Raw genomic sequence first — 121,328 nt, forward strand, 5'->3', positions numbered from 1 at the left:
GTGCACTAACTCTGGGGCAGGTGTGCTGACATGGTTTGCTAGCTGCAGTCAGGTTGGTGAGGTTAAGTTGTCAGGAAGCTGGCAATCTGCCACTGTTCATTTATTTAAGTGGGGCAAATGGAGTCTAGCAACATAGGTTCAGCACCTTGCTCACCAGTCAATGTCTCCTTTCTGCTCACTGTCAAATTCAGTCAGACAGGTCACACCAACTTCTGCATTAAAATCATTGCTGCCACAGAACTTTCCAAAGTCTTGTCCAGGCTGACAACTCATCTCTTCTGTCAATGCAGCAGTCCTTCAGTATCATAGAATCCCGACAGTGGTGGGATCCTAAGACCATACTGCCATGACCCAACTCTTACCGTATCCCTGTAACCTTGCATTTCCCATGGCTAATCCACCTAGCCTGCACCTTTTCAAGGACACCAAGGGCAATTTAACATGGCCACTCCACCTAACTTGTACATCTTTGGACTGTGGGAGGAAAACCACACAGACATGGGGAGAATGTGCAAACTCCACACAGACTGAGAGTGGAATCAAACCATGTTCCCTGGCGCTGTGAGGCTGCAGTGCTAACCACTGAGTCACCATGCCATCCAGTATGTCCTGATGTCCGATACATGCATTTTACTGGATATGGGCATGTTGAGCTCTTTGACAGGAAACCACAGAGACATCTGTTCTACATGAGACACATCATTACTTGCAAGAAATGCATTATCAAGTCAAACAATAACTGGCCTATTTATGTGACAATTTAAATAAAACTTCTCTCTGCCCACTCCTCTCTTGGAAGAGCTGACTGCGACAGGGTCATAGATTTCCCCATCCTCTCACTTCATGCAAGTTATTCTTATGTGGAGCTGGGAGATTTGTTGAACGGTGGGGAGTTTTACTGACTCGCCATCATCTCTTTAGCAGAAGAATGATGGGCTGAATCTAAACAGGACAGCTATGAGACATTCAGTGAATAATGGAAATTAGAATCAAGACTTTGAGCAAAGGACATAGGAGAAGAGAACTAATTATAGGTGCAATAAATAAAATCCATAGGGATAAGATCCCAAGTTAAGAGTAAGGGGACAGTAGTAGAGGAGGACAAATATATTGATCAAATTACAAGTCTGAATAGTAAAACTGGATAATAAAGTAAGGTAGCCAACATCAAAGACTCCTCCAACCCTGGTTATAACCTATTACATCTTCTTCTGCCAGGCAGAAGATACAAAAGTTTAAATACACATACCAACTGGTTCAAGAAAAGCTTCTTCCTTGCTGTTATTAGATTTCCAAATGGATCTCTCAAATTTCAAATCTAATGTTGATCTTCCTTGTTGTGCACCTTCTTTACAACCATAACTTGGTATCCCTCTCTCTGTTCTATCACCGTATGAGCTTTGTACAGTATGATCTGCCTCTACTGCACATAAAAACATGTGACAATAATATCTAATCTTCAGCTGGTTGTATGCATTTTGGTGATTTGCACTCTCAATCCTGGTATATTTGAAACGTGGAGAAAGTGAGGACTGCAGGTGCTGAGATCAGAGCTGAAAACGTGTTGCTGGAAAAGCGCAGCAGGTCAGGCAGCATCCAAGGAGCAGGAGAGTCGACGTTTTGGGCATGAGCCCTTCTTCCTGAAGAATCCTGAAGAAGGGCTCATGCCCGAAACATCGATTCTCCTGCTCCTTGGATGCTGCCTGACCTGTTGCGCTTTTCCAGCAACACATTTTCATATTTGAAACATGTACAGGGATCATTTTGTTTGCAGTGTCTTCACCTAAATGCTGGAAGCTCTGGGAATAAAAATCTGGAATTAAAACAAAAACTGAAGGAAAATTTGATAGCACAAATACTGTGGAAATATTGCTTGTCCACAGGAATCATCATAGATATAGGTCATTCAAAATAAAATACAGGCATGTCAGCTTTCTGTGCATTGGAAAACCAGGATTTTAAGGCAATTCAAGGAATAGTTGGAGAGCCGGAAAAGAATGGATACAACTGGAGTTGGGTAAGAGTTGGAGTTTACTTCTATCCCAGTACAACTGAAAGGAGATTGACAAGAGGCCAAATGTTAGAATTATCGGATTGGACAATGAATGGCTTTTACCAAGGATTACCTATGATAGATGACACATTATAATGTACCAAATCAGGCCATTTAGCTAACCTGTATGTATGCTCTAATTGAGCTTCCTCCCGTTTTTCCTTATCTAAAGCTCAGTTTTCCTGGCTTCCCCTTAAATGCATCAATGTTCCTTACGGTAAGGATTCCACTTTCTCATCATTCTCTGGGTAGGTAAACTTTCTTTTGATTCCCCTATTGGATTTCTTGTGACTAAATTATATTGATGACCTCTAGTTATGATATTTTCTCTGTCTGCACTCGGTCAAAAGCTTACATAATTTTAATGACCTCCATTGAATTACCCCACCTTTCTTTTTTCAAAAGAGATACAGACCTTTCCTGGTATAAGTTCTTGTTAATCTTTGCTGCACTCTCACTTCTTTAATATGGTGACCAGAATCATATGTGGAATCATGGTTTCATATAGTCTCAGCACAGTGTCTCTACTCTTAAATGCTTTTTCTCTAAATACAGAGCCCAATGCTTGGTTTGTTTTGTTTTTGGTGTAACTGTTAGTGATTGATGTATCTGAACTCCAGGATCCTTCTGTTCCTCGATTCTTAAACCTTTTAACTAATAAGTGGCCACCATGTTCTTCATACAAAAATGTACGACCACTTACTTACCTGTGTCAAACTTCTTTGGCCATTCTGAAATTAAGTCAGTATTTTCCCGCAATTTGTTGTAGTCCTTCTCACTATTGAATATTTCCCAAATTTGGTTCCATCCAAATTTGAAATTGTACTTTAACTCCAAACTCAACATCAAATTTTGTCAATAGCCATAGTCAAAGCAGAGACCCTTCTGCAACATCACTTTCTGTCTTCAATTTAATTCTCCCTTACTCCCTCTTTGGGCTCACTGGCTGAAGTCAGCTAGCAATCCATTCCGCAACTAGTCTCCTCACTCCACGTTCTCTGATCTTGTTCATTAGACTGGAGCACTGGAGAAGTGTACCAAAACCCCAAATGGCATTGTATGCGCAATGTTGGTATTCATACTACAAGAGAGATATATGCGCATAGACCATTCACAAGAATCTGCTGAAAACTTTCTTTTACAACGAGGGTAATAATATAGCTTTAATAAGGCAAGCACTGCAGCCTCACAACACCAAGGACCCAGGTTCGATACTACCTTTGGGTGACTGTCTGTATGAAGTTTGCACACTCTCCCGTGTCTGCGTGGGTTTCCTCCGGGTGCTCCGGTTTCCTCCCACAGTCCAAAGATGTGCAGCTTAGGTGGATTGGCCAAGCTAAATTGCCCAGTGTTCAGGCTACTTGGAGAAGCCATGGAAAACACAGGGTTTCAGGAGTTGAGAGGGTGTGGTTGGGATGCTCTATGGAGGGTCAGTATGGACTCAACAGGCTGAATGAGCTGCTTCCATACTGTCAGGATTCTAAGGCCTTTAAAAATGCGAGGTCCATTGACACAAAAATTGAATTGAAAAGCAGAGAAATCATGTTAAAATTCTGTAGAATCTTGCTTAGACTATATTTGTTGATGAGAACTGGCTGGCTATCCATAAAATTTTTAAATAGTCATTGGAAAAGGTACAAAATATGTTTGGTAGAACAATGTCAGGATGAAGAATCAGAATTCAATTCCAACTGTAGAAAACATTGAAGTGAGAAGACTGGTACACTTAGAATTACAAAAGCATGATTCCAATTGTAATGGAAAGTAGAACAAGGGACCACAAGCACGTCACTAAGTCTAATGGGGAATTCATGAGAAAATTATTCATGCAGAGTGTGGTTTAAATTTGGAATTCACTCACTACCACGAGCAGCAGTTGAGTAAACTAGAAAGTTGTATTCAAGGGGGAGCGAGATTAACACAATGGGAATAAATAGAAGGATATGTGGATTCGGTTATATGAAGGATGGGAGAAGAAACATATTTGGTGATAAACACTAATACCATTTAGGTTGAATAGCTTATTACAGTACTGTAAATAAATACACTTATGTAATGCAAGATCATTTAGTAGACATAAATTTTAATTATCAAAATGTTCCCAGATGAACTACTCAAAGGATGATTAATTTGCATTATAAAGACTTTTTTTTGGATATTCAAGATTACAGTCAGACTGAGAGTGCTGATACTGTATGAGCTGTATCTCATTACTGATTCTTGCTCATAAGACAGTCAATATCAAGAGCAGGAATCCTTCCTGATTTATTTCCTTTTGTTGTAGAGCCACTGAATTCAGTTTGACTGTTGTGCTAAAAATTCAGGACAGGTACAAAACAGCTCTCCGACCTTGTTTCAGAAATAGGAAAAGTTAGAAAATAATACGTTTTCACCAAGTGAAAGGAGGGATGGTTGGAAAAAGTTTTGTGACATGGTAGAGGACAGAGAGATTGAAATTATACAAGGTTTCATAGTGCAAGGCCAAAAAGAGTGGTAATGGGACGAACAAAAAAGCAAAAGTTATGTTGAAGGCATAGCTGCTATCCAACAGCAACTTAACGATATGGGGTTGGGGGTGGTGAAGGTAAAGCAAACTAGCAAAAAAAAATTTAAAATAGGAAGTCATTAGCTATATTTATTCAACTCAATGTTGAGTCCACAAAGTTTTTAATCGGTGTCCATCAATTAATTCTCCTCTTGCTACCACTGGCTTATCTATTCTTGACCTCTACATTGTTCTAACAAAGTTCAAGGATCTCAGCACCTCTCCTCAAAGGACAATTCCTTCAGCTGAGGCATCAGTCTAAAGAACCTCCATTGCACTCGTCGAAGGAAAACAGAACCTCTTTTTAACACCCCACCTTTTAAATGGGTGCTTTTGGACTCAACACTGACCCCCATAATCTTAGATCGTAATTCTCTTTTGCAATAGGGCACGTGTATTCCGGTATATTTGAATGATTGGTTCCTGTGTCACCCCTGGCAAATACTGTGTAGAAACTAAAATAGCCCAACACAACTTCTGTGAACTGCAATGGGTGCACTGCAAGATTGCAATGCAGAGAACAAAGGATTTCAAAAGGCCATCAAGTCTGCCAAGTTTAATTTGGGCATCCTGCACATTCATTTTGAAACAGTTTTGAAAGATTATCAGCTGGTAACCAGATTCTGAAAATGTGCACACTTGTAAGATTAGGGTCAAAACTTTCTGAACTTTGTTCTTTTGCTATTAGTCTTTGTAATTCTTCTTCCTTTGCCTGAATCCTAGCTGCGATGTTAAGGCAGGTATACACTTTAACTTCTATTTGTAACTCATACAGTCTAAGACCTTAATTACTTTCCGGTTTGTGTTATGCCTTTCAAGTCAGCACAGCCAAATTACCTCAGAGCAGAGACAAAACAGGTCATTTGACAACCACGTGTTCATTTTTCAGAAGGAAATAGTCAGGAATCAGAATGTTGCCTAATTTTCCCACACTCTCCCCATGGGATATGTAAATAAATTGCAGCATTCCACCCATCACTCTACCAAGATCAGCTCATAAAGCACAGATGAAGCAAGACTACCTACATTTTGTGCTGTGCAAAAGGCGATTATATTGGCCTTGCAGTCATCAGGTGCAAGCTTCGCTTATTGAAAGCTCATTTACCAGAGTCTGATCTTCAGTACACAACCCAGAGAGTGCTGGAGGAGCAGGCCAGTCTCGGAGTTGCAATCTTTCAGGTGGAACAAGAAGCCAAGACCCCCTGTACTCAGCTGTAAATGAAAGATATGGTAGGATTTTTTTCCAAATATGAGTGAGGTGGTTTCTTGGAGGCTTGCCTATTCCCCATTCCAGCACAAATCAGCTTCACTGATCACTTAGTTTATTCCCCTTTGGTGGGATTTTATTTACTCTATGCAAATCGGCTGTCACTTTGCTTAAGCAACAGCAAGACTATTTCAGAAAAAGCAAGATATTGGCCAAACAGCTTTTTGGGATGTGTGAAGGAATTGAAAACAATAGTACAGTGCAAACTGTTTTTCTTACATTATACAGGAAGGTATGAACACTGAGGGACAGGATGTACATGTATTTGGAAAGGCAAGGACTGATTGGGGATAGTCAACATGGCTTTTTTGCGTGGGAAATCATGTCTCACAAACTTGATTGAGTTTTTTGAAGATGTAACAAAAGAAGATTGATGAGGGCAGAGCAGTAGATGTGATCTATATGGACTTCAGTAAGGCGTTTGACAAGCTTCCCCATGGGAGATGGATGAGCAAGGTTAGATCTCATGGAATACAGGGAGAACTAGCCAGTTGGATACAGTACTGGCTCAAAGGTGGAAGACAGGTGGAGAGTTGTTTTTCAGACTGGAGGCCTGTGACCAGTGGAGTGCCACAAGGATTGGTGCTGGGTCCTCTACTTTTTTTCATTTACATAAATGATTCGGATGAGGGCATAAGAGGTATGGTTAATAAGTTTGCAGATGACAACATAAATTGGAGGTGTAGTGGACAGCGAAGAGGGTTACCTCAGATTACAACAGGATCTGGACCAGATGGGCCAATGGGCTGAGAAGTGGCAAATGGAGTTTAATTCAGATAAATGTTAGGTGCTGCATTTTGGGAAAGCAAATCTTAGCAGGACTTATATACTTAATGGTAAGGTCCTGGGGAGTGTTGCTGAACAAAGAGACCTTGGAGTGCAGGTTCAGAGCTCCTTGAAAGTGGAGTCGCAGGTAGATGGGATAGTGAAGAAGGCATTTGGTATGCTTTGCTTTATTGGTTAGAGTATTGAGTACAGGAGTTGGGAGGTCATATTGCGGCTGTACAGAATAATAGTTAGACACTGTTGGAATATTGCGTGCAATTCTGGTCTCCTTCCTATCAGAAAGATGTTGTGAAACTTGAAAGGGTACAGAAAAGATTTACAAGGATGGTGCCAGGGTTGGAGGATTTGAGTGATTGGGAGAGGCTGAACAGGCTGGGGCTGTTTTCTCTGGAGCGTCGGAGGCTGAGGGGTGACCTTATACAGGTTTACAAAATTATGAGGGGCATGGACAGGGTAAATAGGCAAAGTCTTTTCCCTGGGATCGGGGAGTCCAGAACTAGAGGGCATAGGTTTAGGATGAGAGGGGAAAGATATAAAAGGGACCTACAGAGCAGCTTTTTCATGCAGAGGATGGTATATGTATGGAACGAGCTGCCAGAGGCAGTGGTGGAGGCTGGTACAATTGCAACATTTAAAAAGCATTTGGATCGGTATGTGAATAGGAAGGGTTTGGAAGGATATGGGCCGGGTGCTGGCAGGTGGGACTAGATTGGGTTGGACCGAAGTGTCTGTTTCCGTGTTGTACATCTCTATGATATGAGACTGCACATTAGCTCAGTGGTTAGCACTGCTGCCTCACAATGCCAGGGATCTGGATTTGATTCTACCCTTGAGCAACTGTCTGTGTGGAGTTCACACATTCTCTGTCTGCATGGGTTTCATCTGGGGTGCTCACATTTTCTCCCCATCCAAAGATGTGCAGGTAAGGTGGATTAGCTAAGGGAAATACAGGGTTACAGGGATAGGTGGGACACTCTTCATTTTGACTCAATGGGCCAATGCACTATTTCCACAGGGATTCTATAATACAAACAAAATGGATAGTGTATGGCTTTGTGTTCCCCTCACACCTGCTCTGCCATTTAATAAGATCACCGCTGATCTGATTACTGTATATGCCCACACAGCCCCAAGAATCTTTCACCTCCTTTCTTATCAAGAGTCTACCTGCTTTTGTCTTAAATTATTCAAAGATTCTGCTTCTATCATCTTTAGAGGAAGACAAAGTTTTACGACACATGGGGAAAAGAAATTCTTCATCTGTTTTACATGGGCAACCCCTTATTTTTAAACCCCTGGTAGTGGAGTCTTTGACAAGAGGAAACATACTTTCCACATCCACCTATCTTATGCTTTAATTAAGTTGCCTCTTACTCTTCTAATCTCCAAAGAGTCATACAGCAAGGAAAAAGGTCTTGCATTCCAACCAGTCCATAATCCAAAACTAAACTAGTCCCACCTGCCTGCTTCAGGCCCATATCCCTCCAAACCTTTTCTATTTGTGTACTTATCGAAGTGTCTTTTCAATGTTGTAACTGTGTCCACATCCACTACTTCCTCAGAAAGTTCATTCCAGACAGGGAATGAACCACCCTCTGAATAAAACCTTTGCCCATCTTTTTCAAATCTTTCTCCTTTCACCTTAAAAATATACCCTTAGTTTTCAAATCGAAAAGACACCTTCCATTTACCTTATTTATATCCCTCATTATTTTACAAACTTATATCAGGTCGCCTCTCAACCTCCTACGCTCCAGTGAAAAAGTCCCAGCCTATTCAGCTTTTCTTTATAACTCAAACCTTCCATACCCAGCAACATCCTCATAAATCTCTTTGAACCTTCTCTAGCTTACTAATATTTTTCCTATTATTGAATGACCAGAACTGGACACAGTATTCCAGAAAAGATCTGACCAAAGTTCTGTACAAGCTCAACATGACTTTCCAACTCCTATACTCAAAAGGACTGAGCAATGAAGGGAAGTATGCTAAATGCCTTTTTAACCACCCTGTCTGTATGTGACACTAACTTCAAAGAATTATGTACCAGAATCCTAGGTCACTCTGTTCTGCAACACTCCCCAAAGGCATACACTAACTGAATAAGTCCTGCCCCTGTTTGTCGTACCAAAATGCAATACCTCACCTTTAACCAAATTGAACTTCAAAAGCCATTTTTCAGCACATTGATCCATTTAATCAAGATCCCTTTATAATCTTAGAAAGATCTTCTTCACTGTCTACTATGCCACAAGCCTAGTCTGTCGAACCTTTTTAATCAAAGTATTAGCCTAGTGAACTTTATCTGAACTGCTAATAATGCATTTGCATCGCTCCTTGAATAAGGTGACCAAAACTCTAGATTAGTCTCACCAATGTCCTGTATAACTAAAGCACAACCTCCTTTCTTTCTGTTTCAGTCACCCTTGCCATAGACAACAATATTCGATTCAATTATTTGATTATCTGCAAACTAATCTTTGTGATCCATGCACAAGGACTCACTGCATCTCATCGCAGAGCTCTGCTATCTCTCACCATTTTGAAGATATTCCTTTGTTATTATTTTCCTGCCAAAATGCAATTTTCTCAGATTATGCTCCATTTATCAGATCTTTGCCGATGCACAGCCTATCAATGTCTCTTGAGAGCCTCCATATGTCCTCTCCTCCCTTACTTTCCCACATAACTTTGTCTCATTAGCAAATTTAGCAGCCATACCTTCAATCCCTTCATTCCAGTTATTTATATAAAAAATTGAGGGCCCATGACTGACCCTGGCGGCACACACCAGGGTCTTGTGAAAATGACCGATTTATGTAGATTTTGTTTCACATTAGTCAGTCAATTGTCATAGAGTTATAGAGATGTACAGCATGGAAACAGAACCTTTGGTCCAAATTGTCCATGCCGCCTAGATATCCTAAACCTAATCTAGTCCCATCTACCAGCACTTGGCCCATAGCCCTCTAAACCTTTCGTATTCATGTACCCATCCAGATGCCTTTTAAATGCTGTAATTGTACCAGCCTCCACCACTTCCTGTGGCAGCTCATTCCATACACACACCACTCTCTGCATGAAACAATTGTCTCTAAGGTCTCTTTTATATCTTTCCCCTCTCACCCTAAATCCAGGCCCTCTAGTTCCAGACACCCCCACCCCAGGGAAAAGACTTTGTCTATTTACCCTATCCATGCCCCTCATGATTTTATAAACCTCAATGAAGGTCACCCCTCAGCCTCTGATGCTCCAGGGTAAACAGCCCTAGCCTATTCAGCCTCTTTCTGTAAATCTTTTCTGAACCTTTTCAAGTTTCATAATATCCTTCTGACAGAAAGGAGACCAGAACTGCACACAATATTCCAAAAGTAGCATAACCAATGTCCTTTACAGTCGCAACCTTGTTAGGTTCTTTTCCTGAGATTTCACGCACAAGATGCAACTCGCACACACCAACTGCAGCAAAAAGTTAACATTTATTAAAGCCTGTACAAGCCAGGTGATTCCTTTGACAGGCATGTGAAGTCGAGTCAAAAGAGGCCCCCAACAAAGAAAACACATCCCCTTTATAAAGGTCAGTTGGTAATGCTCACAGGTACTCCGGCCCCCACCATAGCCATGCTACCCCAGGTACAATGGTAGGATGAGGTCATCCTTGGAGATAATGTAAACGTAAATGCCCTAAACCTGGGGAATTGTTTTGCAAACAATTTCCTGACTCCGTGATTCCCCAGGATAACGTAGGTGTGATATGTCCTAGCTTCAGGGCGGCCCTGCAAACGAGTTCTGGCTCCGCTACTTCCCCGGACAAAGTAAGTATGATGTACTCCAGTGTCTGGGGATGATCACACAAATGAATTTGATTGGTTGGGGAATGGCTATGAAAGCATTTCTGAATAGAAGGGACTGAATGAAAGTTTAATTTGATAATAGCAGTAGAAGTAAATGACAGCTCAGATGAAGTGTGGATTACAATGGATAGTTATCTAAATTCCTGCATGCTGTCTGCAAGACAGAATGCTGTCCCCACCCACTTCCAGAATGTTCAACTTCTTGGAGGAAGACACTGCAGTTTAACCCTTTTACATTACATTAATGTCCAGAGAGATAGTACAATTTAACCTTTTAACATTGTAACATGACCTCCCAACTCCTATACTGAATGCTCTGACCAATAAAGGAGAGCATACCAAATGCCTTCCTCATTACCCTCTCTCCCTGTGACTCTACTTTCCAGGAACTATGAACCTGCACACCAAGGTCGCTTTGTTCAGCAACACTCTCTAGGACCTTACCATTAAGTGTATAAGTCCTGCTCAGATGTGCTTTTCAAAAATGCAGCACCTCACAATTATCTAAATTAAATTCCATCGGCCACTCCTCAGCCCACTGGCCCATCTGATCAAGATCCCGTCGTAATCTGAGGTAACCTTCATTGTTGTCTACTATACCTCCAATTTTGGTGTCATCTGCAAACTTACTAACCATAACTCCTATGTTCAAATCCAAATCATTTGGATAAAGGACGAAAGGTAGTGGACCCAGCACCGATCATTGCGACACACCACTGGTCACAGATCTCCAGTCTGAAAAGCAACCCTCCACCACCACCCTCTGTCTTCTGCCTTCAAGCCAGTTCTATATTCAAATGGCTAGTTCTCCCTGGATTCCATGCCCACTACTCTCCCATGAGGAACCTCGTTGAACGCCTTACTGACGTCTGTACAGATCACATCTACCACTCAACCCTCAACAATCTTCTGTTACTTCTTCAAAAAGCTCCATCAAATTCGTGAGACATGATTTCCCATGCAAAAAGCCATGCTAATTAGTCCTTGTCTTTCCAAATACATCCTTCAGGACCTGGGGATTTGACAGCCTGCAGCTACAACTACTTGCTCAGTACCATGCCTGATATTTGGACCTTCCTTGAGTTCCTCCCACCCTTCCACTTTCTGATTTAATTATTTCTATTACATTACTTGTACCCCTTACAGAGAAGACCAATGCAAGTATCATTTCAATTCGTCTACCATCTTCTTATTTCCATTAGGAGTTCCCCAGACTCAATTTCAATTGGACCGTAACTCACTTGATTAACATTTTCCTTTTCAAGTATCAATATAAACTTACTGTTTTTAGATTTCTAGCTAGCCTTTTCTTCTCCATTTTTTAAATACTCCGCCTAATCTTCTGACCTGTCACCCATCTCTGGTTGATTATAAGTTTTTTTCTTGAAGTTTGATACCATCTTTTACATTTTTAGTTAAACATGCAGAGTGAGGCTTCCTACGGGAATGCATCTATTCTCTGCATTCTGAGATATCCCCACAATTATCTGCCACTGAATCATTATTGACCCAGCCCTTAAACTGATTTACCAGTTCACTTTAGACAGCTTTGCTTTCACGCTACCATAATTATGCTTATTGAAATTTAAAATACTAGCCTTTGATGCCCTCTATCCTCTTTCAAAATTAATGCAAAATTCTACCATATTAAGTCTCCTGCTAGCTATGGGTATCTTCACAACAAGGTCATGAATTAATCCTATCTCAATGCCTAACAGCAATTTAGTATAACCTCCTTTCTCGCCCCAGGAAGTACTGCTCCAAGAAAATATTCTGAAAACATTGTGAATTTCTCGTTTAGGCTACTTTTGTCCTTCTGATTTTTCTAGTCTATACATAGATGAATGTTCCCTGTGATTATCAGCAAAACCTCTGACAGGCTTGTATTATTTCTTCATTTATACTCGATCCTAACATGCAGTTACTGTTAGGGAGCTGAAACACCAATTTCAAAAGTGACTTCTTTCTCCTATTGACCAATTCACTTCCACATCTTGGTTTCCTGAAGTTGAGGCATTCCTCTTTATTGCGTTGATACCATCATTTATTAACACAGTCACCCTCCACCTTTTCCTGTCATTTACCTTTCAATATTCAGGTACCAATCCAAGCTATTACTGAGACATGGCTGCAGGATGACAGTCAGGCACATATACAAAATCTAAAACACAACAGAACCTTGAAACTGACTATTAGAATACTTGTAACATAATTTAATCATTTCATATACAAAGTAATGGAAGATGCTGGAAATACACTACAGATTCATTCCCCATCTGGAAAGGTCCACTAAACTGAGTATCAAGTCCTTATTGTACTAATTTTAAAAGAGAAAAAAAACAGGTTTGAACAGGCAGTAATAAGGCAGGAGTGCTTTTTCATGCTATTGTACAGTAGCTCTTGTCTATTTTGTTCCAGATTTGCTGTGTCTTCCAAAAACCACATTGATTGCCTTACATTTTATCAGATGCAAGCAAGCCTGCAATTAAGCTTTAACTCTTTCCATTTCTAATTTGTAGCATTCTCTTTTTTTTAAAAAAAAACTTGCTTTCAGACATCATTCCCTCAACATTAACAATCTGGCTTGTTCCTGAATCCTATTAAGCTGAAGACACACTCACCCTAACTGTGCTACTTATACCAATTTCTTTCATCTCACAGGCTTTCAAAACAAAGGATAGAGAAATTAAACACTACTTGACTTGTTGTCTCTTGAGTTCTTGGTTCAACGACATTCTGTTCTATGGGACCTGGTCTTTGTCAGCCAAAGAGCAGCCTACCTTAACTTCAGCACAACAGCAGAGTTCACATCTCAAAGAAACACTCACCAGAGTATGAAGAGCGCCGTAGTGCATCAGGGTCTCATGGGGTTTAGGATTAGTACATGCAGGTAGTGTGGTTCCAGTAAAAGGTGTCACATTTTGCTGAGTTTATGGAGTGATTGCTGTCAGATGTCACCCTTCTTATACTCTTGTATGCTGCTGGTGTAGGGGCAGACCACATCTGATCAGATGTATCACAGAGGGTGCAGAGGTAGCTGTGAGTAGTAATGCCTTGCCAAAATTGAGGGCAAGTTTTTATTACAGAGGAACTAAAAGGGCAAGATGGTTGCATGACAAAAATAGGAATGAAATTGACTTGTATGCCCTTTGCACATCTCTCAATGACTTTTGTTTCCTCAAACACACAATGAGAAACCTGTGGTATTTTCGCAGATAAGTATTCAATAGCTTGTACTATTTATCACCCCTATCAGTATGTGATGGGTAAAGGCTGTATGAAGTACTTTGGTGCCACCAAACTTCCTTTGCCTTGGGCCTACCGAGTTATTAGGAGAAACTAAAGTTAAAAATTACAACACCAGGTTATAGTCTAACAGGTTTATTTGGAAATACTAGCTTACGGAGCGCTGCTCATTCTTCAGGTAGCTAGTGGGGCAGGATTGTAGGACACAGAATTTATAGCAAAAGATCATAGTGTCATACAACCAATGCAATATATTGAACAGTCCTGGATTACAGTTCAGTCTTTCATCTTTTAGAATGGGTGGCAGACTTCAGTTCATTAATATGCAAATCTCAGAACCCCTTTCAAGTCAGTTTTGTTAAAAAAAGTGAATCGCAGCTTTGATAATGCATTAAAAGGTAGGAGGTTAGAGACTATCTGTATTCAAGTTTAGTCAGAGTAGTCCTATTTCCAAAGTAGGAACTTGTGGGCGGCACGGTGGCACAGTGGTTAGCACTGCTGCCTCACAGCGCCTGAGACCCGTGTTCAATTCCTGACTCAGGCGACTGACTGTGTGGAGTTTGCACGTTCTCCCCGTGTCTGTGTGGGTTTCCTCCGGGTGCTCCGGTTTCCTCCCACAGTCCAAAGATGTGCGGGTCAGGTGAGTTGGCTATGCTAAATTGCCCGTAGTGTTAGGTAAGGGGTAAATGTAGGGGTATGGGTGGGTTGCGCTTTGGTGGGTCGGTGTGGACTTGTTTATAAAAAGACACATGCCTGCAGATTGTGTGCGTTTTGAACAAAATGGAATGTATCTGCAAATACAATTCAGTAAATTCAAATTCATCCCATAAATTCATCTGTGTGCACATGCATTCATTTGCAGATGCATTCTATTTTGTTCAAAAAGCACAATCTGTAGGCAGTCAGTGTGAATTTTTTAAAATTTCTACTTTGGAAATAGAACCAGTTTGACTCAAGACTGGAATACACACAGAATCTAACTTCACACAGTTAATGCACTGTATGAGGTGGGAGGTCACAGGTTTTTACTTAAAACCTTAAATTATTTTGGGAATATGACTTGAAATAAATTCTAAGATTTACATATTTATGAATCGAAACTTGCAACCCATTCTAAAAGATGAAAGACTTAACAGCAATCCAGGTTTGTTCAATGTATTGCATCAGGTGTACGACACTATAATAATTTGCTGTAAATTCTGTGTCTTACGATCCTGCCCCACTAGCGACCTGAAGCAGCAGCAGCGCTCTGTAAGCTAGTACTTCCAATTAACCCTGTTGGACTATAACTTGGTGTCATGTGATTTCTAACTTTGTCCACCCCAGTCCAACACTGGTACTTCCACATCAGAGAAGATACTCTGAGGTAGTGTATCTACAGAAGATGCACTGTTCTTAGATAATTAGGTTTATGACATGATATTTGTATTCGCTGGTATATTTTGACAGCATAAATGCTACGACCTTAGGGAGCTGGTACAGAACAACTACTTCCTCCAAACACTGGAATAGAATGCCTCATTTACACACACACACACAGACTGTGTGACATTAATAAAACAGGTGCAGCCAAGGCAATAGAAACATTAATTCCATCAGAACCGTTGCCTTGTATCACAAAATCCTCATTGAGGCATACCGCAGCACTGCAAATCAGGCAATGTGTGCTTTGTCATCATTTGTGCTAAGCATTGTAGAGTTCCTCACCGACATCAACAACTAGTTATCGATTGACAATACCCATTCATGAGGATCCATCCTGAAGGTGTGGGGAGGGCCAGAACTATTACGACACCTAGGAGTATCAAGTTATGGATAGACTCATTCTTGAGAGTTGGACATACTTGAAGAATGCATTCTTAATGGTTGCAAACTAAATGAAAGTTGGAGTGGAGCCTCTTCCTGGTTATGACTGCTGACTCTACAAGAGGAACCTTTGATGGTCACGTGGACATAACTTGCACTTACACAAATCAGCGATTGGGTCTCTTGACAACAAGTCCAGAACACATTGGGCATTCCATGCCAAGGTGAGCCCAGTGTTAGTTCATGGAGCCTTCTGCAGCTTGCCCAGTGGAGGGCTAGCTCTACACCAGTGGTATCCCTGAAGGGAGTTTTCACTCCCATTGTGTTGTGTCTTTGCATAAAAACTAATAAGACTGATTGCATGATTCCCATTGTCACTGGTCTCTGCCTCACTTAGGTTTCGCTTGGAGGCATTTTCTGTACATTCTACCTTTATCATTTTTCCATGGCCTAATGGCAATAATCCTCAGCAAGACTTGCTAAAAAGCCATAACCATAATAAAAATATATAGCTGGAAGTGTCAATTTCATTGAGTGTCATGGAGGGTTTCTCTCTGTAAGGTGCAGTGAGATTTCTCACCATATCAGTCCAAATTCGTCCCATTAACTGCCTACCATGCCCTTATGGCATGCCTCTCATCCGTTGTTATCTGAATTCTACCATTCGTTGCACCTAAAAGAACTCACCATTGTGGGGTTAAGCAGAAACAATCCTGACAGCAAATTTTAAAAGGTTTGAAAGCACCATCAATCTGGAACTGTTCTTCATAGTTCTTGACACTTGCCCGAGATATGGTAAAAAAGAGGAAATGGGCACTCCAGCTTGCGGACAGACACGTTGAGATCTTGATGAACAGGATGTTGTCGAGAGGGGCGTTTTCTTTTCCCAGGACTGGCCAAAATGCCATGTTATCAGACCCTGCCAGCCTGGTCAAAGGTGACCACCCTGGATCATTACAGTCTCATTCATCTGGAGTAAAACTCACTGGTAAAGAAAGCAGCTCAATGACCTTCTCTGCTAATTTTTTATTAAATTCTCTACAGTGTGGAAACAGGCCCTTCGGCCCAACAAGTCCACACCGACCCTCCGAAGAGTATCCCTCTGACTAATGCACCTAACACTATGGGCAATTTAGCACGGCCAATTCACCTGACCTGCACGTCTTTGGACTGTGGGAGGAAACCGGAGCACCCAGAGGAAACCCAAGCAGACATGGGGAGAACGTGCAAACGCCACACTGTCGTCCAAGGCTGGAATCGAACCTGGGACCCTGATGCTGAGAGGCAGTATTGCTAACCACTGAGCCACTATGCCGCCCTCAGTTAGGTCAAATGCCATCATCTCGGTCACCTCATACTCTTACTCTCGGCTATTACACTCAGGGTTACACTTTACCAATCCATTGCATGCAACATCTTCCCTCATTTGCTCTCACTCACATCAAAGTGCTTCCCTCCTAAACTCTGTGTAGCCTCTGTGCTACCTGCTGATTTGTACAGGACACCTGACCAGTTTTCACTCACCAACAGTTGTTGCATCCACTTTTACTTCAATCAATCCCTTATTTTTCATTACAGGAGAAAGTAGCCCACATTAATGCAGAAGGAGCTAAGATAGGTTACTGGCTAGCTCCTCACTCACAATGACGAAAGGATCCCGGTTCTGGATGCTGATATTGGCTTACTTACCATGCCCAAGTCTCTGAGCTGGCATCAAAGGCTGCCCTGACTTACTGCATTGGGACCCTTTGACTGAAGACTCTCTCTTTTGGTTTGGCTGAGGATTGCAGAGAATGACACATTTCTCAACTTAGTCTGCGCTAAGTGAGAAAGCAAGACAGAAGTACCTTGTGCCTGGTACCTTCAGCTTGGAATGGGGAGGAGGGGTGCAAATGCAAAATGGAAGGCAAGGATGTCATCATAGTTTCGAGGTGAGTGAATGATAAGACAGCTAGTAAGCAGCCGTGAGATGCAGCTTGGTACAATCTCTGAGATGGGTGCCTGTTTCCTGGTACAGAAAATGTCTTTGCACCATTTCAATGCACATTATTTGTATATCCAGAGGTGAGCCTTCAAAGGGCAGAGTGCCCTGTAAGTGGATCAGAAAGGTCCCATGAGGGGCCTGAGACGCTACTGTCTGTGGCCACTGGGTACATGTAGCTGATAGGAGTAAGCCACACAATCTGTTGAGCCTGTTAGAGAATCATGCTGATCAACGTATCTGGAGACCGCAACCCTGCTTTGCCTTCATACCTCTTGACAACTTTGGAAATATTTTTTTCTTGAGTATATCCAATAACTTGGCCAGTACGACTATCTGTTTTAAAGAATTCCACAGATTTGCCACTTTGAATGATGAAACTTTCCTTCCAATCTGAAAATGCTTCTTCATTTCGTGAGACTCTGACCGCTTAGATTATTAGATTAGATTCCCTACAGTGTGGAAACAGGCACTCCGGCCCACCAGTCCACACCGATCCTCCGACGAATAACCCACCCAGACACATTTCCCTCTGACTAATGCACCTAACACTATGGGCAATTTAGCATGGCCAATCCACCTAACCTGCACATCTTTGGACTGTGGGAGGAAACCGGAGCACCCGGAAGAAACCCACACAGACATGGGGAAAATGTGCAAACGCCACACAGACAGTTACCCGAGGTTGGAATCAAACCTGGGACCCTGGTGCTGAGAGGCAGCAATGCTAACCACTGAGCCAGCATGCTGCCCAAAATAATCAGTCAGCATGATGGACAGCATCCACTCTATCCAGCATTATCAGAATTTTGTGTTTCAATGAGATCCTCTATCATTGTCCATGAAGATAGTCCCAGTTGATCCCACCTCTCCTCATAGAGCAACCCTGCCACAGCAGGAATCAGGTGAACCATTGCTAAGTTAAGTATACTAAAACTACACTCAGTACTCCAGGTATGGTCTCAAAGACCTCTGCAGCTGCAATACATCTTCCTTGCTCTCTTCTCAAAGTCCTTTCCCATTGAAGCCAACGTATCATTTGCATCATGACCAAATTGTGGTGCAGACTCAATGGGCTGAATGGCCTGATTCTTCTTCTATATCTTATGGTATATCATAGAGATGTACAGCACAGAAACAGACCCTACAGTCCAACTCGTCCATACCGACCAGATACCTAACCTAATCTAGTCTCATTTGGCAGCACTTCACCCATATCCCTCCAAACCCTTACTATTAATTTACCCATTCAAACGCCTTTTAACATGTTATAATTGCACCTGCCTCCACCACTTTCTCTGGCAGCTCATTCCATGCACACACCTCTGCATGAAAACATTGTCCCTTAGGTCCCTTTTAAATTTTTCCCCTCTCACCCTAAATTTATGCCCTCTAGTTCTGGACTTGCTTACCACAGGAAAAAGACCATATCTATTTACCCTATTCAAGCCTCTCATGATTTTTTAAACCTCTACAAGGTCACCCTGAAGCCTTCATTACTCCAGGGAAAACATTCCCAGCCTACTCAGCCTCTCCTATAGCTCAAATCCTCCAACCATAGTAATAACCTTGGAAAGCTTTTTGGAATCCTTTGGTTTTCACAGCATCCTTCTGATAGGAGGGAGACCAGAATTGCACACAATATTCCAAAAGTGGCCTAACCAATGTCCTGGACAACCGCAACATGATCTTCCAACTCCTATACTCAATGCTCTGACCCACAGAGGACCTTCCTAACTGCTTGCTATACCTACGCAGTGGCCGATGTAAAAAGGATACCCCCAGTTCCTTTGTACATTAACATTTTCCAGTCTGTTGCCATTTAGGTAGTACTCTATCATTGTCATAGAGTCATAGAGATGTACAGCACGGAAACAGACCCTTCGGTCCAACTTGTCCATGCCGACCAGATATCCCAACCCAATCTAGTCCCACCTGCCAGCAGCTGGACCATATCCCTCCAAACACTTCCTATTCATATACCCATCCAGATGCCTTTTAAATGTTATAATTGTACTAGCCTCTGTGTGAAAAAAAGTTGCCCCTCAGTTCTCTTTTGTATCTTTCCCCTCTCACCCTAACCTATGCTGAGTTCTGGAGTCCTCCAACTCAAGGAAAATACGTTGTCTATTTAACCTATCCATGCCCCTCAGGATTTTATAAACATCTATGAGATCACTGCTCAGCCTCCAACACCCCAGGAAAAACAGCCCCAGCCTGTTCAGCCTCTCCCTATAGCTCAAATCCTCCAACCCCGCCAACACCCTTGTAAATCTTTTCTGAACCCTTTCAAGTTTCATAACATCCTTCCAATAGGAAGGAGACCAGAATTGCACACAATATCCCAAAAGTGGCCCAAACAATGACCTCCCAACTCCTGTAATCAATACTCTGACCAATAAAGGAAAGCATACCAAACGCCACCTTCACTATCCTATCTACCTGCAACTCCACTTTAAAGGAGCAATGAACCTGCACTCCAAGGTCTCTTTGTTCAGCAGCACTCCCTAGAACCTAACCATTAAGTGTATAAGTCCTGCTAAGATTTGCTTTCCAAAAATGTAGCACCTCCCATCTATCTAAATTAAACTCCATCTGCCACTCCTCAGCCCATTGGCCCATCTGATCAAAATCCCATTGTAAACCGAGGTAACCTTCTTTGGTGCCCAATCTTGGTGTCATCTGCAAACTTACTAACTATATCTCATGCACACATCCAAACCATTTATATAAATGATGAAAGTAGTGGACCCAGCACAGATCCTTGTGGCACTCCACTGGTCACAGGCCTCCAGCCCGAAAAACAACCCTCCACCACCACCCTGTGTCTTCTACCTTTGAGTCAATTCTGTATCCAAATGGCTAGCTCTCCCTGTATTCCATGAGATCTAACCTTGCTAACCGGTCTTCCATGCGGAACCTTGTTGAATGTCTTACTGAAGTCCATATGAATCACGCCTACCACTCAGTCCTCATCAATCCCCTTTGTTACTTCTTCAAAAAACTCAATCAAGTTTGTAAGACATGATTTCCCACACACAAAGCCATGTTGACTATCCCTAATCAGTCTTTGCCTTTCCAAATACATATACATTCTGTCCCTCACGATTCCCTCCAACAACTTGCCTACCACCTATGTCAGGCTCACCGGTCTATAGTTCCCTGGCTTGTCTTTCTTAAATAGTAGCACCATGTTAGCCAACCTCCAGTCTTCCGGCACCTCACTTGTGACTATTGATGATACAAATAGCTCAGCAACGGGCCCAGCAATCACTTCTCTCGCTTCCCATAGAGTTCTAGGGTACCCCTGATCAAATTGTATGCATATCAAGATATCCAGCACCACCTTCGCTGTAACATGGATACTTTTCAAGATGTCACCATCTGTTTCCCTACAGTCTATAGCTTCCATGTCCTTCTCCCCAGTAAACACTGATGCAAAATACTCATTTAGTATCTCCTTCATTTTCTGCGGCTCCACACAAAGAAAACCTTGCTGATCTTTGAGGGCCCTATTCTCTCCCTAGTTACCCTTTTGACCTTAATATATTTGTAAAAAAAACCAAAGCTTTGGATTCTCCTTAACCTTAATTGCCAAGGATATCTCGTGTTCCCTTTTGGCCCTCCTGATTTCCTTCTTAAGTATCCTCAAGTCATCCAGCATTCTTGAGGCTCCTGGTCTCATTCCCAATGAAGGGATTTTGCCTGAAATGTTGATTTTCTTGCTTCTTGGATGCTGCCTGACCTGCTGGGCTTTTCCAGCACCACATTCTGGACAGCATTCTTTGTCCAGACCTACCAGCCTTTTCTTTCACCCTAACAGGAATATACTGTCTCTGGATTTTCGTGATCTCATTTCTGAAGGCTTCCCATTTTCCAGCTGTCCCTTTACCTGCAAACATCCGTCCTCAATCAACTTTGAAAAATGCTTGCCTAATACCATCAAAATTAGCCGTCCTCCAACTTAGAATTACAACTTGTGCATCTGGTCTATCCTTTTCTATCACTATTTTAGAACTAATAGAATTATGGATGCTGGCCCCACAGTGCTCCCCCACTGACAACTCAGTCACCTGCCCTGTCTTATTTCCCAAGAGTAGATCATGTTTTGCACCTTCTCTAGTAGGTGCATTGACATACTAAATCAGAAAATTTTGTTGTACACACTTAACAAATTCCTGTCCATCTAAACCCTTAATGGCAGTCCTGGTCTATGTTTGGAAAGTTAAAATCCTCTCCCATAACCACCCTATCATTCCGACATATAATTGAAATCTCCTTGCAAATTTGTTTCTCAATTTCCCGCTAACTATTTGGGGGGGGGGGGGGCAGGGGGGAATTGGACGTACAATACAATCCCAATAAGGTGAAGGTGAGCATGCCTTTCTTATTTCTCAGTTCCACCCAAATAACTTCCCTGGATTTATTTCCAGGAATATCCTCCCTCAGTACAGCGCTAATGCTATCCTTATTCAAAAATGCCACTCCCGCTCCTTTCTTGCCTTTCTATCTTTCCTGAAGCATTTGTATCTTGGAACATTAAGCTGCCAGTCCAGTCCATCTCTGATCCATGTTTCTGTAATTGCTGTGATATCTTAGTCCCATGTTCCTAACCATGCCCTGAGTTCATCTGCCATTCTGCTTTCCCCACTGAAAAGACCACTTTCACACTTATCCATATGATGCTGCATCTGCTGTGCAAATGCCCGCTCAACTTGTCTAAACATCAATAGGTTCTTACATCCTCCTCACCACTCTCAATTCCATCTAATTCTGTAGTGGTTCTGTTCGCCGAGCTGGAAGTTTTTGTTGCAAACGTTTCGTCCCCTGGCTAGGAGACATCATCAGTGCTGTGGAGCCTCCTGAGAAGCGCTTCTTTGATGTTTCTTCCGGCATTTATAGTGGTCTGTCCTTGCCGCTTCCGGGTGTCAGTTTCAGCTGTCCGCTGTAGTGATTGGTATATTGGGTCCAGGTCGATGTGTCTGTTGATGGAATTTGTGGATGAATGCCATGCCTCTAGGAATTCCCTGGCTGTTCTCTGTCTGGCTTGCCCTATGATAGTAGTGTTTTCCCAGTCGAATTCATGTTGCTTGTTGTCTGAGTGTGTGGCTACTAGGGATAGCTGGTCGTGTCGTTTCGTGGCTAGTTGGTGTTCATGTATGCGGATTGTTAGCTGTCTTCCTGTTTGTCCTATATAGTGTTTAGTGCAGTCCTTGCATGGTATTTTATAAACTACATTAGTTTTGCTCATGTTGGGTATTGGCTCCTTTGTTCTAGTAAGTTGTTGTCTGAGCGTGGCTGTTGGTTTGTGTGCCGTTATGAGTCCTAGGGGTCGCAGTAGCCTGGCTGTGAGTTCTGAAACGCTCCTGATGTATGGTAGTGTGGCTAGTCCTTTTGGTTGTGGCATGTCCTCGTTCCGTGGTCTATCTCTTAGGCATCTGTTGATAAAGTTGTGCGGGTATCCGTTTTTGGCGAATACCTTGTATAGGTGTTCCTCTTCCTCTTTTCGCAGTTCTGGTGTACAGCAGTGTGTTGTAGCTCTTTTGAATAGTGTCCTGATGCAGCTTCGTTTGTGTGTGTTGGGGTGGTTACTTTCATAGTTTAGGACTTGGTCTGTGTGTGTTGTTTTCCTGTGTACCCTTGTGGTGAATTCTCCGTTCGGTGTTCTCTGTACTATCACGTCTAGGAATGGGAGTTGGCTATCCTTTTCTACTTCTCTCGTGAATCGGATGCCTGTGAGTGTGGCGTTGATGATCCGGTGTGTTTTTTCTATTTCCGTGTTTTTGATGATTACGAAAGTGTCATCGACATATCTGTCCCAGAGTTTGGGTTGAATTTGTGGTAGGGCTGTTTGTTCTAACCTTTGCATAACTGCCTCTGCTATGAGTCCCGAGATTGGTGATCCCATGGGTGTTCCGTTGATTTGTTCGTATATCTGATTATTGAATGTAAAGTGTGTAGTGAGGCATAAGTCCAGTAGTTTAAGTATGCCGTCTTTGTTGATAGGTTCCGCCTCCTGTTTTCTGTTATGTATGTCCAGTAGGTTGGCTATTGTTTCTCTGGCTAGGGTTTTGTCAATCGAAGTGAACAGTGCTGTCACGTCGAATGAGATCATGGTTTCTTCTTTGTCTATGTGTGTATTCCTGATGGCGTCCAAGAATTCCTGCGTTGATTGTATGGAGTGTTTGGATCCGCTGACCAGGTGTTTCAGTTTCTGTTGTAGTTCTTTGGCCAGTTTGTATGCTGGTGTCCCTGGTAGTGATACTATGGGTCTGAGTGGGATGTCTGGTTTGTGTACTTTGGGTAGTCCATAGAATCTGGGGTGTTGTTGCTTTCCGGTTTCATTCTTCGTAGGTCCGCTTTGGTTATCTGTCCGTTTTTTTGTAGATTCCTTAGAGTGTTATTTATTCTATTGGTGAGTTGTGGTGTGGGGTCCGATCCTTCATTTGGTAGGTGTTGGTGTCTGCTAGTAGGTGTTGTGCTTTTTTGATGTAGTCTGATTTATCTAGGATGACAGTCATTCTGCCTTTATCTGCTGGTAGTATGATTATGTTCTTATCATTTCTTAGTGCTTTCAGTGCTTCCCTCTTCTTGGTGTTGAGGTTATGTGTTTGTCTTTTTCTTATCATCATAGGTACGACTGTTTGTCTCACTGTTTGTTATGTCTCTTCAGTCAGTCCATTGTTCCTGAGTGGTTCCATCTAATACTGTGTGGTCAGAAAACTTAAATATTACATTTGATTCCTCATCTAAGCTGTAAATTACAGCATCTAGAGTGTTTAAATCACCTGGTTAATGTACATAACTGCGTTCTCCACTGTAGTAATGACACCACCTTAGAGACTTCCCATCAGTGGTAAAAGGTGGATGCAATTTCACATTAGGGGTTCTGGCCCATTGTGTCTCCTTCTGATTCCATTGTTTTTGCTGATTTGCAACCACTTCTGATGGCCACATTAAATTAGAGTCCTTGTGAATGAAGTTCTATGGGAACATGAAGACAGGCAGTATTATACAATCCTTCCTCACAAATGAAGGAAGAGCTTTTGGGCAAACATCTTTAGAACTAGACTTTATCAATTGTCAGCCCCTTCAAGAAAGAAAGAGAAAAAGGCAAGAGAAATATTGCAAAAAAAAATCACTTTGCAACCTCAATTTGTCAGTAAAAACCTCCCTCCAATGACAATGAGATAAACCAATTGCAGGGATAGTTGAGACAGTGAGCAGCAGACATCACCAGGATGGGATCCACAAGACTCTCACTATACACATTTCCTTGTTCACAAACTGCTTCTAGTTTCATTTAGATATTGACGAAACGGAGTATGGATAAAATAATTTTCAATTATAAGCAAGATCAGTTCATGTTTCATTCATTATTGTGTACATACAATAAGGTTCTATTCAAGTAGCTCACAAGGGTTTTTGACTTGTATGCAGTGATTCGGTCAAACAGAATATTCTTCCTGTCCATCAAAAACAATACTAAATAAATTATACAATCGAAACCAACATGGTTTTGCACTGTTGCTTACAATAACAGCTACAAATGCAGAAGGTAACTTGAGTCTCAAGTGAGTTATCAGTTAATAATTCCAAAATTACTCTTCAATCATCTCAGTATTGAAGATCCATGTGGAAGCTGCCGTGGTAATGAACAATTATCATTTATCCATAAGTCCTTTTCACATTCAGGATTTTAACCTGACCAAGTCTTGTTTAATATTTTGGCCTCAGCACTATCTGAATTCTCTCAACATGGGAATTTTCCTCTGAATTATTACCATTACATTTATTACGTAATACATATCACACCCATAGATTTTATGCATACAATATTCATGTGACTTCAACAATTTCAAAAGACACCATGTAAATCCTCTACAACACAGTTTTGCCTGTAAAGATAACCTCCCTTGAAAAATTATATTTCAGTGCATATTTCCAGTTTATCTCATCTGTCAGACACTTTGAAGAATTAAATTTGGATTGCTGAGAAAAATTCAACCAAGACTATCCATAATACCTGCAAATATTTAAATGCACCTTTATCCCAAAATGTGCTCAACTATCAGTTACAATTTCATTAATTAAATCATCAGTGGCTGAATTTAAGACTACATAGCCTCCAAGGGACAGAAATTCAATTTAGCAGAGATAACTACTTCCCCTTTTAAACAAACTAATGCAAATGATGCAGAAGTTAACCTTAACTAAAGAGTTTTATACAAAAAAACCATATTTCCACTAAACTCACAAAGTCAAGTTACAGAGATGCTTTAAAGCAAGATTTGTGGGCAGCAGGATAGTTAGCACTGCTGCCTCTCAGCGCCAGGGACCCGGGTACAATTCCCGCCTCAGGCAACTGACTGTGTGGAGTTTGCACATTCTCCCTGTGTCTGCGTGGGTTTCTCCGGGTGCTCCGGTTTCCTCCCACAATCCAAACATTTGCAGGTTAGGTGAATTGGCCATGCTAAATTGCCTGTAGTGTTAGGTGAAGGGGTAAATGTAGGCGAATGGGTCTGGTGGGTTGCACTTCGGAGGGTCAGTGTGAACTTGTTGGGCCGAAGGGCCTGTTTCCACACTGTAGGGAATCTAATCTAAATATGATAGACAACCTAGATTTAAGCAGTACTATCTTAAAAAAAGATGATCAGTCAATAGTGTTTTGAGATACTAGGAAGGTTTAGAAATTCAAGGTCTGAATGAGACAGCTCTGCATGACTTCTTAAGTGACCCAGATGGAACTCTGGTGAGCTTTTCAAATTCTTTTGGTTTTACCAGACACACACATATGCTTGTCAGCAAGACCATTAGACTACACAAGATAAAGGAGCAGAAATTAGGCCATTTAGCCCATGAGTCAGCTCCGCCATTCAATTATGGCTGATAAGACTATCAGCCCCTTTCTCCCGCTTTCTCTCTGTAACCCTTGATACTCAAGTTCCTATCAAGATTAACTGATTGATCGAAGTTGATTTCTTGTCACATGAACGGAAACACAATGAAAAGTGTTGATGTGTATGATATATAGGCAGATTGTATCATATAGGGTAGCAGAATACAGTGTTACGGCCACAGAGAAGGTGCAGAGAGAGAACAGAATTATCATTTGAGAGATCTCTTCTGATAACAGCAGGGAAGCTGTTCTTCAAATCTTTGTATGTTTATTCAAACTATTATACCTTCTGCCTAAGGGGATGAGAGGGGTCTTTGATTATTTCCTGAGGAAGCAGGAGAAGTATAAATAGAGTCAATGGATGGAAGGCTGGCTTGCGTCTGGTGATGCGCATTGGGCTATGTTCATGGCTGCACAGTTTGTCACTATCTTGGGAAGAGCAGTTGTGGTGCCAAGCTGTGACGCATTCAGATAGGATGCTTTCTACGGTGCAAAATAAGAATGTCAACTGATTCCATTCTCCTTTGCTCAATGTCAGAGGCCAGTTTTTATATCCCAACAATAGTGTAGTCTTTGAGATCAGATTACAGCACAGCCTGCATGAACACTTGCAATTTTTCCAGTTTACAGCACAGCAAAGGGTGGTGACCTCATCAGAACATCTGGACATGAGGTACAATCCTTCTAGATTATTTAAACCCTTCCATGCCAAACACAAACCCAAGAATGCTGATTAGCTTAATTCAGCAGTATGTTAGAAAAACAAATGAACACACAAATTACCCTTTAATAAACAGATACCACATTGAAGAAACTTTATTAACTTACCAAAGTATGTCTTGCAAACAAATCCAGCACCTCATCAGTCACTATTGCAGTGAATTTCAAAAACATATTTACAGAAATTCTGGATGCAACAAAAAAGCACTGTCAGAACATGCAGTCGTTCAGGAAGGATTTTATTTCCCACTTATCTTCAGAGTTGCAGTGTGTCAACAGCTATCTCAAAGCATAAAAAGGATCCAATTACAAAGAGATCCTCTACACTGCTTTCTTTTCAATTAGCACTTTTATGCTATTTCAGTATTGTAGTACACAGCCGACAAAAGTTGAATACACGTTTTTAAATACCACAGAGCTGAGGACAAAGCCACATTTCAATAGAAATAACACTTCAGTAGGTGAAACCGTATCAGGTATGCTTACAGTGCGAGGCATTTCCTACCTATACAAATGTGAATAGTGTAACCAGTTTAACTGTACATTTTATGCACATTAGAAGGGATTTTATATATTTATGAGAGTCAGGCAATTTTGGGGCACAAACTGTCTTGAGTCGTGATATCACCCACATTTCACAACACACAATTCAGCACCCAAACAGTTGCTGAAACAATCAAATGATAAAACTGAAAGATGCCACAAGGAAAACTGAGTTTTGCAATAACTCAATGAACTGAGGTACTCCTTCAAATAAAACAAAAAGGTGTTATCTAAGACCACCCCCCCTACCCCAACTCCCCTAAATGGGTCTATGTACATTTCTATGTAATTGATCCCATCTAATTTACGAAACCCAGTTGAATGAAGCTACTACTATTAAAACTGAAGATTAAACTCTCAAATGTTTGCCTTCAAATTAGTTTATCAGCATATTTTACAGAAAGGCTTGATACAATTAAAGAATAATGAACCAGCAAACATCTGGTGAACTGGTCAGTAGTGAATTTTGCATCTTTTCTTTGGGTATTTATCCAGATCAATCCATTTTCAGTCTGGCTTGCAATAGGAAAATTGGTTTTGGAAAATTGGATTATTAAATTTGAATCATTAAACAGGGGAAATTTGAAAACAGACAATAAGAACTTTGGAAATAAAAAGAATCCAGAACTTCAAAAGATATCTCAAAAAACACATGGGTGATGATCACTACTGAAGAAATTCATGCAGAAGTTTACAGTAGTTAAGAGAAATTTTCTTTATTCAGCTGAGCCACAAGAAGAAAACACTTCAGATGCGATCAGAGTGATACTTCCTCGTCATATTCCAGAAAAATAGAAGGACACAGTTGGGGATTGGCTCAATTTTTGACACCATTAAGAAGTGGAACTTGTTGGAAACAGGCAACTTCAAACTGAGCAGAAGAGGCATTAGGTGTTCAGCCAGTCAAATCAATCTTTCCTAAAACAAATTTCTAAAGTTGCAAACCTGCCTCTCTAGTTTCACCAAAGCTGTGCATGTGAGCCAGTAAACAGCATTGTAGTGCACATGTATGGTGTGCATTCCTACCTCCATGATCACAGTGAATGGCCTTCCAAGTTTCTAAACAGACTATTTGTTACAAATTTGACAGACACCAATCACACCCAAATGCTGCATTTCTGATGTCTGCACAAGCTTTATTTACTTTGAAGGGTCCCTATGGTTGCAACATGCTCACATAGTATATAGTGAAAATTTATGTAGTTACTATATTTGGGATATCCACAGTCAGTTACGTTTGAGAGAACTAGAAAGTCAGTTCCCAATGCAAAAAAAGGGACATCTAACATCCAACACCTAATTGTTGGCTGTCTGGTAAAATATGTTGCGTGTTTCAATGGTACGCAATTAAAATCTCTCACTAATTATAATCAGTTTACAATAGAAAGCAGTCTCACCCCAGCCAGGGAAGCAGAATCAACTTTGAATTTGAAATCTCAAGAAAGATGGGTTTCCAGACTGGGTCAACTCACTTGGTCAAGGTTTTATTTCCTGGGGAAAGGGGGATAGGAGAGTGGAGGAAGGAGAAGAAGAGCTGTTGCCATGGGCAACATGATCTGTATGGAATGACACAATTTAATACTCATTAAGCACAGTTTAAAACAAATCTACAGTACATTGTTATTCAAGTAAAACACAAATTGCAAATGTCTCCGTCTAAACAGCAACTTATATAAAAAAAATGAAATCTTCAAAATTTAGCATCACTTAGAACAAATCTAGACGTCTCCTGCATCACTGTCCTTTTTGTCTTTCTTTCCTTCCCCTTCCCCTTCTGCTGTCTCGCTGGTGTCCCGTCTCCGTTTGCGGTTTCTCATATTAAACCGAAGCTTTGGTTGGGGTAGTGGGTCCATCCCAAGAACTTTGTGAATCTGCCGAAACGCTAACAACCTCAATGCGTGCTGGGAGGGTAAAAATATAATTAACTTAAAATGACAAAGATTCACATTTCTCCAGAATTGACTCCACCCCCACCGGTTTACATTAAAACCAAACACAGTAACTGTCAGAAAACGAACCTTCAAGCATAATGACAAGATCCCCAACTTGTGACAAAGTTAGCCTTTCTCCAAGCATCAACTGCCCTTTTCTCTTTTGATCCGAATGGACATGCTGTTTAAGTTAAGCACTGCTTTTACTCTGCATTTTTCCGGTGCTCAACCTTTCTTTCTCATTTGCATTTATTTGCATGTACAATTTGCATTCACCAAAATTAAAGTGATTTCTTTTTTGTAATGTTTGAAAGAATCTGGTGAGAACAATTGTTTTGTGATGTCTTCTTGCACCCAAATAACGAATTTCGAATCTGACAAAAAGGATCAAAGTTTCATTATAGAAAAATCAACCCCAAAAAAGGAGTGCTACAATTAGCTGTGTGATGTCTTTGGCGGGGGGGGGAGGGGATGAAAAAAAAGTCAGATTTCCTGATCACTATCTGAACTCACTGGAGAATTCTGGCTTTGCATTTGGCCAATAATAGGTTTGGTTGGGATGCTCTCTCCCCTACCCACTCAGCCTCCCTATGTTGAATATTCTGCCAATGTTCACATGCTGGTTTCACGTACGAAGAATGGACACTTGCGTAACATAAATCAACATCTTCCAAGAGAAGGGGGAGAGAAATGAGAAAAACAAAATTGTCAGACTTGCTCTGAAATAAAAAGTCATATGCATTTCTAAAAATTCATCACAGGATGCCCAATGCTTAGATATTTACAATATAAATTATCTGACATTTAATGGTAGCATGCAGACATTGTTTCAAGTACGTAATTGGCTTCTTTTCCTTAGTTATTCCTCTAAATCTTTTTCCTAGATACACTCACCTTGCATCTGTCCTTCCCCTATTTGCTATCAAAGCCTTTAACACTATTTTAATTTCCTCCTGTTAACCCTTTCTCTCCCAACTTGGCAGGCACTTGCTGCCTAAAATTCTGTAGTACATCTAATACTTCAGGGCAAATGCAAGCTTCTGGAGTTCCAACGCAAATCACATTCCTGATCTGTTTTCTTGTCAAATTCAGCTTCTACTATGGGTGGAAACACCGCTCAGAATTTATCTGCTGCAAGAAGTTAAATTGCACAATTTCTCAGCATTCCTAGAATTAATGGTTTCTCCAAAGGCAATTTATTTGTTGATGATCAAAATAAGTTGATCAAGCCAATGTTCTTCAGAGTTTCATCAGTTTACAGAAACAACTTACTTTCAGTACTCTTGATATACTAACATTGTGCAGCTGCCCCATACTTCTTGGGGAAAAGAGTAACAAATACAAAAGATACCCAAGCTCCTTGAAATAGGAAGCAGCCTCTCTTTTATGAATGTAGGATTTTTTTTTTTTTACAGTTTCAGTTTTTAGCTTGTATTCTAGTTATCTCCTTTTTCTGTTGCATTGATGATGAAATGGTTACTGTATTGATGGGAGTCTTCTCACCTGTCATATTTGAGCCATTCTCATTCCCATCTTGTCCCCACAGGCATGCAAACTTTCTCTCCTTAATAATTGCCGATTCTCTTTTGAAAATCATGATGAAACCTGCCTCCATCACACAATCAGACAAAGCATTCCAGATTTTAACCACTTGCTGTTTAATGTTTTTAACCACTGATGTCACCATTCCTTGCTTTGCTTAATAGCTTAGTGCTGTCTCATTCTCGAAAACTCCACACACAGGAAAAGTAATTCTAACCCTATCTACCACTCATCCCTGGAACACCATCAAATCTTCTCCTCTATAAAGAACAGCTGTGGTTTCTGATTTATGAGATAACTTCAACCCAGGAATCATTTTTGAGAATCTTTTCTGCACCTTCGCTAAAGCCTACCTATCCTTCCTTAAAAAAGTCAGAACTGGACTCAGTAATTCAGTTGAGGCTGAACCAGGTTTCTTACACTTTTTAATAAAGATGGACAAAAGCAAGGAAACTATAACAATCGGCTTGCACAGAAAGAAAAATCATTTGACTGTAACAGATATGTGCCCAGCACAGAAATCTCACCTGTGCACTCGCTGTAATATCCTCTCGTTGCTGATGGCTCATGCAGGACAGAGCATCTGAGTGGTCTTTTTCACATGGATCCAAAAGTCCAGGGCCATCTGTAGCAAGCAATTGCAAATCCTGGTTAAACTGTACTTCAATTAAAAACACAACCCTGGCTATCAGTTAGACACAGTCTCTCTACCAAGTCTCTGATGATAAGAGTTAAAAACCTATTATTGTGATGGCATCAAAACATTAGCATGCACATTCTAAGCTTGGTGAATTAGCAAATGATGCTAGCACCAATGGCAAAGTTTGGCACAAAGCTCCATGCCCCAACCTGATGTCTTGTTATATATGGCATTCTGACCAATGTCAAGCAGCAGGAAGACTGCCTCTGTCCCCTCAGGGGATCTCCAAACTAAGGGCTGCAATTTCAGTTTTTGGTGGCATATCAAAGCTGATCATACAGTTTGAGTGCCCTTCAGAGGAACAAAGTCGTATAAAAATGCTTATTAACCTGGCACATTTTTTTTTCAAAGGGTTTTTATTGGGGGTGGGGAAGGGATGGAGGAGAGAGGGTGAAGGACAACAACAACAACAACTACCACCAACCCCCCCATGCCTAACTTTGCCATTTTCAATTTGTAAAGTTTTTCTTAGTGATTAGTATGAATAAAAAGCAGGACAAAATTCAAAGGACTGTTGGAATGGAGAAGCAGTCAACACTTACACGTATAATCAGTGACACAATGAAATTCTGGCTATATACTTTCCATTTTCCCCTTCTAAAACCATGGATCGGAACATCTTTTTTGCCCTTTTATCTTGTGCATTCTTCAAAATTGTATACTGAATGAAAACTCAGTGAATGCCATGCACAGTATGTGTGCTAAAGGAAGAAACAGTCTATTTCTTCAACTCGCAAAACAAAGACTGACCTGGAAGGAGAACTCCAGAGGCAACAGCTTCAAATACCCTTCGCATTGCATCACCAGGACTCAGAGGGCCTGAAGAACTGCTGATGGCTTTCTCCACAAGCAATTCCATAGCCTGTTTACAAAAGCAAAATGGCATTTCAATTGATGTGCACGACTTTTAAAGGTGCACTTTACAGTATACCCAAAATAAGTTGGAATTTTTCTAACAATACAATTAACTCAATTCAAAATATCAAATATAAAGAACTATTTGTCTCAAACATTGAAACTGAACTACAAATGCAAACTCTCCAAAAACACACTACCAATTGATCCTAGAGGAAAAAGCAGCAGTGGCAGCAGCAAAAACAATAATCAGATCTCTTTACAAGTCACCGCACTGAATCAGCCATCTAATCTGAGCCTAGTGTGGCAAAGGAAAATAGCAAGAGGCAAATGACTAAAGATCAAGTGGAAGGTAAAAGCTGGCCAGTGTTTAGACTTGAGACAAGAAAAAATTTGCTCTTTGAAATATTGAAAGTAGTCTTATTTTCTCAGGTGACTTAAAACTCATGGAAATGATCAGGATTGAGCAATTCAGCTACTAAAATGTATGAGTATTTTTCAGATTGATAATCTGCAACGAGTGGAGTGCGAAAGAAATTCAGTGGTACGGGCATCAATTATTGAGATCTATATTAATTGTATGAAGGAATCAACTGTACTGCACCAAATTTGTTAAAAATGCAAAGACAGCACATTGTGAGGAGGATATAAGCATGGAAAAGAAATTAAACAAAAGTCTGGAGTATAATATCGGAAAATGTAAGGTTGCCTATCTTGCAGGAAGAGCAGTCGAACTGTTCTGTTTACATGGAGAGTGAATGCAGAATGCTGCAATACAAAGCCACGTGGATGCACACGTAAATGAATCTCAAATTTAAAATTCATCATGCTTGTATAACAGCTAATTAGGAAGGTAAATGTATTGCTGGCTTTTATTGCCAGGTGGATTCAGTATAAAGGTAGAGAATAGAAATTGCTGGAGAAACTCAGCAGGTTTAGCAGAGAAACACCGTTTTGTTTCAAGCCTGGCATGACTGTTGGATTCAAAATGTTAACCCTATCTCTCAATCTGCAGATGTCGACAAACCTACTGACTATCTCCAGAATTTTCAGTTATTTCAGATTTCCAACATCAGCAGTATTCTGCCTTTATAAAACTCAAGTCTTGCCATAACATATGGATACTGGTGATACCAGCTTTCGTCTCTCTACTTAAAGAGGGATATACTTGCATTTTAAAGAAGTTTCACTGGACAATTCTGAAGAAGAAGGAGTTGTCTCATGAGGAAAGGAGATCAAAAGGACCTACATTGATTTGTATTTAAAAGAATGAAGTGATCTTATTAAAACACACAAGGTATTGAGGGAGCCTAACAGGGTGGATTAAAAGAGAATGCTTCCCTGTTGTGGGACAATCTAGAACCAGACAACATTTAAGATGGCAACAGGCAGGAATTTCCTCTAGAGGTGGTTAGTAGTTGAAATTTCCTCCAAAGACAGCAGAGAAGGTTGGCTCACTGAATATATTCAAGACTGAGCAGATTTTTGATGTACAAGGGGATCAAGGAAAGAAGTTGAAGCCATAATCAGGTCAGCATAGTTGATTATCCAGCAATACCCACATGAACATTCAGTTCAGGTACATTTGTTTTAATAAAAGGTTTGCTGGAATTCTAGATTCTCATGTTAATGTAATAACTTGAGAAGTACCAGATTGCTGCATATGAATATAGAAGCACACCTCAGCAGATGTCTTTGGGAGAAAAAAAACTAACAAGTAAGGTGAAGAGGTGAAATACTTATTGCAATAGGCCACATAAGAGAAAGATTTACCATATTTCATTTGCATTCTTACCCAATCTGGTAAGGCCCCCCACGTTGGCACTCGTTGGCAGAGGTCACGCAGGATTCGTATGATGATCACACAAGATTGTAAGCCATTAGCTCTAGCCTTCAAGTTAAGAAAAAAAATGATAATTATTCAGTACTGTCAAACTCACCATGAACAGTTAACTTGAAATATCTGAAACATTTCTGTACTGTCAACAGTGATGTCTACTTTTAAGCAATTCAGACAATACAATTGATTGAGAAACTGTTTTAGCCAAAGTTAGTATTGTCAAGGCTAACACAGGGCAGATATTCCAGAGACAGAGGCACATATTCATGGGATTTCAAAAAGGGCATAGCTGCAGAAAAGAAACACAAGATGTTTTTATGGAACACAGAACTGGCAAGAAACTAAGCAGCCTAACCATTAGAGATAGATAGGTGGGAGTGAGAAGAGGAAGTGCCCACTCCATATCATCACACCCTCAAGAAAGAGGAGGGAAAGGGTGTGCACAAGAGAGGGAGGGATATAGGACAGGGAGAGCGAGTGAGGGAAAGGGGCACTTGGGCAATGGGACAGTCAGGTGAGGGGAGCAAGATGAGAGAGCAGGGAAGAGGGCAGCGCACAAGAGGGCAAGGGAGTGAATAAGTGAGCAGGGAGCTAAGGATGGCACATGCAGGCAGCACAATTACGAGAGAGCGAGGGTGTTGCGAAAAACACACAGAGTAGGGGGAGAGAGCGCGAGCATGCACGTGGGCACACATGGGTGTGATGGGAGACAGTGTGAGACAGAGTGGAGCAGGGGTATAAAAGAGAGAGAGAGAGAGAGAGAAGCATAAACAGGAAAGAGTTTTTGGCAGAGCACAACTACCAACTGAGTGTGCACAGCACTGGCTTTAAGGAGAGCAGAGTGTGATTTTTAAAAATTAATTTTGTGGGATGTGGGCATCACTGGCTGGCCAGCATTCATTGCTTGCCCCTAGATGCCCTTGAGCAGGTGGTGGCGAGTTGCCTTCTTGAATTACTGCAGTTCACATGCAGTGGGATGACCCACAAGGGCAGTGGGGAGTGAACTCCAGGATTTTGGCCCACCAACAATGAAAGAACGGCAATATATTTCCAAGTAAGGATGGTGAGTGGATTGGAGAAGAACTTTAAAGTGGTAGAGTTCCCATGTATCTGCAACATTTGTCCTTTTAAATGGAAGTGGTTGTGGGTTTGGAAGATGCTGTCTGAGGATCTTTGGTGAATTTTAGCACTGATAAATATGGGCAAGAGTGTGCAGGGAACACATGAACCCTTTCAACTGTATTTAGCCCATTTTTCTCAAAACCCATTTCACATGTTCTTATCCAAATGTCTTTTACAGTTGTAACTGCACCTGTATCCAACACTTCCCTCTGGCAGTTCAATTCTACATACGAACCATTCTGTGTTTAAAAAAAGCGTTGCCCTCATGCCCATTTTAAATCTTTCTCCTCTCAACTTAAAAGAAAACCAGCCTAGTTTTGAGCTCCTCCACCCTTGGGAAAAGATCCCTGCTATTCACCTTAGTGATTTTATAAACTTCTATAAGGTCGTCCGTCGGCCTCCTATGTTCCAGGGAAATAAGTCCCAGCCTATCCAGCCAGAGGTGGAACATGGGCGATATGGTGGGGAGTCAAGGTAGAGAGTGGGGAGGCTGGGAGAGCTTGAAATGAGACAGTCACATAGTCAATGAGAACTTCAGTATAGTAATTGATTAACTGTAGTGAGAAATATTTGAACTTTGTTGGACGGGGTGTGAAAATTGTATTTAAATGAAAGTGAATTCCACACTATTTTTAATTTTTTTCAATCTTTTACAAATGTGCCTTCTACCTACAGTCTACTGTTAGCAACTCCATATAATTTACAAGGGTGTTAATTAATATTTCCAAGGCTTCTCGCATTGTAACAGGAACCAATTCGCATATGCATGCCTCAGATCACTCTTCCAGTACAGAAAACTACTCAGCACTGTACTCCTGAAAATGCCATCAAAATGACAAAAATATGACCCATTTCCAAAAATTGAGAAAAATATCTGTAAAAACTTCACTGATAAACTATCCACACCACCTATGCACAAGCTGCGGAAAATAATTTCCAACATATCATTGATTCCTTCGGTTCTGCTGCAGGTTCCTAAATTAAAAAGGAATGAGTGCAGCTAAAACTGATTAATTGCCAAGCATTACAAATGGATTCCAGAAATACAGCTGTAATTGTTGGAATACCATATAAGACAGAAAAATATGTTATCGAAAAGATCACCAGCAGCTGTAAAAATAAGAAAAGTTAAACATTTGGGTATGGAGTTGTCATTAATAGAGTTGCAGTTAACTGCTCTCTTTCTTTCCAAATGCTGAGGGACCTTCTAGTACTTCCAAATTTTCTGTTTGATTTTCAGCATTTGCCTTTGTTACATAAAAGAATGAACTTGATCGAGTTATCCAATATAAACTTGCAGCTCTGACTGACCAAATAATTTAAAACTAGGCCAAAGCCTGGTAGGAATCCCAGAATTCCCTCCCAAATGGAATATGGCAGTCACCATAAATCAATGGTCCAGCCAATGGCCAATAGATTCGAAAAAAAATAAACTACAGTACAGCATATTTTTACCTGGAACCACTTGGCATGACGAAGTGCAGCCAGACCCTCAAGGCATTTTTGCTTGTTCAGTACATCTGATGGATCTTGCACTGGGGCAGAAGTTGCATCTTAAAAATAAAGAGGGGATAGTCCCAAAGCACAGCAGTTAGTTTGTAGTAGTGGTGTGCAAACGAGAGCTGAAATACTGAACAAGCCATCACATGTTAATAAGTTTTCTACAGTTACAAACTGAGAAACTGAGAGCTGAGCAGAGTTGAGGGCACTAGGGGAGAAAATAAAACAGTAAGCACAAAACCAATGGAAAATGATAGGTTTGTGCCACTTCCTTAATAGTTGTGTTACACTTACAATCTCTCTCTGCCATTTTGAAATTCATGGTCAAACTGCATTCCAGCCCAGTGATTCAGGTAAATGTCAGTGACCTGTAGGTTTTTTTGCAATGTTATTTAAAATTACTGAATAAATCTCACCTTTATCCTTCACAAGATCATCTCGCATGACAGGGGACGTCAGTGAAATTTTGACCTGCATCTTTGGCTCTTTGCATGTAGAAAGGATGATGCAAGACTCACTCGGGCAAGTTTTCAATTCATAAGACTCTTCCGTTATGGTCTGAAATAAAAATTCAAATGATTTTCACACAAACGTCCAAAACTAAAGATCACAATATAGCCGATCATATGAAAATCTTTCCTAAGTTTTGTTTTATTGTGTAATGCAAACAATATAAAACATTAACAATGGGTAAATAATCCCAGTTGAGCAAAGATCAATTAGCCATAGAGACAAAGTTGTACAGCATGAAAACAGATCTTTCGGTCCAACTTGTCTATGACGACCAGATGTCCTAATTAATCTAGTTCCATTTGCCAGCACCTAGCCCATATCCCTCTGAATCCCTTCTATTCTTGTACTCATCCAGATACCTTTTAAATGTTGTAATTGTACCAGCTTTCAGCTCTTCCTCTGACAGCTCATTCCATATACGCACCACCCTCTGTGTGAAAACGTTGCCCCTTTGGTCACTTTTATATTTTTTCCCTCTCACCTTAAACCTGCTCCCTCTACTTTTGGACTCCCCTATTGTGGCAAAAAAAAGACTTTGGCTATTCACCCTAATCTTCCCCCCTCATGATTTTATAAACCTCTATAAGGTCCCCCCCCTCAGCCTCTGACACTCCAGGGGAAGTAGCCCCAGCCTTATTCAGGTTCTGCCTAAAGCTTAAACCCGCCAACCCTAGCAGCATCCTGGTAAATCCTTTTTGCAACCTTTCAAGTTTAACATCCTTCCCATATCAGATTAGAACTGAACTGAACACAGTATCCCAAAACTTAGCTGACTTCAGCTACCAGATGGCGAGTACTTATAATTAGTCTCTGAGCTCTCGGATTAAGAAGGAGACAAAACCAATAAGTGTGTCTTCCCAGACTAATTGTTCCAGTGGGAAAGTGTGTCAGTAGTCATTGGGAGAATAGAGATAGTGTAGTGAGATTTCACACTCTCAAATAACTTACTTATCTAAAATTGCACTTGGCTTAGGTATGAAACAGTGCCTGTGGTATCATATCTAAATAAGCAGCAATAAAATTACCTTCCTTTTAGATTATGTCTATGCCAAAGAGCAGAATCAGCATACAAATTGACAGGACTAAGCCATCCCACATCCAACAGATCAGATCTAAGCTCTGCTGTCCTGTCACATCCAATCAGAAATGGTGATGAACAACCGAACAACTAGCAGAAGGAAGGGGCACCACAAATATCCTCAATGAGGGGAGAACACAGCACATCAGTGTAAAAGACAAGGATAAAGTGTTTACATTCATCTTCAGCCAGAAGTGCTGATGAGATGATTGTGATCCATTCTGAGGCTGAGGAGACCATTGTTTAGGGATTACTTACAGTGGTGCTGGAAAAGCACAGCAGGTCAGGCAGCATCGAGAAGCAGGACGAATCGATGTTTTGGCCAAAAGAGCTTCAACAGGAACGAAGGGCTCATGAAACGTCGAATTTTCCTGCTCGTCGGATGCTGCCTGACCTGCTGTGCTTTACCAGCACCACTCTAACCTCCAGCATCTGCAGTATCCTCTCCTGCCTAGGGATTTCTTAGCCCTGCTCCTTTGCATACAATTAGTTCGATGCTGTAACTATGTTGGACTCAATAGGTATTTTAGAAAATAACTTTCAATAGATTTTAAATTAATTTAAAAATGGAGAAAAACTGTGGCAGGGAGAGTCATTCTCTGTCAATGAATTAAAAAAAAGAACGGTTTCTTGTAACTAAAGTAATCAAGTCACTTTACACAATTTATCTTCATGGATTGCACAATTCTTTAAAAGTGTTCAATATGGTTAATAAGTTAAAACAGTCAGACCTTGCCCAAATATCCAATTTGCTATGTAGAGCCTAGCACAATAAATTCACTAAGTGTGAAGTTAGAAGATAGTTACCAGGAGTTGTTTAGGCAGATTTGCTGAAATTTTTTCCAGAAGGGCTTTTGTGGGTTTGTGGGCAGAGAGAAGAATAAGGTTAACATTCCTGTCACCACGGAGAAGTAATCCTTTTGCCAGCACACCAACACGCATGACTCCTTTCAGCACACGTGCTCCAAGGTCACCTTTCCTGTCAAAAGACGGCAGGAATTTCTTTAAACATCAGTGAAAAGTGATGTAAACAGGGAGTACTGTATAAAGACCATTAGATATAGGAGTTGAAGGAGGCCATTCAGCTCAATGTGTCACTGTTATTCAATGAGATAATGTTTGATATGATGATCTTCAATTTCAATTTCCTGCATTTTTCCTTGATTTCCTTTCTGATTAAAACTCTACCTATATACAGCTTTGGATATACTTAAAATGAGCCAGGCTCAACAATTCTCTGCAGTAAATAATTCCACAGATTCACTAATCTTCTGAGAGAAGAAATCCCTCCATCTCGGTCTTAAATGTGCAACTCGTTATTTTGAGATTATGTCCTCTGGAAACAACCTTTCTGCATTCACTCTATCAAGTCCCCTAAGACTCCTGTATGCTTCAATAACCCCACATCATATTCCATCTCCCAAATTTTTGCCCACTCACTTAACCTCTCTATAGACTTCTGCAGATATTCTGTCGACTCCAACAAAATATCTTCTCACTTTTGCGTTCTCAGTAAACCTGGCTGTTGTACATTCACTTTCCTCATCCAAGTCATTATTTATTGCAAATAACTGTGGCCTGAGCACTAATCTCTGTGACACACCACTAATTACAAGTTGCTCTCGTGAAAATATCCCTCTTATACCAAAACTCTACTTTCTGTTAGTTAGCCAATCCTCTATTCAAACTAATATACTACCTCGAACACTATGAGCTCCTATGTCATTAAGTAGCTTATTACAACAATACATTAAGTCATCTTTCTTTTACATGAATGCAGAAGACAGTTTCAAGTTCAGTTCAAAATGCCCAGCTACAAACCAATATAATTTCTCATTGCATTACTTCTTTATTGCCACTAGATGGCAGAAATTTCAAATGCATTCATTGTACAGTCTTCAGTTAAAAGTAACATTACGTTTCAATTATATCTCCAGCAGAGCTACAAACATAAGCCACAAAACCGAAAATCAAATAACCGTGATAACAAGAAAGAAAAACTTTATATTTTAAACAACGTACCCCATTCTCAGAATGCCTTAAAATTCACAAGCAAATTGATTACTTTTGGATAGGAATCAATTACATTGAACAACCACTTTATGTACTTCAAGAATCTCAAGTTTGAAAATGACCAGTTAAGTTGTCCGTTAACAAGAACTGGTTGAAAAGTTCACAGTGGTTAAGACTGCTTACTGCACTTATTTAAACAGTGCTAGGCTTCAGACCCGAACAAGTTGACTTGACCTCACAGAAAGACAACATCTATGACACAGCACCTGTAGTGAAGTGGCTACTATGTGATCAGGTTTTGAGAGTGGAACTTGAACCACATTTTCTGTTTAAAGGCATTAGCAAAGCCACCATATACACTGTAGAAGGCTTACAAACAAAAAATGTACAGGAAAATAGTAAATAACCACTTGCTCTTTATTCAAATAATGCACAGCAAGATTTCTGGCAATCTGCACCCAGTAACTGGTAGAACCTGAGAAGTACATCGAAGCTAGGCACATCTCTAGACTCTGCATGAGTTGGGTGAAGGAAGAAAACAAAATATAAGGGTTGCAAACAGATTTCCACATATCAGATGGTTACATGAGAAAAAGGTATAGTTAATTCCAAAACTGTTGGATTAAACTCCAAGGAAAACATTAATCCAGGAGAGGCAGCATTTAACCAAAGGACCCAATTAATTGATCTATGAAGAGATCAGAGTACAATCAGACCACTAAAATTGCTAACCTCTCCATAGCGGTGACCACAGGTTTGCTGACGTGTTTGGGTCTCAAGTCTGAAGTGAATTTTAAACTTGCTTGTTTCGAGCAAGGTGCTTAGAGCAAGCTAAATCAGGAAAAGGAATCAAACTACTTAATGACTAATCTTCCACAACAGTCATACAACACGACTTGACATCACATTTAACACAAAATACTACTCTTCACAGCATGCTTTATGAGAATACTGGAAGAGTAGGAAACCCCTCATGACAAGTAAAAATGAAGTGATAGTTTATAACAAAACAAATTCTTATTCAGAAGTGAGGTGGAATTTTCTGAAAGGTCCACATTAGAATATAGGTTGATAAAAATTCAGGGTTATCACTTATGCTGACAACAATGGCAGAAACTGTTAGGAGGGCAACAGGAGACTAGTACTACATTCAACAGTTGAAGACTGAAAAATTTAAGACTGTTTTGAGAAAGGATCTGATAAACTCCACTGATTGAATCAATTCCAACTGCCCAGAAGGAAGTTAAATTCATAATCTAACCACTTGGACAGAGACATATTTGTGGCAGGCCCGTGACAGCGACCATGAAACCAGTCATTCTGATTCTCAATAAAGTTAAATCAACATCAAGGGTTAGAGCCCACTAAACATCTACTATAAGCGCATTCAACATTATTCTTGAAATATATGAATACACTTGAACTATAAGTGTGAAGAAAAAAAACTCACTTGATCCCAATGACCAGCTCCATATTTTTCCCCACTGTATGGTAAGCATATCTTTGTATATGCCAAAGCAAACTCAACCTATAACTATACTGAAATCACAGATATATTATGAATCATTTAGGCAGTATTTTGGTAAATGGCAAGACCAGCAGTATCTGTTAAGCAACCTTCCCCGGGCTTAACTGCAGTAAGCTGCACATTGTGAACTAAGATTACAGTAAAAGAACGATCAGCCATCAGAAAACAAGTCAGCATTTACAGTCTGCGTTGGCATACTGGCATTACAGCCAGGTTAAAAAAGTCAATCAAGCCTGCTTTTTTTTCCCTCTAGAGGCTAACTTGCTGCAAATCAACTTGTATACAGTAAAGATAAAATGTCTGAACCAGACAACTGTTGAAGAGTCTAAGTATTATTCTAATAATCCAGTTGAACCTTATATACACATTTTCTAATCAACCTGGTCAAATGTTTTGACACACTTCTGCAGCATATCTCCTTGGATAGGAAGCCAGGTGTTCCAGCTCAGAAGTAGGGACACTACCATCACACCGCAAGAACCCCATGCAAATCAGACTGAAACATAAAACTCTAGCAGCCATGAGCTGACCACATCATTTGAGCAAGGTACTGGAGAATTTTGTTTACCATTATAACAAAGCCCCAAATTTGCATGCAGTTTGTTTATCTTAGATGAATGGTGATAGAGGGAACAAAATGGAATAAAATGACTCAGTATCAGATACAGCGTGTGCATCTGTGTTGTTGAAGGGAATGAAAGAAAATCCAGTTCCTCACTGACTTGCCCAGAAACAATGGGATGAGATAATTAGAATGAGGTCTGACCTGATTTTAATCTTTTGCCCAGAGCATGCCTAGATTGCCAAGGATGACGGAAGCAGTTATGGAGAAGCTGAATTGTTTCTCCTCAGAGCAGAAGGTTAAATGGCAACATAAAAAGTTTTGGTGCTCTGGGAAAGTTAGTAAACTGCTTTCTCTGGGAAATAGGGCTTAATAACCAGAGACGACAAAATTAAAAACAATTGGCAGAAGACAAAACATTTTCTGTAGATAGGCAAGATGTGGAGTGCACAACCTGAAATGGTGGTGGCATCAGATTCAATAGGAACATTGAAAAAAGAATTTGCCAAGTACTTAAAGACAAACAACCGCTGGCCTCCTTGGAAGGTCGAAGCACCACAGATGCCAGTCTCCAATCAACTGACAATTATAGAATTATTGGTGCAGAAACACGCCATTTGATCCATCAAGTTCACACCAACCCTCCGAAGAGCATCCCACCCACACTCCTACACGATAACCCTGCATTTCAACTGAAAACAAGGTGATATCTATTCAGTTAGGTGGATGTAAAATATCCTGTTGCACTATTTTTAAGAGCAGCAGTGGCATTATCTCCAGAGCCCTGGCCAATAGTTAGCCGTACACTGAAATCACAAAAGCATGTTATTTGATCAACATTACATTGCTGGTTGTGGAAGCTTGGTGTGCTCAAATTAGCTACCATATGTCATGTATTACAACAGTGACTACACTTCAAAAGTATTTAATTGGCTATAGAAAGTTTTAGAATGGCTCAAGGTTGTGAAAGGTGCTAAATAAATGCGAGCATCTTTCTGCTTTTAAACAAAGTGATTAGTCGGTTATTCATTACTTTGTTGAAGCTGGAATTTTGTAATCAGACTTGCTTAAATATTAATAACTGCAAGTCAGTACTGAAGCACTCAATTTCGGCATTGCATAAATGTAAGTTCTGTCTCTAAATTAAACTTGCACCAACATAACCAGCATAAGAAAAACTATAACCCAATTTCATGGCAATATTATGAAATGTTGCTGCCCTGTTTTATTAGGTTCACAGTCACAGCTTTCTTACCCCTTCTCCTTATTCTCTCCATCTTTAAGACCTTCTTGGTCAGAAATAACATCTGACACAAGTTTGAGAGCCCGTTCTGTTTGAGAGACAATCCTCTGCACGGCTTGTAATTCTTCTTCAGTGGGATAAATGCTAGCATGTTTTGTCATGATATAACGATCATCTGAAGAATCAGGGCGGCGGGGAGGCTGAAACAGTTGGTATAATCATTAGTATACAACCTTTAGTCAGCTACATCTCAGAGTCTCCTGTAATAAGAAAAAGAAACGGCGTGAACATTTAATACAGTGCTGCGAAGCAGGCTGTAACAACTTCAGCTGTCATTTTAGAATCAAACATGAATGATGAGCCCCTTACCCGCTTTGGAAGCGGCGAGACAATGAACCTGGGAAACAAACAGGAACTTCAGGTCTCTGCTCCAAAAGAAGAGAGGATTTCTCTCAGCACGAGGAGATATTACACTCGAGCAAACAACATTCAATACATTTGCACTGCACATTTGGGAAAAACATTATACAGAGCAATTAGATGAAGCTGGCCGTATTTTATTTCCCAATATGTATGCATGCTGCTTCAAGATGGCTCAACCAAGACATTTTTCCAATCGCTTCTCCATCCTTTTTAAACATTCTCCTTTCTTCATTATGCTACAAATCCAATTTCCCACCTTGTCCTTTCCCACAGGTGTCAATTTTCTCTGGAACACAGCAGTATTTGCATCAGTCACTTTTCGCTCCCAATGATCATTGTTCAATTCAATTCTATTCAATTATTACTGGCAGAAGCCTTGAGAACAAGTGTTATAATTTATTCAACTGAGAGAAGCAATTAAGCTCTAATCTAAGCCTTATTAATACTCCCTTCGTAAATGTAGTTTTTGCAAGGGACTAGGTTTCAAAGCACAGTTACTTGAAATTTTTATTGGGTGTTCTTTGAGACAGGTCAAGATTAACAGAGTATCTTCCAGGCTGCTGCGTGGTTGTGTTCCCACCAAGCTTAGCACAAAATTTTCTTCATCCATTTTGCAGTAGGGATTATTGGATTATGAACAGGAACCTATGTCAATTATGCCCTTCAAATTCAACATCAAACAACACAAAGGGAGCAATACAACAAATGAAAGCTTGGACATTATTTTTCTCATAGCAGTCATGCCGTTCCATTTAATGATGTTAACTTAAGGCTTCAGTTTGCACAATGTGACAACGACTGTTTAAGAAAAGGTTTCCTAAAGTAGTCAAGATCATTTTTGAAGTGGATTTACAATTCTTTTCCACTTACACTGTGAGAAGTTGGGGATGCAGAAGTGAGATAAAGGACAAAATTCTAGCAACAGCTTTTATATTATTTAAATAGCTATATAAAATTTAATTTTACTGAATGCAGTGCTCAAAAGTTAAATGTGCTTGGAAGTAACTCTTTACATCTCCCTGTCATTTTGGTGAGGATAATTTGTGACTATAAGGTTACAATGACATAATACATGTTCAATTTTGCCCAACTAAGGTGCTTCATTTTTAAAAACAAACTTGAAATGGCACAAGTTCAAACCTACCATAGGTGTTGGTGCTTGTGGCATGCCCAGTCTTCCCATGAGCGGTGGCGGGTGCCAGTCAGGCGTTAATCTGCGACGCTGTTCTTCCCAATAAATGTGTTCTTCTTCCACTCTCCTCCAATACATCTCCTCTTCATACCTCCTGAAAACGTAGGAGCGAAGACATCAGAAACACAGATGCAGCTCTTGTTGAATCTCTCAAAATTCATACGTAATGAACTAAGTTGAAGTGTAGTCATTGAGGTAGGTGAACATGGCAGTCATTCTACACACAATGTTCCACAAACAGCTAAGAAAGGAGTGATCGATTAATCTAATTTGTCGCCCTAGCTGAAGCACTTCAAAGTACCCCTTTCAAACAAAAAAAAGAGTATTTAGTTATTCCTGGCATTTACAACTGAAAACTGTGAAAAACCCCAATTTTTCTCAATACAAGTCTAAATAACTTTCCGCTGCAACTTCTTGCAATCATTTAGAAAGTAGGGATGCATGAAAGTTCAAAGGCTGACAGCCTATACCAGCTCCGGCTACATACGTGTTGATACATTAATGTGGAAGCAACTATTCAGAGAGCACTCCACAGTGCAAAAAGTACAGAAAGACAACATCAAATTTCTCTGACCTGAAAGCAGGATCGCAATATACAACATCTAGCAAGACGTAAATAACAAAGTGCCAGCTCTGACCAGCAAGGTTAAAGGATTTCCACCGCTTCACCAGCTCCACTCAGCACCTTTAATCAATAACTTATACATGGGCTTTAAATAGTGTCGCTTAATTTTAAAAAAATTCCTGATAAAGAATTACTAAATTTTTGATTCATTTTATTGTAGCAGACATGCAAGAAACATGACAGATAAAATACTGCTAAAGTTCTTTTTAAATTATTTAATTTGTGGATCAGTTTCCAGCCAAAATGCCATGTTAACCTCATTTCCATTCGCCAGCGCTCCTCCTCCTCTCTCCTTCTCCAGTACTCCTCCTTCTGCATTTGTTTTCTCATCTTCTCCTCATGGATTTTTCTGGCTCGGATACTTGGTTTTATTTCAACTTGAAGGTCTGGATTCACCTTTTTCTTTAAAAGAGAGAAAGTAAGCATTATTGCAGCATAATAAAAAATCGTTTTCATTCCGCTTGATTTGCTGGACTGCAAAATTGATTCAAGTAAAATTGGAATGAGAAAGTGCTTACATATCAGTAACTGGACCCACACTGTTGAAAGTTCAAAAGTTATCAGTTTTAAATATCTTCTAACCAATTTAATCCAAGCTCTTTGTCTGAACCTGTACTTACTTTCACCAGATTTCCCCTTGCTTGAAATAGAGAAAAATTATAAATTTCCAAAAATTCAACAGAAAAATGCCAGAGACACAAACTACAGGTCTGAAAAGGAAAGACCCAGCATAAATGCTTCAGTGACAGGAATCCACCTGAATAATTATCCTGCAAATCCCCTTAATGTTAATTGTCCTGCTTTAATTCCAGCGGTCTTCCTTGGGTCTTTGCTTTTCTTATATCTAAAAACAAAACACCAAATTATTTCCAAAATGTTATCCTAATGTAACACTCTACCATTCAAGTATCCCAAAGCAATTTTATTTGCATGTGTGATTTATGACTGAAAATACAAATATAGTTATACGTTGTACAGACCTAACCAAAGACATTATTGAACCAAGTCAAGGTTAATAGGCAATGGTACACAAATAATTTATTCATTCTTTCGCAGGACAAAACTAGCATTTATTGACCATCACTGATTACCTGTGAGGAAATTGTGGTGAACTGCTTTCTTGAGCTATAACTTATACATGTGAGATATTAAATGGCTAATTTGCTCTACTGATCTGCAGGAAATTGGATGTCTCGAAGCACAGGTGGGATGCCTCTATCTTACAGGTAATATGTAAGGAATTTACATTCCCATCCCTTGCCATTCGCATGCCCATTTCCTAGTTATGTAGGAGAAAGTGAGGACTGCAGATGGTGGAGATCGGAGCTTAAAAATGTGTTGCTGGAAAAGCGCAGCAGGTCAGGCAGCATCGAAGGAACAGGAGAATCGACATTTCAGGTACAGTCCTTCTCCCTAGTTATTCAGAGTAAAAGAATTACATTATTATCCCCTAGTCAGAAATTAACAAGAACACTGCAGTTAGCATTCTGACTGCCTCCTGCAGTTAAAAAATGATTCACAACAGATTTGGCCATTAAGGGATGATTTACACTACATTGTTTCAGAGATGATGATCACTGCATTGTGTCTTGAGTGGCATACGACTGTGTGAGACTGGCTGGGGGTTGTCTTGTGGGCGTTACTGACTGTGATGTAAAGATTTTGCATAAAGGAAGGACTGTTTCTTTGTTTGAGAGATCCCTTGACATGGCTTCACAAGTATTGCAAAGAATGTTAAAGCTTCCTCCAGAAAGCTTGTTATGTATTGTACTTGTCGAATAAAATTTTGCTTGTTCGCAGAAGTTAGCGTGTTGCAGTTGCATCAAGTGTGTAAGAATCTCAAGAAAAAACAGAACATTTGGTGGCAGCGGTGGGATTCCAACATATACTGAACTTCTAGGTGAACTGAGGAAGTGATTGTCTGAGTGCGAGTTGCGTGAGATGGATGGAACCACAAGGTAAGATTTACCTTAATCTCTCTCCTTAACCTACCATTCAGTCAAGCCCTCATTTCCTAGGACTCTGTGGTGATGGAATCTCTGTGGTAACTTACGCACTTGCATGCCAACGAGTTTGTTTTCAGAATCATAAATTACTGGGAAGGGAGGTGAGAGTCCCTCCAGGAAAAGGGAAGTTAAAGTCCTTCTGGCAAAATGAGATTAGAGTCCCCCCAAAAAAAAGTAGGTTGGAGTCCTCTAGTGGTGAGGTTTGAGGCTCCAGAGCATAGTGCATAAGATAAAAGATAACTACTGTATTGTGCCATCTCAGTCACCTTGCCTTAAGAAGGTTGTTAAGAAGGGAAATCCCCCATGTGAAGGTCAGGACCCTGAAGCGGGTGTGGAGATGGAAGACACTGGAATACTATACAGAAATAAGTTAGGAAGTTGAGACTTTAAAAATGGAGCAAGCATTTCTATTACAGGTTTTAATTGCGAGTCAGAACTCTTGATTTAATTTGTTATTGTAGCTTAAACAATAATCTATTGATATCTGACAGTAGGTAGGAAATACACATGGAAGAGATCGATTATTATGACATAATAGGTCAATTAGGACCCAGATTTGTTCCTGAAGTATTAAGTGATATCTCTTCGCTGATTTAAGTTTCAGTTATCAGTGTTCACTGTGTATGGTCAAAATTTGAAGACGCTTATAATACCAGTCAAACTTGCAAGGGTTGAGAAAATTGTAAGGGAAAGCCATGCTAAAGACCTCCAGCATTTTTTTTAAATCAAGAAGGATGATGACCTGATACAACAACATTGTCCTTATACAGGGAATAAGGAGTGAATTGGCAAAATATTTGTAATTACAGGGAACTGGTTTTATTTTGCAGGGAGTGTGGGGGTGAAACCCAAAATCCTTTTAAGTAACTGTTTTGCCTTATTTGAATTAGGATCCAATTCAATGTATTTTGTGGGCTATGTAGTAGGGCAGATTTTGATTTTACATTAATATTATACAACATTAAGTCCTTTTTACAATAAAACATAACCATAAGACAAAATGATTGAGGGCTTTGAGCCCCTGATTTGTTTGAAATTCTACAATATCTGCTTCAAAAAAAATTGTATCACTGGTCATGCTTTAGCCAGATGAGAGTATTGTATTAAACTATCTTTGCAGCTTTTTGCAGAGTGTCCATAGAAAGAAGAGTGCATTTTAATTTAGATGTTTTGTTAAGGTTTTAGAGAATATTAGAACTTGTGGCTGAGCTGTTTAAGTTCTGTCCATTATTGTTAAGACTTCATTGGCCCACTTCATATTGCAAATTCAAAGAATGCTGATCCCTACCAAAGTTGTAGAGTTACTGGCCTGTAACCTCTGTAATTCTGATTGTTTTACTGATCAATTTACAATGTCAGTTTGTCAACAATCACACATTCTAATTAAAGACACTGATCATGAAACTTTAAAAGAAAATATTAAGAACACACTGATTCTCGTTTATAAATGACTGAATTGTTTAGGCAGCACAATTTATAAGTTTATGGGTTGTATAAAACCTGATAATGTCATAAATCGTGAACAGAGCAACAGACTTCATGATAACTGAGAATGTTGAAATAGGCAGACACAATTTAGTGTAGTTAAATGTGTGACTGTCTTCATACTGATAACCACCTTGGCAAGGAAGGAATGGGAGAGGAAATGCAAAGATACTTGCAACAGCGAACACGGTCTCTCGAGTTTCTCCACTCACAGGTAAAGCACACCTTTGGAACACCGCCCACCCCTCCACAATCTAATCCAATGGATTCAATCAGCTCCCCAGTCACGAGCATAAGGTAAGAAGCTAACAATGGGGAAGAAGAGTTCTGTATGTTTTTTTGTCAGTGGCCTTCCTACGGATATTAAACCATGTGAGCTTTACCTTCTTTCAATCATTTAAGGAATATGAACGCTCACTGGTCAAGTTAACATCAAAACGGCCAGTTGGCTTCGTTATATTTAACAGCAGAGTGGGACCATAAGCTGCAAAGAATGCTGCTTTCACCTACCCTGCTGCTGCAGCTGCTACACTTGACACTCAGATGCGCTGGTATCCTCCAGCTGAAGCATCTCCGCAAGGATGGAAATCTCGTCAGTTTATTAAGTATTTAACTACCAGTATCCAAGAATTCAGATTTTTCTTTGGAGTGGTGTGCAAGGACAGACTGGATTTTGTTTTCAGGTTGGAGGAAATTTTGGATATCTGGCTTGTTTCCACTCAACTTAGAGGGAGTGGAGTGGTCACTAAGGACTGTGGATTTAAAAACATGACTGGTGATTTTTTTTTCCATGTGGGAGGATCTTGGGGATCCTATCTACTGCATGGATGAGTAGTTTTTGGTGCTATAGTCACTATGCTGTGAGTCAATAACTTGCTTAAGTACTGACTGCAAGAATCTTATGGATAAGCTGGTAGCACCATCTAGGTGGTTATCATGAAATGACAAAAGGAGGGAATAAGGTAAAGGGCTAATTTGCTCTGCTGACCTGCAGGGAATTGGATGTCCGAGGCTCGGGTGGGATGTCTCCGTCTTACAGGTAATATGTAAGGAATTTACATTTCCATCCCTTGCCATTCAGAGCCATTTCAATGGCAATTTCCTAGTTATTCAGAGTAAAAGAATTAACTTAGCATCCCCTATTCAAAAATCAACAACAATGTTGCAGTTGGCATTCTGACTGCTCCCTGCAATTAAAAAATGATTCACAACAGATTTGGCCATTAAGGGATGATTTACATTACATTGTTTCTGGAGATGATTAGGTCACTACATTGTGTTTTGAGTGGCACGTGATTATGAGGGAGTGGCTGGGGGTCATCTTGTGGACGTTACTGACTGCGATGTAAAGATTTTGTATAAAAGGAAGAACAGCCCCTTTGTTCGAGATATCCCTTGACACAGCTTTGCAAGTATTGCGAAGAGTGTTAAAGGTCCCTCCAGAAAGGTTGTACTGCACTTTACTCGTCTAATAAAATTTTGCTTGTTCCCAGAAGTTGGTACGTCGCAGTTGCATCAAGTGTGTAAGAATCTCAAGAATAAAGAACCTAACACATGCATAGTGCTGTTTGGGAAGGATTTCCTAGATTTTGACCCAGTAACACAGGAGGAAATGTGATTTATTTCAAAGTCAGTGTGGTGAGAGATTTGGAGGGAAACGGAGGTGGTGGTGGTGCTCCTCCTATGTGTCTGTTTCCTTGTCCTTATTGGGGACATAGGTCTTGGGTTTGGGATTAGTAATTATACACTTTTCAGATGCATTGTAATGGAGTGCTCTATTACAACGGGGAGGATTTAGAAAAACGTTGAACAATCAAGGAGTTCAGAATGCATTTGGATTATCACCTACCAATACTTAGCAAACATTTAAACAGAAGTAATGGACGTAAAAATCTGTTCAAATAAACCTCTTATATCTATGATTAAAGTAGATTTGTGTTTTGGGAGTATGAAACAGCTCAATGGCCTTACAGGGTGGATTAGGCTGTTAAAAGGTTGATAATTAATTTAGAACTCTTTGTACTTGATCATGGAGTACAATTAAATATTCAGCTCAGAACTATTCTATGCAAAACTAAATCTATTGTCATTAAACTTGCAGGTTTTGGAATTTCTTGAATAGATGAGGATTTCCGATCACACTACCTTATGGTGATATGATTTATCTATTTGCCATTGCTGTTATTAACAATCAATCATTGAGTGTGGTGCTGGAAAAGAACAGGTCAGGCAACATCCAAGGAGCAGGAGAATCGACATTTCGGGCATAAGCCCTTCATCAGGGATTCATCAGGATTTCAGAATTATGCCAAACCTTTGATTCTCCTGCTCCTCAGATGCTCCCTGACCTGCTGTACTTTTCCAGCACCACGCTCTTGACTCTGATCTCCAACATGTGCAGTCCTCACTTACTCACTGTTATTAACAGTAACAAAATAGTAGACAAAACAGACCTAAAATCAGAACTTCAATTTATCTTTATTCCTAAGCTAAATTTCTAGCATGTATGCATTTCAATACAAAGCAGCATCACAGCCTTTACACATAAATTTACATCACTGGCTCAATACTGAAAGCTGCAGCAAGCAGCTTCCAAAGATCTGTGGAATGTGATGAGGGATAAAACAGAGGCAATCTTTTTCATTTAATGCCTGTGGAATGCTTTATTTTTCTAAGTACTGGAATACAACCCACCACTATAACTCAACTCTGCAAAGCAAAACTTCACCTAACAAGCCATTTCAAAGACCATAAGACATAGGAGTGGAAGTAAGGCCATTCTGCCCATCGAGTCCACTCTGCCATTCAATCATGGCTGATGGGCATTTCAACTCCACTTACCCGCATTCTCCCCGTAGCCCTTAATTCCGCGAGACATCAAGAATCTATCAATCTCTGCCTTGAAGACATTTAGCGTCCCATCCTCCACTGTACTCTGCAGCAATGAATTCCACAGGCCCACCAATTTCTGGCTGAAGAAATGTCTCCGCATTTCTGTTCTGAATTGACCCCCTCTAATTTTAAGGCTGTGTCCACGGGTCCTAGTCTACTTGCCTAACAGAAAAAATTTCCTAGCGTCCACCTTTCCGAGCCATGTATTATCTTGTAAGTTTCTATTAAGTCTCCCCTTAATCTTCTAAACTCCAATGAATACAATCCCAGGATCCTCAGCCGTTCCTCATATGTTAGACCAATCATTCCAGGGATCATCCGTGTGAATCTCTGCTGGACACGTTCCAGTGCCAGTATGCCCTTCCTGAGGTGCGGGGACCACAACTGGACACAGTACTCCAAATGGGGCCTAACCAGAGCTTTATAAAGTCTTAGTAGCACAACGGTGCTTTCATTCTCAACGATTCTCCTGCTCCTTGGATGTTGCCTGACCTGTTCTTTTCCAGTACCACACTCAATGATTGATTGTTAATAACAGCAATGGCAAATAGATAAATCATATCACCATAAGGTAATGTGATCGGAAATCCTCATCTATTCAAGATATTCCAACCCTCTTGAGATAAATGACAACATTGCATTCGCTTTCTTAATCATGGACTCAACCTTCAACCTGCATGTTTACCTTTAGAGAATCCTCGACTAGCACTCCCAGATCCCTTTGTACTTTGGCTTTATGAATTTTCTCACCGTTTAGAAAGTAGTCTATGCTTTTATTCTTTTTGCCAAAGTGCAAGACCTCGCATTTGCTCACGTTGAATTCCATTAGTCATTTCCTGGACCACTCTCCCAAACTGTCTAGATCCTTCTGTAGCCTCCCCACAAACATACCAGCAGAACCAGCACATTCCTAACTCAGCACTCAATCTGCCTATTCTCCAATAAAAATACAAGCGATGCTCTGTTTGAAGTTCACTGATAATCTTTGTGAAGTGGTGTATAATCTACATACAATTACAACCATACACAATTATACTTCACACGGAAAAGTGAAGCAAGCATCCATGCCCCATACACAATAGTGAAGGATCCTAACACAAGAAAACTCAAGTACATTGCTGCATTAAAACGTAAAACACTGAAGTACTCACCTTGTATTGCAGTCTATGCCTACGACCTTTTAAATGCATATCCTTTGCATTAGGATCATTAAAACTACATTCACAAAGCTTACAGTGAAATCTGATCACTTTTCCTTCATCATTCCGGACCTAAATGAAGTATAATAGAAACTACATGAGCAACTGGGAAGATTAGCTTAGGCAGGTTAGGTAAGAAACATTTAGACAAATGCTAGCAAAATCTGAGAAACATATCACAAAAATACAACAGCAATATGGCTTATGAATATCCTACATAATTAGCTGCCACATTTTACCTACTTTTCTCAATTTTGAGCAAGTTCCCATCATCACACTTAAGGAAGGAAACATATATAAATACAACACTAATTGCAAAGTCAAAATTATGGGATCCCAAAACTGTCAATATGGCTTACTTTATTCCAAATCTGCCTTTTCCTCCTGCAATTGCAATTCCTGTTAGAGTTCAATCAAAGTATTTTCCAAAATATGAAAAATTACACATTTCAGAATACGATTAAGCTTAAATATTAACTTGCCTTTTAGTGCCATAATTTAATTTTTTGACTTACAGGCTCCGCTAAAAGCCTGGGCCTTGTGGTGACTGGTTTGTCCTGAATTGTAATACCGTAAACTGAATTGGGATTGTGCAGTCTGCACATGTCAAGTGGGCACAATTTGAGGCAGCAGTATGTTCAATCAGATATAAGAAATGCTTTCTTCAGCTTCTTGAAGATTGCTCAGAATATTCAAAAGGTATTTAAGATTACAGAGGAAGTTTAAAAGTTTTAGAGGGAAAATTAATAGACTTTAAAAAAAAGTTATGAACACAAATCTGTGTTTTAGAAATTGTCTCTATGAATTTACCTTCCAAAAACATTCAATTTTGAAGCCAAATAAGAATCCTCACCAGTGTTGTGATAGAAATAAAACATTAATAGCTTATATTTGAGAGTTCTAATTGTTCACACTTTCAAGGAAGAAGAATGCTTTATTTTAAGTTAATTGTGTTGAAGTTTAAAACAAGCCAATCCTCAGGAAGGGGTGGCAACTGGCAAGGTAAGAAAAGAAGACAAGATCATTTCTGATCACTCTCCCAGAGGTGGTTAGTGGGAATGAATGGAGGCTCAATAAGTGAGTGACGGCAAAAGAGAAAGAGAGGGGGAGAGTATAAAGCATTGATAGGATTAGAAGAATAATATAGTTAATGAGATAAAGAAGAATAAATGAAACACAATGATGTAAGATCTCTTAATTGGGGGGGGGGGGGGGGGAAAGAGAGAAAGATGGTGAGAGAAAGGGAATAGCCAAGGAACACATTTTCCCATTAATGAAACCACTGGCATTACACTACCAACCTACATGAAACGGAAGACAGAATGAGAGACAAAACAGTACCACCAAGAAAGTGGAGAAAGGATCAAGTGCAAAACTTAATATGTACAATACCACAGGTCAGCTAACAATACCAATCGAATATGTGCCTATACTGTCAAGTGTATCGATGCATTTGCGCACACATATTTACAACAAAGGCTCGGTGTGTACATTTGTCACACTATACCTATTGTGCTACTAAAACTGGGAGGAGTCAATTACATGTAAACTCACAGTCATAACTAATTTCCATTAGAATTATAGAAACAACATTTATAATATTCAGGACAGAATGCACGATATTATAAATGGGAATTGAATATACTTGCTCTGCTGGACCAAATATCCTCCATTTTCTAAAACCACTTCACCTGAAAGCAATATGTGGTTTTAATACCTACAGGGTTTTTAATATGAATATTGTGCAGGGTCATGTGGCACTCTCAGCCCTCTTCTTTGAAGGTACTCTTATTGAGAAATCATCCCTGCATTATCTGGCAATTTACCCAGACAACTCTTCGTGACTAGATATTGACTACATGCAATATTCCATTTGGATAGAACCACCACCTTCTGCTCCTTGACTACACTCCTCCAACGACCATACAGTTAAGGTGTCAATCAATTCAGATTGCTAAAATAGAGGAATGTGTTCACTTAGCGAATCTTTGGAACTGTCCATACCACAGGACTATGGATACTCCATTGTTGCATATGGATAAGGAAAAGATAATTTTTAAAAAAATCTCTCTGGATTCAAGTGATAATTTGGGAGTGCCGATGAGGCACAAGCTCAGCCAGAAGCAGACTGAATGGTGAAGCAGATTCCAAGAGCGTAACAGTGTCTCCTTTTCCTACTTGTATTACATACTGCAGGAAATTGTTGCAGATAACCAAACAGGATATTTAGCTCAAGCTTTCTCCTCTTTGTCCTGAGGACCCTTATCAACTCAGCAGAGCACAAATAATGCTCACATTAGTAACTAGAGCATGTTTTAGAAAACCTTAGTTTGAAGAAAGCTAGAGTAACAAAGAGAGAATGAAAAAGGTAAAAGATCCCCCTAGCCTCTCCTTCATTTTATACATTAACATCGTAACAGGTCATGAACGTCTTTCAGTTCTAAAAATGTTATTATTTAAGATTACCACACACCTCCCTTCCCTGAATAAAATAAGTAAATTCTTTTCACATGTTTAGACATAGCTACCTCTTCTACATAATCGTGGCCTACAGGCTGGACATCGTTCTGAAGCTGCGCTGGGATAGTGGAAGCTGGCACTGGTGCTGCGGTCTGCTCAGGCTTGAATTCCTGCATCTGGGGCTCTGGCTTAGCATTTGGGACTTTAACTTCTTCCATTTTGTTTCCCATCGTCTGTAATTTGTTTCCTCCTTTGAATGCAGAAGAGAAGTTTTTGAATTCCTTCAAATGGCAGCTAGGTTGCAGTGCGTATTTGTTAGTATGCAAACTACATGCAATTACCGTCCCAGCACATCTTGTCTGGCAATTACATATCAATCACACACTGAAGCCTAGAACATTGAAATAGGCACAAAGCCGTCCTCAAGGATATACGTGTACTACAAGTGTAGTACGGTACAAACAATGCAAATCCAGAGCTAAGGTTCAACCTGGTTCCAGAGTGCAATGAAAGCTCCCACTTCACTTGTCACTCCAAAGTCAAGTTGGGCTGAGACTCCAGTGCAAAACCTGTTTGCGCTGATGTGACCACAATCCAGGAGTCTCCTTTATTTATTTGCCATATATGATGGACAATACAAGAATATTTCATTGTCTAGAGGATAGGGCTCCCAACAAAATTTAGAGATTCTGGAGCTCTTCACAATTTATTCAGTTTCATTACAAACAATTTGTTTCAATGTTGAAGTTCCAAGTGTGAAGGACAGTTAATTTAAGAACATCCTGCTATGATCATGGAACTCAACATGAAGTCCAAATCTGTAATCTCTTAGAAAAACCAATTAAACAGATAGGATTAAAGTCTTTTTCACCAAACTTGCAAATATCAGATGGATTGACCTAAAGCAAACCCCACACACAGTGCTTCAACTTCCACTTTCTCACACAAACTACATGTACCAGTAAGACTTTCAGCTTTCTAATTAAAAGATACATCTTACTTAATAACAAGATTATATTGAGCCAATAACTCAAGACTGCATTTTTTTTCTCCCAATTGATAAAGTTGCTCAAGTAAAATAATTTGAATTGGATGTGGATTGGTTTTATTTTCTCACAAACTCTGAGCCACAATACCTGTCAAAATGGTGTACTAACAGGATTTAGCATAAAAAAAAGTTGTAGGGGTATGTTGGATGGATAGCTTCCTTCTACCTACCCAGTGTTTTTCTCCTTGTCCAGAGGTCAGATTCACAAAAAAATAATGAGCACCTTTTGGGGAACTACAATGGCGCTTAAAATAGCAAGAGTTGAAGAGACAGCATCACCAAAGCGCCATGTGAAATCCATTATCATAGAGTTTCTAACTGAAATTCACTGCAAGGTGATGAGGACTAGCAAGGGGATCATTGCTTCACCTCTCTCAGCTCTGATTGTCAGAAATTAGAGCTACAACTGGAGATTGAACCAGAGAATTTTCTGTTGCACAGCTTTGCTCCACAAACTGAAATATGGAGGGAGCAGTGAACTAATGAGTAATTAACTGAATCTTCACAGAAAAACAGAACACAGAGGATAGGAAAAGAGACATTTGTTGAAGTTCAAAATCTTAAACATACCAATAAATGTTATTTTGGGTGTTACAGGTTTCTTCACTATTAATGCAGGTGGTTTGCTTGTATTATTAGTGAATGCAGCAGCTGACTTGGGAGGCATCTGGATTGGTGTTGGTACTGTGGCTGTAGTAGTGACACTGCTCACTGGCTTATTCACAGCAGCTGATGTTGAATTTACTACAACTGGCTCAGTTGAAGGAATTGGCTTACCCAATTTGGTATGCAATTTAACAACCTACAGAAATGAAAATGACGATTAAAATCCATTCAACACTTACATCAAACATGAATTATAAGCTAGAGTATGGAAACTAATTCTAAACAATCCAAAATATGTCCAAAAACAGTTAATATACAAGAATGCACATGATTATATTAAAAAATTCATTCAATCGCTCGCCTTGAGCTCTGTTTCAACCAGAGTTGTTTTCTTGGCCGTTTTGTTCATGGTTGTTTCATGAAGGTAAATGCAGCAGATGACGACGCAGATTCGGCACGCAACAATTTATTTCAATATTGGTTAACCACTGGAAGAAATTTCTGCCCTTATTTGAATGGCCACTGAGAACTTCCCAAGTGAAAAAGCAGATAGCACATTCGCGTAATCCCTCATCCTTGACTCTTTTGGCCCATACGGCACTGTCTTAGACGTGCAACGGGGTCAGCCTAATTTATATACTCAGATAAGGAGGATTGAAGGGGAGGCAAGGGAGATGGGGGGGTGGGGGGAAGAGAGGAGAAGAGAGAGTGTGGTGTTTTTGCTTCAGGATAACATTACGGATATATTTGGGGAGGATATTCCTGGGAGATCATCCAGTGAAATTATACAGATGGAAACGAGAAATAAGAAAACAATATCCACCTTGATGGAATTATATTATAGGTCCTCCAATAGCCAGCAGTAAGTCGAGAAGCAATTATGTAATACTCAAATATCAGTCAGAATAGGGTTGTAATGGTAGCAGATTTTAACTTTCGAAACATACACTAGGACTGTCATAGCATTAAGGGTTTGGATGGGGTGGAATTTGTTAAGTGTGTACAAGAAAATGGGTTTTTCATTCAAAATGGGGATATATCTACTAGAAAAGAAGCAATACTTGACATTCCATTGAGAAATGAGGTGTCAGTAGGGGTCCACTTTGGGACAAATGATCATAAATCCATTAATTTTAAAATAGTTATGAAAAAAAGGATAGAACTGGTCAAAAGGTTCAAGTTCTAAATTGCAGCAAGGCCAATTTTGATGGTAAGAGACAAGACAGTGGGCAGCATTGTGGTTAGCACTGCTGCCTCACAGTGCCAGAGACCCGGGTTCAATTCCCGACTCAGGCGACTGACTGTGCGGAGTTTGCACATTCTCTCCGTGTCTGCGTGGGTTTCCTCCGGGTGCTCCAGTTTCCTCCCACAGTCCAAAGATGTGCAGGTCAGGTGAATTGGCCGTAGTGTTAGGTAAAAGGGTAAATGTAGGGGAATGGGTGGGTAGCGCTTCAGCGGGTCGGTGTGGACTTGTTGGGCTGAAGGGCCTGTTTCCACACTGTAAATAATCTAATCTAATCTAATCTTTCTAAAGATGACTGGGGGAGACTATTGACAGATAAGGCAATGGTTGGGAAGTGAAAGGCCTTTAATTTAAGATAACGAGAGTTCAGAGACAATATGTTACTGCTAGCGTGAACGGCAAAGCTGATAAGAAAAAGCAGGTGACATATGTCAGGCTAACCATCAGAACCTTTTACATGCAAGTAAATCTAAAGCACAGAATTATAAGTTTGAAGACTCATTTCTGAATATAGGCTTAGAACTTTCTGTTGTACATTGAATTAATCTCTAGAGAAGTATAAGGGCAGTAGGGGTGTACTTGGGAGGGAAATCAGGAGGGCAAGTTGGGGACATGAGATAGTTTTAGCAAATAGAATTAATGAGAATCCAAAAAGATTTTATAGTACATTAAAAGTAAAAGAGTAACTATGGAGAGAGCCCTTAAAAAGTAACGTGGTCGCCTATGTGCGGAACCACAGGAGATGGATGAGATACTAAAATATTTTGCATCAGCATTTACTGTGGAGAAGGACATGGAAGTTAAAGAACTTGGGGAAATATATAGTTTGTCTTGAAATGAGTTCATATTACAGAAGAGATGGTGCTAGTGGTCTTAAAATGCTGAAATGTAGATAAATTTCAGGTGCCTGATCAGGTGTTTCCCAGAACTTTGTGTCAAGCTAGAAAAAGGATTCTTGGGCCCTTGCTGAGATACGTGTATCATCAACAGCCATAAGTGAGGTGCCAAATTACTGGAGGGTGGATAAGGTGGTGCTACAATTGAAGCAAGTCGGTAAGGAAAACCCAGGGAATTATAGTCTGGTAAATCTGACATCAGTGGTGCATAAGTTGTTGGTGGGAGTTCTTAGGGACAAAATTTACATGCATTTGGAAAAGCGAGCACTGACTAGGGATAGCCAACATGGCTTTGTGTGTAGTAAATCATGTCTCACTAACTTGATTGAGTTTTTTGAAGAGGTAACAAAGAAAAATGATTAAGGCAGAGCAGTATATGTTGTCTATATGAATTTCAGCAAAGCATTTGACAAGATTCCACATGGTAGAATGGTTAATAAGATTAGATTATATGGAATTCAGAAGACCTAGCCAATTGAATATAAAATTGGCTTGAAGGTAGCAATAGAGGGCTGTTTTTGGACTGAAAGCCTGTGACCAGCAGTGTATCATAGGGATTGGTACTGGGTCCATTGCCTTTTGTTATTTATATAAATGATTTGGATGTAAATAAAAGAAGCATGTTTGTAAGTTTGCAGATGACACCAAAATTGGTGGCACCATGGATGGTGAAAAAGGTTATCTCGAGTACAACAGGACCATGGTCAGATAGGCCAATGGGCTAAGGTGTGGCAGATGTAAATTAATTTAGACAAATGTGAGATGTTGCATTTTGAAAGGCAGACTAATATGTTAATGGTAAGGTTTGGGGGAGTGCTGCTTAACAAAGAAACTTAGAGATGCAGGTGCACAGTTCCTTGAAAGTGGAGTTACAGGTAGGCAGGGAGGGTGGTGAAGTCAGCATTTGGCATGCTTGATCTCATTGGTCAAAATATTGGTCATAGTTGGATTGCCATTTTGCTATTATCCAGGACATTGACGAGGCTACTTTTTGAATACTGCGTACAATTCTGGCTGCCCTTCTGTAGGAAGGATGTTGTTAATTTGAGAGGGTGCAGAAAAGATTCAAAACGGGACTGGCGGTTTTGAGTTATAGGGAGAGCATGAATAGGATGGGACTTCTTTGCCTGGAGCAGAGGCTGAGGGGTGACCTTATAGGTGTTTATAAAATCATGGATAGGGTCCTCAGCTAAGGGTAGATGAGGCCCAAACGAGATGGCATAGGTTTAAAGTAGAGGGGAAAGGTTTAAAAAGGTTCCGAGGGTTAGCATTTTCACGCACAGGGTGGTGTGTGCATGGAACAAGTTGTCAGGGGAAATGGTAGTGATAAATACAATTACAACATTTGAAATGCATCTGGATGGGTATATGAATAGCAAGGGTTTAGGGGGACATGGGCCAAATGGGATTAGATCAGATTGGGATGTCTGGTTGGTGCAGCCAAGTTGGACTGAAGAGTCTGTTTCTGCGCTGTATAACTCTATACCCTAAAAAGGGGCCAGAGCCTGCAACTTCTGACTCAAGAATATGTGTATCAGTTAATGACATTCATTGTCACCTGATGTGACTAGATATCTAAGTAATATCAAGTATTCACAATGATGATGCTAGGGTAGACCACAAAAGTTGACTAGGGATTTTATAAATCTCAACTTCACAGCAGAAAATTCTGAGCATATGTTCAGAATCGGGTCTTCAAACATATAAATCTGTACATTAGATTTACTTGCTTGTTATTTCTATTGATGTGTGCCAGAAATAAAACCTTCTTGCACTTAGGCTGTGGTCTCCACTTATGTTTTGAGAACATAAGGAGTCAAAACATTCCGGCAAAATTCCTGAGCTTGCACTGCCATTCAATTAGATCATGACATGTAGGAATATCCTAAGAATAACTCCCAGTACACTATTCAATATCATTGCCTTGAATTAAACATTGAGAACAATGGATTCAGAGCTTATATCTAACACTGAATTTCTGACTGGGCCCTGTTCTTTTCAGAGGATGCCAACTTCAGACAATCCTTGTCAGCTGTATACTGGCATCCACTTCATCAATTATCAAGTCATATTACAAGACAACCATTTAGTCATTAAGTTCCTGCTGATTCGCGATAAAGCGATTCAATCAATTGGTCTCACTGGGTAGGAAACCAACTCAATGAATGACAGGCTTAATGTTCATCACTTTCTTTCCAAAGAATCCTTTCTTTTCTAATGCTGCAATTACAGAATGCATGAGCTGGTAGATAGAATCTCACATCTAGAAAATAAACTGTACATGATGACTGGTATTGCAATGATTACTTACAACTTACTTGGTTAAAGGAAAAATGCTGGAATTACACAGAACATGTGAAAAACAAATGGAAAATAGCTTGGACTTTGTTTGGGCTTGGAACCTGTCAAAACTCCTTTCCAGAAATGATAACTCATCCTTCTAAATGTTAACACACGTTGTGTACTTTCCACATTTTCATTACTTATAGTATTTTTGTAAGCACCTTTTGGTGCTTGGCACCTCGGATATGTGCAGCATAGGCATCTGCACCTGTGCATGATACATCACACAGCTCACACCGTAGTTGACCCTGGGCACCACGTGGTCCACTCGTAGTCTGACTTCCACCTTTTAAAGCTGCTTCTTTTTTCTTGTGCTTCTGGCCTTCCAAATGTTCCCTATAAGTCTTCGGAAGTGGTTGACAGAAGGATAATTAAACATTAAATCAGAGTTAGAAATGAACAAGACTGAGTATGCAAATATACTTCTTCATACCAGTAACTAAAACTTTCCTGTGCAAAAGTTTAATTTATAACCTTTTATTTCTTAGCAGAAGCAACTTTACACAAACTGACTCATTAACTAGCTTTTAAATTTAAAATCTTTAGGAATTTTGTGTCCACATTGCAAATGGTTTCTTTCCTCTTGGTGAAGCCTTACATAGCTTAATTAAGCATTATTAATTAAGCAGTAAGCTCAAAAGTAGGGGAATGGATCTGGGTGGGTTGCGGGTTGGTGTGGACTTGTTGGGCCGAAGGGCCTGTTTCTACACTAAGTAATCTAATCTAAAAACAACTTTATCAAACGTTTAGTGTTTAGGGTGTCAGTGGGATAGTTATTAGCACTAGTAAGTCCATTCACTGTTAAATGTAAAAACATTACGCATCTCAAAGAATCTAACATTAAAATGAACTCAGTAGGTACAGCTTTTCCCTTCACCAATGGCACACACTATGGCTACAGTGTTACCTATAGAATGCACTGCATCAATTGATAAACACTCTTAGTATCACTGCCCTGGAGACAGCCATCAACCCAAAATTGAAATATTGTGGTTACAAGACACTAGGATGCTAGGAGTCCTGCAGCAAGTAACAACTCATGACTTCCCAAAACCTGTCCACTAAGGCATAAATCAGGAATGTGCTGGAATATTTATCAGTTGCCTGGATGAGTGCAGCTACAACACTCTAAGTTTGACAACATTCAGGATATAGCAGCTTACTACTGACACCAGGTCCACAAATATTCACTCGCTTCACCAAAGCTCAGAAGAAGCAGTGTACCACCTACAAGATGCACTGCAGAAATTCACCAAGGCTCCTTAAATAGCACTTTCCAAATCCATGACCAGTACTACCTTGATGGGCAGGGCACCAAATAAAGGGAACACTGACACCTACAAGTTCCCCTCAAAGCCACTCACCATCCTGACTTGGAAATATAATATTGTTCCTTCAGTGTCACCAGGTCAAAATCCTCAAACTCCATTCTTAACAACATTGTGGGTGTGCCTACATCAAACAGACTGCAGCGGTTCAAGAAGGCAGTTCACCACAACCTTCTCAAGTACAACCACGGATGGACAATAGAGGGCGGCCCAGTCAGTGATGCCCTCATCCCAATATCGAAAACAAAAAGCACATATCAAGCCACTGACAATAACCCCAAAAAGCAACAGCAAATGGTGAACGTGAACACCATCACCTCCAAGTTTCTTGTAACTCTTTTACAATCCTGATTTTGACATCCTGTCAGATCATTATTCCAGAACATTCTACTGAACATTATGGATACACCTTCCACACATTGTTTGCAATGGTTCCAGAGGAATGTCCTTTCTCAAGACAACTCTGGTTAGACAATAAATGTCTGTCTTTCCAACAGCACCCAAATCCCAAAAATGATTATGAAAATCTCTGTCGTACTCAACTGTATGGACCATGATGATAATAAGCTCGCCCTCAGGCATGCTCTGAAACAATTCTCAAATCAGGCACAATGAGGATTGGGATCTTTTTGTAATCTTGTAGTGGTAGAGAGGAGAGAAAGCAGGAGTATGAAAGTAAGGCTAGGTTGCCATTCTATCATCAGAATTTAGTTGTTTCTACTTGGATGAAGGAACGCATGAATGTCAGACAAGAATAATTGATTTTGACATAAAAGGTAACCAGATTTAATGTCAACATGACTTGAGCATTTTCACAAAAGGAGAACTGGGTGTGGCATAAGTATGAGATGACGATGTACACTATCACATCCTGGTATGATGATACTCAACGAATTTCCTATGTGCAAAATGTAATATGCACAGGAATGATGCATTTGCGTAAAATCTTTCATACAAACATAAAGGCAGGATGTCGTGAGTGGAGTCTTGCAGGGGTCTGCTCTGGGGTCTCAACTTTTCAAAACTTAAGTCAATGACTTATCAATGATGGCAGTGAAGGCATGCTTGCTGAATTTGCATGTGAATCCAAGTTGGATAGGAATGCATATAGTGAAGCCAAAATTGAAAATAAATATAGAGAGGTTGAGTGAGTGGCAAAAATCTGGCAGATGGAGTATAATACAGGAAAATATGAAGTTGTTCATTTTCTTAGGAAGACTAAAAAAGCAGAGCATTACTTTGAAATATAAAAATAAACTGGAAAGGATGGGACTTCATTTACTGGAGCACAGAAGGTTGAGAGGTGACCTTATTGAAGGGCATAAATAAGGTGAATAGGAAATGTCTTTTTCTTAGGCTGGGGGAGTTCAAAATTAGGGAGGCATATTTATAAAGTGAGAGAAAAAAATTTAAAAGGACACGAGGGGCAACTTTTTTTTGTGGAACAAACTGTCAGAGAAAGCGGTGATGCGGATTTGGTTACAATGTTGTAAAGACATTCAGACAAGTTCACGAATAGCAGAGGCTTGGAGCGATATGGGCCAAGTTTAGGCAGGTGGGACTCGTTTAGTTTGATCAACATGAACGGGTTGGACCGAAGGGTCTGCTTTCAAACTTGTATGACTATTAAACAGAGAATGACTGCAGAATTCTCAAGTTCAGCACAAGTTAGACGTTCTGTTTCAAGAGTCACTAAAGGTTTACATAGAACATAGAAAAATACAGCGCAGTACAGGCCCTCCGGCCCTCGATGTTGCGCCGACCAAATCCTACCTAACCTACACTAGGCCAATAACTTCCATATGCCTATCCAATGCCTGCTTAAATGACCATTGTATGTAGGTATATCACATAAATCAATTAATGGGTTGCTATGCTCAGTAATGCAGGATATTGGTGAGAACACATCTTAAATGCAGCTTTGGTCTCCTTACTTAAAGAAGGATGCAAATACTTTTGAGGTGAGCCAGACAATTTTTACTAGATTAATACCTGGAAGAAATATGTTGCCTTAGGAGGATAGGATGGACAGGCTGGGCTTATTTCTACTGCAGTTTACTTAACTGAATGGTCCTGACAAGATTGACATGGAAGGGATGTTTCTTTTTGTGGGTCAGTCTAGATGGAAGACACTATTTTAAAAAAAATAGGGGCTGTACGTTGTGCTCAGATTTGAGAATTTATTTCTGAGAAGGTTGTGCATTTTGGAACTTTGTGCCTTAGAAGGCGCTGGAATGGGAGCTCATTGAATATTTCCAAGATGGGGTAGACAGACTGTTGTTAGTCAAGAAAAGTAAGGATTATTGGGAGTAGACTGAAACTTCTTCTGCTCCTACTTTATACATTCATACAAGACAACAGAACAGCAGTCATTTAAGAACAATATTAAAATATAGATACACAAATCATTGAGGAGAAAGTCAGGCATGTAGTTCTTAGAAACCCAATTCGAATGTTCTTCCTTGGTGTATAAAAGTACAGTCATGGAGACAACAACACACTTTCATCTGAATCAGTTACCTGTGGGCCAGCACAGCTAATTTTACAGACATCACAATAGTGTAGCTGAGGTTGTTTAGGCGGTGGCTTCGGTTTTTGTTGTTTGTTCTGGAAAGTTGTTTTTTTGATGAAAGTGCTTCCTGTATTGGCACTGGTTCCTGTTGCAGTCCCAGTGCTGGTCCAAGTAGTGGCTGACGGTTTCTGCGGTTGTTGATAGTATGAAGTAGCAGCAGAGTACACAGCAGCTTCATATCCAGAGTAGCTTGACCCTAATATAAAAAACACTTCAAAATGTGTATATCGGGCACTATGTTTTAATTATATTCAATAACTAGATAACACTTTTTAATGTTGCAATCTTGTCACTGTTAAAGTTTATTTTGATTCCTCACAAAACAACAGCAAAAAATACATTATAGTTTGGGCATGAAATGGAACCTAGAAAATTGGAGGATGCAGGAAATCATATAAAATCATATACAATCATATAAAACCTGGTGTGTGGCATTATGCTATTCATATTAAATGAACCTTCAGAGAGAATGCAGAAGATGCAACACCAACACATTGCTGGCAAAGGCCTTGCCTCTTTTAACAGTCCTTTGGACACTTTTTTACTACTCACGAGAAAGGAGTGTGACAATTGTACATGGAGGGGGTGGGGGGAGGAATGCAATTCTGAAGAGGATTTAGGATTTGAGGGATCTGTGCAGAATTTGAGGGACCTGTTTGTATACGTGCACACATCATTAAAAGTGGCAGGACAGTGCAATGAATAAAGCATACCCAGTGCTCCAACTTTTATTGATCGTGGCAAAGAGTACAAGAGCAAGGAAGTGGTGTGGAACTTGTGTAAGACATTTGCTCGAGCTCAGCTGGGGCATTAGTGTACAATAGTGGGTGCTACATTATAGATGTGAACAGATTGGAGAGTGTGCAGAAGTGATTTAGAAGAATGATTCCAGGAACTAAAAACATAGTAATGAAGTTAGATTGAAACTGGGACTGCTGTCCTTGGAAAGAAGGCGGCCGAAAGGTATTTTATAGAGGTCTTCAAAAATCATGAGCAGGCCGGATAGGGTGAAGATGTTCCTGTTGGCAAAAAGAATAAGACAGCATAGATTTAAAGTTATGTGTAAAAAAAAGCAACAATGATGTGAGAAAGAACTTTTTCCACACTGAGTAATTAGGGTATGGAATCTATTGCCTGGAAATGTGATGGAAGCAGATTCAAATTTCAGCATTCAAGAGGGTGCTGGTTGATTATTTGGACAGAAATGGTATTCAGAGATATGAGACAAGGGCAGGAGGCTAGCTTGTGCAGACACAATGAGAGGGGTGTGTGTGTGTGTGTGTGTGTGTGTGTGTGTGTGTGTGTGTGTGTGTGTGTGTGTGTGTGTTGGGGGGGCTCCTTCTGGGCTGTTACAATTCTGTGATTGTGTAACAATGCAGACATATAGGTTCTGATGATAACAGAAGTCAAAAGAGGAAAGAAAATCAAAGAAATAACACACATAAAGGATAGTATATAAAGAGCTAAAGGATATAAGATTAAGTGAAAAACATAAAAAAACTGGCCATGTAAAAGTGGCAAATGGAATTTGTTTTAAAATTCTCAGCTTCAAACAGACAAATTACAATACCAAAACAATAAAGCACAAGTTACCAAGGTAGAGTTGCTTACCTGAATAACTGACTGGTGTTGTATTGTATGTGGGTGTCTGTGTATATGATACAGCAGCTGTGGCTACTGCTGCAGTAGGTTGTGCAGTTGGTTGTACTGTCGTTACCACTGGATACACCGTAAAGCTGGTTGTAACTGGGATTGGAGTGGATGCAGGTTTTATTGCAGTAACTTGTCTTGATTGTTGCGATTGCGTGTACAGTGTTCCAGATTGGCTGAAACTGGTTTTAGGGGCTACTGAAAAACAAAACCAGTAGGGTAATCTGTCTTCATGCAACTTGACTATGCCTAGATATACTGGAATTCTAATTCCAGCTTAGACATTCTTCTACCTGAAAAGGCTTACTTGAATTACAACAATTTCTTGCCTCACAACTAGACATAATTATGCATTCAAAAGCAAATACTATAAATGCTGAAAATCTGAACAAAAACAAAAATTGCTGGAAATACTTGGGACAGGCAGCAACTGTGGAGAGAAGCAGATTCAACAATTTCAGATTGTTAACCTTTCTTTCATCAGATGCTGCTGGACAACTAAGTACTTCCAGCATGTTATATTCCTATGTATGTAGTGATTCTCAATTTCTATCAGAACAAAACCTGAATATGTAAAGGCTTTTACATCTTTGTGCAAGGACGTCAATTACTTGCCTTCAATAGCATCAGTGTTTCCAACATTTTAAAAGGAGATTCCATTGTAGATTTCCAGTTGCATTACAGAGTAGTGTTGAGGCTTGAGAGTAGTATGTACAACTGGTGGCTGGTTTATCCTTTTAAAGCCAGAGATATTGGTAGGCTACTCAAGGCAATGAATGTTTCTTAGAAACAAAGGAAAAGTAATCTATTCCACTCTTGTGATCTGTTGCACTCCTCAACTAAGTCAAATGCTTGTGATCCATATACTTTGATATCTGCTACATTTTTATTAGAATATTAATCTTTAAAATTTGAATTGGCATAGCTTTCTGAGGGAAAGAAAGTTTCATATTTCCAAGAGTGAGGGAAAAAAATACTAACTGTTTCATTCTTCATGGACTTACTTTCATTTTAAAATTGTACCATTTTATCCTGATTTGCCCACCAGTAAAATCCTATTATTGTTTTGAATAAATCAGCTCCCTAAACCCTCTAAACTCAAAAGGAATACAACAGAAGCTAATGCAACCTCTCCTAATTTAATCCTTTAAGCAGAGTTAAAATTTGGGCGAGCCTGGGCTGTAACTCCAGCAAAAAAAATAAGTGCACCGAAGAGGGAACATTAGTTTTTAATGGTCTATGCACATCACACCCAAATTCTTTTGCTCATTCACAACTCTTCATTTCTTGCAATTAAAAAAAATTCTGATTTGTATTAGATTCTAAACAGATGACCATAAATAAATTCAGGATGCATGTCAGGCTGGTTTTTAAAGTTATTTTTCAGTAAACTTCCAAGTCTGAAGTGTGACCAGGAGTACATAAACCTTCCATAATGCTGTCCATTATTTTTACAATGATATGCTGTTTCCAAGAGATATTATGTCATCCACTATTAAAAATTCTTTCATGGAATGCAGATTGAGGTCTGGGCCAGTTGTTTAACGTTGACAATATATTTGGATTTCAGGTGGTGGCATTCCCATATATGTGCTGCCTTCATCCGTTTCCAGGTAGTGGCTATGGGTTTGGAAAGTGCTGTTTAAGGAATCTTGGTGAATCTCTGCAGTGAATCCTGGAGATGGTACACGCTGCTGCTGCGAAGAATCAGTAAATGCTTTTCTTCCTTTTTCCTCTGCTAAATATCTGTGTGACCATTCTTTGAAGACTACAAAACCTAATCACTATTATTTATTGTTATTTTTATTCTGTTTTGCGGTCCTATAAAGTTTAATTGTCTTTTTGAAGTATTATAATATTTTCAGCATGACATTTCGACTATTCTGGACAGGAAATCCAACATCTGCAATTACCACAGCAATTCTTGACCTTTTAAAAAATATCAACCGTCAATTCAGAGGTTACAGCATACAATATTGTAAAATAGAAAATAGAAGTGTAGCTTTGCAAATTTCAATTTGCTTACCTACCACAGACACTAACTCAGTCATTAGCAAATCAGACATCTTCATGGCCTTTTCATACCAAATACAATATTCAGAAAAGTCAAGCCCCAAGAACATCTATTATGTCAGCTTCCCAAGTTACAGTTCTTGATGGGATAAGGTTTCACAGTACCCATTATCTCCTTATAATAGCTCCTATTTGCGGTGCACATAGAAAGCCATTATCACAAGCTCGGATTGTGTCCAATCATAAATCTTGTTCTCATCCAAAGATTATACTGAACATGAGGAGTCACTGTTTTACGACCAGAATTAAAATACTGGGCTGTCTCCTTTGTTTGGGAGGAATTAGGCCATTTTGGAGTTTCTATCACCATCCTGCTGTGATCAGCTATCTCAGCGAGTCCAGAACTGAACATGGAACCTTTCCAGGCTTCATGGGCCACTTACTTCCTAAATTAGCCAGCTAAACCAACAAGAAGCAAAGTTCTGTCAGATTACTCAATCCTCAGCATAAACAAATTCAGAAAATATTTCACTCACTTGTCTGGTAGTAAGAATCTGTGGCTGTGTGCTGAGGTTGAGCAGCAGCTGAGACAGGTTGTTGATAGTACTGTTTATCATAACTTGGTGCTGTTGCTGTGGAACGTGCGTAACTGTAACTGTCCTACATTACAGACAAGGAAAATACATTAATGACAGCAACATAAAACTGATAAAATATGAACATATAAAGCTACCCTCCACCAAAAAGAAGTGTCTTGCTAATCAGGAGCTGTTGCCTTGAGAATATCATTAATCCTCAGCACTAACCTCAATAAGTCCAGTATGCTGGCTAAGTGTCCAGCACATGCATCATTTGTACGCAGTTACCCACTGATGGTAGGGTTATACTATGGCTCTCAATTGAACTGACAACTTATAGCACAATTCTAACCTGTTGGGCTATGATAAAATTAAGGAGTGGGAAGGGGGTAATTCCATACCCCCATAATGCTTCTAATTTCATGTAAAGCAATGGTGCAAACAGGCCACAAGTCTGATTATTGCAGTTTAGGATTTTTATACCACTTATGAACCAAATCAACATGACAGTGTCACTCAGATGCAATGGCATGTCTGTAATATGGAACTGCTAAGTACAATTAAAAATATTGTTCTTCCAACCTTGACTAACAGATGATTTTGAGCCAAATAATAGAAGTACAAGGTATGGTGACCGAAGGTACAAAATTCTAGTGCTTTTGTGACAAGCACTGAGATCCTGAATTAAGGGGTGTGTGAGCTATTTATATTCTACACTGGATATGCTGAGTCAAGATACTGACTAGCTGGTGAAATAGGTTCATTTGAAATATAAAAATGCTAGACATGTCTATAACCTACAAAATAGCACCTGAAAGTTTTTTTTTTAAATCAGACAAGTACAAAATGCACATTTCCCAGGCACAACTTTCATACCATTCGTGACCTGGACCAGCAGAGGCAACTCTCAGCTTTACTGCTGATTACTTAGATGGTCAGGGTCACCACTGGCATCATAAAACCACAGACTGCAAAGGCAAGCTGTGTACCTTTTATCCACTTTATAAACATATAATCCTCTATTAAAACAGTAAAAATACTTTTGTAAATGAATAATTCTTAAATGTTATTGGCTACAAAATTTATACTATTGTTTTTAAATTTTAAAACTGTATTAAAAGGAGATACGCGATGTTCTGAGCTGACAGTTTAGCGGCTATCTACCTTACATACAAAGTTAATTAAGCTTTCTCCACAAGCACCTTAGATGAACCATAGATCAAGTCTGTCATCCAACCCCACTCTGTCTTGTCCGAATTTCCTCCTTGTGCGTAGTACTGCTGCAGAAAGAAACTTTGTGATTCATTATGGCAAAATCAATGCCAATATATAAATATATCAATACACACATGTATTTTAATAAATCTCGATGTGGAAAAGAGCTTTTTGTTCTTTTTTTAAGTAATAATTTGGTGCTATAGAAAAATTATACAGTGGTTTCCACCAAATTGGAATCCAAAAGACTGAACACTGGCAAATGAAGGACGTTTAATAACTTGACAAAATAAAACTTGCTCAGAGAAATTAGTCCATGATTGTAGTTTACAACAATCTACCATCTGAATTAGTATGGTGCTGAGGGTTTGAGCAAATTGCAAATCATTATTTACATATTTCTTTTGAACAAAACCAGTCTTAAATTTTAGTTTAACCCCTTCCCCGGTGACTTTTTTTGGAGAAAACGTTTTCATTTTCAGACGAATTTTTTTTATTGCTTTTTTTTAAAATAGTATTTTTAATGCTTGCACTCTCATCTGATGTATCCAAGGTTCTGATAGAAGGTTCATACTCATTGTCATCTTCTGAGCTCGACATCTGGGTGTAATTTGTAAAAAAAAACAGAAAACAACCGAATGACAGTGTGTGCCCAAAAGCAGTGCGTCGATGCTTCTTGCAATGCCTGAGGCAGAAGAGACACAGCTACCAGACGTATGAATCACCGAGTATACTCGTTTCTAGCTGAGAAGGGCCCAGAAATGCCGAGAATTGACGTATAAACTCGTCTGTGGCTGTTTTTGAAATTATGTTTTGGACGAGTTTACTCGTCGCACTCTGAAAAAGACAAATTGGGTGAAGACAAGTTAACTTGTCTTTGCCGGGTAAGGGGTTAACAGAGCTTCTAAACCTCAATACAGTGAAATACACCAAGATTCAAAGGATTTTCTGCACATAAAAGATTACACTTCTACCCGAGTTTCATAACCCATTTAATATTCAACTAATTATGAAAGACAATATATCAATGACACAACATATCTCAAATGGAAGTCATCTAATTTACCAAAACATGTTACCTTAAATCATACCTCAAGCCTTGAAGTGCTATTGTTATAAGCAAATCAAATACATTAAGTAAACACATGAAAAATAGGTTTTATTCCAGCCTTCTTTTACATATCCAGTATCCTGTTACAGTTTCAGGTTATCACTTATGTGGGTGATCACTGATTTTAGGTGACTGCAGGAATTTAACTTTTTTAAACTGGGATTTTGAATCAGACTGTGTGTCTACATACAATGATGGGATGATTGCACTTACACACAGTACCTTTCCAAGTTATCTAATGAACAAATCATTTATCCCAAACTCAAACATTTAATTAAGCTTACATGTATTTAAAACAACATTTCTATTTTTCAGTTCATGATTGAGAGATATGTTAGTGCTGGGAATGGAACATTTCAGAGATTAGGCAACCAGCACCAAAATGAAGAATTCCTCAGAATGTCTCAACTCAACTTTTGAAAGGGACCTTATGATGTAGCAGTTGTCACTGGAAAAGATAAACATGTGACAATCCCATGGCTGTGAGAAGATCTGTCGGTGCTGAATTCTGAAGTTGACTGATGCGGCACAAAAATATTCACTAAGCACTCAAAAACTCCCAAGCGACCAGAATGCTGAAACGGTTCACAGCATGATGGTAGATTAAACTGCAATCCAAATAAACTAGAAGTGCAGGGGAAAATAAAGAATTTATGGAGTTTGCCATAATTTTGGAAAGTACAGTCTAAGAGGATTGGTAAGTTATTTTTAAAAAATTAATACAACTAAAATTCCATACACTTTAGCTTATGCAAACCAGATAACAGTCAATACTAGCCCTCTCTTCATTTCAATATTACTAAAATCACCACGTAAACACCTCATACACAAACAAACATTCATCCCGAGTTCCTAATGGGTCGACACATCAAATGTTGCTGCACTAGGTCTGATTGTTGCTTGTCCTTTACTGACTTAAAAAGCCCAACACCAAGGCGCAGGTACCGACATGAATTGCTGTTTGCGTGAGGTAACAGAAGACTGTTGCCATTGTGGATCTATACTCAGGCACAGATCACCATTTTTATCAAGGAAAGGAAATAGGGAGGAAAGAAAGATAGAAACCTTTAAGAAGAAACTACAGTCAACAAATACCACTATGTTGAATTATTGTCTGACATTGAATTTGATGCAGATCACTGCAGAACAGATTGGAATGAGAGCTGATGCCTTTTTAAAACACCACATTCAAGTAGCTTTCTCACAGCCTTTCCCAATTAATTCCAAAAAAATTACATCTATCAGTATTTCCAAATCTGATCTGGAGAGAGTTCAACAGGGAAATTATTCCGGCATTCATGATCAGACTTTGCAACAGGACAGGTAGTGGTGAAAAATCAGATTAACCTTCACTTTAAAAGGCACTTGTCCTCCTGTATTAAATTTGTTCCTGAAGTGGCTCCACTTCACAACCGACCCAACTATAAAATATACAACCGACTACAAAGATTGAGAAGTTTGAGATTTGATCAATTCAAAATTGCAATAATTCCTGAACTTCAAGACACCTATCCACAGATTTTTACTCAGGAATTTCTGAAATAAACATTCACAGAATTTCATATTGAGTGTTTGGTTTCAAGATAACTCCATTTAGAGTCTGAAGATATAAACTGCAAATTCACTATGGAATACATATAAAAAGAGAAGGTGCTACATCTACATTTTAAAAAACTAATTAAAGGCAATATTCAAAAACGTGATGCATATGGATTAGAATAACTAATTAAAAAAACTACACACAGCAAGCTTAGTTGGCAAGTTTAATCTGATGCCACACCACAATTTTGAGCAACTTTGGATCAACTCCATTGCCATTCATATTGGGCAAATAGTTCCTGAAATTCCTGAATCACCCCCAAAGTCCTAAATTAAAGAGCACACAAAGAAATTAGACTGATTCAGCATTATTACATTTTCAATATTTGTGCATTAATTCCAGTATTTCTGCACAGCCAATAGCCCATGTTTTTCCCCTTACTAGTTCCCAAGCACATTTAGCATAAAACAAAAACACAGACATAATGAAACCTGTAAAAGAAAATCAAATACAATGTATTACTTACCTGGTTATTGAGAAATTGAAACTGAGCAGACTGCCTTCCAAAACAAAAGGTAAGCACATAATCTAAGGACTCAACATTCTAGCATTACTTTTTTTTTGTGGGGGGAAGAAATTACTTCAGTGCACAGCAAGTAGAACTGCCATTCACAAAATCAATTAAAATGGATAGCATATTATTTCTGCAACCCACGCCCATTACAGTTGTTACATCACCCAATTGCCAGTCTTAAAGTATTTAGGGAAATTAAATATTGTTTCCAGAATTAAAACCAGTCTTTGAAAAGTTCCCATTCCATAGGTACAACTGCTGGGAAGGACTCCCAATCTGTTAACAGTTTCACTAATCAAAAAGAAATGTCATGTTTGTCAATAAGGTGCATTGCTCCAGCTCAAAAATGTACTTTTGTTGGAATTTTGAAATTTACAACTGCCTCAATTAAGTTGAAGAAAAACCTGTACCAGCTACAGTTAGAGCAATGTTCTGCATTATTACTTATACTGTAGGGTTAAGACAGGGCTATTTTAATCATCTGAAATACAGTAACTAATTACAACACACATTCTTTTGGCAAGAAGGAAAGAACACACTAGGTATACATTCTGTTTGCTCACTGTGGCTATCCAACAAGTTTGATTTCTGGAGTTACCCGAAGTGGAATTAGAAACTTTATGAATTCAACAATTACTACCTCCGTTCAGAGGTAATTTCCAAGCAAGACATATTGTCAAACTGCTGAATACATCAGGTATCAAAATATATCAACCTAAAGGCACTTTGACACCAGGTACAGAGCCCCCTTCACAAACAAATATTGCAAGAGCAATGTATACTTGCCACTTCTGATAAAACAGAGGGACAACATAAAATACAGTTTCAGGCATGCCACGCTTCAAAAATGCAACTACACAAAGAAAATAATCCACAAATAAATTTTGCAAAGTCATTATGTTGAGAATGACTAGAAACATCTGTCCCTAATAGCTTTAGCAGAACCTGAGTAGGCCATTCATTCCCTTGAACATTGGCAATCTATATCTCAATTTCTTGTCACACCTTTATATAACTAATACTTATTGACTTTGGTTTTGAAATTTCCAATTGATTCAATATCTACAAAATGTGGGGATGGGTCCAGATTGCCAGCACCCTATAACAGATTCAATTCTGATTTCAAATTCACCAATCTCGACCAAATTGTATGACGACTTTAAGTGGAAAAAGCTCTCTCTGGTGTATTCTTCAGAAAGGATATGACATTCTGAATAACAACCTTCTCCAAAGCAACGTAACCACCAATACCTACAATTATTGGCCCTCCATGCCAGAAACCAAATAAACAACTTTTACTTGCTATTTGCAGTCAAGTTCCATTATTTAACTTAGAAGCTTCTCAAATTCATCTATAGAATTTATTAATGCATGATAGATTTTTGCAGTTATTTTAGTGGATGCCAAAAAGGATTATTCATTTGTAGAACCCACCTTAATGTATGCAAGTCACCCAGTTTCATCTAATTTTTGAAATGGCCAAAGTAGAACCAAACTTGTTGTGACACAGGTGAGACAGATGTGCATTTCCCATTAGAGCATTAAAAATAATGTAATTTACCTACCCACCTCCTACACACAGTATTTTCTCATGAGGTCCCATTAGTAAAATGGATGTTATTCTGGACCAGGAAATGCTATATAGGTTACCTGATAGTTTTGTGTTGTTGCTGGTGTTGGTTGTGGTGTAGTTTCTGGTGGCCTTTGTCCATAGTTATAATCTGTCACAGAATGCACGGCTGGATAGCTTCCATAAGCTGCTGAGGTCACTGGTCTCACTGCTTGCGTGGCAGGTACAGGAGCATATGCTGCAGTGACTGCATGGGCTGTTGGTGGAGCTTGCTGTACGGTGTAACTGGCTGGTGTGGATGGATGTGAATATGCAATGCCAGTGGCAGGCTGTGCACTGAAAGAACAAAGCAGCATAAATCAATTAATGTAGAAGCAAAGTATTTGGCTATTGTAGAATTTTCTTATTAATAACCATAAAATTAACAAGGAAGAGCGTTCTTTAAAATGTACTTCACAATTTTATCTTAAGTGGGACCAGAGGCCCTCAAGTTCTGGTAACTGCACAGCGGAGTTCTCCTGAGCCTCAGGTCTTACTGACTAATTTGACCTGTTCAAGCTTTGTGGTTCTGAACGTTTGGAAACAAGCAGGCAAATACTCAACAACCTGAGACATGTAGAAATTGATGTAATATTATATCTTGCCTGCAAATTTGTTTGGTACCAATTATCAAATCCATGGAGACAAAAATCTTGGTTTATTTTCATTTCTCCTCCCTTAAAATATATATATTCACATTTGTTTGCATTGAATTATATGTCTCATATATTTGACCGTTCTGCTAATCAGGTTATATTCTCCTCCAATGCTTGGGTCAGTGGCACAATTCTCATCTGAGTAAGATGGTCGCAGGTTCAAATCCTAATCATCTATTTCAATAACATACAATTTAGTTTAATGCTTAAATGAAGCGCCAATGAAAGGCTGCGACATTCATGGTCGCATACTTTAAATAAGGCATTTAAAAGATTTAACCAACTTATCCATGTGGACATACAAGGTTCCATTTCACAAAGAAAAATAAGAAACTATCCTAGTTTCCTGACCAAAATTCTTCCTGCAGCCAACATAAAAAAAAGGTTATCTGGCAAGTTCTCTGATTTAACGATAGAAAAGCTTGCTGCATACAAATTGACTATCCTGCTTGCTGAGATGGAACAGTGACTACATTTAGGAATTAAATATTTAGATTTGAAAAAGACTTTAGAGAAAGTGCCACATGAATGCAAATTTCTCCTCTAGATAATTGGAACAGTAACCAAAGGTTCAATTATGAAAAGTCTTCATGGGTCTTCGCAAGACTTATGCACTTAATGGAAAGGTCCTAGGGAATGTTGCTGAACAGAGATACCTTGGAATGCAGGTTCATAGCTCCTTGAAAGTGGAGTCGCAGGTAGATAGGATAGTGGTCAGAGTGTTGAGTATAGGAGTTGGGAGGTCATGCGGCTGTACAGGACATTGGTTAGGCCACTGTTGGAATTTCGCATGCAATTCTGGTCTCCTTCCTATTGGAAAGATGTAGCAAAACTTGAAAAGATTTACAAGGATGTTGCCAGGGTTGGAGGATTTGAGCGATAGGGAGAGGCTGAACAGGCTGGGGCTGTTTTCCCTGGAGCATCAGAGGCTGAGGGGTGACCTTACAGAGATTAACAAAAATCATGAAGGGCATGAATAGAGTAAATAGGCAAATATTTTCCCTGGGGTCGGGGAATCCAGAACTAGAGGGTATAGGTTTAGGGTGAGAGGGGAAAGATATAGTGAGACCCATGGGGCAACTTTTTCACGCAGAGGGCAGTACGTGTATGGAATGAGCTGCCAGAAGATGTGGTGGAGGCTGGTACAATTGCAACATTTAAGAGGCATTTGGAAGGGTATATGAAGAGGGAGGGTTTGGAGGGATATGAGCCGGGTGCTGGCAGGTGGGACTAGGCTGGGTTGGGATATCTGGTCGGCATGGACGGGCTGGACCAAAGGATCTGTTTCCATGCTGTACATCTTCATGACTAAATAGGAACTAAACTTTTTCAGTAGCAGAAGGGTCAGTAATTAGAGTACACAGATTGAAAACAAGTGGCGGAAGAATTTATGAGACAAGTTTTTTTTGATAATGAACAAGAGATATGATGATTTGAAATTCATTAGATAAAAAAAAAGTGATGGAAGCTCTTTCAGTAGTAACCTTCCAAGGAGAACAACATAAATACTTGCAAGAGGAAAATTCCTAAGACATTAGTACCACTCTTTTGGAGTCCAAACTCATACTGTTCACCTTCACCAGTGCATCATTCTCTGATTTTAAAAATAGAAAAAAAATGGATATACAGATCATTCAGCACCTATAGTAGAAAAAGCTCCAATAAAGAACATTAACTCTTCTCTCTTTGTTGACAATGACTCATGTCAACATTTTATATCGATGGCAATTTTTATACTGCAGTAACAGATTAAATGCAATTTGAATAGCAAAAGGTTTTAGTTCACACAGTAACAAATGAAATGTTTAAAAAAAAACTATGTTAATATGTTGTAAATAAGAAAATTGTCAGCCAGGTATCACTTTTGCCCACTTCATCCATTTTTTCACATAATCAAGAGGTGGTCATTCAATCTATTTTGTCTGTGTTGGTTCTTTGAAAGAGATCAACCAGTTGAATTCACGACTGTTGTTTTCCCAGACTGTTGCTCCAGAATCTATTTCCAATATCTATCCAATTCCCTTATAAATGTTACTGTTGAACTTGTATTAATTAACCTGTCAGGCACAACATTCAAGATTATAACTTTTCAAGTTCGTAATATAACCTCAGCTATTCATTAACGTGACATTGCCATTAAATTGACTCCCACCAAGAATTGTATGGAAATTATTGAAAACTCTAGTACTATGGAAATCAGTAAGATAGCTAAAAATTACTGAGATTATTTGACAGTTCTACTTTTTTTAATGGCCTATCAAAGAATGCTCCTTTACAACTTTCATTACCTTCAAGCAATTGAAAAGGTTGTGGTGCATAAAATGTAACAGCAAATCTGCACCTACCAAGTTCCAACAATGATCAGATATCAGACAATGATCTGATATTGAAATTTTGACTTGTAGGTTCAGGGATAAACTACTGCCCAGGATACCAAGTGGACTTCCCCTTCTCATCTGCAAAAGAGTGTTGAGGTCTTCATAAGAAAGATGCACCTTAGTACTGTACTACAGTCAAACTTCATTGTGTCCTCAAGTCAAGTGGAAGTTGAATACAGAATGTTCTGACTCAAAAACGTACTACCACTGGGTCACAGCTTGTGTCACAAGTTGCAAGCTTGTGATCAGCTTGCAACTGCCAGATAGTTCATGATGCAACTGCATCAAGGTCATTAACAAACAAATGTTTGATTGCATTCTCTCCCTAAATAAGGTTGAATGTTAAAACCTAAAATCTGTTGTAACAGTCAATGAAAATAGTTTTAACAAAGAAGTGATATATTAAAGAATTTGCCTGCTTTCCTACATGTGCACATATAGAACCTCTTCCTTCCTACCTCATCTTCTCCATCTTCAGAAAACACTGATGTAGAAAACACAGGAAATAAGATCATGTGCTTATCAATGGTCATCAAGCCTGCACCTCCATTCAATACGACCATAGCTGGCCTTGTATTTCAAGTCTACTTTCTTGCTCAATCCCAGTGTCCCTGGATTCTTGGAGACCAAAAGTTTGTCTATCCTAGCATTAATTATTTCAAGTTTGACGAATCTAAGACCCATTAGGATACAGAATTCCAAAATATGAGTGAAGAAATTTCCCACTATTCTTAAATGATCACCTTTTTATCCTGAGATCGACCCCTGTGTTTAAGATTCCCTAAATCTTAGCGAGTTTTGAGAAGATTTGCAGTTCAGGTTGAGATTTTGGATGTAAGTTTGCTCGCTGAGCTTGGCGGTTCATTTCCAGACGTTTCGTTACCTTACTAGGTATCTTCAGTAAGCCTCATGCGAATCAATACTGAAAATTCCTGCTTTCTATTGCTATGCGTACGTTTCTTTGGGTTGGTGATGTTATTTCCTGTGGTGAAGCCACTTCGGTTCCTTTTCTCAGGGGACGGTAGATGGGGGTCTAACTCGATGTGTTTGTTGAGCGTGTTCCGGTTGGAATGCCATGCTTCTAGGAATTCTCGTGTGTGTCTTTGTTTGGCTTGTCCTAGGCTGGATGTGTTGTCTCGGTCAAAGTGGTGTCCTTCCTCATCTGTGTGAGGATACTAGTGAGAGAAGGTCATGTCTTTTTGTGGCTAGTTGGTGTTCATGTATCCTGGTGGCTAGTTTTTTGCCCGTTGTCCAATGTAGTGTTTGTTACAGTCCTTGCATGGTATTTTGTAAATTACGTTAGTTTTGCTTGTTGTTTGTATAGGGTCTTTCAAGTTCATTAACTGCTGTTTTAGTGTGTTGGTGGGTTTGTGGGCTACCATGATGCCAAGGGGTCTGAGTAGCCTGGCAGTCAGTTCTGAGATGTCTTGGATGTAGGGGAGAGTGGCTAGTGTTTCTGGATGTGTTTTGTCTACTTGTTTGGGTTTGTTGCTGAGAAATCAGCGGGTATCCATTCTTTTTGAATACACGGTATAGGTGATTTTTCTCTGCTCTGCGTAGTCCCTCTGTGCTGCAGTGTGTATTGGCTCGTTGAAATAATATGTTTTGTTTCAGCTTCGTTTGTGGGTGTTGGGATGATTGCTTCTGTAGTTAATTATTTGGTCAGTATGTGTTGTTTTCCTGTGGACGCTGGTTTGAAGTTCCCCATTGGATGCTCGCTCGACTGTGACTTCTAGGAATGGCAGTTTGTTGTTGTTTTCCTCCTCTTTAATGAATTTTATGCTAGTAAGGGTATGATTGATGGTCTTGAAGGTTTCTTTTAGTGATGACAAAGGTGCCATCCACGTGATGGACCCAGAGTTTGGGTTGGATGGTTGGCAGAGCTGTTTGCTCAAGTCTCTGCATTACTGCCTCTGCTAAGAACCCTGATATCGGAGAGCCCATGGGTGTTCCATTGATTTGTCTGTAGGTTTTGTTGTTGAAGGTGAAGTGGGTGGTAAGGCATAAGTCCACTAGCTTGATGATATTCTCCTTGATGATGAAGTTAATGGTGTTCGGTGTATGTGTTTTTGGGTCTTCTAATCGTGTAGTTAGTGTTTCCTTGGCCAGGTTAATGATGATTGAAGTAAACAGGGCTGTTACATCAAAGGAGACCATTACTTCACCCTCTACCTCAGTGTCTTTGATGATCTTCAGGAATTCTAGGGTGGCGTGGATGGAGTGGCCTGGGCCTTCTACTCAATGTTTTAGTCTTTGGTGTAGCTCCTTGGCCAATCTATGAGTTGGTGTTCCAGGTAGCGAGACTATGGGTCTGAGGGAGGGGCTCCTGGTTTGTGAATTTTGGGTAATCCGTAGAAGCGTGGTGTGTTGGATCCATCTGGTTTCATTTTTTGGAAGTCGGTCTTATTTATTTGTCCAGATTTCTGAAGTCTTTTGAGTAGGGCTGCGATTGTGTGGGGTTGGGTCTATCGCCACTTATTGGTGAGTGTTGGTATCCGTTAGTGCGTTTGCTTTTTCAATGTAGTCGCTTCGAGTTAGAATGACTGTCAAGCATCCTTTGTCTGCAGGTAGGATAACAATGTCTTTATCTTTTTTTTAGTCTTTCCAGTGCTTTCCTTTCTTGTGTGTTGTATTTCCTTCCTTTTTTCCTCTTAGTAAGACGGCTTCTTCAGGTGTCTGTTAAGGGTCGGTTAGATAGGTTTTTTATCCATGCTTCTGTGTTGTCATTGTTGTTACTTTGTGTAAGTTTGTCTAGTGTTTTCTGCAGGTCTAGTTTTTTTAATTTTCTGTGTTTGTCGCTGTCTAATATCTATGGCTTGTTGTCTGTCCATTCACGGTCTGTTGCATGACTGAGTAAAGATTTTTGATGCAAAGTTTCCCGGTTGTATTTACAACCTTCATGATCAACAATAATACCCTTACTAGCATAAAATTCACTAAAAAATAGGAGGAAAATAACAAACTGCCATTCCTAGAAGTCACAGTTGCGCGAACAGCCAATGGAGAACTTCAAACCAGCGTCCACAGGAAAACAACACATATTGACCAAATAATTAATTACAGAAGCAATCATCCCAACACCCATAAACGAAGCTGAATCAGAACATTATTTCAACGAGCCAACACACACTGTAACACAGCGGAACTACGCAGAGCAGAGGAAAATCACCTATACCGTGTATTCAAAAAGAATGGGTACCCAATGAACACAGTCCACCGATTGCTCAGGTACAAACCCAAACAAGAAGACAAAACACGTCCAGAAACCTTAGCCGCTCTCCCCTACATCAAAGACATCTCGGAAATGACTGCCACGCTCCTCAAACCCCTTGGCATCATGGTAACCCACAAACTCACCAACACACTAAAATAGCATCTAATGAACTTGAAAGACTCTATACAGACAACAAGCAAAACTAACGTCATTTACAAAATACCATGCAAGGACTGTAACAAACACTACATTGGACAAACAGGTATAAAATAAGCTACCAGGATACATGAACACCAACTAGCCACAAAAAGACATGACCCTCTCTCACTAGTATCCTCACATACAGGTGAGGAAGGACAACACTTTGACTGGGACAACACAACAGGACAAGTCAAACAAAGACACGCACAAGAATTCCTAGAAGCATGGCATTCCAACTGGAACTCTATCAACAAACACATTGAGTTAGACCTCATCTACCACCCCTGAGAAAAGTAACAGGAAGTGACTTCACCACAGGAAATAATATCACCAACCCAAAGATATAAATAGAAAGCAGGATTTTTCAGCATTGCTTCGCATAAGACCCACTGAAGAGGTTACCTAGTAAGGTAATGAAACGTCTGTAAATGAACCTTCAAGCTCAGCGAGCAAACTTACAGCCATTCCCTAGTCTGTCATATCCCTTTAGAATCTTGTATGTTTCAACGAGATCACCTCTCAATCTTCCAAACTCAACAGAATATATGCAGCCGCTCTTCATTGAACAATCCCGATTCCAGAGACCAATCTAGTTAGCCTGCACTCTGCTGTCTCTAATTCAATTATATTTCCTTAAATATATTTCCTTAAAACCTGCGCACAGTACTCTCACTAAGGCCCTGCAAAAAACATAACAAGATTTCTTTAGTCTTATATTTCAAACTCCTTACAATAAAGCTGAAAATGTGTTGTTGGAAAAGCGCAGCAGGTCAGGCAGCATCTGAGGAACAGCAGATTCGACGTTTCGGGCATAAGCCCTTCTCCAGGAAAGTGTGTCCAGCAGGCTAAGATAAAAGGTAGGGAGGAGGGACTATGGAGATGCGATAGGTGGAAGGAGGTCAAGGTTAGGGTGATAGGCCGGAGTGTGGTGGGGGCAGAGGGGTCAGGAAGATGATTGCAGGTTAGGAAGGCGGTGCTGAGTTTGAGGGATTTGACAGAGACAAGATGGGGGGAGGGGAAATGAGGAAACTGGAGAAATCTGAGTTCATCCCTTGTGGTTGGAGGGTTCCTAGGCGGAAGATGAGGCGCTCTTCCTCCAACTGTTGTGTTGTTATGGTCTGGCGATGGAGGAGTCCAAGTACCTGCATGTCCTTGGTGGAGTGGGAGGGGGAGTTGAAGTGTTGAGCCATGGGGTGGTTGGGTTGGTTGTTCCGGGTGTCCCAGAGGTGTTCTCTGAAACATTCTGCAAGTAGGCGGCCTGTCTCCCCAATATAGAGCAGGCCACATCGGGTACAGCGGATGCAATAGATGATGTGTGTGGAGGTGCAGGTGAATTTGTGGCGGATATGGAAGGATCCTTTGGGGCCTTGGAGAGAAGTAAGGGGGGAGGTGTGGGCGCAAGTTTTGCTTTTCTTGCGTTTGCAGGGGAAGGTGCCGGGAGTGGAGGTTGGGTTGGTGGGGGGTGTGGACCTGATGAGGGAGTCACGGAGGGAGTGGTCTTTTCGGAATACTGATAGGGGAGGGGAGGGAAATATATCCCTGGTGGTGGGGTCCGTTTGGAGGCGGCGGAAATGACGGTGGATGATACGCTGTAAATGGAGGTTGGTGTGGTGGTAGGTGAGAACTAGTGGGGTTCTGTCCTGGTGGCGGTTGGAGGGAAAGGTCTCAAGGGCAGAGGAGCAGGAAGTGGAGGAGATGCGGTGGAGGGCATCATCGATCACGTCTGGGGGGAAACTGCGGTCCTTGAAGAAGGAGGCCATCTGGGCTGTACGGTATTGGAACTGGTCCTCCTGGGAGCAGATGCGGCGGAGACGAAGGAATTGGGAATATGGGATGGCGTTTTTACAGGGGGGCAGGGTGGGAGGAGGTGTAGTCTAGGTAGCTGTGGGAGTCAGTCGGTTTATAGTATATGTCCATGTTGATTCGGTCGCCCGAGATAGAAATGGAAAGGTCTAGGAAGGGGAGGGAGGAGTCTGAGACTGTCCAGGTGAATTTGAGGTCAGGGTGGAAGGTGTTGGTAAAGTGGATGAACTGTTCAACCTCCTCGTGGGAGCACGAGGCAGCGCCGATACAGTCATCGATGTAGCGGAGGAAAAGGTGGGGGGTGATGCCAGTGTAGTTGCGGAAGATGGACTGTTCCACATATCTTACGAAGAGGCAGGCATAGCTGGGGCCCATGCGGGTGCCCATGGCAACTCCTTTGGATTACTGGTTGTCCTGATTGGGTCCAAATGTCCCTCCTCCCTACCTTTTATCTTAGCCTGCTGGACACACTTTCCTCATTCCTGACGAAGGGCTTATGCCCGAAACGTCGAATCTCCTGTTCCTTGGATGCTGCCTGACCTGCTGCGCTTTTCCAGCAACACATTTTCAGCTTTGATCTCCAGCATTTGCAGACCTCACTTTCTCTTTACAATAAAGACCAAAATGCGTTTGCCTTTCTGTTTGCTGCACTGGGATACCTGAAAGATATTGTTATGTTCCATGTGCAAGCACAAAGATTTACTCTGAACATCAACTTTCACAAGTTACATGCCTTTTAAAGAAAAAAATTGTTTTTTCAAATTTTAACCAAACTCATGTGCACCTTGGCACATTATACACCATCTGGTATTTTGTTGTTCATTGATGTATCCTGTCTATAACACTTTACAAGCTGTCCTGTTCTCACAACTTAGATTTTCACTTACATTTGTAATCAGTCCGGTCAGAGATTTTATTATACACCACTGCAATAGATAGGATTTGAACTTAGGCCTCCTGGCACACATGTAGGGACACTATCATTGCACCACAAGTTCCCTATTTTCCATGCCTGCATATATTTTTCTAATAAACCTGTTCAAAGATGTTACCACACCTTAAAGCAGGTTGGATTTGAAGCCAGGTTGTCTGGCACTCTCACTGCCACATGAGCCTTTCACTTCACAAATTTAGATGACTTTCAGTCTCTTTGTTAAAGTTATTAATATAGATTGAAAACAGCTGCCTGATTCTTGCCACCATTAATCCTGGCTGCACTCCTCCATCCACAGGCTAACGTGAAAATCCTCCTTTTATGCCTCTTTGCCTTCTGTCCATTAGCCAATCTATTCCATACTAACATACGTATTAACATCATTGGCAACTTCAACATGCAGGTGCACTGGGAAAATCAAGTTGGTAATGGATGCCAAGAAAAGCAAGTTGTGGAATGTCAATGAGATTTTTTTTAAGGTGGTGGTTGTGGTAGAGCCTACTAGTTAATAGGAAATTCTTCATTTGGTGATATGTAATGAGGTGGACAAGATGAGGAATCTTAAGAAGAAAGCCCTGAAAAGGCAGTGTCCATAATATGATAGAATTCACCCTGCAGTTTGAGACAGTGAAGCTTAATCAGGTGTAACTGTAACCCAATTGAGTGAAGGTAATTAGAAAGACACAAGGCAGAAGCTGGCCAGAGTTGATTGAAAGGGGAGCCTAGCGGGGAAAACTGTGCACCAGTAATAGCAGGGGCAAATCAGATGAGACAGCAGAAATTCATCCAAGAAATAAGAAACATACTAAGGGGAGGAGGAGGCAACCATAGCTGACAAATCAGGGATGGGGTAAAAAACAGTGTACAAAGTGGTGACGGTTAGTGGGAAGCCAGATGAATTGGAAGCCTTTAAAAAACAGAGGACACGTGAAGAAACAATAAAGAGAAGATGATGAGATATGAGGGTAAGTTAGCTAGCAATATAAAACAAGAATGCAGGGGTTTTTTGATATATAAAAGGGTAAGAAGAGGCAAGAGCAGATACTGGATTGCTGGGAAATTAGGCTGGAGATGCAGCAAATGAGAAATGGTGCTTTGCATCAGGCTTCATGATGCAAAACAATGGTAGAATACTAGAATGTCAGGTGTGGTTGTTGGTGTGCATGCTGGGGCCATCACTAAGGAGGTGGTTTTGGGGAAACTGAAAGGTCCGAAGGTGGATAATCACCCAGAGCAGATGGAGACATCCCAGAGTTCTGCAGGAGATAGCTTAGGAGATTATAAGGCATTGGTGGTGCCTTTCAGGAATCACTGGAGTTAGACAGGGGCCCAGAGAACTGGAAAATGGCTAATGTCTAAGGGAGAGAGGCAGAAATTCTAGGTCGGTTAGCTTAACCTCAGTAGCTGGTAAGATTTTAAGAGTCCAATGTTAGGGATGTGATCATGCAGTACTTGTAAGTGCAAGACAAAATAGCGCTGAGTCAGTACAGATTCATCAAGGGCAGGTCATGTCTGACAAATCTGTTAGAATTCTTCGAGGTGGTAACAAGAGAGACAAAGAAGAGCTACTGGACAGGATCTATTTGGATTTCCAGAAGGCCTTTGACAAGGTGCCACACAGGAGACTGATAAGTAAGAGCTCATGGTATTAAGGTACAGGTACTCGCATGGTTGGAGGGTTGGCTGACTGGTAGAAGGCAGAGAATGAGGATTAAAGGGATCTTTTTCAGAATGGAAGCCTGTGATTAACAGAGTTTTGCAGATGTTAATGCTAGTCCACATTGTACATTAATGATACATTAAAGAACAGAAGGCATTTTCATTAAGTTTGCATATAACAAAGTAAAATAGATGGGATGCTCTTCGGATAGTTAGTACAGACTGAGCTGAATGGCCTCTTTCCACAGGGATACCAAGATTAGTAAGGGATCAAAGATTGTGGGGAGAAGGCAAATGAATAGGGTTGAGAAATACATTAGTCATGACCGAATGGTGGAGCAGGTTCAATGGGATGAACGGCCTAATTCTGCTTCTGTATTGTTAGGACGGAGCTACCGTCCCCGGTGTTCGTTTGAAGGAGAGAGACACTGGATCTGATTCAAAATATAAGCTTTTACTGAGAGAGAGAGACGTACGCAATACAGTGAGATGTTTACTGCTCACTGGAGAAAGCGCCTTCTGAAATCTTTCCAAAAACCCCTGCTTGATATGTTGTTTGCTAAGCTAACGCTACGTAATCACTCACACACGTGAACTCTCACAGACAAAGGCTTCCTGTGAACAGGCCTCGGCCTTGGCAGGTATCCACGAGATGGTCTGTCTTGTAAACAAGGTCTCCGAGTAAAGGCTGCCATTGTATTGGTCTGACCTTGGTAGTCCAGCTGCACAGGCAGTTTCGGTAAACAGTCCAAACAGCAGCTCTGCAGCGCCCCCCGATTTCCCAAGCAGCAACTACAGGTCTACCCTCCCTAGGCGTATAGATATACATCCCAACAGTATCTTATTGTTTTTTTTAACCCAACTCCAACCACTATTATCTTGTCCATTAGCATTTTTGTGTGGCTCCTGATCAAATGCCCATTGGAAATCTAGTTACATCTACTGGTTCTCCTTTAACTGTTATACTAATTGTAACCTCAAAAAAAAAACTCCAATAAATTTGTAAAGCAAGATTTTCATAAAGTAGTGCTGGTTTAGGAAATCAGTGTGATGAGACAAATCACTTCAGTGTCAGGCTAATTGAACCATAGATGATCCACCTCGCCATCTATCTCTCTCTCCTTCCTTGAACAGTGGCATATTTGCGAACTTCCAATCTGCTATGGCAGTTTGAAAACCTAGGAAATTTTGGAAAACCATAGTAAGTACAACCACAATTTCTGTAGTTGTCTTTTACAATTCAAAGTTTTTGGCCCTCTGGTGGTAGGAATTTGTTGGGATTTTAAATCATTCCTTTTCATATATTTAAAAAGCCGATTCCAAGAACTTTTGCTTATTCCCAGCTAGTTTGCTCTCATATTTGCTTTCCTCCTATTCTCGATCCGTTTCCCTCTCCCTCAGTCGAAGCAAAACACACAATATAGTTTTACCTCCTTCATCTTTATTCCGGGCCCTGGAGGGAGAGAGAGCAATCGCCCGTGTGCACAAAGGTATGAGTTTACTGTCTTCTTTGGAATAGCAGTTTCTTAATGAATTAATGAGTCATTTTACAGGGATGAGCATCCAGATAAGGCAACATACATATTGGTTGGGTGACCATTACAATCAGCAAGCATCAACAGTAAAGATTAAGCTATCTGCTGTTACACAATGAATGTATTTTTCACCTTGTTAACTGACCTTACATACTGAATGCTTCCAATAATGTTAAATGGCTCTACGTAATGAATGCTTTTCCACCTTGTCTCCAGCATCAGTTAACTGCAAGTTCTTATTAGGTCTGAGTCATGCTCAGCTAAACTTTTTGTTTCACAAAACTCAAAACCTAACTCTTTCTTGACCTGCTCATACCCGATACACGTTCTCACTCCAGTCATCTTTTTAGTGTCCCTTTAGCTTGTAATTCTCCTACTCCTCAGAATTAATCCAAATCTTTGCAACTTTATTAGCCTTTCCTTTTAATATTATCCTCATCTGCCTGAGTAAGTCAGAGATGGATCTTTCTGACTGCTTGCTTTTCAATTGAACGCAGTTTTGTGGAATACTTTGAATAATTTTTTTAAAATGTTTTCCATTGTTTATTTATACCTATATATTTTTAACTTATGTACTCAGTCAACCAGTGTCCATCTTTGCCTCATACCCATGTAATTAGCATTAAATTTACGATTTTTGTTTGTGACTTTGCACAATCTACAACGAATATACTCCAAGACTCAAAAATCAAACTTGTAAGGTGAATCTACCAAGGCCAACAAAACAAATTAAAGACTGCATTACATCAAAAAAAGTGTATTACAACTTTGCCAGAAAATGTGGTAAGGGATGCTTCAAGAGCACAAATTAGAATCAAGCAAAGAATCTAACAAAGAGAGGGAAAAGGGAACATGAATGCAAGTTAGCAAGAAATATAAAAGTAGACTACAAGATCCTTTAACACAGCATCCTGCTCACATGCCTATTTGTTTGCCCTCGCATGCCGTAATGCTCCAGTGAACCACAGCACAAAGTGGAGGAACAACTTCTCATCTTCAGACTAAGCACTTTTTAACCTGCTGGACTTTAATAGTAGAGTTCAACACCTCCAGATTGTGGACCCCCTCCCATTTCTTTCCTTGCTTTTAGCTTTACTTGTTGCATTTTCTGTCACCATGTCCTTTCTCCTCTCCCCCCACGCAGTGGGGCTGTCTTTTCTTTCCAGTTTACCAGTTGGACACACCATTGTTCTGACATTCTCACATCCCGATCACTTAATCTTTCTGCCCTAGCACTCTACCGCACACTATTGCATAAATGTTGCCCCCGACCACACCACATCAGCTCTAATGAAGAGACATCTAGACTCGAAACACCAGCTTGCTCTTTATCCATGGATGCTGCCTGACCCATGGGTTTCCAGCATTTTTTGAATTCAGTATAAAATCCTTTCTATGGTTGTGAAAAGGAAAAGATTAGCGTAAGAAAATGCGGACCCATTATGGGCACAGGCAGAAGAATTTGAGAAGTGGAGAATAGGGAAATGTGGGAGAAAAACTAATCAATTACTTTTTTTTTGTCTGTCTTCATGGAGGAAACTTCAGAAATTATGCCAGAACTAAGGGACTTGTGAAAACAAGGAACTGATATAAATTAATCAAAATAGGACTTGAGAAACTGAATTCAAAAATTGATAAGTCTTCTAGACCAAATGAGCTACACCCCAGGGCTAAAAGGAGGTGCTTATAGAGGCGATAGATGAATTGATGGTCATCTTTTATAATTCTGTAGACTGGGAAAGATTCTTGCAGACTGGATAGTAGCAACTGTATTCCCATTATTATTGGCAGAGGGAGAGAAAAAAAGTGGAGAACTGTAAATCGGTTAGTTTCATGTCAGTAGTAAGGAAAATGTTAGAATCTATTTTAAAGGGTTGGCTAACTAGGTATTTCGGACAGAGTCAACATGGACTTATGAAAGGGAAATCACTACTAACAAAACTGTTGAGTTTTTTGAGAATGTTACCTGTAGCAAAGTTAAAGGAGAATCAGTGTAACCATATTTGGTAACAGACAGAAGCTAACTATAGAAGGTTTAATTTGCATTTAATCATAAATTACAAGTTATTTTGAGGTTGGCCAATTGCTTAGTGCTTTATTGTTGGTAGGGGAAGCAGTGATAAACCTCAACATTATTGCATAGTTTATATACCAAATCTGGAAAACAGATTCTAAAAAACTTGAGCTACAATTTGAAAGTATAGTAAGACAAGTCTTCAGGCTGGCAGTGTGACCTAACGCAGATACAGAATTAAAAGGAGTTGGCAGATGTTGACCATACATCTCATATGATCCAGAACAATCAGAGCAACTCAACTGTACATAGGAGCAGGAAAAGGAATTTGGCTATTTGTAGCATGTACTGACTACATCCCACCAATGTGTGTTTTCAAAATTCTAAACAGTATCCAGTGTTAGATATGATTCCATGATTGGGCGTAATGCTGTGTATGTTAAGAATTATACTGATTCCTAATTTAAGAGTAATCAATTGGGCTTGCACTGAGACAGTTGAGTACTGAATGTTACATATATTAATATATAGGACCACATTCTTTGTAAACAGAAAGAAAGTGTGCACACATTTTATCAGTTTCAATTTAAATACGCCACAGCCATTCTCCAGTTCATTCCTCAAGGCAATGCCTAACCAGAGTCAGAGTCAACCTACCAACCTATCAGCACATTCTTCTCATATGTACCAATTTACACTAGCATTCTTACAAATGTCCTGATGAGTACAACATGAAAACCTTTAACAATTTGTGTCTTTTGTCAGCAAACGTTTTATATTACTACATCTTTGGCATTTTTAAAAACAATCCAATCAGGCACGATGCACCATGCCTGGGGCAACTCGAACCTCACTTCAAGTGAAGAGGTAGGGACACTGTTATTGCACCACATAAGCCCCAACACCTATTTGCAGATATTTTATCAATATGTTAAGAGATGGTCTTACACATCTCTGGAGCAGATATCACTTGAACCTTGGCCTCCTGGTCCAGAGGTAGAGATACTACCACTGCACCAGAAGAGTTCTAATAAGCAATTTTTCCCAGTCAAATCTATCTGTTTGCCTTAATACCTTGAAAACGTTCATCAAATTACCTTATCCATCCAAATTTAAGGAAGACAACTCCAGTTTGTTGAATCTCTCCACATTAATTAGCTTTCATTCTACTAAATCCACACTGAACTTCCCAATTGTCAATATCTACTTCCTAAGATATAGTACCCAAAACTGTTCAAAAGACCTCCAACTGTAATCCACTTGGGTTTTATATAGCTGAAACATGACTTCATATCTTCTAGTTCTCTAAATATAAAGACCAACCTTCCATCAGCCTTTTTGACGATTTTCTGTACCTGTTCAGATTTATAGGCTGGTACTCCCTCCCTGCTCCCCAGATATCTAATATCTTCAGATATCCAATATCTTCAGACATCCATGTGGTTTTTCACCATTTGCTAAGCATCCAGTCTTTCCTTTCTAGGTCCAAACACAAATTCATTTGCCAAAGTTTTGCCCATTCACTCAACCAATCAATATCTCTTTGAAGCATTATACTTCTTTGTACAGTAATACATATGTAACCAAATCTTTGGGTTTGTGCATTTCTAGCTCAAAGTCATTGATGAATGCATTGAATAGTTGAGACGCCAGAAATCTAAGGACGAATTAAGAGTATCTTCCAATTATTCTTATTTGGCCTCCTCCTGAGAATGTGTATAGGGTACGAGCAGGTAGGGAAAGAGTTAAGTTTTGAGTTCAAAAGGTTCAACAATTACGACTCAGGTCAGATAAGGACTTACAGTGAACAATGAGGTGCTGGAGGCAAGGGTACCAGGTTGACACGAGGTGAAAAAGCATTCATTATGAGGTGGCATGGTGGCTCAGTGGTTAGCACTGTTGTCTCACAGCACCAGGGTCCCAGGTTTGATTCCAGCCTTGGGCGACTGTCAGTGTGGAGTTTGCACATTCTTCCCACGTCTGCGTGGGTTTCCTCTGGGTGCTCCAGTTTCCTCCCACAGTCACAAAGATGTGCAAGTCAGGTGAACTGGCCATGCTAAATTGCCCGTAGTGTTAGGTACATTAGTCAGAGGGAAATGGGCCTGGGTGGGTTGCTCTTCGGAGGGTCGGTGTGGACTGGTTGAGCTGAACAGCCAATTTCCCCACTGAGGGAATCTAATTATGTGAAACCAGTTATTCATCATATAATGCCAGATGGCTTAATCTCTGCTATTGACACTTGCTGATCGGAACGGTCACCCAACAATATGTATGTTGCCTTATCTGGATGCTCCTCCCTGTAAAATGACTACATAATTCATTAAGGAACTGCTGTACAGGAGAAGACCGAGAACTCATGTCTCTGTGCACATGAGCGATCGTTTTCTCTCCCTCCACGGCCCCGGAATAAAGATGAAGGAGGTAAAACTATATTGCGTCTGAGTGTTTTGCTTCGAGTGAGGCAGGAACAGGACGACACTCCCATTCAGGAGAAAGTAAAGTCTGCGGATGCTGGAGATCAGAGCTGAAAATGTGTTGCTGGAAAAGCGCAGCAGGTCAGGCAGCATCCAAGGAACAGGAAATTCGACGTTTCGGGCATAAGCCCTTCTTCAGGAAGGGCTTATGCCCGAAACATCGAATTTCCTGTTCCTTGGATGCTGCTTGACCTGCTGCGCTTTTCCAGCAACACATTTTCAGCGACACTCCCATTCAGTCTATTTCCTAACCAGGGTAAAATTTGTCTACAATTAGCTACAATTTTAGGCAACAATCTCTTATGCTGGATTTCATTCAATATCTTCTCAAGGTCTTCATAAATAACATGCATACTTATTCATCTTCAAAGAATTCAATCATTTTCATCAGGCATACCCTACCTATAAGTGTGCTCAATGTCTCTGATCAATTGAAAAAATAAAGTAGGCAAAAGTGAGGACTGCAGATGCTGGAGATCAGAGTCAAGATTAGAGTGGTGCTAGAAAAACAACAGGTCAGGCAGCTTCCGAGGAGCAGGAAATCGGTGTTTCGGGCAAAAGCCCTTCATCATTCCTGAAGGACTATTGCCCGAAATGTCGATTTTCCTGCTCCTCAAATGCTGCCTGACTTGCTGCGCTTTTCCAGCACGACTCTAATCTTGACTCTGAAAAAAATAAAGAGTAGAGAAATCCAATTTTTAATTATAGGTGGTAGGAACTGCCCCAAAAGACATTCAACTAATTCCTCCATACTTCTTTGGTCATCTTCATTAAATCGGGCAATAACATGCCATTCCCCATTCACAAATTGAGATTCAGAGCAATTTAGGACTCAGAAAAAGAGGATCATGATGCTGAATCTAAAATGGAAAAGAGAATATGAAAGAAAATATGAAAAACATAAAAGGAAGACTGCAAAAGACAAGGAAATGGCAGACAAACAGTCACTTTGTGTCTTCACAGAAGGAGATACAGGAAATCTCCTTGAAATACAAAGCAACCAAGGGACTTGTGTAATTGAAAAGAAAAGTAAGCTAGTATTAATAGATATAATACTTGGTAAATTTCCTGGACTAGATGGGCTTCACATCAGTGTGAAGGAAATAATCATAAAGATTACTGTGGTTATCTTTTATGATTCCACGGATTCCGGAAAATTCCTGTTGATTGGAAGGTGGCAAATGTAACCACACTATTTAAGAAGGGAGGAAAGAGAGTGGAAAACAAGGGGCCTGGTAGTTTGTCAATAGGAAGGAAAATGTTTTAATCTAATATAAAGGATGTGATAACTGAACATTCAGAAAAAAACGCCAAAATTGGATAGATTTAGCATAGATTTCCAAAAGGGAAATCCTGTTAAGAGAAACTTGGACTTTTTTGAGAATATTACATAGTGTAAGCTGAGGAGAACTAATGGATGTAGTTTATTTACATTTTGCAGAAAGCTTTTTAAATACAACTGGAGCAAATGTGATTAGGGGAATATATGATTCGTTATGGATTGAAAATAAATCAATAAAAGCTGGGATTTAAAAAATAAACAAATCATTCTCAAGGTGGTGTGCTGTTACAAGCAGAGTAAGGATCGGTGATAGGTTCACAACTGTTCATAATCTGTACAACTGACTTATATGTGGATACAATGTTATGTTTTCAAATTTGCTTATGATACCAAACCATGTGGGAATGCAAGTTATGAGCAGGATGCAAAGAGGACCTGAAAATTGAAAGGTCTGTGATGTTTAAGAAGGACAATAAGCTAGGAAAGGAAGACAGAGTGGCTCTATTAATTAAAAGTGATATTAGCAAATAGAGACAGATACCTTAAATTCAGGGAACAGAAGAGAAGTAGTTTGGGTAGAGATGAGGAATAATAAATGGTAGGAGGTTACTTGTGTAAGGTCTCTCCTCGTAATCACATGGTGGGACAGGATATCAGAAAAACATGGGAGCTTGTCAGAAGGTTACAACAATTCCCATCATGGATTTAATCAACTTATAGACTGGAAAAATCAAACAGGCAAAAGTAGTCCAGATGAGGAATTCATTGAAAGTTTTTCAAATAAGATTAACACTTTATAGAACTAACCATACAGTAGGCTATACTCGAGTTAGTTTTGTTCAACGAGCTATGAGCAATCAAATGAAAGTAATTAATAATTAAGGGATATTAAAATAAATGCCAGCATGTCACTAATGCAAAAGTACTGTGCACAATTTTTTTCATTTATGTTAACAATTTTTTTACAAATTTGTCAGATGTTAGTTCAATGCATCAAAAATCATCTTTGGTACCAACCTTCTTGAATGCTAGTGGTACTGCATCTATACAGTTAAAATGGAGATTATTCCACTGTTACTCCTGACCTGTGCCACTTAGGTAGTGAAAGGGATTCAAGGAGTCATGACAAGAGTCGTGCATCACAAAATACACAGCTTCTAACCTGTTGGCCAAGATTCATTTCTAGTAAATGGTGACACTGATGGTCACCATCTGACATGTGAATGACACAACTTACCATTTAGTGACTGAAGCCTCAAGAAGACACAGCAATGCCTCTTCTTCCTCAGAAGGCTAAGGAAATTCGACATGCCCATAAGGACTCTCACCAAGCTTTAGAGGTGCACCATAGAAAGCATTCTATCTGGATGCTCCCTAAGAGGTCATGGACTGGAACTAAACACCCTGCAATCAACTTCTGGCTTTACAAGGAACCCCTGGAACAATATCTTTAGGCTGAGCCAAAGGTTTCCAATCACAATCATCTTTCTTTGTACCAGGTATACCTCTAAACACTCAAATCACAATAATTGGGGTTCCCTGAAGCCATACTTTCAAAGGCTGCTTTGATTGCAAGGACAATCACTCTCACTTCACCTCTAGAATTCAAATCCTTTGTCTGTATTTGGACAAAGATCATCATGCAAACTGGAGCAAAATGGTGAAAGCGGAAACCAAAATGAAGATTTACCAATAGGTTATTGTCTTTACTTACTTATTTGTCACTTCATAAATGAGAATAACCTGATGAAGCAGCAATTAGTCAGATTAGAATTACTGTGTTTTATGGGCAGGACATCCAAGGAATTTTCCATCTTGTCAGCTTAGCAAGCATGTTGTACCTGCATTGGATTTATTAGATTACAATTGCTTCATTTGAGAGCAAAGCTTCTGAACTGTGTGCTAAATGTTTTCAAGAGTCCATAGAATTTCTGTATCCAGCGCACTTAGCTGTTTCAAGATGAAGATATTCTTTAATGATTACACAATATTTAGCACCATTTGCAAATCCTCAGATGCTAAAGTAGTCAGTGTCTACATGAAACAAGGCCTTGACAACATCCAGGCTTGGGGTGACAAATGCCAAGTAACACTGGTGCCACGAGGCAGGCAACAACCATTTCTAACGAGAGAGAACCAAAACTTCATCCCTTCATGTTCAATGGCAATACCATCACTGAATTCCCATTCTCAACATTCCAGGGGATAACACTGAGAAGAACCTGAATACTCTGGCAACAAGACCACGTCAGAGGATAAGAATGCTTGGTGATGTGGTTCAAAGGTGAGAATCCCTCCCTCTATGTCAGCAAATCTAAAGAGCTGATCATTGACTTCAGAAAGCAAGGAGGAGGACATGCACCTATCCACATCAATGGAGCTGAGGTGGAGTTGGTCGATAGCGTGAAATTCCTATGAGTGACGATCACCAATCTGTCCTGGATCACCCATATTGATGCGACAGTCAAGAAGGCAAAGCAATGCCTCTTTTTCCTCAGAAGGCTAAGGAAATTCGACATGTCCACAAGGGCTTTCATCAAGCTTTAGAAGTGCACCACAGAAAGCATTTATCTGGATGCATCACAGCTTAATACGGTAACTGCTTTGCCCAGGACTGTAGAAAACTATAGGAAGTTGTGAACACGGCCTAGACCATCATGCAAGCCAACCTTCCATCAATTGACTTCACCTCCACCTTTCGATGCCTTGGAAAAGCAGCCACCATCAAAGACCCTTCCCACACAGTTATGATCTCTTATAATATTTTCCAAACTCTTCCGTCAGGCAGAAGATACAAAAACTTAAACACACATACCAATAGGTTTAAGAACAGATTCTTCCTCACAGTTATTAGATTTTGAATGGACTTCTCAAATTTCAAATCTAATGTTGATCTTGCTATTTGTCCACCTTTTCTGCATTCCTCGCTCTGTTCAATCACCGTATGATCCTTGCATGTTATGATCTGCCTGTTCTGCATGCAAAACAAAATGTTTCATTGGACTTAGGTACATGTGACAATAATAAATCAAATTAAATTTGATGGCAAACAATACTCTCTTCAATGTCTATCCATCATCGACAAGATGCAAGTCAAGAGCATAAAACAATGTTCTCTACTTGCCCAGATGGGTGAGCTCCAACAACAATCAAGAAATTTGATACGGGAGATCCAAGATGGCGGCGACTCAGCAAGTCTGAGTTTACAGTGCTCTTCCCAAAACCTGGGTAAAGTGAGTTACTCACCCCCACCACACTTACCAAACCACCCAAAAAAAATTTCTAACCTTAATTAGCTGCTTACTATTATATTTAAGCAGTTTAATAGTAAGTGGATAATGAGTAAACCAAAGGGATCCCGCAGCTCTCAGAAAACAAAGACCCCTCCCCCACCCTCCTCTCCTCCTCCGGCTGCAGCTGATGTAAAAACAGGCCTTGAACAGATGATTGCCAGGCTGGAAACGACACTCGTCAATTTCATCGCAGAATCCAGACAGAGATGGAATGCATTCGAAGAAAAGCTGCAGAAACACAGCCAGGCTCTCGAGGAATTACAGGGCCGAGTGAAGGGGGCGGAGCTAAAGGCCACGACCTCCGAGGCTGCAGCACAAACAGCTGCAGAACAGCTGCGAGCTCTGGAGCAGAGAGTCCGGGCCTTTGAAATCTACATGGATGACCTGGATAATAGAAATCGGAGAAAGAATATCCATCTTCTGGGCCTCCCTGAACAAGGGAAAGGACAGTTAGTAGTATTTCTGGAGCGATGGCTGCCCCAGCTTTTAAACCTGGGGGCTGAAACTGACCGGGTAAGGGTGGAGTGGGCCTACCGGGTCGCAGTACGCGGATCTGGCCCAAACCAGCGCCCACGCCCGGTCCTGTTCCGGCTGCAGAGTTATAGGGAGAGGCAGATACTCCTGGATGCCTCCAGAAAGCTTGGAAAGGATCCTAAAGCCATGATCCATGAAGGATCCAAGATTATGTTATTTCAGGACTTCTCCCCGGCTTTGGCACGAAGGAGGAAGGCGTTTGATGAGGTGAAGTAATGTCTAAGGAACTTAAATATTCAATACACCTTACGCTACCCAGCGACGTTATGCTTTACCCACGAAGGATCCGAGTATAATTTTAGATCACCAGAAGAGGCTAAGGAACTTTTAGACTCGTTTAAATAAATCGTAAGAGACAATTTATGTTGGCTTGCCTCTTCCACACTCCGTGGGGAGAAGTGGATACTTTACTTTACTTTTGCTTCTGGGAGCAGGGTTGTCTTCCCTTGCTATTTTATGTTATTATACTTAACTGTAATCTGTTGGAGTTGTAATTTTATAGTTGTGTGTTTGTACGTGGCATTGATGCTATCAGATATACTCAGGTATGGGTGGGGAGGGGTGGGGGTGGGGCGCTCACTGTTAACTCTAGCTCGGTATTATATCTAAATCCTATTAAGGAGCGCCCGGGTCAAGGGTGGGACACTGTTTGGGAGAGGATATGGTGGACCTTTAGAAAGGAAGTAAGGCCCCCTGAGAACAAGGGGGAGGATCTCCATTCAAACATGTTTTTTTTTGTTCTTACTGTTTGGAAATAGTTTCCTTTTTATTATACTGTTATGAGTGTATTAGAGAATATTTTCTCTTGTTTGAAGGATGTAAGTGACTCAACTATACACTCTGGATAATTGTGGATTAGATTAGTAGTTAACTTGTTTTTCTTTCTTCTTTAGTATCATTCCTTTGAATTTTGATGATTATATATTTAAGATCTATTTTTATATTAATGTTTGTGCTTGAAAGTTCTGTTTATTTTTGTAAATCGGTCAAAATATTACATTTCTAATAAAAATATCTTAAAAAAAAATTTGATACCAGACAGAAGAAAGCTTGCTTAACTGGCACTTAAAGTTGTAAAGTCATTGAGTTATACAGCACAGAAAAAGAGACCCTTCAGTCAAACTCATCCATGCTGAACAGTTATCCTAAATTAATCTAGTCCTATTTGCCATACTTTGGCCCATATCCTTTCATCCACAATCTTCAACATTCAATCTTTTCACCATCAACGCACAGTAGCAGCAGTGGGTACCAGCTACAAGATGCACTCCAATAACACACCAAGACTCTTGTACAGCATCTTGCAAACTTTTGATCTCTACCACTACAAGGACAAGAGCAGCAGATGCATGAGCATATCACCACTTGCAAGTTTCTCTCCAGGGCACACAACCATCCTGACTTTGAAATATATCACTACTCCTTCACTGTAACTTACTCAAAATCTTGGAACTCCTTTCCTAGTGGCACTAATGGATCTCCCTCCAATCCAATGTCAAAAGCAATTCAAGGCAGCAGGTCAGCAACATCTTCTCAAGGGCAATTAGAGATAAGTAATAAATGCTGGCCATATGAGCAACACTCACAACTGATGAAGAAATTTGTTTTTTTATATATGTGCAATCAATTGCAGTGATGAGGACCAAAGGAACTGAAACAGATCATTCTTTCAGCACTTTTGATGAGGATAGTTTCAAAGACGTCAGCCTTGTCTTTACGACATTGAGGATGGCAATGCAGAGCATCCTCCTTCAATCTTGAATTGTTCACCATTATTCATGGCCAAATGTAACAGGGCGAGAGTCAGAGAGATGTACAGCAGGAAAACAGTCACTTTGGTTCAACTCATTCATGCCAAACAGGTAGCTCACCCCAATCTAGTCCCACCTACCAGCACCCGGCCCATTTCCCTCCAAACCCTTCCTATTCATATACCTATCCAAATGCCTTTTAAATGTTGCAATTTTACTGGCCTCCACCACTTCCTCTGGCACTCATTCCATATATGTACCACCCTCTGCGTGTAAACATTGCCCCTTCAGTCTTTCATATCTTTCCCCTCTCACCCTAAATCTATACCCTTTAGTTTTGGACTCCCCACCTCAGGGAGAAGACCTTGTCTATTTACCCGATCCATGCCCCTCATGATCTTATAAATCTCTATAAGATCACACCTCAGCCTTCAAGGCTACAGGGAAAACAGCCCCAGTCTATTCAACCTCTCCCTATAGCTCAAATCGCCCAACCCTGGAAACATCCTTGTAAATCTTTTCTGAACCCTTTCAAGCTTCACAACATCCTTCCGATAGGAAGGAGGCCAGAACTGCACACAATATTCCAAAAGTGGCCAAACCAATGTCCTGCACACTGCAACATGTCCTCCCAATGCCTACACTCAATACTTTGACCAATAAAGGAAAGCATACCAAATGCCTTCTTCTTTATCCTATCTACCTGTTACTCTACTTTCAGGGAGCTTTGAACCTGCACTCCAAGATCTCTTTGTTCAGCAGCACTCCCTAGGACCTTAGCATTAAGTGTATATTTCCTGCTAAGATTTGATTTCCTAAAATGCAGCGCCTCCAATCTATCTAAATTAAACACCATCTGCCAATCCTCAGCCCATTGGCCCATCTGATCAAGATTCCATTGTAATCCAAGGTAACCTTTGTCAGTGTCCACTACATCTCCAATTTTGGTGTCGTCTGAAAACTTACTAACTATACCTCTTATATTCACATCCAAATCATTTATACAAATGACGAAAAGCAGTGTACCCAACACCGATCCTTGTGGGACTCCACTGGTCAAAGCCACGATGACTATCCCTAATCAGTCCTTGCCTTTCCAAATACATGTACATCTTGCCCCTCAAGATTCCCTCCAAAAGCTTGCCCACCACCGACATCAGGCTCACCGGTCTATACTTCTCTGGCTTGTCATAACCACCTTTCTTAAATAGTGGCACCACGTTAGCCAACATCTCGTCTTCTGGCACCTCACGTGTGACGCTCGATAATACAAATATATCAGCAAGGGGCCCAGCAATCACGTCCCACAAAGTTCTAGGATACACTTGATCAGGTCCTGGAGATTTATCCACTTTTATGCATTTCAAGACATCCAGCACTTCCTTCACTGTAATATGGACAATTTGCAAGATGTCACCATCTATTTCCCTACATTCTTTAACTTCCATGTCCTTTTTCACAGTAAACCCTGATGCAAAATACTTGTTTCCTATCCCCCCATCTCCTGTGGCTCCACACAAAGGCCGCCTTGCTGTTCTTTGAGGGGCCCTATTCTCTCTCTAGTTACCTTTTTAGATTTTCCTTAACCCTATTTGTAAAAGCTATTTCATGTCCCTTTTTGCCCTCCTGATTTCCCTCCTAAGTATACTCCTATTGCCTTTCTACTCGAAGGATTTTCTCGACCCTTTATCAATAAAGCCACTTCCACTTCTCTCCTGCCTCCCTTTCTGTCCTTCCTGAAGCATTTGTATCTTGGAACATTAAGCTGGCAGTCCTGTCCATCCCTGAGCTGCCAGTCCAGTCCATCAGTCCTACCTTGTTGTCTGCTTTGTCCCTGCCTGCCCAGACTGTTTGACTCGCTTCTTTTATCAACTATACCAGTCTCAGAATGATCTCAATCCTCACTACCTCTGTGGGTCCCACCCCAACACCTTACTAGTTTAAATCCTCCTGAGCAGCTCTGACAAATCTCCCTGCCAGTATATTAGTTCTCTTTCAATTCAGGTGCAATCCATCCTCCTTATACAGGTACTTTTACCCTAGAAAAGATTCCAATGATCCAAATATGTGACTCCCTCTCCCATACACCACCTGCTCGGGCATGCATTCATCTGCTCTATCCTCCTATTCTTACACTCACTAGCTCACAGCACCGGGAGTAATTCAGATAGTAGTACTCTCGAGGACCTCCTTTTTAAATTCTTGCCTAACTCTCTATATTCTCCCCTCAGAATCTCATCCTTTTCCCTTCCTACGTCATTGGTTCCAATGTGTGCAATGACCTCCTGCTGGGCCCTCTCCCCTTCAGAGAATTTTGCACCCTCTCTGAGACATCCTTGACCCTGGTACCAGCCAGGCAACACACCATCCTGATTTTTCGCTGCTGGCCACAGAAACATCTGTCTGTGCCTTGGACTAGAGAGTCCCTCAACACAATCGATCTCTTGGAACCCGACGTTCCCCTCACTGCATTACAGCCAGTCTCAATACCAGAAACTTGGCTGTTTGTGCTACATTCTCCTGAAAATCCATCACTCCCTACATTTTCCCAAATAACATACTTGTTTGAAATGGGGATAGCCACAGAGGACTCCTGCACTGCCTGCCTTGTCTCTTACCATTTCTGGAGTTAACCCATCTATGTAACTGTATCTACGACTTTTCGCCCTTCCTGTAACTGCCAGCCATCACACCCCCTGGCTTTTGTAAATTCCTCATTGCCTCAAACTGTAGCTCTAACCGATCCATTCGATCTGATAGGATTCGCAACCAATGGCATTTATTGCAGATATAATCGCCAGTAACACGTAAACTCTCCCTAAACGCCCACACCTTACAAAGAACAACATATCATTCTACTAAGGGTCAATTTTTGCTTTTTAACAAAGCTTTTAACTTTTCTGTTGGTTGTGGATGCTTTGATATGTCCATCAGATGTTATTTCCACAATTAGGACTGCATATAAACCTAAATTGTAACTTGTAGGAGAAAGTGAGGACTGCAGATGCTGGAGATCAGAGCTGAAAATGTGTTGCTGGAAAAGCGCAGCAAGTCAGGCAGCATCCAAGGAGCAGGAGAATCGACGTTTTGGGCATGAGTCCTGAAGAAGGGCTAATGCCCGAAACATCGACTCTCCTGCTCCTTGGATGCTGCCTGACCTGCTGCGCTTTTCCAGTAACACATTTTCAGCTCTAAATTGTAACTTGACCAGGTTGCCAGCTGTTTTGGCACTGCTGTTGACTTGTTCACCAATATCTATCATTGAGAAAAGTTGGGCAAGATAGTTGTGTTATGTCAGACCATGGGTTACAGATTGTGGTGGCACACAATTTTGTGACTCAGTTTAAAACAAAGCACAGAAAAGATTGAAGGACAGTGACAGAATTCGAAGATTGCAACAACAAACAATTAAGCAAATTGGGGGTTCCTTTCTATAGGAGTGAAAAGACGAAAGACATCTGACAGAGATCTTCAAATTCGGCAAATGTTCAGAGAGGATTGGGGCAAAGCTTACAGACAAGTCCAAAACAAGTGGAATAATTATTAGACAGTTAGTAACAGACCAAAAAATAATTTACAGGAGACCTCTTTATACTGATACCAAGGAAAATAAGGAATGTAACACAGACTAGTTGCTGCAGGTTGTGTTGACATATTTAAGTTTGATTCAAGTAATAAGGGAAAGTCGCCATAGTCTTATCAGAGCATAGAGCTGCTCTCTCATTAGAGCCAAGTGGTAGTAGTTGAACCTCAGGGTCACCGCAACTCAGACAAGGAGAAACACTGAGGAGGACAGTCCTTCACAGTAACCTCAGCCAGTGCAGGAACCAACACTGTTGGCAACACAATACATCACAAACCTGCTTTCTAGCCCAATAAACTATTCAACCCCAATTCAAATGAAAGACATGGAATCACTGACGATTAGGAGGATTGGAAGAGGTAATTAGGGTAAGATAAGGCTCAGGATCAATTGAATACCAGTATAGACCAGTTAGGTTCAAAGGCTATTTCTATGCTGTAGAATTTACATAGTCCAACACCACTAGCAAAAATCGGAGCCTTGTATGAAAACTCAAAAGCTGGTGCCCTATTCGCATACTGTCCCAGACCCCAAATGTTACTCAGCTCCTTCCCCTCCATTTCTCCTGAAATCTAGACTTTTCATAACCATGCTTGGCAACACCTAATCACAAGCACTTGACTGATCTTGCCTCCTCTCAACTATCCTATCCTTTGTAGGATCTACACTGTGGGCCTTAGTCCTTTGCTTATATTTCTTGAAGTTTGTCTCCATAATTAACATCACTTTTCAATACAGACAATAATCATCCGCCATATGAAATATACAGTTAGTGCCTATCAGATACCAGATACCAAAAAAAAGTAACTGAACGTCCATCACCACAATCAGTCCTGCCATTTAGTGTAACCATTCACACTCCGATTTGGCTGGTCAACTAAGCATTAATAAATTTTCCTTTCGTTAGAAAATTGGTTACTGCATTCCAGAATAATTTTGGAATAAAGAACCCCACCTCCCTTTCTTTAATGCAACTGTTCTCTCATCCCTCTCCTCTAATGTGAGGCAAACACATGGATTTCTCTGTTGTAAAACTGAGACCACGATACCAATCACTGGTATCAACCCATTTGCTACCCTTTCCCTGGAGTCCTTGATTCCATAGGCAACCTAAAATCTGTCTATTTCAATTATGAAATTTCCACAACCCTCAAGTAAAAAAAAATTAAAGATTTACAATTGTTTGCGTGAAGAAATAAATGAATATGGTCACTTTCCCAGAATTTCACTTTTAAATCTCTTCCCATTAATTCTGCACCACACCATCGTGCTGAAATAGTTTCCAAAGTAACAAAATGGCATGGTAAAGACAATTTCCCATGTTTCTTCACCTGTCCGCAACCTTTGACAGTTAATCTCTGTCAACCAGCGAGATTGGACTTGCATCATTCTCATCTAACCATGGTTAACAAATGATCAATTGTTATTTTCCCATTTCTACCATTCCTCCTAATTTCCCAAGGATCCACTCTTGCCCACCCAACCTTCTCATTTGTGTGCTGCTCCTCGGCAACATCCAAAGGCAGTTTCCACGTGCATTTTGATGAGATTGAAGTCCAGTTCAAAAGCTTCTCTCAACCACTCTGCAGTCTCCAGACCACTGATGGAGAAATAGACAACTTGCATGTGAAAAAATACAAGTTTGCTACCATAATATATGCAAAACAAATTAGATTAGATTACTTACAGTGTGGAAACAGGCCCTTCGGCCCAACAAGTCCATACTGACCCGCCGAAGCGTATACCACCCAGACCCATACTCCTACATTTACCCATTCACCTAACACTATGGGCAATTTAGCATGGCCAATTCACCTAACCTGCACATTTTTGGGTTGTGGGAAGAAACCGGAACACCCGGAGGAAACCCACGAGTTTGACTATTTCAACAAAACCAATTTGTTGAATTCAAAAATAGTTTTCTGTTTGGTAATTGGAAAATGATTCCAGACAAGGTAACAGCCACACTTACACAATACAAGAAATCAATAGAAGGGAAGCCTAGAAATAGAGATGCAGATGGCAAGTCAGAACTCAAAAGACCAAAGGATGTTGACAGGATCTGACATAAGCCTCTCAGTAAAACACACCTTTTTCAGCTTTTATATTGGAATTTCATCCTAAAATCAAATGGCTACCAAAATCCTGCAATTAAAGGTAATCAAACCCAGATGAAATTAGATGTTTCTCAACAAGAAAGTTTTTGCAAATCTCATTTAGGAGTAAAGGAGTTTCTTCTACAAATAGGGAATTAAATGTATCATGAAAAGGAAAAATATTCTACCATTTTACAGTAGAATTCTACCCACAAATTGTACACAAGCATTACAGCACCTGCAAAAGCATCAAAAATTATCTTACTGAATTTCTACTTGCAATGCAGCACATCCATTCATGCTAACACGCATATCAGCATGTTAAGGAAATCTTCCCAACACACTGACGCAGCAGCTGTCTAACCCCTCAGTCAATTAAGTACAATTAAATCAAATTATTTCAAAATAATAGGTAGATTATTTAATAACAACAGAAAGCATATCGATTGTTAACACTAAACCCACTGTCTATTTCACAGCTTAGTAAGAGACAAGCAGTACTTCCTTAGTTTTGCAATGAGATGCTCCAACCCATTCATAAAACATAGTATTTCAAAAGGCAGAATCTGAAATGAGAACACTAACTGGATTCGTACTCTGATGCAAATACAGTTATGACAAATGTTTTGAAAATACAGTGAATGATAAGTAGAAACAAGATCATTTTGGATAAAAAGCAGAGCTAGAGAAAGAAAATTGTCAGTCCCAATTTATGATCACCAAGAAAGGGGGTGACGACTGGAGCTAAACAAATGAATTAGCTTTTTTTAAATTAATACCTACTTTGGATTACCTTTGGTATAACACAATGAGTTAGCCTCACCAGAATTCATATGGAAGTGGGGACTGAAAGTGAGTTAACTTTCAGTTTTGAGTTTTTGACTCTCAGGTTTAGACAGATATGGGCAAAGTGCTGCTAAATGGGACTAGATTTGTATAGGATCTGGTCAGCACAGGCGAGTTGGACTGAAGCGTCAGTTTCCGTGCTGTACATCTCTAAGACTGTCTGTATGGAGTTTGCACAGTCTCCCCATGTTTGCATGGGTTTCTTCTCACAATCCAAAGATGCGCAGTTTAGGTGAAATGGCCATGTTACTTTGCCTATGCTGTTCAGGGATGTATAGGTTAGGAGCATTAGTGAGGAAAAATAGAATAATAGGGTAGGGGAATGGGCCTGGGAGGGTTACTCTTTGGAGGGTCAGTGTGGACTGTTAGGCCAACTGGCCTGTTTCCACACTGTCAGGATTCTATGAATCTCAGTTCTCAGTTGGACCAATGGGCTGATGGAGTTTAATTTAGATAAATGCAAGCTATTGCATTTTGGAAAAGTAAATCAGAGCAGGACTTATACATTTAATGGTAAGTGTCTGGGGAGTATTGCTGAACAAAGGGACCCTGGAGTGCAGGCTATTACTTCCTTGAAAGTGGAGTCGTAGACAAGATAGGATAGTGAAGGTAGTGTTTGGTATGCTTGCCTTTATTTGTCAGTGCATTGACTATATGAGTTGGGAAGTCGTGCTGCAGGTGTATGGGACATTGGTTAGGCCAGTTTTGTGCAATTCTGGTCTCCCTGCTATCGAAAGGATGTTATGAAACTTGAAAGGGTTCAGAAAGATTTACAAGGATGGTGCCAGGGTTGAAGTGTTTCAGCTATCAGGAGAGGCTGCGACAATTTCCCCTGGAGCATCAGAGACTGAGGGATGACGTTATAGAGGTTTATAAAATCATGAGAGGCATGGATAGGGTAAATAGACAAGGTCTTTTCCCTGGAGTGGGGGAAGTCCAAAGCTAGACAGCATAGGTTTAAGGTGAGAGGTGAAACGATACAAAGGGACCTAAAGGGCCAGTTTTTCACAGAGAGGGTGGTGCATGTATGGAATGAGCTGCCAAAGGAAGTGGCAGAGGTTTGTATGACTACAACATTTATAAGGATCTAGATGGGCATATGAACTATAAATGGGATAGATTTATATAGGATTTATATAGGATATTTGGTCGGTATGACCGAAGGTCTGTTTCCGTACCAAATATCCCTATGACTCTATGAGAACCGGTTTAGTGATGAGAAAGCCCAAAGCCAATGCTCCTCCCATGGAGCGATAACGGTGCAGTCACAGGGTAGCAACGCCATCATCTAAACAGCAACAGAAAGGAAAGATGAGAAGCGCGGCAGGTAGTTGCCACCTGTAGCCCCCACCCCACAGCTAAACCCACCCCACACCGAGGCCGGTACCTGGGCTCCTTACACCATGGTCAGGGAAGGTGTACTACACTGAATCCCGAGGGGGGAAAGGAGCTGTGCCCAGTGATTGTGCATGTCCGTTCATCGCTGTAGTCCGGACGCCGTGGTTACGGCCGCCATTTTTCGGTAACCGAGGGTCCCACCGTTTATTCAGACCTTGCAGGAGGGGGATGTAAGGGGCTTTTTTTTTGCAGGGAAGTAAGGAGGATGAAGATTCCCCACCCTCCCCGTCTGAATGAGGAAAAATCGGTATCGCTAGTGAGGGAGGGATGTCCGTTTGATGATCCCTCCCGTGCTGCACCGGCACCGTTGCCCACTCCCCTCCTACCTGTACTGAGCGCCGCCATGCGCGAATCCGTAGTAGTTACTCGCCGCCATCTTGGCGTCTTCGCCCAACCGGCCGGGCACTACGTCACGTGACCGATCCGGAGGGAGGGCCACGAAAGGGAGAGAATCAAACAAAAAAAAACTTTATTAGCATCGCCTCCGCGAACAATCGCGATGACTTTATGAAGCAACTCTCGGCCGCGGTTACAGCACTGAACACCACCAACTGCTCCTGCGGCCGGTCACTGTGTGAGGGGGAAACAAAAGCTCGGTCTGCAACATGAGGAAAGCGGCTCTCTATTGCACGAGGTTTTGTTTTAATTCGAGTTGGTCGTTCAACCGCAGCTCAGTCAATGTCGTGGATGGCCAAAGCAAACTACCAGACTCTTGGGTGCGACCACAAGGCAAGAAAGAAAGATGGTTTTTCGGGGGGGAATGAAATAATAATGCCGTGATCTTTAACGTTTCGAGTTCAGTGACCATTCAGAATCTGTTCTGAGGAAAAAAACCACTGGACCTGAAACGTTAACTCTGCTTTCTCTGCACAAATGTCGCCACAGCTGCTGAGTTTTACCAGTAATTCCTGTTATTGTTTCTAATTTACAGCATCTGCAGGTTTTGCATTTGGGTAAAAACAATGACTGCAGGTGCTGGAAGAGCTCAGCAGTTCAGGCAGCACCTGAGGAGTTTTGCATTTGGTCTTTGCTGAATGTTGGGGGGGCGGGGCCCCGCAGCATTGCTTATCCTGAATGGCAGACCGGATGTATGTGCCCCGCCCTCTTTCCTACTGGCCGACGGGTCTGTCAATCACGGTCCGTTTCCGGTTGCTGCGGAAGAAGTGGAAAATTCCGCAGAAAGCGACGGTTCCGTGAGGCCGGCTCCGCGACATAACCAACCCCGGCTGGATGCACTACTCCAAGCTGTCTCAGACACTATATGTTCAACATCGCCAGGGGCCGCTGATTGGAATGGGGTTGAGGTGGTGCTACTAAGTTCCTCCCCGCCTCCCTCCACCTCCCGCACCGCCGGGCGGCTGGACGCTGCTGGCGGCCTCGCGGTAGGGCCTGCTGCCGTCGGTACTCACCGTAAGCGAAGGAGACTATCGGACATATAGGAATCATTAGCTTCCCTGCGTCTGACCGCGACCTTTCACCTCACCGATACCCCCCACTCCGCGCTCCCGTTGCACACACACAGACAGTCTGCGCGGTGACGATGGCACCGGCGCCGTGCGTGCGCGTGAACGTGGCTTGGAGCCCATTCAGAAAAGAAGAGTCGTTTTAACCTCCCAGCCGACAGGGGACGCTGCAAGCCCCCATTAAAATGGGCTTTAATGAATCCCAACAGAAGGGGTGTTGTAGCATTTAACCCCACCCCTGCTATGAAACTAAAGTGTATTAGGAATACTGGCAATACTGAAGAGACATTTATCCCTTAACAGAAACCAAAAGGGTAAATTTCAACCACCTGGTAATGAGAATGTTGATGACCAGCATGTTTAATGTTTAATTTTTTAAACATTTAAAGGCCTTGTCCCTCACTTTATCCCGGTGGAGGAGGTGATGCACATCCAAACACTTCATCTACTATGTCTGTTGCTGTCAATGTGGTCTCCTTTACGTTGTGGAGACAACGTTTCAGGGAACATCGCGCACCAAACAACCCCACGGCCCTGTGGCTGACCACTTCAACCCTCCCTCCCACTCCACTAAGGGCATGCAAGTCCTGGGCCGCCTTCACTTGCAAATCCATGCCACCCATTACCTGGAGGAAGGGCGCCTCATCTTCTGCCCCCAACCACAAGGCATCAACGCAGATTTCACCAGTTTCCTCATCTCCCCTACCCCCACCTCTTCCCAGATCCAAACCCTTCAACTTGGCACCGCACTCTTGTCCTACCTGTGCATCTTCCTTTCCATCTATCTGTTCCACCTTCCCCTCTGACCTATCACCATCAACCCCCACCTGCATCTACCTATTGCCTTCCCAACTTACTGTCCCTCCCCTACCCCATAATCCCTGATGAAAAGCTTTTAGATTAGATTACCTACAGTGTGGAAACAGGCCCTTCGGCCCAATAAGTCCACACCGACCCGCCGAAGCGCAACCCACCCATACCCCTACACTTACCCCTTCACCTAACACTACGGGCTATTTAGCATGGCCAATTCACCTAATCTGCACAACTTTGGACTGTGGGAGGAAACCGGAACACCCGGAGGAAACCCACACAGACACGGGGAGAATGTGCAAACTCCACACAGTCAGTCACCTGAGGCGGGAATTGAACCCAGGTCTCTGGTGCTGTGAGGCATCAGTGCTAACCACTGTGCCACCGTGCCGCCCAGCTTATGGCTCAAACATGGACTTTTCTGCTTCTCAAATGCTGCCTGACCTGCTGTGCTTTTCCTGCGCCACACTTTTTGACTCTGATCTCCAGCATCTGCAGTTCTCGCTTTCTCACAGAATTTATGATCTTGCCCCACTAGCTACTTGACAAAGGTCAAGCTCCAAAAACTTGTACTTCCAAATACACCTGTTGGACTATAACTTGGTGTTGTGTGATATACAAGCCATTGTTAGTCACTAATTGACCCCATGAGTTGATATCCACTCCATTGTCTGTCCAACTGTTCTTCTGTCTCCTTTGGGCTCTATCCCCATCTATCATTTTCTCCTTACCCCTATCATCTGCATAAAAAAAATTTTCTTAGCTATCATCAGTTTTCACGAAGAGTCACTGGACACAAAATGTTAACCCTGATTTCTCTCCACAGATGCTGCCACAATTGCTTTTCCAGCAATTTGTTTTTGTTTCATAGTATGTTGGACATGCCTGTTGTAAAATGCTGGAGATTGTTGGATAGTTTGTTTTTATTCATCTGTTGGGAATCAGTTATAGTTTGATGTCAAATTTAGCCATTCATCTGGTCAGTGACAGCTGCCATCAGAAATTTCACTTGGTGTCTGTCTTTATTGAAGGCTGTGATCACTGACTGGCATGTACTTTAATTTTGAGAGGTATTGAAGCTAGCCATGGACTATTCCCATTAATTAATCTTCTTGGATATACCTTTCCAGCAAGAATAATCCATGATTAGAAGCAGTACATTCCCCACATGCCCTGCAAAAATCCTAAAAGATAATTTCTGTTTTGACAGTCAACTGACTGAATCAGCATAAATTCACAAGCTGCACAGCTTTGAATGGTGCACTTACCCAGTATACAGCTTAGCATTGTTCTATTATTAATGGGTGCATACAACATCAATCACTAAAAAATGTTTCTGATCATGTCTCCTGTATTCCTGGTGTGGTTACAAATACTTAGTTGCCATGAGACCTTCTGGGAAACAGATACAGACAATCTTTTCAAAATTTTGGAGCTGGATTGCTTAAAATATTTGAGAGAAAATTGGCATAAGCTATTAATTTTGTTATGTTACATTGTGTTATTGCTATAAAGTTGTCATCTGGGTACAAAAGCCCCTTGTGAAATTGTTTATCCCATTCTTATGGATGCAAATAACTTCTATCAAAATTTATTATTTTGCGTGTTCCTCACTACAATGTGGTGTTCCTTCATCCTGTCTGTGCCCTTTGACATGGACAACCACACCATTGTCCTCTCTCTGTCTCTCCTTTGTGGCCCATTCTTTTGGTCCATCTTTCACATTAAATCGTACAACTGTTAAAATGGCTCTTTATTCGCATTTACAATTAGCCATCTCTACAATCCCATTTTGAGTTGGGCCTATTCATTTTAAAGCTTGTACCTCAGCAGCCTGGGTGAAGAATGCACCTGCTGACAACTCCCATTTACACCTTGACTCCACTGCTATCACACTTAGCTGTTTGACTTCAGGTCTTGAGCAAGCCAGAATTTATCGTTGCCAGAGAAACTGAAATTGTCCTGTTCAGACTGTGTGCCTTTTAGTTGCTGATCCCATTACCCTGCCTGAATGCAGCTTAGGCTCAAACCAAAAGTATGTAACTCTCCGGTTCACACTTGATCCTCGACCATCAAGATTGTCTGTTTCCAGTTTGAAACATCATGCATTGTTACCACTACCTCTTGCCTACAGCTTAAACCCATAACCTACTCATTCATGATCCCATCAAATGGTGGCACTGACTCGAGGGCTGACCAGCCTAATTCTATTCCTGTTTCTTATGATCTCATCTATCACAATATCCACTGTCAAGTCAATGCAGTTGCATTCTCCATGCATTTGTCCAACCTCTTTCTCATTCCTGGTTTTCAAACAAAAATCCAGAATATAGTGGCCATGTTCCTAGCTCTACTGTATTGAGTGTTTCTTCCACTCTACTCCACCATCATTAACACAACCTTTGGTCATCTTGTCTCACGTGCTAGAACTCTTGTCCATAGCCCTTTGTTACTTCTGTCACTATCTTTGTAAACAAAAGCCTCTTCACTTATGTCTCTGAACACCACCTTCTCTTCTACCACTTAACTTCACAATGTCAAAGACTGTGCAGAAATGCAAGTCGTTACAGCATTAAATTGCGTCTAATTTCAGCCAACACCCAAAATGTTGGATCTTCTGCATCTTGATCAATCAATCAGCACCTCTGCCCTCCACTGGCTCCATCTCCAACACTCCTTCAAACAAAATCAGTATCCCCTTTTAAAGACCCTTTCACAAATTTGCCTCACCTGACTTCACCTTCTGCAGCCTATACTTATTCAGTCCTCTGGCTGTCTTCACATCATATCCTCCTATAACTCTCGATTGGTGGCAGAGCAACCTGGAAATTAGATGTGATCTTTCTGAAATTCCTTCCCTCCCACTCCATTTTACTACCTCCCTCCACCTTTTCAAGATCCTCTCAAATCCACTACTTCTGCTGTGATTTACTTGTTTACCACAAGTCTTTTGTTCAACACTTAGGAAAATTTTACTAATCATTATAATAAAGCCTGAACTTTTCATCTCACTCATGGCATGGAAGTGTGAAAATTACACTTCAGCTTCTGGTGGTAAAGGCGTTACTGTGGGAGTCTGAAGAATAGAGTCAGGAAGGACTGAGCAGGGAAGGCTGTCTGAACCTAGTGTATATACAGCAAACAGTTCCTCATTCTCTGCTACGGATGAGTTATGTAGGGTAGGAAGGTTCACTGAACAGAATCTTGTTGGCACTGGACGAGAAAATGACGTTTTGCTGAAACACAGGTTGAGAATTGTGTAGTATTGTGAATTGAGGTAAGTGCTAAGACACCTGAACAAGTGGTTCAGGTTCAAAATCTTGTCTGGACAACTATTACCAACAACAACTTTTATTTATATGATACCAAGTAAAACATCCAAAGCTGACTTCATTTTTTAAACCTCTTTCTGTAGGAAAGTAATTAATTGAAATTATGGTTTGAGGAAATTCCAAATCACAAAGACAGCAAAAGTGACAGTTAATAAGTACATTACAGGAAGTTTGGCAAGATCAATAGGAGTTAAGAGTGTAGGTGGGTAAACAGAAGATTATGACCAAGAGACTAAACATGAATGTGGCAACGGAAATAGGTAGTTCAGGAACGGAATAGTAAATGGAATTGGATGTAAGTTTGCTTGCTGAGCTGGAAGGTTTATTTTCATTATCAGTTGGCGTTAGTTTCCCATTTTTGGGCCCGTTTTAACGTATTGCGCCCGTTGGTGTTAGCGAGTTTTGAAAAGATTTGTAACTCTGATCTACAAATCTTCTCAAAACTCACTAATAGTAAATGGAAGTTTTCCATTTGTTCTACCAAAATACAGAGACAGTGGAGATTAATGAGGACAGGAATAATGCAATTACTACTGTTACCATTGCAGATAAAGAAGGTTTATAAAACCATGAGGGGCACAAATAGGGTAAATAGACAGGGTCTTTTTTTTTCCTGGGTTGGGGGGAGTCCAGAACTAGAGGGCAGAGGTTTAGATTGAGAGAGGAAAGATTTAAAAAGAACCTAACGGGCAACTTTTTCATGCAAAAGATGGTGTGTGTATGTGGAATGAGCTGCCAGAGGGAGTGGTGGAGGCTGTGGTACCATTGCAACGTTTAAAAGGCATCTGGATGAGTACATGAAATGCAAAGGTTTAGGGGGATATGGGCAAATGAGATTAAATTAATTTAGGATATCTAGTCAGCATGGACGAGTTGGACCAAAGGGTCTGTTTGGAGGCTGTACATCTCTATGACTCTATGTATGATTCTAATGTTAAATTTCTTCCCTTAACAGTGCCACGGAAACACCAACGGACTGCTGTGGTTCAAGAAGACAGCTCGCCACCACCTTGAGTGCCATGAGGGATGGGTAATAAATGCTGGTCTTGCCAGCGGTACTCACTTCCCATGGAAAATAAAATACCTTTTTAAAAAAAATTATTTTCCTTTTCGTGCAGTACAGTTACTCTCATCTTAAGAGTCCTATCCATTATGTTTATTAAATTGTTATTGCAATTAATAGAAAATGTTCCATATTTATATGGTCTAGACTTTTCTTATAGAGTTGGAAAATGGATGTCAGGACTGTTCCAAGGATCCGATTCTGTTCCTGGGATGGGGTGCTAGCACTTTACAGGCCCTGATTTTTTTTTTCCATAGAGGTTGTTTGTAAATTGGCTGGACGGTTAGTTGGCAGATCAGTCATCAACTGTAATGATAAGAAGAAAGGGGAGACCTAATTTCTGTAGACCATAGCAGACGTTATTCTGTCTGATTCAGTCATTGAGGTAGTCGTAGAACAGGAAGGACAATGTTCTGGAACATGTAGCAGAGAAGCCCCTCGTTTTACAAGTGGAGGTCTGGGATTCCTTGTGGAGGAGGGAGGACCAGTTTCCAGGAGGTGGTAGCAGTGACAGGGGAGAGAATGTGAGAAGATGGAGTGCAGTTCAGAAAAATTGGTTGCATTGCAAGCAACTTTGGCTGAGTGCAATAGGAGATTGTCCTGAGAATCCTCTGTGTATTCACCCTCCAGCTGAGATGCTTGAGGCTATGTGCTGCTCCTGAACAGTAGAGGAATATGTTCCCATGGCTTCCTATGTTCTTCACGCAGCACGGATCAGAACCAGGATGTTCCTGAGGATCTGCCAGCAGTGGTATATGCAACTTTTGATTTTTTTTGAGTGCTGGCATTAGCCATCTAGACAGCAATCCTCCATCTCTGTTCTCTAAAGATAAAAGGACATGATGCCAGAGGAAAGGCAGAGACCTGAGAAAAGGATGTCATTATACACATGGTTGCTATCATTGAGTAAGGAGCAATGGAGTTTGATGGGATAGCAGCCCATGAAGTTGGAGAAGACAAGCTAGCTGCCCCTGGGAGAAGAAGGTAAATTGAAATTGCAATGGAGGTTGTGGTATGTACTCTGGCCCATCTAATAGCATGTTGAGATCTCTGCTGCTCCGAAAGGTTGTTTTCATGGTCCCATGAGTTCAAAACTGCATGGAGTGGAGGAGATGCATTACTGTACCTGCACCTAGCAAATACTAATACACAATACATTAAAGCAGGTACTTTCCTATCATGTGCAGCCACCACCACTGCACATAACATGCCTCCTCGTGCATTTAGATTGGGTGTTACTGGATGATGAACACGATAAGCAAAGGAAGATGCAGGATGCAGAGGTAGCTGTCGGCAGCTACACTTGGCAGTTAGTCCTGTCCAACTAGGGGTGGCATGTACAGTAGTGGTGATGCTGTGGAATAGTGATTAATGAGAGGGTTAATGACATATGTGAGGGAAAAGAGTGCAATCGTGCAGGAAGCTCTTGTTCTGATCAGAGACCATTCAACATTGAGTGACTGGAAGCCCTTCTTATTGAAAATTTCAGTGACAGTCACTCAGTGTCTTGATGTGTAGGTAGTGCAGTCGATGATGTCCTGTACTTGGGGATATCCAACAATGGCGACAAATTCTAACAAGGCTTTTAATTGATCTTAGAAAGGAGTCAGAAGCAAAGATGTTCCAGGCTTCAGTGGCTCAATGGTCTGTAGTTCTCTGGCTTTTCCTTGCCTTTCTTGTATAATAGCATCACATTAGCCACCCTCCAGTCTTCTGGCATCTCACCTGAGGGTGTTGATGATATAAATATATCTGTGAAGTGTCCTGCAATTTCTTCCCTAGCTTCTCTCAATGCATTGGGCTACCCTTGCTCAGGCCTTGGAGATTTGTCTAACTTCGTGTTTGAGGACCTCCAGCACCTCCATTTCTGTAATGTGGACTCTTTTCAAGACATCACTATTTATTTCCTCCAATTCCCTAGCTTTCATGTCTTCCTCCACAGTAAATACTGATGCAAAATATTCATTTAGGATCTTACCCATCACCTCTGCTTCTGCACACAGACAGCCTTGTTGATATTTAAGTAGCCCTATTCTCTTCTTAGTTACTCTTTTGCCTTTAACTTACGTATAGAATCTTTTGGACTCTCCTTTATCCTATCTGCCAAAGCTATCTCATGTCCCCCTTTCGCCCTACTGATTTCTCCCTTAAGTGTAATGCTACTCTCCCTATACTCCTCAAGGGATTAACTTGATCCCAGCTATCTGTGTCTGACATATGTCTCTTTTTTTTTTCCATGACCAGAGCCTCAATATCTCTTATCAGCCAGTGTTCCTACTCTTGCCAGCCTTGCCCTTCACACTAACAGGAACATTGCTGGTCCTGAACTCTGGTTAACTGGCTTTTGAAAGCTTCTTACTTCCCAGACATTCATTTACCTGTGAACAGCCTCCCCCAATCAATTTTTGAAAGTTCCTGTCTAGTTCCATCAAAATTGGCCTTGCCCCAATGAAGAACTTTAGCATGTGACCCGGCCTATAATTTCCATAACTATTTTAAAACATAGAATTATGGTCACTGGTTCCAAAATGCTCCCCCAACTAACACCTCAGTCACTTGCTCTGCTTTATTTCCCAAGAAGAGGTCAAGTTCTCTGCTATAGCCATCTACATGTTGATTGAGAAAGTTTTCCTGAATACATGTAATAAATCCCCCCACCCCCAAAGCCCTTAATACTATGGCAATCCCTGTTTGGAAAGTGAAAATCCCCAATTGTTACCATTATTCTTACAGCTATCTGTGATCTCTGTACATATTTGCTGCCCAATTTCCTGCTGGCCACTGGAGGGCCTATAGTGCAATGCCTTCAATGTGATCACCCCTTTTGGACAATCCCTCAGGAATATCCACAGTTCTGCTATAATATTATCCCAAATCAAAAATCCTCTCTTGCCTCCCTTTCTTCCTATTGCATCTGTACCCTGGAACATTGAGCTGCCAGTTCTAATTCACCCCCCACCCGTGGCCATGTTTCTGTAATAGCTATGATATCCTAGTCCCACATTCACATCCACATCCATGCCCTGAGTTCATCCACCTTACCTGTCAAATTTCTTACATTGAAATGAATGCAGTTTGATTCTCCAGTCTTTCCCCTTTTCCTGCCATGCCCTTGCCTCTCCTGTTGATTTTGACTTGCTCTCTTCTGTACCAGTCTCGATATTCTCTCCTGTCTCACTACTGCTTAATATGGGAGTAGGTCATTTAGCCCTTTGAGCCTCCTCCACTGTTTATTATGATCAAGGCTAATCATCCATCTCAGTATCGTGTTCCCACTTTCTTCCCATATCCTTTGATTCCTTTAGTCCTTAGAGCTATATATCATTTTAATGCAAGTCTTCAATGATTTAGCCTCAACAGTTTTCTGTGGGAGAGAATTCCACAGACTCTCCATTCTCGGAGTAAGGGGATTTCTCCTCATCGCTGTCCTGATAGACCTATTCCCTGTCTCTAAACTGAACCCTATAGCAGCTGCTGACAGGGTGTGGAGAGCAGTGCTGCAAGATTTAATGTCTTCCATGATGAAGGTACTAATTTCTGTGACCATCTGGTTAAGCTCATCCTCCAGCAGCATTAGTTCTCCAACATTGTCAACAGATGCTATACAGAGAGTATTGTCTCTGTCTCTTTCTATTACCCCTGCCTTGTTTGAGAATATTTCTCATTGCCATTGGACTCAAACTCTGGCAGATGTGTTTCTATTGCCAAATGCTGCCTTCTCTGTGCTAAGATGACTTTCCAATTGTGTCTGGCACAATTGCCACATCCTTTGGCTCAAGCCTTTGCACTTTGCAAGAACATACTGAAAGCATCCTATAACTAGTACCAAGGACTGGGTGCCCATCTGTGCCATCTTTCCTTTTAAGGGGCCTGTTTAATTTCTTAGGACAGCTATGATAATCTGCCCAATTTACCTGTTTGCATGTGAACTGCTCTTGGTCCTTATCAATATCTCAGACTGGCACTTGCAAGCTCTCAAATTAGCCAATTGGACTTATTAGCAGATCGGGCAAGTTGTTTTTGTTTTTCTAATCAGACTGTCCAGTGATTTTAATTTGCACTTCTGGAACAGGTGGGACTTTGAACTAAGTCTTCCTGGCTCAGAGGATCACAGTTGGACACAGTTGAATGTTTTTCCCATTGCCAAATCACCTGTGTTTTTTTTAATCTTTTAACCACCACCACCAGTAAGTCACCCATGTTTTGCAATTAATAATTTAGATGCAAAGTTGCAAGAAGAGACAGGCAGGTTGTCTTTAATATATCTGGAAGTTGTCACACACAATTGAATGGTTTTTTTAACCAGCAAATCAGTGACTTTTCTTTGTTTTTAACTATTAACCACCACCACCAGTAAAACACCTGTGCAGCCAATTGGTTAATACCTGCAAAGATTGCTATGAGAAATGCAAACCATACAAGCAGGTCTTTTTTTCTTTGTACCCAGAAGAATTATTGCCTTGCCACCACCAAACTACTGTGACTTTAGTTTTTTTTAAATTAATCACCACCACCACTAAAATCACTCATGTATCCAACTGAGTATTCAAATCCCACCATAGGTAGTGCAAACCATCACAAATGAGGGACAGGAGGTAGGGAGAGCAGGAAGGGATTAAATCAAAATGGAGTTGGAAGGGGAAATAACGCACTGTATCCCTCTCTTTGGTGCCAAACTCTCTCTGAAGGCTGCAAGAGTATTGATGAATACCACATGCTCCTTCCCCAAGGACACCATATACAAACATAACCATGGAAACAGGCAGGATTTATTTTCTCTCCAAATCATCTGTGGTTACTTTTTTTTTCTTTGTGGTGAGATAGAAAAATGTAGACACCGTTGTCAATAGACTTCATTATATGTATTTTTTTCTACATTATAGGAAAGTACCCATGTGGTCAATTGAATATTTACAAGCAAAGCCTGTTAATGGCAACGCTAATGTCAAAAAATGAGGGGGAGGTTAGGGAGAGAGGAAGGGGACTAAATCAAAATGGTGTTGGTGAGGGAAATCAAGCTTTGTATCCCCTGCAGTGCCCACCTCTTTCTAAGGGCATTAAAAACATTGATGGACAGCATGCACTCCTTTTCCAAGGACATCTGGGTGTGAACATAACAGCAGGAACAGGAACGTTCTTATGCAAACAAATTGGGAACAGAAATAGGCCATTTTGCTCATTGAATCTATTGTCACATTCAATAAAATCATGGCTGATCTGTTTGTGGCTGCACCACCACATTCCTGGCTATTCCCTAATTCACTAAGAATCTATTTATCTTTGCCTTAAAAATATTCAGTGACCTACCTGCACCATCTCAGAAGAAAGTTCCAAATACTCACTGCCCTGTGAGAGAATTCTCATGTCTACCTTAAATGGGCAGTCCCATATTTTTAGATGGTGTTCCCTTGATCTCATACCTCCCACAAGAGCAAACGTATTTTCGGCAGCAACACTCAAATTTTGTGTTTCAATAAGATCACCTCGTAAGACACTCCAATCCAGCTGGATGGCTGCTTAGGAATGACAGTGAGAAACCATTTTGCTGGCCATAGAATCCCTGTAATGTGGAAGCAGACCATTGAGCCCATGCCAACCCTCTGAAGAACATCCCACCCAGAACCTACCCCTGTAACTCTGCATATCCCATGGCCAATCCACCTAGCCTACACTCCTGGGCAATTATCATGGCCAATCCAGCTAATCTGCACACTTTTGGACTGTGGGAAGAAACCCAGTGCTGTTATTTTCAGTGTCTGCCTCTATTCCTGTTCACAGTGGAATATAAGATCCTGTCCTAAATCTTTGCCAGTTATGTCCACATGTCAAATGATTTTGGCTTCACATATGAACCGTAATTGAAATTTTCCAAAAAGATCCAATGTAGACAAGCAGAGTCAAGCTGTCTTACATTCCGTTTCAGTGTTACTGTAGCATTGTTGAAGGGGTGTTTCAGCATTTATTTGGAGTTAGCTGGGTGTTGGCTGTCCTTTTCATCGTTTTTTTTGTTAAACCAGCATTCAGATGTTGGTACACAAACAAAAACAAATTACTGGAAACGCTCAGCAGGTCTGGTAGCATCTGTCGAGAGAAATCAGAGTTAATGTTTCGGGTCGAATGACCCTTCCTCAGAACACTCAACCTGAAACGTTAACTCTAATTTCTCTCTGCCAGACCTGCTGAACTTTTCCAGCAATTTCCGTTTTTGTTTGATTGACAGCATCCACATTTTTCGTTGTTTTTATCCAGATGTTGGTAACATCAGTTCTCC

The 121,328-nt window shown here is 40.5% G+C and overlaps 1 protein-coding gene and 1 long non-coding RNA gene across 7 annotated transcripts; one reads left to right on the forward strand and one right to left on the reverse strand.

Annotated features, from left to right (window-relative positions):
• Nucleotides 1-27,247: 27,247 nt before the first annotated feature.
• On the reverse strand, nt 27,248-109,969 carry LOC132828930 (zinc finger RNA-binding protein-like). 5 transcript variants are annotated; one of them, XM_060846138.1, is made up of 21 exons: nt 109,796-109,969; nt 108,713-108,791; nt 76,777-77,032; nt 71,889-71,963; nt 70,645-70,768; nt 68,057-68,293; nt 66,394-66,641; nt 62,707-62,889; nt 58,028-58,259; nt 56,478-56,659; nt 53,902-54,021; nt 46,624-46,769; nt 45,695-45,836; nt 44,140-44,327; nt 39,589-39,760; nt 37,607-37,748; nt 37,146-37,243; nt 34,524-34,619; nt 32,624-32,735; nt 31,701-31,798; nt 27,248-29,601 (listed from the first exon to the last, which is right to left on the reverse strand). In XM_060846138.1, exons 1-21 carry the CDS (start codon nt 109,830-109,832, stop codon nt 29,419-29,421), a joined length of 3,150 nt encoding a protein of 1,049 aa, XP_060702121.1. In that variant the 5' UTR covers nt 109,833-109,969; the 3' UTR covers nt 27,248-29,418. The 5 variants fall into 5 exon arrangements, with proteins under 5 accessions (XP_060702121.1, XP_060702122.1, XP_060702120.1 ...); XM_060846139.1 differs by having other exon boundaries at nt 68,057-68,290; nt 71,889-71,966; XM_060846137.1 differs by having other exon boundaries at nt 71,889-71,966.
• On the forward strand, nt 109,514-115,092 carry LOC132828931 (uncharacterized). 2 transcript variants are annotated; one of them, XR_009646181.1, is made up of 2 exons: nt 109,514-109,796; nt 114,950-115,092. It is a non-coding gene; the product is annotated as an uncharacterized LOC132828931 (long non-coding RNA). The 2 variants fall into 2 exon arrangements; XR_009646180.1 differs by having other exon boundaries at nt 109,514-109,768.
• Nucleotides 115,093-121,328: the final 6,236 nt, after the last annotated feature.

Source organism: Hemiscyllium ocellatum, chromosome 28 (genome assembly GCF_020745735.1).
Source record: "Hemiscyllium ocellatum isolate sHemOce1 chromosome 28, sHemOce1.pat.X.cur, whole genome shotgun sequence".
In the NCBI taxonomy this organism is placed as follows: Eukaryota; Metazoa; Chordata; class Chondrichthyes; order Orectolobiformes; family Hemiscylliidae; genus Hemiscyllium; species Hemiscyllium ocellatum.

Excerpts from the sequence above, each read along its gene's own strand:
- LOC132828930 (XM_060846137.1), bottom strand. The coding sequence starts at position 109,832 with ATGATTCCTATATGTCCGATAGTCTCCTTCGCTTACG. Across the intron at positions 66,642-68,056 it reads AACACCAGTCAGTTATTCAG|GGTCAAGCTACTCTGGATAT; the intron begins GTAAGCAACTCT and ends TTTTTATATTAG. Across the intron at positions 45,837-46,623 it reads CGCTGGCGAATGGAAATGAG|GAGGTATGAAGAGGAGATGT; the intron begins GTTAACATGGCA and ends CTACGTTTTCAG.